The sequence below is a fragment of the Mercenaria mercenaria genome, chromosome 17 (assembly GCF_021730395.1).
Source record: "Mercenaria mercenaria strain notata chromosome 17, MADL_Memer_1, whole genome shotgun sequence".
Lineage (NCBI taxonomy): Eukaryota > Metazoa > Mollusca > Bivalvia > Venerida > Veneridae > Mercenaria > Mercenaria mercenaria.
This window is the reverse complement of record NC_069377.1, coordinates 31,489,405-31,612,003: the sequence shown is the minus strand read 5'-3', so window position 1 is coordinate 31,612,003 and position 122,599 is coordinate 31,489,405. Positions and strand designations below refer to the sequence as shown.

General features: G+C 33.8%; 4 protein-coding genes across 5 annotated transcripts; 1 reads left to right on the top strand and 3 right to left on the bottom strand.

Moving 5' to 3' along the window:
* Positions 1-32,540: 32,540 nt before the first annotated feature.
* LOC123537465 (uncharacterized) lies at positions 32,541-35,905 on the bottom strand. The gene is made up of 4 exons (XM_045321187.2): positions 35,488-35,905; positions 34,162-34,335; positions 33,828-33,977; positions 32,541-33,272 (listed from the first exon to the last, which is right to left on the bottom strand). Exons 1-4 carry the CDS (start codon positions 35,738-35,740, stop codon positions 33,106-33,108), a joined length of 744 nt encoding a protein of 247 aa, XP_045177122.2. The 5' UTR covers positions 35,741-35,905; the 3' UTR covers positions 32,541-33,105.
* Positions 35,906-42,147: 6,242 nt separating this feature from the next.
* Positions 42,148-87,603, bottom strand: LOC123536555 (neuronal acetylcholine receptor subunit alpha-9-like). 2 transcript variants are annotated; one of them, XM_053527581.1, is made up of 12 exons: positions 87,458-87,603; positions 87,083-87,208; positions 83,533-83,667; positions 73,320-76,299; positions 50,477-50,634; positions 48,980-49,024; positions 47,070-47,179; positions 45,899-46,064; positions 45,038-45,165; positions 44,035-44,285; positions 43,645-43,798; positions 42,148-43,436 (listed from the first exon to the last, which is right to left on the bottom strand). In XM_053527581.1, the coding sequence occupies exons 4-12, from the start codon at positions 73,339-73,341 to the stop codon at positions 43,148-43,150; spliced, it is 1,323 nt and encodes a 440-aa protein (XP_053383556.1). In that variant the 5' UTR covers positions 73,342-76,299; positions 83,533-83,667; positions 87,083-87,208; positions 87,458-87,603; the 3' UTR covers positions 42,148-43,147. The 2 variants fall into 2 exon arrangements, with proteins under 2 accessions (XP_053383556.1, XP_045175770.2); XM_045319835.2 differs by lacking the exon at positions 83,533-83,667.
* A 5,539-nt stretch (positions 87,604-93,142) lies between these two features.
* LOC123537503 (uncharacterized) lies at positions 93,143-100,095 on the top strand. Its single transcript, XM_045321236.2, has 4 exons — positions 93,143-93,489; positions 93,968-94,096; positions 96,433-96,570; positions 99,899-100,095. The coding sequence occupies exons 1-4, from the start codon at positions 93,390-93,392 to the stop codon at positions 100,072-100,074; spliced, it is 543 nt and encodes a 180-aa protein (XP_045177171.2). The 5' UTR covers positions 93,143-93,389; the 3' UTR covers positions 100,075-100,095.
* Positions 100,096-111,207: 11,112 nt separating this feature from the next.
* LOC123536601 (protein FAM124A-like) lies at positions 111,208-115,210 on the bottom strand. The gene has a single exon (XM_045319927.2). The coding sequence runs from the start codon at positions 113,306-113,308 to the stop codon at positions 112,106-112,108; it is 1,203 nt and encodes a 400-aa protein (XP_045175862.1). The 5' UTR covers positions 113,309-115,210; the 3' UTR covers positions 111,208-112,105.
* Positions 115,211-122,599: the final 7,389 nt, after the last annotated feature.

Sequence of the window (122,599 nt, the reverse complement as noted above, 5' to 3'; positions counted from 1 at the left end):
GAAAAGTGAAACACCTCTCATGCCCCAACCGAACTAGAACTAGCTCTATCGGAACTTCATAATAAAAGTACATTTAATTGACTCAATTATCAAAACCTGATAAGAATTATAACACTAAGTCAAACAATGCTTAAAGGTTGGCGTTTTGGTATTTAAATATATATATTATATCAGAATATTTGAAATATAAATATTGCAAAAAAAAAAAAAACAGAATAGCAGAGGATTTTTATTATTGAGACTCTACATGCTAAATAAGTGTGCAGCACCTTTCATGTTCCCATGCTACGCATTTTGTGGAACTTTTTTAGAAGTACGTTAAACTTTATACATTAAATTTACTGCATGATCTATGATAATAACAGTACTGAGCCGATACAAAACGAGACGTTTCAAAAGGACCAGATGATTGAGGCAGTTAGTCAATATTCGTTAATTGTATTGACTATATGTTTATTTTGAATAAATTGGGTAGGATTCTTTACATCACAGCTAGTCCAATTAAGTGAATTCAAAATTTTCATAATCCACTTTTCTTAAAATACTGTAAAATAAGAAATTTGTAAATGTACAAGATGTATAAAATTACTGTATTGCAATATAAAATTGTCAAGAAAGTATTTGGTTTTGGTCATGAAACATTATGTAACATAAATTAACGACAACGTCACACATTTATAGTCTGCAAATTATAGAATGGTGAACTACGTTACCAAACACAATTTGTTTTTGCATCAACGTGTATAATAACTGCAGATTTTGCATCTTCTAAATTCCAATCTGGGATTATTTATAAAGTGAAATCATGATAATATACCTGTAATTAAATGTATTGTCCTGTATTGAAACATTATTTTGCCATCTACAGTTAAACATCAAAATACAAAATGGTGTAAAACAGAGTTTTTTTAAACAGACAACTTAAAAAAAGCACAAATCTGACAAAAATATATGTTTGTGGTAAATATGTTCTGTTAAACTTGTTTTTTTTTTATTGTTTCAGTAAAATGTTAGAAAATTGAATCGCGTATTTAATGTTATTCTAGTTGTCATAAACATGATAAAGGTATAATGAATGTATCCACTCACTATTTAACTTAGTTCACATAACAAAATTGGTATGTATATTGTTGTTTCAGAAAAAATATTTTGCCACTATTAGCAACTTTTATAATCTTGAAATGGGTAGCAACAAGGATTAATCTAACGAAATTAAACCGAAAAATAACTGATTCAAGCAAAACAGCTGTCCACATTTCTGAGGTTTTCTATGAGTTCCAAATCACTTCAGGAGTTGTTTAGTAGTTAATGAGATTAATACGAGCTTTGAGATATTTTTACGCTATTGAATATATAACAAGTTTTTATCATATATCATATTATAATTTCATTTGATTTCCAAAACAAGTGCAGCAGCAGTTATGCATACAAAGATGTTTTCGTATATTGATTTTTGTAGGTCCGGACTCAAGAGTGTCAGAAGTAACAGCTCGAGCACACCGTCTGTCTATATATCAAGACAGCGCGGACATTGGTAAGGTATCTTATTCTCGCATGCTGCATTTTTCTATCTACATAATTTGATTATCTGATGAACAATCAGGAGCTTGTACACTCTATAATGCAAAATGGTCAGTTATAGAAGAAGTGATTGTTTACTTCCAAATTATTCGGACAGACATTTGAAAACGGATTTTAAAAAAACGTACTATTTTCAACTTGAAACATGACCAAAATTTTAATATTTAAGCAATATTTCGCGTTATTTCCAAAATCGTGTGACTTAAAACCAAATAGCAAATCGGCGTGCATGTTTTCTCTGAAGGCTTCATCATATGCAAATACCTTGTTGCTATGGCAACGGAAAGGAAACGTTTCTTGTCAGAAACCATTTGTTAGATTAATAAATTTGTCAAAACATTTAAAGCGCGGTCACTGTTCCCTGTATGTATAATAGCTTTAGCAGACCGTCTGTCTATATACCAATTGTATATTATCAAATATATTAATTCATGAAAAAAAAACCACGGTACGGGTGGAAATATTTTTAAAAAATGGTTTTAAGGAATGATTTTTATAATATTATTTATATTAAAAATCTTCTTTAACAAACCGTTATTATTTCACACAAACATTGTTTGGGTTAGCTTCTGGCAAGGGTGTTCAAACTAGTATTCTGAATAGTGTAAAACATTGTTGACAGTGATATATTGATGGAAAAAAATATTGCCCGAGCTTGAAACAAATAACTTACAAATTTGCCTAGGATAATTCTCTAAAAATCCTTCACAAAAATCGGATCTGTCAAAAGGATTACGTTTCCCTTGAGCTAAAAAGATCTTCAAATCCCCTCCTAACTGAGATGCGAAAGTCCACTGAGAGGTCTGGGGCCAATTTGACCACAATATTATTATATATTAACTATTTTAAAACTATGTTGTGTCATTCTGCTTTGCCTGTAATATCTTATACTGTCTGAGACTGGAAAAGGCACACAAACAAGACCTCTTAAAATAAACATTCTAGCTTAAATATTACACAGATTTCCTGCCATACCATAACGTTCCGAATGAGTAAGCATGGGAAGTAAACGAAGAGAAAAATTAACCGTGACCTTCACTAAATTGACATTCACTAAAACTGTCACTTCAATCGTTAGCTAACTTTATGTCATTTAAATGGTTCATCAACTTGGAGAGAATATTGACATAAGGTCTTAATTCTTTCTTCTTCTTGCGTTACGCAAATGTATTGATAGAAAATTATAATAATCTGGTTTTTACATTTTCAGATGATACCAACACAGGATTAGATTGTTATGAAGGAATTATGTACGAGACTGGTAGCGATGAATATTATGAGGAATACTCTGAACTACAGTGGTATAAATGGGGAGATCGTAAGTTATCTCAGTTAATGTTTACATTAGTGAGCTATATTTTATTAGAAATGCAGGATCATTTACCGCCAAATATCGAGTACAGGCGAGTAACTGTTGACTGACTTCAAACGAATGTTATATACTGATTCTCTTCCTTAGACTTAAAACTTTTTTTCAATGAAATAGTTTTATATATATTTTGCGGATTTGTTTCTCCATTAAAGCCGGTTCTAAGAAACGTTAGGGGTATTGCACATTTTATAAACCCTTATGGACAGACTCCACCAAACCGAGTCTGTTATTAGTATGGCTTTTAATGACCTTAATAACTTTGTTGCTCATTATGATATTTTACGCATTTCATAATTTAAAAAGTATGAGAGTGTGTGCGGGGGGGGGGGGGGGGGGGGGGGGTCTCCGTGGCCAAGTGGTTAAAGTCGCAGACTTCAAATCACTTGCACCTCACTGAGTCGTCGAATATTTCATGAAAGGAAGCCATCCAGCTGGCTTACGATGGTGAAAACGCAATGGTACGATAGTGAAAACACGATGACACGATAGTATGATGATGAAAAAGCGATGGCACGATAGTGCTGCAGTGAAAACGCGATGGCACAATGATGAAAACGTCGTGGTTTCATCATCGTGCCATCGCGTTTTCGTCATTGTACAATCGTGCGGTTTAGTATTAAGTAGAGATAGGCCCTAAAATTTTCAATGATAGAATTACATTAAATAAAGTCTAGAACTTAATTTCCAAGTCCTTGAAATAACCAAAAATGATTTCACAAATGTGAAGTTTATGAAAGTTTTGTTAATATCAATAACAGAACTTTTAATTTTTAATTCAAAGTTGTGATCCACAAAGAATGACAACTCTTGCCTTGGGCTAGTACTTATAAGTAGAGATCTATTAGTTTACTTCCCTTGCAATTACACAATTGAGTGGAAAATGAAAACTGTTTAAGACACAATATCATACTTTTTTGCACAACAAAATCATTAAGGATTTATTCATTTGTGTTTGATTTACCCCTCAAGACATGGTTCCTATGATTCTGTCAACTTACATATGGTAAAAAATTAACTTTTAACAAGCCAATAATAAAACGAAGTACCAGTAGGTAAATAATAGTGCAGATAATACAGTTTTGCTTGGATCAAAATGTCACAATAGATCCACTTTTGTAATACAGAACACCTGGTAGGATTAGTAAAGGTGCAATTATATTGATCTCTATTTCCTATGCCTATATTAAGTAAAATGTCACGATTGTCCATACGGAACATCATAGTGCTCAATACTTGAACTCAAAGAGAGAATCATTTTAAACTGTGCATTTGTTTTAAACGATGCCTTTCGATCAAGTTATTCCCAAAACGTTCATACCTGCATAGATCTGTGCCTTTTACCTTATACTTTAGCTATAAATGTAATGTATATATATTTTCTTTTATGCACAGATATTATTAGTTAAATTGATGTTTTTATATGAGGAACTCGTGTTAATATACGTTGTTCATTCCAAGAAAGATACAGCACTTAGAACGTCTAGTTCTCGGTATTTATCGATATTTTGAAACTATATAGGTAGAAGTATATGTGTAGAATATGTAAATTTTTTCACCATTAATTTTGATGATCTGTTTATTCGTCATTCACAAAGTAGCATACATATAATTTTTCAAGTACAAGCAATTGTTTTTTGAAACTTTGCTCATACACATAAAGTATTAAAGTTAATTAAGAACATGATGTGATATACTTCCTAACCAGTCGGACACCATGAAGGGGAAATACTATAAATCTTCAATTATAATAATATTCGTACTCGGTGTAATTAGGAGATATTGCACAGAGCGTATAATGGCTTTAAGTGGTTACACGTTTGCCATTTAAGACCTGTCTAAGATGCATTTTGATACTCAGTCTGTTAATATTGTGTTGCCCAATTGTTTTGGTTTTTTTTCAAGAGACCGAATTCAGCCGATCTTTCACGTACATATTTATTGATATTTTCAGATATCTTAGACCGTTACCAAAATTTTACAAATGTTCAGTGAAGATTAACAATGAAATTTAGTTAATCTCTACAGTTGTTAGATGTATTCATGATGTTTTTTTGAAGAAAGTCAGGTTTGCCCGAGTCGAAGTTTGTGCTTCACAGTTGTGTACAAAAATGCTTCACAGTTGTGTAAGAAATTTTAATATCTTCAATGACAGTATTTCTTGTGAGACATTTAAAAAATCAAGATTGCCCTTCAGGTGTATTGATTTTATATATCATTGCAACAGAAGTGTATCCTACGCTTTGCTCCTTTAAAACACTAAGGCATTTTAATTTCATCAGGTCTTTAGACGATGCGGGACTTCGAGCTATTCTGATAGTTTCATTGTCCCCCGCCTTTTTCAAGTAAAAAGGGGGACATAGAAATAGGCCACGTCCTTACGTCCGTCCATCCTTCCTTCCGTTCGTCACACTTCGTGTCCGGTTCATAACTCTGCCACCCATAAAGGAATTTTGAAATAACTTGGCATAAATATTCACTATAATGAGACGACGTGTCTTGCGCAAGATTCGGCCCCTAGCTTCAAAGTCAATGTCGCACTTAGAGGTCAAAGGTTAACAGGGTTTATTTCGTGTCCGGTCCATAACTCCACTTTCCTGTGGTACAACATGTATGTTTCTTTCAAATTTTATGTGTATTTTAAGGTATCTCTTCATGGTTAGGAGTTTTCTGTGGTCTTAGAAAAACAAAACTTACTTCCCTTTGTTGCTACTATAAATGGCTTATTCTTGAAACTTTTTATCCCTGTTGTAGAATTGGATATGTCATTGCTTTGGCTTACTGTCTACCGAACTTATATAGAATATGTTTAACTGTAACATCTACATGACGGGCATAATATTGTGACATTCTGGCTGGCACTCTTGTTATTTTTAGCTCACCTGTCACAAAGTGACAAGGTGAGCTTTTGTGATCGCGCGGTGTCCGTCGTCCGTCGTCCATCCGTGCGTGCGTGCGTGCGTGCGTGCGTCCGTCCGTCCGTAAACTTTTGCTTGTGACCACTCTAGAGGTCACACTTTTCATGGGATCTTTATGAAAGTTGGTCAGAATGTTCACCTTGATGATATCTAGGTCAGGTTCGAAACTGGGTCACGTGCCATCAAAAACTAGGTCAGTAGGTCTAAAAATAGAAAAACCTTGTGACCTCTCTAGAGGCCATATATTTCAGGAGATCTTCATGAAAATTGGTCGGAATGTTCAGCTTGATGATATCTAGGTCAAGTTTGAAACTGGGTTACGTGCGGTCAAAAACTAGGTCAGTAGGTCTAAAAATAGAAAAACCTTGTGACCTCTCTAGAGGCCAAATATTTCATGAGATCTTCATGAAAATTTGTCAGAATGTTCGCCTTGATGATATCTAGGTCAAGTTCGAAAGTGGGTTACGTGCCATCAAAAACTAGGTCAGTAGGTCAAATAATAGAAAAACCTTGTGACCTCTCTAGAGGCCATATTTTTCATGGGATCTGTATGAAAGTTGGTCTGAATGTTCATCTTGATGATATCTAGGTCAAGTTTGAAATAGGGTCATGTGCGGTCAAAAACTAGGTCAGTAGGTCTAAAAATAGAAAAACCTTGTGACCTCTCTAGAGGCCATACTTGTGAATGGATCTCCATAACAGTTGGTCAGAATGTTCATCTTGATGATATATAGGTCAAGTTTGAAACTGGGTCACGTGCCTAAAAAAACTAGGTCAGTAGGTCAAATAATAAAAAAACCATGTGACCTCTCTAGAGGCCATACTTTTCATGGGATCTGTATGAAAGTTGGTCTGAATGTTTATCTTGATGATATATAGGTCAAATTTGAAACTGGGTCAACTGCAATCAAAAACTAGGTCAGTAGGTCTAAAATTAGAAAAATCTTTTGACCTCTCTAGAGGCCATATTTTTCAATGGATATTCATGAAAATTGATCTGAATGTTCAACTTGATGATATCTAGGTCAGTTTCGAAACTGGGTGACGTGCGGTCAAAAACTAGGCCAGTAGGTATAAAAATAGAAAAACCTTGTGACCTCTCTAGAGGCCATATTTTTCATGAGATCTTCATGAAAATTAGTGAGAATGTATCACCTTGATGATATCTAGGTAAAGTTCAAAACAGGGTCACGTACCTTCGAAAACTAGGTCAATCGGTCAAATAATAGAAAAACCTTGTGACCTCTCTAGAGACCTTATTTTTCAATGGATCTTCATGAAAATTGGTCAGAATTTTTATCTTGATAATATCTAGGTCAGTTTCAAAACTGGGTCACATGAGCTCAAAAACTAGGTCACTATGTCAAATGATAGAAAAAATGATGTCATACTCAAAACTGGGTCATGTGGGAAGAGGTGAGCGATTCAGGACCATCATGGTCCTCTTGTTTGTTCAAGCCAAGATGCTGTATTGCATGCAGCATGTTTTGTGTAAAATGGCCTTAGGTAGAGGACGTTGCTAACTCTGTTACAAATTCTTGTTCTTTATAGACTCAGCCCTTGAACTTCATTTACAAGAGCATGGTACAAAAAACTTGCGGAGCTCATAGAAGACAGCTTAGAGGGTTGGCGAAGAAAACCAGTTAATATAGCAGTAACTGGACAAAGCGGAAAAGGAAAATCTAGTCTTATCAATGCATTTTTGGGATTAAATGAAGTAGACAATAAAGCAGCACGAGTTGGAGAATATGAGACAACCTTAAATTGTTACCCATACAACCATCCTAGGTATGAAAATTTACTCTTTTGGGATATACCGGGATGTGGAACCAAACAATTTCCAAAAAAGTCCTATATGTCGGACATCAAATGTAGCCGATATGATTTTTTTTCTGATTGTTTCATCTGAAAGATTTCATGAATTAGATATCTGGCTTGCAAAGGAAATAGCGAAAGAATCAAATAATTACTATTTTGTTAGATCAAAAGTCGATATTGACATGAACAATCGTGAAAGACGGCATAGGCTAGGACATGGAACTTCGACAAGTGCGGAGTTGTTTCAAAAATTCAGATTAGAAGTCAAAGCAGACATAATAAAGTCTTTGGATAAGAACAGTCACATTCAATTATTTTTGCTTTCAAGTAATTTTCCGGAAAAATACGATTTTCAAACACTTCAGGCGCAACTACTTGAAGATGCAATTACATCAAAAAGATGCTCTTTAACTTTCGGAATGAACAGCTTAACACCGAAATTGATAGAATACAAAAGAAAAGCTTTCCACTCTCGCCAATGGCAAATTGCATTACGTTCATATTGCTCAGAAAATACAAATTCTAAAGTGGTCTTTCCATGCGATATCGACCATATCAAATCTGAGATCATGTTTTACCTGGAGCAGCTGTCCTTAGACCAGAGAAGTCTAGCACGTGTATCTTCTTCAACAGGAGCAAAACTTGAGGAAATACGAATGAATGTTGAATTAAAATCAGTTCCATCACTCTCAGCAGATAGCTTGATTAAATCTTTGAATACATTGTACGACAAAAGATACGAAAGTCGATCTTTTCTGATGAAACTGAAAGCATTTTTTACTAAAAAGGACCTGACTGCTTTGAGTACAATTGAATGTTTTCTCGAAATACATTTGCGTCAGGCATTGAAAGACTCCGAAAACTTGATAAATTTCATAAAGATTTGGAAAGAGAGCTTGGTAGTGTGAATTTTATCTGTTTCAATTTTGGACTGTCAAAAAATACAAATAACTATACAAATGCGTTTATGATTCTTTTAGGAACTTGTGACTTTTGTTCATAAACTCAGCATAAATGTTTATCCAGCCGACTAATTTAAAATAAAGTAAACTTAAAGACATGTATTTCAAATATATTTTAATCATTTTACCCAGATGCACACTGAGAATTCCAAGACACAAGTCAAAATATCTTTTAAATATTCTTAATGTGTCCAATGTGGTTTATATCGTTAATTTTTCAATGAATGTTTTGTGCGGTGTTCTTTACATGTTTGCCCCCAAAATATTGATAGTATGCAACTACTGATATTTTGATAAGTTATTAGCATGGGACAATAAATGCATTTTAAATATATTCATTTATCACTTTAATATCTTCATGTGTAAATTTCGTCTACAAAGCGTCAGGGGGCTGATCCGGAATTAAGTACATTTTGTATTTGTCTGTTTCAAAGGCAAATCAGTACATCAAGCGCTATTAGCTGTTAATTAAAACATTGCATTCTGTGATAAAATGTATATTACTATAATTTGCAAATGAAATTCAAGGCTTTAATGTGACTCAATCAAATCATACCTGCTATTATATTGCACGGTGGATATGCTTCCAAAGGATCTTCTTATAGATTTTATTTTAGAATAATAGCATCACAGACAGAACTTTCAATTTTACATGACAATTTCACGATCGTTCATGTCATTATATACTTTGCCATCAACTTTCCCATAAATTTGCTCCCCTTTTTTACTTTACTGTTCTTAAAACGTATGCATAAAATTATATTTATAATACTTATGTAATTTTGTAATTAGATAGTCTTGTTTATACCACATTAGTGCCAGATTAACTAGTGAGAAATCTTTTATTATGTAATTTGGCTCGCCGTTGATGATAATGATCGAAAGCAGTCATCACATGTATCCCGTGAATTTTAAGTTTTATATTGATCGTGCACATAAAAACATGTCGTAGTAACGGTCACATATGAATCAGCTATTCAAAATAGACTAGTTTGAACCTTGTTTCGTCCCCTGTTGCTCCTTGATGCTGCAAGATAAGTGTTGTGATTATAGAAAAAGTGCGTGTCAATAGATTAGTTGGACTCTCATAAAATATTTTTGTTTCATGGATAGCATCTTGTTACTCTATGAGTAAATGGCTTTCACTTGAAACCATTATTGATATGGTTTTCAAATTCAGTAAGAAGTTATTTCTAATAGCAATTCATTATCTCATATGAAATATATGGCACATCTTTTGAATGTTTTGTTGAAATTCAAAAAAAGAACAGTATTTTCTTAGTTTAGAATCAGATTGCTTTATGTGTGTTGTCACCAGAATTTTAGACGATTGGTACATAATTTTTGTTGCGTAATTTGAAATTGCTTGAACCAAGATTAAATATCTTATCATTATTTCAAAGCCGCATTTTCCCACATTTATGTACATCACGCACAAACTTTATTAATACCATGTTAATTTTAACTCTTTCTTATATCATTTTGACAATTTGCCGTCTAACATGTTATAGTTAGAGTGCTTAGAGCTCAAAATTTGCCGAAACGTTCAGATAATTCTACAAGCAAACCGCTCTGCTTGATTATAGTTTGACATATTGCCTTTAATATTTGATCGAGACCCCAACCTCAAATCAATATGGCAGCCAAAATTCAAGATGGCCGCCGCATGGCTACTAAGCTTTATGACAATTGCATAAATTTTGTTAAAAGTGTTTAAAATATGGTAAGTAAGGTTATTTCTTATTTCTTTATTGATTTGTATTGCAGACGTGTTCGACTATATACCCAAATAAGGTTTTTGCCGGAAATATCAATTTTTGCATAAAATATGCGCATTTAGAATTGTAAAATGGGCGGAAAATTGTCATTGTTTTTTATCAACACATTGAATCTATTTTTTCCAGACGATTAAGCACCCAAGTATTACACAAATGGTTTTATAGTCTAATTTGAATTATGTTTTAATGGTTTTACCTGTAATACAAACTTTTTTTGCTCTATGATGGAATAAAGTCGAGGCTAGCGGGTGGGGTAAATTGACCCTCTGTAAATTCATTCAGCATGTACATTACTTGTATATCATTTTAAAAATAATACGAATGAATTTGTGATTATGTGAACTGCATTATATGACAGTATATCTTAAACAGATTATTTAAGAAAAAATCAATATGTAGCATACTTTACTCAAGTTACGTTACCTTTTCATTAAACTTGTTTTGTTATATAAAATTATTTGAAAGATTTTAAATTTAGGCAGATTTTAGATATAAATCACTATGAATTTTGCTGCAAAACATGAAAAAAAAATTTAATAGTATTATCATATTTCTTTTTTATTGGTTTAGTTTGAGGAAAGACTATATGCAACTTATTTTACATACTTTACGTTACCATTTCACTATACTTATTCTACTGTATTATTATATTTATAAGATATTTCAAAAATAAGTTACTGTGCATTTAGTTAAAATTAATGCTGTAGGTATGAAATATAAAATGTACTTGTCAAGTATTGCTGTTTTTCTTATCTAACTTAAATACTTTATATCTATTTTGAAAACATATGTGGGAAAATACTGATTTACTGATATCAATATATTGAGGAATAACAAAATAGTGAGACGAAATTTATAAATTGCCAGCCAATGCAAACGTTTCTAATAGTCATATAATTATGTACAAAGGGTGATCCAAAATTGCATTGCCTTTTTTTTTCATAAAATTTTATTTAGAAATATACCGCACAGAAAATTGTTAAGTATATACTTTTCACTTTTTATATATTGTCTGCATGAGAATAGAATTTAAAAGTTCCGTCAAATTAAATTTTCTTGTAAGAGTAACAAGTAAAAGACGAGGTGGAGTAACCATAAACGGTGTAGTTCCACTGGAATTCAAACGTACAAATATATTAAGTATCTGCTGGGGCACATTTTGTGTAAGTAAGTTCACTGACTGGTTATGTCAATATGTTATACATACAGAATTTTTACATTATGTCTTCAGAGAAATTGTATGACGATACATAATTTTGTACAAAGCCTTTCAAAACTTTAAAAAATAAGATGTCAAACACTCTTCGAAAAAGAAACACAACATGTCAGAAATTAAAATGGGACTAAGACACTTTTTCCTGCGTTTCCAAACCTTACCTATTTCTGATTTTCAATAGCGTTGTCAATATTAGGTACACACGCTTTAAATTTTGTAAATAAATGAAATAAATTTTAAAAGAGAGATTTTCGTATATTTGTTCATTTTGGAGTTATGACGAAAGTCAACATAATTCTTTGTCAAACTATTTGTCAAACACACATCACTATCATTAATCACGTCATGATATCAGAAATTATGTAGTCATTCATGCATTAAATTTTAATAAAACATATTATGTAAAGAATCATATAATTATGTCATGGTCCAAATTGGAAGAGCAGAAATATCTGTATGTTAATTTTTTATTCTAATCGTCCAGAACACAAAGTAGTGACTATTGACAATTTCAAGGAATTCCAAGAAATCTTACCAAAACCTTAAGCATAATGATACGTACTCTGCTTCCAGATCAATGTCATAGGTGAGAACACTAAACCTTAATAACCCTAATACATTGGCAAAAGTACTTTTCAAAACTTACTACTGAATATCTTTTTGGTTTAAATTGTCATCGAATTCCATCAATCTTTCAAGAAGTAAAAGAAATCATGGTGTCAGAAATGTATATTTGCTTGATAAAATAAAATACTGGAGATAAATGCATTATTTTGAAACATCTAATAAAGTCTATAAGAGTAACTGAGGTCCGGATACAGGGCCAGACCGAGGGGGCCCGTGCCGCACGCTATCCAAACGTTTCTAAAAAGTTACCTATAATACTTACCAAAATTGCACCCGGCTGTTTTGGCAAACAAATAATATTTCTCACAATAAAGACCCAATTTAGACCCAAAATATGATTCAGAGACCATCATTTAATACCAATATTTCAACATTTTCCAGGGGAAGAACCTCTTTACTCCCTTAAAGTGATGGAACACCCCCAACAGTACCGCAAAATTTAGACAAAAAATGCATCCGAGGCTGTCATTTCACACCTGTATTTCAAATATTTTCATGGGGAGCCCCCTAAACCGGCTAAAATGAGGAGGCTACTCTATCCTGGGGGAGATCCCTCTGACCCCCCTCTCTCTACAAGGAATGTGGGCCCAAATCGCACGCCTAAACCATCTTGGCGCTATGCATCTCGCCGATGACGACTTCGTACTTAACTGGTGCCCCCCCCACCCCTCCCACCTACACGCACACACACCGCACACTGTAGACCGCAATATTTTTGCGTCCGTGACACGGCACTTTCAGACTGTTGTTTTGATAGTTGATAAAAACTAGCTAAAAGAGGAAGCGTATATCAAAGGACCAGAAAATATAACAACACTGCATGAGAATGCATTCAATACTGACAAAAAATGATAATGGTTTAAGAAATTTTGTCCACATATCAACATGCCTTTTCTCTGTAATTCAGCTTTGATATTCAGTCTCAGGGCCTTTTTTTATTCTTCGTTTCACAAACTCGCCGCTCAAAAGAAAGGCGTTTTTAGAAAAAAATAAAATTGAAAAAACAAGATTTTTTATTTCCTCCGCTGGTACTTCGTAGATGGAAGCAAAAAATGCGTCGCGGCCGCCGAGAAATAAAAAGTTATCTGTGTACCGCATTCCGTATACAGTCCAATAGTCAATGCCTAATATTACTTTAACCAATCATATTTTACCTAACATAATTAGCGGTATACACAAAAAATGGACGACGCTTGATAGCGGACGGTTGAAATTGATAGTAAAAAAGGAAATCTTTCGTAAAAATTACGAATGAATGCAAGACTGGAGATGTTGTAATCGGACATGTGCCTCACGAGTTGAGAATGCGGAATGTCACATAGACCTGATTATAGTAACATAACCAGAAAGATATCGTCTTGGAAAATTTATGTTAGTAAAAGTGAAAATGTTTCTAGAAATATTACTTTTTGCCGCAACGCTAAATCCTTTTATCACATGTGTGGCTTGAAGATATATCAAATATAAATGATGATGAATCTATGAATTTTAGTGATAAAAGTTTCTTTGCTGAAGGACTATAGCTTAAAAATGAGAGTTTGCAGTCTGTTATGGAAAGCAGTACTGGTCTTTTCCAGGAACAATGTTTTGTTTTGAATGAAACTATAGAGCTGTACAGTACTGTACCTGCGCTGAAAACTATTACAACAAATGTTCTTTCTCAAGTTGTCATGGTGAGCTCCAAGGTCACTTCACGCTAGGGTGTCCTTGCTAACCAACTATTTTGAATGTTAATATATATACATTTATGACAATAACTTTAAAGGAATGGTTGGGGAGAAGTTTCAGAAATGATACCTAGTACGAAATTATAGATTTGTAAAATTTGTATATAAAGCAAAAGTTAACATTAACCATTTGATGTAATTCTTGAATTAAAGATTTACAAAAGAAAAAATTATTCTAAGAAACTGAAACAACCTTATGTGATTAAGTGTGAGCCTAGGTTTACTTGCATTAAACGACACTACAACATACAAAATACAAGCAAACACAACCAAAGCCTAACATAACGCTGTTACTAGCACCATCACATGCGTATAGGTAGCTAATGGGTTAAGGGCAACATACTACTTCTAAAAGACTACATAAAACGTTATACATACATGCAGTTTATCAATATACAAAGTTAGTGCTGACAGTACATATAAGCATTTCTGTACATTGAAGCATACATTTGTGCATTTTGCAACATGAAACATGTTTAAAAACCAAGTTCTATACATAACATAGAGACAGACATGCATGCACGAGATGGATAAAAAGGCATTCTGCTTGAACATCAAGTTTCTTTCTCCGACGAAAAAAAAAATAGAATTCTTGAAATTTTTTTCCTTCTCCTCCTACAGCAGAGTTGGACCCTGATGCCTTGTAAAACAAAGATTAAAAAAGGCATAGTGAATATTATGTTTACATTGTGTTTAATATTGTCATTATATAAAGAAATGGAAAACAGTGGAACAATATTATATTTACATGTAAAATGCGGAGAATATATAAATGGTCATTTTCAATGAATTTCTTGAACTTAAAGGGCTATTGCCAATATCTTGTTGATTTGCATTGTGATACACATTTCGTAATGTAAGAATTCATAATATGTCACATTAACTAAAAAGCCAGAATGCAGCCTGATTGGTTCTTTTTGTGAACGGGAAAGTTTTTTCTTTCCGTCTCTTTTTCTTCATTTGAGCACCCTTTCCATTTTTGGATTATGAAAATATACCCATTGAATAACCAGTTCTTATTGGTCAGTTTCCAATAAGCTAATTGCCTATTAATTATGTGTTTCGTTGCCAGCTGCAAATTTGTAGTAAAAGGAGAAGCTGGAGTGTTTTGAGTTTAAGATAGTTTTCACCATAAAATTTAATAATTATAACCATCTCACCAATTCAGATGGGCATAAAATATCAACAATGGATGTTCAGTTAGTAAAACATCTGATGGAGAATCTTGGCAGCCATTTTGAATTTGGAAAACTGTCAGTCAAGCTATATCTATTGCTCAAGTGCAATAAGGGCTCTATATCTCATGTTTATGAACTTTATTCAATAAGATTGTCAATGAAAGATGAAATGTGTGCAAAATAGTTTAGATATTTTGAAAATCTAGCATATGGTTTCAAACAATCAACATGCAAATTGATTTGCCTGTGGAATAATCTGAACGATTTTTTGTGTTATCACTCTAACTATTACCTAGCTGTGCAATCTGTACAATTTAAACATCAAATATTTACATATCTATATAGTTTGAATGGAAAGAAAAAGGCTTACTTTTATTATTTTTTGTTTTTGTTCGGCTGAACGTCGCACCGACACAATTATAGGTTATACAGCTATTTTCCTCTTTGTTGGGGTAGGAAGAGCCCAGATGCCCCTCCGTGCGTAATTTTATCACGGGAGGGCCCCTGGGTAGAACCACACAAGCCAGTTGGATAGCTTCCCCATATGAAGAATTTATTACCCTAAGTGAGGCTCGAACCCACATAGGTGAGGGGCAAGTGATTTAAAGTCAGCAACTTTACAAACTACTTTACAACATTGGCATAATTATATAAATGTAGCTTTTGGCAAGTTTGCACGCACAATCTGGCGACATTTACAACAACGGTCGAAATTTTTCGAAAGTTCGGCTTAAAAATTTTAAAAGGTATGTAAATTTTAGCTAAAACTATTTTTTCTGGCGGTAAGAATAAAAGTGGACATTTATTTTTGTTTGCCTGGTTCTCATGGAAAGCAAACAACTTATTTTTTACAAGCTACTTACTGTAAAAATGTAAATAGAAGAACTAAATGTTATTTTAGTGCGATTCACGGATTTGCAAGAAGTCCCATATAAACGCATAAAAATAGCATTTAATTCTTAGATAAATGCTGTAACCTTTACCTGCTTGAATTGTCTATTGCTATTATATTCGATTTTACTTTGTATGAAGTGTTTTATATCCTTGGTGATCATTAGAACTTACTTGAAATACCTAATAATATTTTATTTCCGAACTATACATTTGTATCTTAGGGTTATTTGTAGCGAGCATAAAATGCTTCCGTAACGTTTGGCAATTCAGCGACAGTTTTGATAATACTGCCGACAAAGCTTCTACGCGTCAGTGTTTCATCATTCAGAAATTTCTTTATTACATGTTTTTGAATAATTGAAATAGATGAAAATAATGTATCAGGTTATTTCACAGTGGAAAATATCAAATTTATTTTCCAATAATACGGAAGTACAAAACTGGTACATTTTTGTTCAAATCATTGAGAAAAAAACATAACCGTATTCTGCTCGTGACTACGCTACTCGTCACAATATTGAACTGAAACAAACAAGTATCCTGTATGTAGTTAACTTGTTTTATTGTTTTATGCAATGTTTTAGGCACTACCTTCCATGCAGCAAAGTTTAGGTTAATGTTTGTCTACAACTGGTATCAATTGTATAATTGCTCAAGAGTTTGGTGTTCTGTATAAACAGGTTCGCACTCCGTCCACGATTTAAATAATTATTACTAGGCTTTTACTACATTCATATTTTCATATGTCAATTTTGAATAATATACTACATAAAAATAATGAAATTATAACGTAACTCGACCTTACTTAAATTTATATTTATTATATTCAATTTAATAATAGCATGTTTGCAAGTTGACAGGTAAACAGGCCAACATGTTGACTAAATTACAGGTTGACTGGTTGACAAGTTGACAGGTCGACAGGCTGACAGGTTGACTGGTTGACAAGTTGACAGGTCGACAGGTAGACAGGTCGGCAGTATTACATTTATATTAATTCTAATAATAGCAGGCTGACAGGTCGACAGGCTGACAGGTAGACAGGTTGACAAGTTGACAGGTCGACAGGTCGGCAGTATTACATTTATATTAATTCTAATAATAGCAGGCTGACAGGTCGACAGGCTGACAGGTCGATAGATTGACAGGTAGACAGATTGAAAAGTTGACAGGTCGATAAGTCGAAAGGCTGACAGAATGACAAGTCGACAATGGACTCTGAAATTGGTCCACACATGTAATATTTAAAGATTGCTGGATTAGATATAGAAGGATACAGTGCTTATGAATTACTATAAATTTGTAGAATCCATCACCCACAATCCGGAATGATGGAATTCTAATTGTAGATATTGAAAAATAAAAGTATCAAAACTTCTGTATTATGTTTATTAGATAAGTGGGTTTTGTGTCTTGTTGTTATCGTGTGAATTTTACTTGCAAACCATTTCATGTGTAATGTTTGGGAAAAGTAAATATTATTACTAGTTTGGTCCAGTGACATGTCAGCCAGTCAGTGTTACTTTATATAATATTTACATATATTTTAACCGTCTTCCTCACTAATATTTATAAAGACTAATGTTATTTGGTATGTCAACCTGTCAGCCAGTCAATCTGTCGACCTATAAACCTGTCAACGCCATTATATTTGTAGATTAATGTAATTTGGTCTGTCAACCTGTCGACCTATAAACCTGTCAACGCCATTATATTTATAGATTAATGTAATTTGGTCTGTCAACCTGTCGACCTGTCAACGCCATTATATTTATAGATTAATGTATATAAATTATTAATTACATGCACTCTTTTGTAATTGAATTATATATTTATTACTCTCGAATTACTTTTTTACTTGAAACAATAACAGATTACTATAAGATTTATTTATTATTTGATGTCTATAGCCTTATAACATACTTCAGTAACTAAATTACTCATTTATTACACCAGAATTATTTTTTGCATATTCTATACTTGACCCGAAATTTCTACTAGCTTATGTTATTTTAAAGTATAAGTATACGGTTAAGCGTTTGAGTCTCTATCAAAAACATTCTTTCATATAGTGTTGATATTTCAAATAATATAGAGAAAAGCATTGTTTAGTGTTATTGAATAAATAACATGTGTAAGTACAATAAAAAGTATTTAAGATTGTATTTTACGTATAGACTCTAGTTTTAGTTTCTTTAGTTGATGTCTTGTTGATATTATGTCGTTGTTATATGTTGTGGTTGATGGTGATGATGGTGATGATGATGCCATTTATAGTATGCTAATGAGGCGAGTTTTACACTCGTATTCCATAACCGAAAGGAAATACACATTTATGTTATATTTTACTTTCTTACATTGACTTTCCTAGTTGTAAAATACTTAAATTATGTACACGTTACAAACCGAATTGACTAGTAGGGATATATTACATTTTTGTAACAGTGTCCTATTGTATTTATTATTGTTAAAGACCAAGCAAATGCATTCCTGAACGCTGATATATTTACGATGTACATGTATATATTCATACGATGTGCATCGAATTATGTAAACTCTGGCGTTTTATTTAAAAATGGTTAGTTTTGATCACGCAATTTTCATTGTAAAACTAGTTGCAGTAATTTCATCTAATGATATCGTTACTTGATATAAATAGCATACCAGTTGTCTACTTTTTTATTCAGTTGCATGCTGTTATATAAACGATAGTGAAATGCATAAAGCAATTTATAAAATGCCAATCTTGGTATTCTTGGCGGGCGGATTACATGGACGTCAAAACTAAATCTGCGCTATTAAGGTAGTTCTGCACGTTTGATAAATCGGAAGTGGTGGGGTAACGTAATTTATACGGAAAACGTAGAATAAAGCCTGGATTTGGCGTACGGATATGAAAATAGTTTGATGAATTAATGACAACATGTGAGTAAATTTATTAAAATAGCACTGTACTATATTTCTAAAGTCAAAATATAATATTAAAACATATGACACGTTGAATAATTCAAAATAAGGTCTCAAAATTAGCGTGAAATATGCCGTTCACTTTATTCGTGGTCAAATATCTCAAAAATAAGCACACGGACCTATACGTTTTATTTCACTACAATATAGGCCATATGTTCATTTACAGTTGTAAGAAGTTTCATCAATATCTACATTGTAGAAACATTTCTAATCACGAAATTGTTATGAAAGTTATGATTTTCCCATAGACTTCCATTATGAAAAATTGCGTGAGGTCCAAATTTCTCAAATCAGTCTAGCAAAAAATCAAGCAAACGACCCTATCTTTTTTATTCGCTGAATTTTCTAGGTATATTTTGACTTTTTGAAAAAATCGGAATTTAATCAAATTCTACATTGTAGAAAAATTTTGATCCAAACTTGCAGAACTACCTAAAATGTTATGTTAATATTTCATTGGAATGCTAGAACTGTTACAAATAAGACTAATTGTAAGGATGTATTTGCATTAGTACCTGTATCAACACATTTATACGCTAATTTCCTAAAAGAAGACTTAGAGACACCTGCATTTGTACATGTATAGCTATACAGTAATGAAAAAAGAATGTTAGTGTATGTTTACCTAATAGTTAAAAAAAATGAAATATAGAAGATGTAAACCTTTTTAGCTCACCTGTCACATAGTGACAAGGTGAGCTTTTGTGATCATCCGTCGTCCGTCGTCAGTCCGTGCGTCCGTCCGTCCGTGCATCAACAATTTCTTGTCTGCACGATAGTGGTTTCATTTATTATTTTATTTTAACCAAACTTACACACAACTTGTATCACCATAAGATCTCGGTTCCTTTCTTGAACTGGCCAGATCCCATTCTGGGTTCCAGAGTTATGGCCCCTGAAAGGGCCAAAATTAGCTATTTTGACCTTGTCTGCACAATAGCAGCTTTATTTATGATTTGATGTTTACCAAACTTGCACACAACTTGTATCACCATAAGATCTTGGTTCCTTTATTGAACTGGCCAGATTCCACTATGGGTTCCAGAGTTATGGCCCCTGAAAGGGCCAAAATTAGCTATTTTGACTGTGTCTGCACAATAGCAGCTTTATTTATGATTTGATGTTTACCAAACTGGCACACAACTTGTATCACTATAAGATCTTGGTTCCTTTCTTGAACTGGCCAGATTCCATTATGGGTTCCAGAGTTATGGCCCCTGAAAGGGCCAAAATTAGCTATTTTGACCTTGTCTACACAATAGCAGCTTCATTTATGATTTTAGTTTAACCAAACTTGCACACAACTTGTATCACCATAAGATCTTGGTTCCTTTCTTGAACTTGCAAGATTCCATTATGGGTTACAGAGTGATGGCCCCTGAAAGGGCCAAAATTAGCTATTTTGACCTTGTCTGCACAATAGCAGCTTCATTTATGATTTGAATTTAATCAAACTTGCATAAAACTTGTGTCACCATAAGATCTTGGTTCTTTTGTCGAACCGGCCAACTCCCGTAATGGGTTCCAGAGTTATGGCCCCTAAAAGGGCCAGAATTAGCTATTTTGACCTTGTCTGCACAGTAGCAATTTCATTTATGATTTGATTTTAACCAAACTTGCACACAACTTGTATCACCACAGGATCTTGGTTCCTTTCTTGAACTGGCCAGATTCCTCAAGGGTTCCAGAGTTATGGCCCCTTGAAGGTTCAAAATTGGCTATTTTGGTTTTTGCAGCCATATAGAGACTTCATTTATGGTTTTATTTGATACAAACTTCCAAAATATCTTCAACAACAATAAATCTTGGATTCCATGACAAATCAGATCCAATCGTAGGTTCAAGAGTTATTTTATATCTGATTACCTCCCCTGATTGTAATCAAAATGGATTTATGTAGAGATAATACACGTTTTTTTTTTGTGTATTAACGTCTGCAGAAGCCCGCGGGATTGTTTGTGACCGAGACCGAAGTTCGAGGTCACAAACATATCCCAAGGTCTTGGGTCTCGGTCACAAACAATCCCGCGGGCTTCTGCAGACGTTAATACACAAAACAAACGTGTATTGTCGCTATTCTTGCATAAAAAAACATTACACGACAACTAAATGCATTGTTTTCATATGTGATGACTTGACGATTCCGGTACATTTTTTATTTTCCATTCTTGTTGTTCTTGGAAACGGTAAACATGTTTTAAATATCCATAACCGGGGCACACATAACAACAACACTACTAAAAGCGTGATTTGAAGGTTTTTGAGCATCTTGTTTTTATTTTTTAGTTATTACAAACGTTACATTACACATAATTTTGCATGTAACTAAAAAAATTAATAAACAGGAACACAATTATTTTAAGAATAACAACTTTACATTCGAATTATTTTGAGTACGAACAAACAGAGTACGGATGAGTACGAAGCTAGTGACTAGCTTTTGAGGTTTATTATGTGAATTCTGCGAACAATCTGGTAAAAACAAACCGACTGATACTAACAAAAATCATTAATATAATACCTAAAAACGGGCAATAGCACAAGTTACACGCGATACTTATTTATTCACAGTTATTTACAATAACTGAACAGACGCTTTGTAAAGGGAGTAAACTCTAAGAGAAGCTAGTGCGTACATTGATGGGGGCAGTATGTTTGGGGTTGGAAACTGATACAGCTAAACATACTATGGATTACATTGTATCTATAATGCTACAAGAAGAGGTTATTATGGAAGAAACAAGATGCAGATGCTAAATATCAGTCTGCGCAGAAATACATACATACGTCCCTGGCAAAGCATTTCAAAAATAAAAATCATGTATTAACAGCACGTGAATTGCCTTGTTTGCACACGATTTTTCTCCCGTTTATACATGGGCGGATCCAGTGAAAAAAGTAGTTTTTATGCAAGAATATCAGTTAGTACTTATAGGACTTATTTGAAATTTCATTATTGTCATTACTTGGGCTGAGCCAATCAGGGTAGATAACTATGGACTGATTTTATGTCAAATTACCTCCCTTTATTTCAAATTAAAATGGGTATATCTCCGTACCTAATGAAGATACTGATCTGAAATTTCATTTATGTCAACAGATTTATTTGGCAGATCCTTCTTTTGTTCACTTACAATAATTTTTTTTTCATTACTTCCCTTTTACATTACTATAAATAGCTTATTTTTAGTAACTTTTTTATTATTGGCCGCAGGGAAAAACTGAGACCACTTTTCTGTGGTACAATATGGATGGTACCTCCAATTTTTAGGTGTATTTTGACATATCTGTTCCTTGTTAGAATTTATTTTTCTTTTCGATTAAATTTGGACTTAGATATTTTTTCTGAGGACCTTCTTGGCCTCAAGTGCAATGATAACAGGTGAGCGATATAGGGCCATCATGGCCCTCTTGTTTATGTATTGAATTGATGATAAAGCACAATTTTGTTTTTGTTTGCTGTACATGTATAAATACAGTCAGTAGATAGTTCCGAGAAGGCTTTAGATGTTTCAAACAACTGTTGTTTGCGATATAAATATTGTTTTGTTAGATGTTCCATAATTTTATATTTGTACAGATATTATGTACGTTATATTTGAAACAAAAATGTTACTGAGCCTATGTCCGTAATATTTGTAATAATTTATTGTTTGTTGAACTATGTTCTCTTTATCTGATTCATGTATATGTAATAAAGATTCAGTGAAAAGTGACCATGTTTAGCATATGTTGAAATACCCATTTACCTCAGGTAAGCGAGATTCATAATACACAGTTTGCGGCACACACGTATTTCCAAGACCTGAGTCACGTAGTGTAGGTCAAAAGGTCAAATAATTTTATTTTCTTTGCAGCCGCATATCTGCTAAACGGCCAGAAAGATTTCCATAAAATACAGAGCGTTCGACTTAGTTACTTGGTTAAGTTCAATGCCATTTGTGGAAGCCAAATGTCACGACCACAACATTTACCTTTCCTATATCAAAGCGGCGCCTGGGGGAGCATTGATTCCATTTATCGATCATTCGTAATTATTTAAAGTTTTATTACTTTTGAAAGTCAAATGTGTAAAATGATCGTTTGGTTTCCAAGATTTCATAGGGTTCTAACACGTTCTGCATTTTTTTATTTCAGTTACTGTTGCTGAGTAAATATATAAACGCTGCTTCGTTTGCCACCTTTTTAAATAAATTATTGTTTTCCTCTTAATACTTAATACTTAGTACTTTCCCGTAATATCGTTATGTGGTAATATACACTGACGGGATATGAAAACCAAACAAACATATGCCTGAATATATTTTACTACAAAAAGCATCACCTTGAAATGTTCAGCACATACACATCTCGATACTTCATACCCATTTTGTTAAAAATAAATCAGCAGAGCAGACCGTAAAATCAAAACAATGGGTATAGAGTATCGAGATGAAAATGTGTTATTACGGGAAAGTACTTATTACTAGGCATATATATTTCAAACAGAATATTTCAATATAAAAAAGAATTATCTGTGACCAAGTATAAGAATCACTGTTTTCTTGTTGGACGGTATATTTACTAGATTCGACTATGAAATATATATAACCAAGTAATAGGTATTCTAACTTGAACACAAATAGGTGATCTTCTCCTTTATGCTTTATAAAACTGACAAATATCCAATGTCTGCAGCACATGTCAGATTCCTTGAAGACAATTTTCAGTGCTGAACAAAAAAACAAAAGAAAAGTGGTGGTCATATTTGATGCAAGAAAAATATTTTCGGTCAAACACACAAACTGCAAAATTAGCTAAAACATAATACCTCAAAATGAAGTGGTGGTGAATGACCTAAGTTTCCATGACAAATTATGTCATACTTTTATGTCATAATGTAAATGCTACTTAACTGTTACTCTTAGATCTGTAATGTGAATTCAGCAAAGAATTGCAAAGAATAAAAGGAAGTAGTAGCTCTACTGAGAAAAATAACAGACTATTTGAATCCGCCATTAAGCGGCTACCACATTTGTCATGCCATTTCTATTTAGCGTCTGTATACCTCCAAATGGTAAATAACTGCCCACTACTTATAGCTGATTTATTTAGTTCTATACTGATATGGATTATTGTGTGCATATTCAATTGAAACTAAATTTTACAGATTTTAATGTCACATCAAGGTACAATAATGTTCTAAACATTGACAGCGTTCAGTTCTCTATATGACAAAACATTATCTAAATATTTTCAACATAATAAAGCTAATCGGAAAAAGTGCAAGTACAAAAATAACAAACAAGAATTTCGACTTCAATTCGACAGTACCAAGTACCTATACTTAGATATCAAACAACATTATTCGGAGTATATGGTTCATTTTATTGGTACTGTTTAGTTTTTCAACATGACCATTTCGGCATGGGTGGTTCCAATACTCCCGCTTTCATAGCCTTGGGTATTGTATAATCACCCCTTGGACATGGTGCCTGCTTTTTAATTTTGTCTTTTGACAGTTCCTGTGATACGCAGGCTCCATAACCCCAGATCCCCTTTCTAAATTCCAGTTTGTTTAGTTCTGCCCATTGTTTTCTCGTTTGGGGCAAACCCTTTACTTTATCTGGGGACCAAACGCCGCTCTTCATGGAATTACACGCCTCAACACGTGTATCATTGAAGGTTCCATGTTCACCGCCGTTTGAATACATCTGCGGATGTCTCTAAATTGATATTTGCACTTTTAGCATGTGTAAATGTTGAGTTCTGCTCAACCCGGGGCTAGAGAGCGTGGACGGTAGCATGCATTTCCACTACCGTCCATGACCAGGCTCAATCAAACCAAGCCTGCAACATTTTCGTTTTTGTCGTGTTGGGCGACCTGTGAAGCTTCCACTTTTATTTTATTGTTGCAAATCTTTGCTCCAAACTAGAAGATTTTTATAATCACGATAAGTTGTTAAAACAGGATTAGCGCTATCAAATTATGGAGGATGCATTCCAATTGTTCAAATTTTTAATGACATACAATATATAGAATATGTAAGAAGATTGGTTGGAAGAACAAAATGAAAACAAGCCAAATAATAGCAGACTCGGTTTAATTGAGTCAAATGGGAAGTGCAACACTCTCCACGTCCCCTAGCTCCGACTTTCTTTTGTGATAGTTAATAACATCTGTTTTAGGGTTCTTTGAAAGCAGAGAATGCAACCAAGCCTTAAAAACTTCTTAAACTTGGTCATGTATGTACAGAATACAGCACATTTAAATGAAAACTATCCATCATTTATAAAACAAGAGGAAGTTAAGGCAGAGTTTATTCAGTCTGCAGATAACCCCTGCATATTCTATTTGATTATACGACTACTAATCTCAGTGATACTAATCTGATACGTCTTGCAAATAACAAACGTAAGAAGTTAATTTTTGTCTTAAACCTTGCCCAGTAGTGTCCTCGAAACATTTCTAAGATAATTATTGAATACACTGGTGTACCTATACCACGGATTGAAGTATTTTATACAACATGATACATGTATTAGGTAACTACTGTATGAGCTTAGCTCAGCGGGGAGTTTGTGTTATCCCTATCTCTAACTCAGATGTTAAACTATGGCAATTTATGGTATAGTCCATTTTACTGCTATAATAATCTCATCCAACATTTTTTTAAATTTGAGTAGTCAGTTCAAGATTATTTTACATGTCAAATTTGACATCTGGTGTAATAAGAAATTGAATGCAGTTACATATCTCTTATTATCCTGTCACTTGCAGTATTTTCGACCCGATATCAGGTTGCCGTATATCTTTCTTGATATACCGTCAGTTGACACGTGACCAGTGATATACGGTAAATTGATCATGTGACCTTATGATCGATATTGTTGTCATAAGAAATTTACATTGAAACCATCACCATTGTATTGGAAATGTCCGAACTAAGAAAAACAGTGGTCAAATAATGAGTTTTTATTCAAAAACGAAGAAGTTATTGCGATTTTTCAATTGTAACCACACTACTGTGTTGGCGATGACGTCATTATGACGTCATTACAAATATGACGTTATTAAAACGGTTGTCGCACACTAACTTTTGTAAAATAAATTGCCAAATATCGGAACATGAAGTAATAACAAGATAAATAGAATAATAGGTTAGTGCCTAACAAGATGGAGAAAGTTTATCTGGCACGGCTCCGGACGTTATCAGGTTCGCCTTCGGCTCACCCGATAACCTCCTCCACCTCGCCAGATAAACTTTCTCCATCTACGGCACTAACCTATTATCCTCTATTTCTGTATCAATTTCTGAACTTTCATCGCTACTGTCGTCTGAATCACTATCCAAAGTAATAATAAATCGTTTTGAAAGAGTACCCCATTTTCCAATAATTTCTCTCAACACAATCTGTTACATGTCTGTAAAAAACAAGGAAAAATATTCAACAGGGAAAGCCGCGTTCTAAAAACGCAGCCTCCTCAAACGCGCACACGATCAACACATGCACACACCACACACACCACACACACAAAGCAAACACACAAGGACAAAACAAAAAAAACAAAGGAACACAGTGGGGCACCGCCTTGGAACGGTCAGTGGCAAAACCACCACAGGGGAACTTAAACCGGTTTATGGTGCACCTTGCCTCTCTCTTATCCCCACCATGTTCCAAAGTCACCGGACAATGTAAATAAAAGTTATCCCCGCCAGGTGAAACCCTGACATACGCAAAGGCGAGATTTAAGAACTACTTATCACAGAGTCCTCCACATGTACCGTCAGACACAATCAAAGAGGAAAGCGTAGCGTCCAATTGTAAATGGGCTGAACACCAAACGTGCGGTGTGTCTCAAAACAGTTGGGTCATGGCCTCTTTTAATAAAACGTTTAATGACTTAACTAAATTCAATTTGAAAAAATGCCATGACCCAAAATCTTACGAAGTTTGTAAACCACATCCCCATAAAAACAGGTTTTGATATACCTTCTCGCAGAAGTGCCTTTAAATTGCTATTGTATTTCAAAACCAAATCTGAATTACGGTAGTAAAATTTAGCAAAGTATTTACGTAATTGATAATAACGGTAGCCCTGTTGAAGAAGTTTATTTGTAATATATAGGTTACGTTCATTGAAATCCTCAACATGACTACACGCTCCTGCAAACCGAATTAACTATGAAATATATATCCTATAAGATGTAGCCTGGGGTACATCCCAATTCAAATGGGCGAAATTTACAATACTAAAATTAAAATCATCCTTCTTGTCATAAATTTTGGTATGTATAAAATTGTCGTAAATAGAGAGATGTAAATCTAGAAATGAAGCAGTAGTATCCGAGTTGTAAAACGTGCACAACTGTCGATTAGTTTGGCCATTTGCTAGTTTACCAAATGTTTCGTATATTTTACATTAAGAGTACTTTTTCACGAGCCACCCTAGGATTTAGGTCACAATGATATGGAGGTAGTTTTACAATGGTATGGTCCTGCTTTTTTTAAAAAGCACATCAGCTTCATAGACTGGGTATGGGTAATGTTTTTATAGTTCAAGAAGCTTTGTTTTCGTCGTTTTAGGATCATAGTGTGTTGTATCTTGCTGGAGTCATTCTAACAAGTCTTCCTTTTAGATGCAGACGTCAGTGCCTTAGACCCCTCTACTCTTATACCATGATAAGAGTTATAGTCCATTACGAAAGTGCTCTTTGGTCTTAAAACTGGTTTAGTTGGTCTTTCATCCAAGTTGTTAATATGCGAAGATTCGTTTTAGAATGGTAGTCTCTATCATCATTTTTTGTATGGAACACTCGTTCACAGCCAGGAAGGCAGCCGCTGTCTTTACTACCAGCACGCAAAATTACAACCCTTTGTCTTTGTTAATCGACAGTTATCGTCTTGTGGACGGTTCTGGTGTTACCAATTAGTGATAAGAACAATGATTTGTGTCGACCCAAGTTTCATCTAAATAGACAACTTCACTGCCTTCAATTTTTAAATTTAATAATCCTTAAATAATTACCCTTCTGAAAAAAACAATCTCATGTCGTTTTTGTTTTCAGTTAAAGCTCGCTGCTTCAATAAACTTTCTTGTATCGGAATCAAAATTTATGAAGGGTTTTCCACAGTTGATATTTCGACAATTTCATGTTATGATTTTCAAAAATGTGACTGTCTTAACTGTGACAATGAAATGTTGACATTTTTGTCCAGAACCGTAAGAATAGCTCTTTTAATTACACCTTTGCCAAAATTATGAAATTGCTTTTTTGACACATGCTTATTATTTTGAGATAACCCCTCATGTTCAATTGTCTCCTTCAATACATTTTGTATTCAATAAAGGACACTTTTTAATATATTCATAGCATGACAAGTTCTCTGAGTAGCATTTTCCCATGACAAAACGGACTTTCTCTTCTTTTTCAAAATACTTAAACAATTTTAAAATAAGATTTCTTTTATCTTGTGATATTTTAGGTAGCAACCTTTCAGAGAAATGCACTACACAAACTTAGAGTACAAACAAAAAAATGTGTGTTTACATCTTACATCTTATATTTTTACTATTTAATTTAATTGTCACTGTTTAGTATAAGGAAATCATTCTTTTTACTATCACATGGCCTTAAATTGAACTAGGAGATGCACGGGAAAGCTGGGTTGATACATGTTCTCATTGTAATTTAAATGTGTACTTTTTAATGTGGCAAAACCGTTTTCTTGAAGGTCCCAAGTATCAAATCCACGTGCTTTCAATACATGTTTATTTTTTGGCTGTTCGAAACTTCCAAACAGCTTTTGTCATATATTGTAACAAAGTTGGGGCATTTTTCTAAAGAACAGTTTTAACAAAAGCTTGCATTCTACTGAATAAATAGGTTTTGCAGTGATATTAGCAAAAGTAACAACTTTCTTTCCATGCTGTTCTCAAAAACGTTTCCATTTTAAAGATATTAGGTAAAATGTTAGTTTTTATAGCAGGCAAAATAAATGAACTATATTTACATATAGAATTCAATTTTTATTAAAGGCAAAATGTGTGTTTGTAGACATGGTTATGTAAACATTTGTTCAGCTTTCGCTTGATGCGACACATTCCACACTTAACTCATTTTAAATATAACAAAAAGTAAATTTGTCATTGAATACAAACCACCATTTCATTAAGTTCTTCAACTAGCTAATATTAAAATAGGGTTTTTTTTCTAGGAAAATTGAGGAGTAGTGCAAAGGAAAACATGATTGGCTCATAATGACTCATGCGAGAATATTTACCCTTTAATTGTTCTATAAACATTTTTGTAGGAATAGAAAATCAACAGAAAAGTTCCAAATATAGCCTTTTAGATAGTTTTTCAGAAATTTTGGTTGGTCCTCTCTAATTTTAGGATGGACGTCTTTGACTAGAATTTTGGAAGATAAGCAATAATTTTTACTTTAAAAAACCTCTGATTTTTTTTTTTTTTTTTTTTTTTTTTGCATTTAATTTAAATATTGAAGATTAATTGACACAATTTACCCAACGGATATTGTAATGGACTGAACAGTGCTTTATCTTATAACGTAAGTCTATGTTAACTGAATTGGTATAACCATTCCAGTGGCTATAAGGGCCACTAAGTTTCGCACGGTAGACGTTAAATGCCTTTTCTGATGTACACTCTATCCCGTCATGTACGTGGAATTTCATATAGGCATCTGTAAGTTCCAACAAATGTTTCAGTAAATTCATACATTTTTCTTTAAATGAACAAGTTCTTTCACATATATAACACTATACAGCAGATAGTTCTGCATTGGTTGATGTCCAATCAATTCAAAAATTCTAAAATGACAGACATATAGAATACACAATTCATTCCAATAATTCTATATAGGAATTAACTTTCGGATAGATTAATTAAAAATAATTCCATTCTTTATGATGTGATTACTTTGATCAAACCATTATTTTGGCAGATAGGTACTTTAAACATAAATCATACATAAGAAATAAGGACAAACTGACTATAAGTGTTAACAGAGAAGCTGACAATATTACAAACAAGGCATATTGTTATATATCAAGACAGTAGCGAATGAATAACCAATTGCCAAATGACTTAGAATAGACTTTATTTGTATAAGCTAAAGTCGCCATATGACCTAAAATTGTGTCGGTGCGACGTTAAACCCAACAAAATAAATTGTATAAGCTAACCTTTAAAATTTTATATAATTAATAGACTGACTAAAATATTGTTTGAGTGGCTAAACTTACAACACTTTACGCAGACCATCGAACCAGGATCTTACTTGGGTACATGTAATAACGTGTTTAAAAGTAGGAAAAGCCTCAATCTAAGAACACAGCCCATTATACGTTACACGTTTTTTATACCGGTAAAGAAACATGAATGAAATCTATATATTATCAAAGTATACAACGCAACCAAGCAAATTAATAGCAGATTCTGTATTAGGTGTTACCTGATCTATCGTATCAGCACTGATTTTCATTTTGCTGCAACGATTTAATAAAAGTTAAAATGGGCCTTTTCACAGAAAGAAAAGTGTAATTCATAATTTTGTAAAGTTATTACAGTTTATTAGCCTGACAATGTTCACACTGGCCATAGCTTTCGCAAAAGCGGTGGTTCCAACGACGCGGCGGTGGAGAATTCGTCGCAGAAGCGGTGGAGAAATATGGCCGGCTGACTACATTACGGTAAGTTTTCTAATGAGTTTTCCCATATTTATTCACGTTTGAATGGAAACAACCAGTGAGACAGGAGAACACATGTGTACTCTTCCAGCCACAAACACTTGTTCAGCGTAATTCTTTGTCGTTAATGTAAACACTTCTGTACAGTTTGACGAGAGACTGCCGTTTTTGTAGAATTTCCATTAAAAAGGGAAAAATAAAAGAAAAGGATATTGTAGAAGTAGAGATACATCGGCCAACTTGTACAAAGTATAACACATATAACACAGCTGCTCAATGGCATTTTGTTATGGTATTCCACGTATTAGTAATTGTATTATACATTAGATAAGTCGGTATGTTATATGATGTAAAAGTCGCATGTAGTCAGCATTTAAATAAGCAATCGATATTGTCAGTTGATATTTGTATATATTCAGGGAAATGACCTTAAAGAAACCTTTCATGTGTTCATATCAACAATCATAATTGAAGCGTTATTTAGTATGATAGAACATAGTGTTATTTCTTGGCAGGAGATTATGGTTAAAAAAATAAAGCTTACTTTTCGCGTATGAATTCAAAAGAATGGAAGTGCAAATCAATAGAATATTATTTCCAAACATTCAGTTTCTTTTGCTGTTTAACGTCAAAAAGATTTCATGTATCTACCCCAATCAAAATCTCGGGGAAAATGTTATTTAGTCATGTTAAAAGTCCATAACGAACATTAAAGAAACAAGATCCACCGCATTGCGTTGCAATTGTACCCACCGCCACTGCGTTGGAATCACTTTTTGGTTGATTACTTTATATGCCCGCAATAAAGATTCACCAATTACTCAGAAATAGTTTTTGCTTGTCAGTGTCCTACTTACGACTTGATGCAAACGTGCTCAGGGGTTGTTTTGTACAATATTTTACTTTTTAATTGAAATTCTACATAAACGGAAGTCCCTCGTCAAACTGTACAGACGTGTTTACATTTACGACAAAGAATTGCACTGAACAAGTGTTTGTGGCTGGAAGAGTACACATGTGGTCTCCTGTCTCACTGGTGGATTCCATTCAAATAAGAATGAATATGGGAAATCTCATTAGCAGTATTACCGTAATGTAGTCAGCCGGCCATATTTCTCCACCGCTTCTGCGACGAATTCTCCACCGCCGCGGCGTTGGAACCACCGCTTATGCGAAAGCTATAGCCAGTGTGATGTTGAGAAAGACAAAATAATATTTTCTCAATGTTTTGTAAGAATATTTGGAATACATGTTTTTGCAAGAAGAACTTCTAGTTTCTGAAAAACAATGATTACAAAAAAGCAATGACCTTCATCGATTAGAAACTAAAAATCAAACCTGTTTCTTCTGGAATTATCCATTTTACTACTGAGAATTATGAAGAAATGAAGAAACAGATCGAAGAGCATGTTCATATTTTGTTTTAAGTGGAAATTGCACAAAGGGTTTAAATAATAAACGCACAAGCTTTATTTAATGAAATAACAAGGGTTTAGTAGTAAAACACAATTATTTTATTAGTTAAATTACCATGTTACTATGTTCAAGCAGCAAATATACAAGAGTCCAGTAGCAAAGACAAAATATCGTACAGAATTAAATGGTGAAGTACCACGTGGTCATCCAGTTAACACAAATGCTTGTGTCCTCTTCGTCAAGAATAAAAAGATTAGATTTAAATAATCTGAGAAACTAAATTATACATTTGTCATCTCATAAAGTAATTTCTTCCCATAATTATTTTAGGATCTACGATTGTTACAATAATAATTTTTTTTAAAAATCAACATGGCGCTGATCGAAATGCAGCCGCCATATGCTTCGGATTCAAAATTAAAGCAGAAATTGTCACTAGAGATTTTTTCATATCAATTTAGTACTTTTAAAAATGTTCATAGATGACAAAAAAACAACATTTATTTAGTTGGTTTTGTTTTTCATAAATAAAATAATTATTAAACTTACAATTCAAGAAATGTAAATAATTTTGACGTCTACCTTGCAATGGAGCTGTCGAGAAAAAAAAACTTCCAGAAATCGATTTATTTATACAGTTGATGAATTGTCTGCCTTGAAAACCTCTATTACACAAAAAGAAGTCTAAGGAAGCCCTAATCCAGTGCTGTGTTGGATAAAATATTTATCCTTAACGAATATATAGAATAATGTATAAATCGGAAAAGTGGCAAAAGTACATGGTTAAAGTAATAAATGGACCATGAACCAATGAGTCAAGTAGCTAAGCAATCAGGTTTAAGTAGTAAAAGCACAATACTTTAGTATTAAAAGTACAGTATAAAATAGCAAATGCATACTGATGTCACTTATGTTCTTTACTCAGTTGCAAACATGGAAGACCTTCCAATTCATTTTCAAATTTCTTCCTCATCTGTATTTTCCTCATTATTATCTATAATTCTGATCTCATCATTACCTAGTGAAGATTTTCTAAACCGTATCACAGTATTATTTCTTAATTTTTCAAAAGTTGTCAAGAAAACAATGACTCCAACAACAAATGCTAAGGCGGCACCAACACCTGCAAAATATCAAGTGATATATTATGGCATTATAGCAATGGAATGGGCTCATTACATCTCAATACATATAAAATAACTGATGCGAAAACCATCTTGATCTCTTTTGGAATTCTATTGACTTTTCCGTATTCTAAGCTCCTTGCAGTTGATAATATTGAGGAGAAATTGCTATTTATTTTAATACGTTTACCGTCTATAATTTTCAAACTACATAATATCATGTAGTAGCTCCGGCCAGACCAAAATCGAAACTAACGTAAATATAACGTGTTTATCTTTTCAATTATCCAATTTAAGTACTGGTAGACACCAAATCAAAAATCATTACAGGTACTGATGACTCTTTTAAGTGCGACAACAAATAACGATAAACAGAGCAGTTTACTTGAAATTAAAATAAACTAGTATTTGGCTAATAAATAGACTAGATGAATTTATCAAAAGAATAATAATTACAAATAAATATATAATGAGAATGTTTTATAAACTTTCCTCTAACATATGAAGTTGAAGAAAAACCCGTATATAAGTCCAAAAAATGTTTATTTACTTGCCTACTATTGTAACATCCCATGGTGTAATAAATGTTGCTTGCAGATTGTCTTCTTCATGATTTTGTCCACTATTTGGCATAATGTTGACAGACTTTTTTATGTTCAGATTGACATAAATCTGTACACCAACTGCAGTCAATTCCGGTAGAGCTTACAATATAAATAACTATATTCAGTTCATTTGCCAGAACAGTATATGCAAAATTATTCAAATTGTCACAAAGACAACTCAACACAAAACAATCAATTTAGTTTAGTACAAGCTGTTACATTGTAAGTTCAAATATAAAAAATTCTGTTTTCTTGACAAAGATACATTCGTAGTTAGTTTTACCTGTAAACATCCACGAGATGGCAGAAGCGGTACCGGTGCAAAGTAGAATCTTTGGTTTCTTGGAAGTAAATAGATATAGATACAGCAGGATAATACCACAGGATGAAGTTGTAATTCCAGTAATAACCAAACTTCTAAGGATAAGCAGTATCTGTGAAAATTTCCTATTTAGTTCTGCAAATATATCGTTAACAATACTTTGAAATACTTTTGTTTTATTATATAAATTCTAATGAAATAGTGATGAAACATAATGTATGGATTCAAGGTATTTAATGTTCAATAGAAGTATATTACCTGTACCTAAACTGCAGTGAGACATATTTTCTGTATTTTCACTGTTTCTACGGTACTGTTTCAGTAATTCAGTCCGATGATTTTGGTTTCATTTGAAGAAATACAATGCGTATGGATAGTCAAGTAAACTATTTTAAGTCTTGTTCTCCCGAGAGACCGATTCACATTCGATTTATGACGCCAGAGAAATAAACAGCAACACCAAAATCGAAATTACTAGGAAATGCGATTTGTACGCAGCTCGAACAGCTTACGTTTTTGTTTACTAATACTATTAGTATCTTCATTGTAACTGCAAAGATAGTTTTTAATATAATGTTCAGAAATGTATTGATGATGTCGTTGTTGTTGTTGCTAGTTTAAAATGTGAACAGTTAACGCTCTATATGATATGTGAATATAATTAACAGAAAATTCTTGATTTTTTATCAAACAAAAGAATTTTTCCTTTGAAGGCATGAAAATAATCTTATTTCACAGCTGACCCATTCACGTAATATTTTATTTTCACACCATTAGATAATATAAAACGCACTTTCATAGCCTTTATTTATCAACATCAGCCAGACATTACCCTGTAGTAAATTCTGACATTTTGGTTAAAACAGTAATATAACTTCCATATGACTAAATTCGTTAAAATATCTGAAACGTTAGCTGAAACGTGAGTACATTGTGTTAACTATGTTTATTATGGACCTCATTATGAACAATACATGTATAATCAATCTAAAAGATCATTGGAAACGTCGATCGCAGCCAAGCAAAATAATAGCAGATTTGGATGGGATGAGTAGTTATAAGCCTCAAGCACAAGCGAAATTCCATTACCATTGGATACCAGATGAATAGAACAAACAACAGCACCGAGTTAAAAATTAGCTGCGTTTCGGATAGTAGTTTTTAAAGTTCGATGAACATAAAACTATAGTAACTTTTTTGACCGTACCTTCCAGGAAAACGAAATTAAGTTCTAGTACATTTCGTATTAATCTTTGAAATGCCTGATGTTCTGCAGTTTGCACTTACCATCAAATGTCTTTCTCTCTTCGGGTAAATAAAGATCAGGTGTTTTACAAACTGTTTGATTCCCCTCGCAAATCTCTAATGGTGAAAAGTGAAATAAACCGCCGTGCATTTTTCCTGTCACATTGATCCCATCTGTGTTCATAGTTAAAGAAAATCCAAACCAGTTATGTCCCGTTAATCCAATTATTTGCAGTATTAACGACGAAATGCTAAAGCATATTAGATATGTCCGTATCAAAAATGATGTCTCCATTTTTCAACTATTAACTTTTGATACTTTGTTTACAAAATCAATTTATAATCTTCTTCGCGAACAAACGCAGTTGCCGACTGTATTGTATCAGCTTTAGACGGTATTTTATAACTTTCTTATCTCGTTAAAAGATGTTTTTACATGAAAGTACAATATATTTAGCATTGATTTACCACGAACAGCTGGTACAACATTTGTATATCACAGAGGCTATGTTCGATTGCATGTCCAGTCTGGCGCACTGATTACCGAACAACAGTGGAAAATTCGATACATGCGTTTAAGGTATAGGAATTATAATTCTGTAGTAACTGAGTTTTACATTCTAAACCTTACTGAAAATAAACATAGTTTTCAATTAAACATTTACTGAATTTAAAATCATTTCTGAAAGGGATACATATACTAGCTTGTATTTATATATATATTTCCATATTTTGCACAAATCTTGTGATGGAATAAATAGTTTGTCTATGAGATGTTTAATAAAAGTTTAAACATTTATACGGCGATGTACAATTTTCGAAAACCTTGTATCTTATATTATCTGATTTAAAGGGACTAACACACATTTTAGACGTAAAATATTCTATCTCAAAACTACATAAAAAGTGAGTACTCTGAAAGTGACTACAGGTACAAATTTATTGACATAAGAGTTTTACAAGAGATTCTTATAAATAACCAAATATATTGTGCAAAATGTAGTAAACCGTTGCAACCCTTTTAAAATAATGCAGAAAATTAACATATTTTTTTTATTTTTTCCAAAATCTAACTTTCATTTCTAGGTACTTTATCATTTTAGTGTCATTATACACTCTATGCCAAAGGTGGTGGAAATAAACTTGTTAAAAAATATCACCCAAGGTTAATAGCTTAATGACAGACACTTTGGATTCAGAAAACTGTACCTAGCCAATAGACCAACGTTTTATCTTTTACTATACACATATTATGAAATTTGCTATCAATCATTCAATGCTTGTTCTACTTTTTTAATACCAGTTTCTATGTCCTTATGAGCATTACTGAAACATGCAAGCAAGTTTGACAGCTGTTTATCTTTTAATGTGTCTTATTAAATCAATATATTTGCAGACAATTCCTTTAATAAATTCCTCATGGTTTTTCTACGTAGATTTTATACTAAGTGCTCGAAATATTTATATCAGAATCTACAAAACCTTGTTAACTGTTTATAATTATTGCTGTTTTACCTATAAACTGAGTATTTTGATATGTTTTGCAAAAAGGCTCATTATCTTTTTTATTTTAACCAACACAAATTATTTCAATTTTCAATAATAATTTCATACTGTTAATACAAGTATATCTATGAGACAAGCCTTTAAAACATAGAACGAAATCAAGCATATTAATAGCAAACTCGGTTTGACTGAATCTGTTCATGAGAGAAATGAAATATGGAACATACGCCTCCTCCCGCCCCAATACCGAAATGAGCTGACCAGCCCCACTTCCACCAAACACAGAATTAAACAAAACCCTTTGATAACAGAAGAGTCAGACAATCAATCAAAATACTGACTCCGCACACGACGAGACTTTTTACGGAGAAGTTTACTTAATATGTAATACAGTGCAACCTCTGTAGAGCAACACCCTCTGGGAGATACACATATTGACTGTTATGTAGAGGTTGTTGTTCTGAAGAGGTGAATTTGATAGTATTTTTCAATTTAGGGAAATTCTGACGATGTTTTTATAGAGAGCTTTTTGCTTATTAAGAGAGGTTGTACTGATGCAGAACGTGTTCAACAAATATTACAGGAAGACAAAGATTTTTATGATGGTAAGCAATAATAGTAATAATCGTATGTTTCCACGGAATAGTATAACATTTTTTTCCTCTTTTTATCTAAGCAATGCTTATGATGGAATTGTGCCAGTCAAGTATAAAAGCATTAACTTTGGGTGGCCTCCTACATGTATTCCTTTGTTTAGCTTTCATTAGGGAAAGTTTTAAAAATAAAAAGAAAAACAGACTTTTTACTTTCATGAACATTTATTCTTGAAGGCAGCTATTTCTGTCACAAACACGACACCTTGTAATCCCATCACTTCCGATTACATACGTTTTGGCTCTGCAACGTTCTGGAATTGTTGAGGCATCGGGGCACTTTGGCTGCGGACAGACATCTTTCTTCTTTCCTGAAAAGCCAATATGCGTTTACAATGGACTTTTCATGCTTCTAATAGTTACGAACGGGATATATATGCAATAGTGTGATAGCAAATGCATTACATCCTATACATTTGCCGCGTTTGTAAGGTAAACGAAAAATAAATGTCATAAGGTTTTCATCATTTCTTCTACTTTCCATACTCTTGTACATGTAGAGCAATGTTTAGGGTAAACGCACGATCTTTTCGTTTAACAACATCCGCAGAATCCTGAGAGATTGCTTGGTGCACAAACGTGCGTTATCGCTATTCTTGCATAAAACACAACTAAAGTGCTGGATTAAAAAAAAAACAAGACTTTTCAGCTGATATTACCCGACCGAAATCGGCCGTTTCAGGCTGTTATGGGCGCATGTTTTGTTTATGCATTTCCGGGGCCTACAGTAGCAGTGCATATTTTATATATGTCGAGCGTTCATTTGCAAGTGTAGCATTTCTTTACATGTCATATTTCTTTTAATATTAAGATATATGTGTAATAAGTGTGACTCCCCTTTTCATTTACAATCGGTATACAAAGAAAACTTTAGCTTTACACGGCAAGAAAAGATTATATAAGTCTCGAACCTTTCGTCTTCGGCTGATTTGAAATCTATTTTTGTCTATGCTAGACACATATCCGCATTTCCGAAACGTTCATCAAAGCACGTGCTCGAAGAAAGCACTGTTTTTGTGCACGTGTTTTCTTGTTTGTGCAGGCCAGAAATCGGAATAAATGTTTTATGCAAGAATAACAATTATAATATAAACAAACAATAGTGTATAAAAACTATTACTTGTTAATGGGGATTTTCATTGAATAAAGCATAAGTGTAAAACTATGTAAATCTGTTATCATTTAAAACAAAAAAGGCTAAGGTCATATCAAAGATCAAAGTCACACTAATACCATCTAATGAAAATCGTGATACTTGTAAGTATATATACGAGCGTTCCGAAATACTTGCTTATTTGTCGTGTTTTGTGGTTTAATTGAGAGGTTATTGTTCCGCCGCTTTTTGATGTTCTTGCCTGGAGTACTTAAAGATACAAAAGAATGGCAAAGCTGCAGTTTGGGTCTTAAGAAAGCAAAGTCGCGTAAGATCGGCAGCTTTCTTCTTGTGTTTGTTCGCAGTGAAAGCACGAACAACAAAACAAATGCAAGCAAGACGATAACAGAACGTTTCATACAGAAATAAGTATTACGCGAGTTTATTGACGGTAATTGTTTCGAATACTTCCCACCAAAATGCAGACATAATCATAAACAATAGTTTTCTGTCTTCTCCACCTTACATATCTTAAATATCAAAGTCTGACCTTGACATTTGTATTCAAAATATATATAACTAGATGCTTTTTGATGACAGGAGCCTCAAATGTCCAAGGATAATGACTTCAAGTCACTTTCCCTACTATACTACATTTTTAAAAGCAAGCTTGAAGCACGGAATTTTTTCCAGTGTTTCCAGGTAATTTATCAAAGGCCAAGTAATATTTGAATTGTGATGCCTGCTTTCTTTCTGACGGCCAATAGTTTTAACTAGATACTTAATTCATGTAGTGAACAAACGTAGTTCCTGTGTGCGATTTCGGTCTTTCCCGGCAAACACGAAAATCAATGTTTATTCGACCGTAAAAGAATACCGGAAGTAAAATACGGAGAATACCTAATCGCCCGGAAATTGGCGAGCGTCATTACGGGTCCACGGCCTTAATATCCGTGTCCTCCTTTGCCGTTCTACAAATGTAAGCTGGAAAGACCTAAAATGCGAAGTAGGCCCTTACAATGTACAACACAGCTGGAAGACAAATAAATCTATACAGAACAGGGAAATGGAAGGTTACCACAAACACTGCTGTCACACAACATGCACTTAGTAATTCCATCAGTGCCAATTATGAAGTTTGGTCGGCGGCATTCTTCTTTTATCGTCCAATCCATCGGGCAATCTATTGCTGGACAAACTAGTTCTTGTGGACCTGAAAGTACCGCAGACTTTTAACGCCTTACTACTGAAATAGCTGATACTAATCAGCTCTGTTTATGTTCTAAAGTTACTATTAATTCTAATAAAACCCAAGGGGATATGGTGTAATGTGAGATACATGTAATTTGTTGACAAAATGAAGAAGTACATATCAAATCAAATCATTTTTATATAAAAATACATGTATATGAACTATTTATTGAAAAACTCAAGACTTGAAAAATGTTATGTTTATCATTATCTGGCCAGACAGTGCGTAATAAATTTAAAAAAAGGAGACAACTTTTACATTTAATTGCACGTGTGTTATGATATATCTCGTAGATAAGAAGATAACACTAGTTCTGGCAGACCTACCACATAGGTTGCTGTCACAGACACGACATTTTGTCTTAAAGTCTGAGCCAATTATGAATTCTGCTTTCCTGCAGTGTTTCGGTATATATACCGCTGGACACGCTTCTTGCGGACATACATCTTTTCCTGCAATAGTAAAATTAAGTTAAATGGAATACGCGAATTTGAGCAGAGAAATTAAGTTAAGTTCAAACCCTGTCGCACATTAGAATCATGATCTATATTATTACGTACCTTTTCCATAAATAAGGTTGAAGCCGAATATCAAAACAAGCGCGATCCATGGAAATTTGGCCATCCTTACACTTTTGATGACGGTTTAACTCGCTGCTTACACTATTTTACTAATACAATATGTACATTCATACATTACATTTAGTAAGATATATAAAGCCGCGGGTCAAAATATATGAATGATAGAAAATGTTTTAACTCTGGCTAAAACACGTATCATAATATCGGAAATATTTATTAAATACAATGCCAGCAGGGTATGGCATTGTAGAATATACTGTTGGTTATTAATTTAAAAACATACATTTCATTGTTGTTTTCTTTTTTCATTTCATGGTTTACTGAAAGAAGTTAACATTGTTAATTAAACTGAGCGTTCGCCTTGCATTTTAGTAGGAAAATGCGTTGAATCTATAAGTTTAAAGCCTTGTTTTTACAAAATAGGTTTTAAATGACTGCTGTCGATTTAAAAACATACATTTCATTGTTGTTTTCTTTTTTCATTTCATGGTTTACTGAAAGAAGTTAACATTGTTAATTAAACTGAGCGTTCGCCTTGCATTTTAGTATTTTAGTAGGAAAATGCGTTGAATCTATAAGTTTAAAGCCTTGTTTTTACAAAAAAAGTTTTTGTACGCTTAATTAATCAAAACATACAAAACACACTGATAACCTGGTAATATCAAGATTTAGCTGTTTGTATGCTATTCTTCCTTTTCAAAGCACAAGATTTCACGTCATACCAAATGAAATTCAAGATTACCTAAATGCCAGGCATTTTTTTTACTAAGATTTAATCTTGGTTTTAGGTTCCATATGCTGACGTAATTCATCTTACATGCACGACAACCTTATTAAGCTAAATACAAACAACGTAGTTTTGTATGAATCACATAATATTATATTCAATTCATGAAAACTTTTGTCAGGTTTTCAAAAACCATAATTATGCTCAATTTTGTGATTATTAATCCTAGTTTCGGTCCTACATGTTCACGAAAATGGGACATTTACAAGTAATATTTAGAAAACTGAAACCAAATCCAATTATTTAGGAATTATTGGTAATATGTAAAGTTGTTTTATGACATATTACTTACAGTTTCAGTAAAGACCTAAGGCTTGATTATCTTAGCACCGGTGTGAAGTTAGGAGCAGTAACAGAAGTATTACTGCTGTTACTGCTATAACGTTATAGCATTAATAGCAGTAATACTGCTGTTACTGTTGTTACATGTACTGCTTTACTGCTAACTTCCCGCCAGTAATTTTAGCACCAGTTACATAACAATTTCAGAAATACCAAAAGCATAGATATTTTTGCCGTTTATTTTGTATTTAAACACCAAGAAATCGACCTTTTCCGTCTAGAGATTGCTAAAGCATTTAAAAAAAAAATAACTGCAAACTCTTCTGGTATGACTAACCGTAAAATATTTTGCGACCAAGAGCTGTTTAGAGGATGAAAATTCTAAACTCTACAAATGCGGTGGGGATTTTTTATTTATTTATTAAAGAGTCATCCATTTACAAAACATAGAATATAACATGTAAATAGTCATTATTAGCGGCACACATGATATCACCTACTTATGTAGGTACATATGTAGGACAGCAGTAAATAAATTTGATACAGGTATTTCAGTAAATAAACAACTTAAACCTGTCACACATAGCTATCCCATTTAAAAATCTAATTTACTAAACTTACATTCGTAAATGGCATTTAAATCACAAGAAAACACCAAGAATGATATCTATAAGAGAGAGTTTTGTCTAATATGTCAGCTATTGAATACCGTTAAAACTTATAGCTAAAATAGTGGTAGGAACACACACATATAGTTAGGCTTGTTTACATTTCTATAAATGCAAAATAACTACTTAAAATTGCTACTGTAATGTCAAGTATAGCCCCGTAATCAAGTAAAACACCAACCGCCGTTTATAAAACATTTGAATGCCACTTTTACTTAGAAAATGAGGATTTTTTCCCTGTGCCATTATTGGAATAGCACAGAAGTGCTGCTTGATTACCCATTTAGTACTTCTTTAGTTATATACTTCCGAAGAATTGAGGGCTTACATTTTAACTATTGACCGCCAAGCTGTTTAATAAGTGTTTTGAGAATACACTTAAATCTTAATAAACAATTTCATTGTTACCTCAATCATACCCTTCGTTCTATAGCTCCATTATTTGAGGAGCAGTAATATTATGTATATGAAAGTACCAAACACCTTCTAAAAAAATTAATACTGGCCTATTTCACTGATGACTTCAACAATACGACATGTATATTTTAAGAACTTTTGCCTGAATTTCTAAAGGTATAACCATTTATCCAAACTTGAAATTAACAACAAAATATGCTGCGCCAGGTAAATGGTCTATTCATAAACCGTGTATATCTTATAAAACCTAGAACTATAAAAAGGAAAAGCACAGGGCACACCAAACACGGCCAGTTTTCAACCTGCTATTATATATTTCGAACCAAACCTTTCATAGAAATTCCTATAAGAATACAACACCAGGGTGATAACGATATTTGAAATACCTGTACATGCGTACGCAAGAAATTAATGTAATACAAAAGATTTAATTATGTCAACGATTTTCTGTCAATGTAACAAATTACGAGGCTCCGCCGACTCGCAGCACTACCATAATTACTACAGTTACAATAACTGTGATGATTTCAAATAGAAAAAAGTTGAATTTGTCGAAAACTAAGACAAAGTCTCCGAAGCTGTAATCTGTTGCTTCTGACTGCTCCTTTTCTCCATGTTCTTCTTTAACCCATGCTTTAGTTTTCATGATCTCCTTTTCTAGATGGTCTTTCTCCTTCAGCTTGAGTTCACTTATTTCCGGCGATATGTTATTTTGAGTAACTTCGGTTGTGTTATTGTTCTTAAGTATGTTACTGAAAACAGAATAAAAACAATTTTTATCTTCAAGTTCGTAATAACAATTTAACATTTCAATTTCAAGCAAAATGTTTTTGGAAAGGAATTCTACGCATCGTTGACAAATGACATATACTATACAGAATTACGTACTTCTGGAATAGATTCTATACACAAATTTGCATTAACGTTAATAATACAAGGACGTTTGGAAGTGACACTAACATAGATCTTGTTATTATGGCCAGCAGCCTTGTCATGTTCTGTAGTTTCGGACCCATTGTGTACTCTTTCATGTGAAAGTCCTGAATCCTGCATGTCACCACTGTCAACAAGGTCTCCACGGAACAGATGATGTATGTCAGCAACAGGTATACACCTTAAACACAAAATGAAAATAAACTGTAGTTCAGTCCTTTAAAACAAGATTTATCGCCAACTTGGTTTTTGTACGCTGAGTTTTTCTGGTGCTAATCCATTCCTTTTTGATTATAACATGTGTAACTACCTGCATATCGTTTTCAGATACAACAAAGAAATCAAAGAATTATGAGAATTATAAAGATTGAATATTTTAAACAGATACAGTTTGACATTAAAAGACAAAAAACTTACTTAGAACACATATATGAGTTGAAGTTGGGGGAATACTTTCAGATACCAGTGTCATGACGACGGACAGAGACAGTAGGATCGTCAAAGCATATCCAATTTTTTCTCCGCTTTCTACCGGCAACATGAATACAAACGGAGCCATAATTGCCAGTACAATCACAGGCAACAACATATTCATGAGATAGTACGAGTATTTTCTGGTAAGGTAGGTTGTAAACTTTACAGCAGGAAGTGGATGACCATGCAATGTCCTAAAAATAAAGTCATTCTTACATTAGCATGCGGAATTTATACCGTCAACATTCTACACCGTAACCTTTCAACACCTTTAACTTTTTCACATCTTCAACATATATCACATCGTGAATATCGTCAATTTGTCACTCTGTAAATTTATTAAAATATTCCTCACGTGACTTTCTACACCATAAATTGTCAATATCTTAAGCTTTCCACATCTTAAACGCGCTCATTTTTTCACTCCATATTTTCATGTTTTCATGCCCGTTACTTTCCTCATTTCCTTTTTTTTAAATATTTTCGACGTAACTTTTATCAACATAAACATAGTACATCGTAAACTTTGCACACTTCAAACTTTCCGTATCGTAGCGCAAACTTATTACGTTATTAACTGTCCACACTGTTACTTTCCAATCGTAAACTTCCTCCATTTATTCACACCATAAACGTTTAAAAATATTCTTGACAAAAACTGTTCACGTCGTAAACTTTCCACAACGTAAATTTTCTAAATGTTTCACACCGTAAACTTTTCAAACATTTTCAACCTAAACTTGCCATACTGTTAACGTTCTACACTCTAAACTTTTTAAACCGTAAACTTACTGAATATTCCCAACCTAGGCACAAATTAACACTCGTAGTACTTAAACATAACTTGTTTCGCGTGAAAGAACAAAAATTTGTGTAAAAATGCTTATATCAAGGTACAGACATAGGAGGGGCTAGAAGACAGGCATAAGTGATGAATCAAATTTACCTTGTTACATTTTCAACTGTAGATTTTGTGAGGTCCCATTCACCATTTTCTTCGTAAAGGTCCATATTTATCGATGAAGCTGACCCAACTACATTTAAATGACTTTCAATGAACAACCATGAAGAGACCTGAAACAGTGACTTAATACCCTAAATTTATCTTTGACAATTCTTCGAAATCTTAGAATACAATCAGGCAAAATTACTGTAGACTCGACATGATTGTGTCTGTTGATGCGAGGTAACGCAATGTTAAACATTCTCAAGGGATCTCTGTGACCGAGTGGATAAGGTCGCTAACTTCAAATCACTTACTCGAGGCGTTGAATTTTCCATGTGAGGAAGCTATCCAGCTTCCTTGCGGAAGGTTGTTAACCTAGGGTCTTCCTGCATCATCAAAGCTGAAAAGTCGCCATATCTATGGCCTATAATTGTGTCGGTGCAGCGTTAAACCCATCAAAACAATCAAACAAACAAGTAAACATTCTTATCTGCACAAGCTTCAATAGACATAAAACAGTTCTGTAAACTAAAATTATAATACTCATTTTATGGTATATTTTATTATAAGTTTGTTCTCATGTTAAGTTCAACGTCACACCATCACAATCATGTGGCCTATGGCGATTTTCCAACAACTGATGCTGGATGCAGATCCAGGGTGCCTCTCCAAGTATTAGCTGTATTGCTTCACCACATAAAATAGTTATACGCCTCAAGCGATGTTTTGTATCCACAATGATTAGAGGCAAGTGATTCTATGTCAGCTGTCTTATGCGTTTGGCCTGGGTGATCTATTTCAAGTTTGTGAAAGTATCTGCCAAATACACATAAGTTATTAAGTTTTACACTATCAACTTACCACGAAGGAACAGGTCTGTGAATCGAATGGATAATACTTAATGTTGATCGTGCACTGTGCCATGAAATTGGCAGGCGCTAACCACATAACAAACCCGGTTTGGTGTAAATATACATTTACACTAGACAAATCGGTGTCGTCGTTTATCATCTGGATTTTGTCTGCACTGAAAAATATTTATAGCAAAAATCTGAATTTATATATACGCTATAATATCGAATATCTTTTATAATATAAGGTAACAAGTAAGTCCTTTTATGAGTTTACTTTATAAATTTTAAAAGACAACCTTCATGTTCAGTTAGCTGTTGCTATATAAACATTGCTGGCTCCTGTCATCGAGATGGAATTGCGATATAAATTTACTATGAAAAACAGCTAAAATTCAAAAAGCAGGAAGTACATGTATTACTTCATTTTTTTTTCTTTCTTTACAAATATGAAACTGGTGACGAGCAGAATGAAACATAATAGGTGATTATAAAAAGCGACCAATAGAAATGGACCTTTCAAAGCAGATATTTGAAGCTGCTATCATTAATAAACAAACAGGCGCGTAAAGAAACCAACGAAGAAAAAGTGTTCAGTCAGGAGGACATAAACAATGTGTTTTTTGTTGTTGTTGTTGTTGTTGTTGTTGTTTTTAACATAAAATATTTGGAAATATTAAGTTTAAAATATTGCGTATCATTTTGCTGATAATGGAAATAAATAAAGATTTTTATACGCAGGCTTTATTTTGCTTTATTTACATGTTGATATCAAAATCAAACTTATATTTACGGAAGTCCTAATGCCCATATCTGTTCACAAGTACTAAAGTGATTTTGAATAATTACTGACAAACATGTATTACAGAAAACAGTGTTACTCTTTTGAAATTAGCATCCTAAGTGAAACATTAGATCGTTTCTAACTGTGATGACTTAGGTTTCGCAATTTTCATGACTTAATGTATTAAGTAAATTGGTAGCCGGTGGTCAGATTCTCATTAAGCCGTTAAATTTTCTCACATGTTTTCGCGAATTCTAATCTTGTCAAATAGCGACTGTCCTAGCAAGATTTAATTCAGTAAAAGAGCTCATCCTTCTCTTTCACTTCACTTTCTAAAATAGCATAATTAAATAATGGATGTATTCCTTGAAAAACTATCCTTCAATATTATACTTACGCGTTATTCAGCACTAACGGCGGGGACCATATATCAGAAAGCTGTATGTATGTTATATCCATGTTCCCATAGTCAGATGGAGTCCATGTAAGACGGCTGTCTGTCCACATCTTAAATTATAAATATACATATATATTATTAATTAGAACGACTCGGTATTTTTAGGAAGTTTCTAGGGGTACGGATCCTTACCTCTAGAATCTGATTCTAGTGGTACGGATCCGTACCCCTAGACAATCCTGTTAGGGGTTGTCTACGGGTAAGGACCTCCTTTTACCACGTGCTTTGTGTAAATTACATTTTATATTTTGTTACAAATGAACAATCAAATAAGATTTAACCAATATTCATCTAAAACGTGAATCTAAATTGTGCATAGATTCTAGCACTCACCCGATTGTTAACATTTTCATTCAAACCTTAATAACCGAGGACATCAAATGAATACCGAGGAATCAAACTGGAACAATATAGACTTGACAAAGTGATCTTGAATTATGTTTTGACATACCATTTATAATAATGATTAGTTAGTATTTATGTTTTCCGCACATTTTGTGACTATTACGAATATTTCACATGTTTACATGTCGGTTAATTGATTATAAAACAAACAGATACCCTGGTGAATCTTTTATCAACAGTTTATTTTACAATAAATTAATCAGCACGGAACAATCTTCCATTTGGAGTTCCTCGGTTATTTACGTATCGGAAGAAAAAGTAAATATTAGGGAGAACGGTGGATCTGTAAACCATTTTGATTAAAGTTGCAGTTTTATATTGATTTTCTTAATTTGATATTTGATTTTCTACCAAATTAAAGATGTGAACAACCCGCAATATCTGGAAAAAGGAGATCCGTACCCCAAGACAACCCCTAACGTGGTTATCTAGAGCTACGGATCCGTGCCTCTGGAATCAGATTCTAGAGGTAAGGATCCGTACCCTTAGACACTTCTTTTTTTAATTATAAAGTCCTTTGGGATAATGTATTTTGATGTTAAAATTAAATGAGCCGTGCCATGGGAAAACCAACATAGTGGCTTTGCGACCAGCATGGATCCAGACCAGCCTGCGCATCCGCGCAGTCTGGTCAGGATCCATGCTGTTCGCTTTCAAAGCCTATTGCAATTAGAGAAACCGTTAGCGAACAGCCAAGCCACTATGTTGGTTTTCCCACGGCACGGCTCAAATTCTGCTTAGCTCTTATCATGCTGGATACGACTGATTCTGTCTTTGCGGCTAGTGTAGAGTAGATCTTAATCAGCCTGTACATCCGTGCAATCTGATCAAACTCTGCACTGTTCGCCATTCAGTCAGTACCTTTCTTTGGTAAGCACCCCTTTGTACATTTAATGGCGTTGTCCAAATTGAATGTTGGACAAGTACATTATAAAGATTTAGCAGGGTAAGGGTTAAAAGACAATAATTCTATGATCTCTTTCTTGGTCTCTCATAAGCGTTCTGTCGACTACTGTAATGTGTTAAAACTGATTAACTGTTTTACTTTGTATAATTATTATATATTTTCGTGTCACTATCGCTTATACATTGATACAACATACGTTACTGTAGGGTCTCGCTCAAAATAAAACTAATGGCCATCGTGGACGAAACGAACAAAAAAGAAACACAGTTGGGCACGGCCTTGAAACGGCCAGTGGCATAAACACTACTGCACAATTTAAATCAGCGTTATTGTTACACCATACCTAACTCTCAATCCCCACCATGTTTCGAAATACTCATCTAATTCATGTTATTCATCAATACATAAATATATCACTTTGACGGAATCGTAAGTGTAAATTATTTGAAATGCAGATATCTTTACAGATTACTAAGACATGTCTAATATACAACATCATATCATTGAAAGTTCGACTTATCTCTTCTATCATACTCACGACCATGAGGAATCCGACAATATGTAACTGTTGATTCACAATATTCTAAAAAGATACAGAAGAAAGCAAAACTGTAATATACAAATCAATTTGCTGATCTTATAGAATGCGACGTGCAAATTTTAAAACAAAACGAGAGCATAGACGAAAAATAGTACACGGATATTTTTCAGCTACATTTTAAAAACTCGCTTTCCTTCAAGTTCATTCCTTGAACTCAGGCAAATCTACGGTGCCCCTAAAGTACGGTGCCCCTAAAGTGACATGTTACACACTTTTTTTCCGATTAGGTAATGAGAGACTTTTTTTTATTTCGTTTAAACGAAATAGTAACGAAATAACTATTTCGTTTAAACGAAATCATTTCGTTAATTAAAAACGAAATAACTATTTCGTTAAAACGAAATGATTTCGTTTAAACGAAATAAGTTACATTTCGTTTAAACGAAATAGTTATTTCGTTAAAACGAAATTATTTCGTTTTTACGAAATGTTATTTCCTTAAACCGAAATGATTTCGTTTAAACGAAAAAGTTATTTCGTTAAAACGAAATGATTTCGTTTTTACGAAATGATTTCGTTTGAACGCTCGTTTAAACTTATTTCGTTAAAACGAAATGATTTCGTTTAATCGAAATAGTTATTTCGTTTAAACGAAATGATTTCGTTTAAACGAAATAAAAAAAAAGTCTCACATTACCTAAGTGGAAAAAAGTGTGTAACATGTCACTTTAGGGGCACCGTACAAATCCAATAGTAAGAGATGTGCAAATTAAAACAAGCCGAGGACAGACAAAAATAGTACACGGACATTTTTTCAGCTATATTTTTAGGCATGGAACAGTAGAAGTTACAAATCCTCAGTGTAGCCTTTTATATTAAATTGTCTCCTGGAACACAAGTGTGCTAATTGGGTGATAATTGACTCAATTTATATATAGTGACATGTTACATTTCTATATATAAGTTTCTACCAACTCCACATTTTTTGGCGATATCATTCTTAATTGTAATTGTTCATTTACGCGTTATGCTTCAGACGTCTAGACGAATACTAGTATGTTGTGGAAAGACATTATTTTATTAACTTCACAACAATGTGCTCATTTCTAAAATGTCTCAAAAATACACATAGAAGATGTGCTTCTATACATCGAGCAAATACCATTTATAATTATATGCCGATATTGACGTTTCACTTATATGTGGTTAAATATCAAACCAAATTCAGACTTGTACCAAAGATATTACGGTAGAAGATTTGTAAAATGTTCATACCTTATACCGAAATTCGCTCGTTTACCTATTTTGATGTGTATTTTTGTGACTAATCAAAACTGGATTTAGGGCGTTAGGTCAATGAAATGCTACAATAATATCATTTGAATTTGTTGAAATTTTCATATGTGTTTATAAACACACTTGTCTGAATAAATATTTGAAAATTTAGTCTTATTGCTATTTGTGCAAATGTTACAACAGCAAAATTAAATGTACCAATTCTGTGATGTGCATCATTCCAAACGAGACATCAACTGATGTAGATTCCAATGGCCGAACTTTGGAGGAATAGTTGCTGGCAAGAGCACTCTGCAGGTTCATGGCATCGTACGCCGTGTACGCGGAGTTCACACATGACGTCATGTAGAAAATACCTGTAGTTGAAAGACTTTTTGTAAAATTTATGCTGTTAATGCTTTACTGAAATATATACAGATAACACATTAGTGGGGTTATTGCACAGGAATAATACTTCTGGCATTTTCTTAGTCATCAATATGCATGATAAGATTAATGTATTGTTGGCTTACATTATATCTTCACATGTTTTACTATAATAGCTAATCTATTTACTCATTTAACGTTTATTGTTACCAACAAGAGCATATTGCCATAAGAATTTCCACATTCACATATATAGAACACATAAAATCACTTTCATTTGTCAGGCAAAAAGTCTTCATTACGTTTTGTTTGCTTCGTTTTAATGCAATGAATAGGTTTTATTCCTTACATCATCAATCGTAACGAAGTACAACTATATGTACAATATTTGTGAAAAAAAAAATATTTTTAGCGAAGAACCCAACCAAGTAACATGATAGCTGGCACGATTTGCCTGAGTCTGTTCTTGAGAAGGTTTTGAAACATGCAACACCCTTCATGTCACCAAGCACTGGCTTCAGGATTTACATTTTTATATCCGTCATTTTGAAAAATATTTCTTTGAATATTTCTTTGTAACAATACTTATGCCGAAAATGAAAGGTAAATCATCAAAATGTGGCTGAAATTTTAACATTTGACCAAACAGATTCTACTTGTTGTGAAAAAAAAGTTCACCCTTAGTTTTTAGCCGGCATTTGCCTTAATCTGATAGGGGTGACCGTCGTTAATTTCTTAATTCTATTTAAGTAGACCAGGGCTTGTTCTGATATTTTCTGATTGACATATATAATGATAAGGTGCAATTAAAAGTTTTCAACATAGCTCTTCATAGCTCTTCATATTATCTAATCAGTATGAATTAAAACAAATACAAAATCTATAACTATCAAATATTACCAGTTTTTAAACGTTTATTTTTTTCTAATTATATCTTGTAGGTGCACGGTGACTCAAACTATTTTTCTTTTTATTCTGATGCTTTTTATATGCCATTAAAGCAGCAAAACATTTATAAGTTCTTAACAACAGAACTGTTTTGTTGATATAAATACGTTTTCTTTTCCATTGAAAAATGTCAACATATAAAAATGAATGAGATTTGTTTCGGATAATTATGCTTATATAATACTGAAAACCCCAAGCATTCATAGTAACATGTAAGACCTGAAAACTCTTAAAATTATGTTGAATATTATATGTTTTATACAGTAACCCCTTTTTAATTTAATTAATTTCAGAAACGCTTAAACAGCGGATGGATGAAGAAAATACCCTACAAAATAAAAACGACTGTAGTGACCTGTGTTTCTTCTGCTCTTATTTGTCTTAGAAACTCATGTTCTTCAAGCTCAAAGAGTCTAGAAAATTCATAATTGTAGAACATAAATGATCATAATTCTTAATGGATATTCAATTATAGTAAAATTGACAAGTCAACTTCTACGATACAATTGAAAACAAATTCACTTTTATAACAAAATCGATGTCTGCGTGGGCGTTTTCATACAAAATAAAATACAGAGAAAGCTTTTGAAATATGGTTAACGCTCTTCTAATGTCTTTTCTTCCATATCAGATAGTGCGATTTACTTTCCATAACAGTCATATCAATAATTCCTGTTTGTCTCTGTGATAAAACAGGGGCAATTATCAATTGTTAATTATGTTACACACGAAAACAGTTTTCACAGTTAACAACAAATACATGAAAGAAATAGATGTGTTTGAAAATCCGGATCATTTTTTCCCACTGAAAGTAATCATAAATCTGCCAGTGTAAAGAATAGAACATGTGCATATTAAATGAGACATACTGAGTTATGGTCACGAAGTCATTTATTGGATTGTTCGATAACTACTCAATAAGGGTCTCTGTAATTGTTTTCTATTATATTGAATGTAAATGGACGGTTGGAGCGGATGTTTGTCATGCTACTTGTCTAGTCATGCTATTAAAAGTTAATCTGTCAGTGTTCTGAGTTCAGAAAACGTTTCTAAGTACAGAGCTACAGATACACCGGAATGACCCGAATGTATATGTTTACTTCATACAATCTGGTATTTATATTCTGACTTATTGTGTTCTGTAGGAATCAGTATAAGATATCTGCTGCCCATTCTTTTGCTTCTACAAGAAACACAAATAACAAATGAGCCGTGCCACGAGAAAACCAACATAGTGGTTTTGCGACCAGCATGGATCCAGACCAGACTGCGCATCCGCGCAGTCTGGTCAGGATCCATGCTGTTCGCTTTCAAACTCTATTGCAGTTAGAGAAACAGTTAGCGAACAGCATGGATCCTGATTGATACATAGATTCATTTGACTTTTCATTGATATTACTTTATTTCGTTATCAAAGAGATTAGCTCCAGTTTAACAGTTTCACATGTGGTTTTTGCCTGGAAGAGGAAGTACGAATACCGTTATGTATTATAATACATTGGGAATATAAAATGAGAATATAAAAATGACGAATACATAAATTGACGAATATATAAAAATATATGACTGTACTTGTTCTAATATCATTCGTACATAGATGTTGCATTTGTTTTCCTTTTGACCCTACGTCAGCTAGAGTTTCGTTGTTACTGCTTGTTCGATATTCATTTCATATGACGGCTATCGATAAATTGTATACATTTATTCATTTGCTTTAAAATGATATCTGTCTTGTAACTCCCAATACAGAATTGTTTCGCAGAAACCAATGTATTGACCTCAACATTATTTCCATGATAAAAAACAACTTTCTATTAAAAAATCAATGTTTGTGTCAACAATGAATATGTGAATGACTCTGAATTGTTTGTTCTAACAATATGGGTATAAAAGATAATTAAGACATAACATTATTTTTTTCATTTGTAACACGAGTATGAGATAATGCTCTCAGTCGGCGCTTAATGTAGCAGATTGTAATTGTCAACATATACGAATGACAAACCACGCAAAGGCTTAAATTGCTTTCAGAAATTACCACAAATTACTGTCACCTAAAAGCTGTAATGACTAATGTTGAATTAATAAATTACCAAATTTGTATTTGACTATATTGTTTCCTTTTATGTATGAAAAGCATACATGTCGTTTTCATGGTTTCAGTATATTTTGAATTTATTGAATAAGTTGAATAAAATATTAAAATACGAGGCTTTACCAAACATCTTTATTCAAGGAGTTTAATACAAGCAATGTTGAAAGGCACATTTTTTCTCATATGTTAGTTATTTATTCTGTTAAAACATCAAACGTTTTTCTTTCTTTACATACTACCGGTATACACAAGACAATTTGACAAACATCTATCCTTCAACGCAAAAAAAATGTTATACCATATAATTATTTAAACTCAGCTAAGTTTCAATGGAACGTAAATGTCAATATGTTTCCATGTTGACGTTTAAATTTCATATCGAGTGTTTGACGTCATCTGTGACGTCAGTTTCATGCATCTCGCCGCGCTTAGAATTTCTTTAAGGATGTACGAGCGATCTTTTTCTAACGTTAAGAATTTTTTCATACCCTGTGAGCTTGAAGAACATTAGTTTCTAAGACAAACAAGAGCAGAAAAAAACATAGGTCACCGAACTCGTTTTATAGGGTATTTTCTTCACCCACTTTTTACTCATTTCTGAAATTTTGTAAAACTGAAAAAATGTTGTAGATTCTACTTTATAAAACATATAATATCCTACTTAATCTTATAGGGATTTCAGGTCTTTGAGATTAATATGAATATATGGTGATGTCAGTATTATATAAGCATCAATGTCATTAACAAATCTCATTAATTTTTACATGTTGACATAATTACCCCACCCACTTAACTTTCAATGGAAAACGTATTTCGATCTACAAAAATAATTCTGACGTTAAGATTTTCAAATATTTTGCAGCCTTAATGACACACAAAAATGCTTAAAAATGGAAAGAAAAAAAGTTGGGGTCACCGTGCATCTAAGAGATTTATTAAGAAAAAAACTGTTACAAAGTGGTGAATTTTGATATTTTTTGTTATTTTTGTTTTAATTTATATTTTCTAGATAATATAACGTGCTATCTTGAAAAGTTTTGTTTTACTTATAGCTTAACATTATATGTATTAGACAGAAAAATATCAAAACCAAACTTGATCCACTTTAATAGATATTTGAAATTACCTAACCCTACCCCATTTTAAATCTTACGTCAATTTTAGGCAAATGCCAGCCAAAAATAAAGGTGAAAAAAAATTCGCAAAAAGCATAATATATTTGGTTAAATGGTACATTATTAGCCATATCTTATTTATTTAGCATTGATTTTTGGCAAAACGTTTGTTAGAAAGCAATATTCGAAGAAACATGTTTTCAAAATGGCGGATATCCTGAAATAAAACGCTCTTACATCCTTAACGACGATATTTTCAATCTTACTCATTTATATTATTTATATAATAATTTCAGGTATAAATACGAATGTAACAGAATTTTTTTTAGATATGCATCAAGAAATATGCACTCGTTCTTTCGCGGTACAATATTGCGTTCCTTACGTCGCACAATATTTCCGCTGCAGAACTCGTGCATGCACATTTCTTGATACAAATCTAATAAATTATAATTATTACACTAGTGTATGTCAAAAATACTACATGGCGGTACTTCACTATCATGACGCAAAACATGTGATATCTTCTTATTAGCAGCAGTTGTTTGAACACCACGTCTTCCATTTGTTTTTAAAATTGTTAATGCAAAACTTAAGATACTAAATGCTGTTAAAATGTAAGAAAGAGACAGGGTATAAACAATATCAGTCAATATCCTTGGCACAGAAAATGACGTCACTCGACCTTCAGCTATTTTTCGAATTTGGATTCGTCGATACTCAGGGGACATGCGCAGGAGTCACCCCGTCAAAATGTATGCGCGTGGACTTTTCTGTTTCTTTTGGGTTTTGTTTTTTTTTTTTTTTTTTTTTTTGTTTTTTTTTTTTTTTTTTTTTTTTTTTTTTTTTTTTTTGCTAATGGGGAGTCAATTTTCAGCATTTTCTAACGATTTGAAATTACCTGGGCTTTAGCTTTTCATCTACGAAAACATATTTGAGCTCGGGATAAACACAAATCCCAGAGGGGTTCGCAACGCAGCAAGGGTACACAGAGATTTTTGAACTTCGTCAAATCGCTCAAAAGGTCCTTTTTGTTGTTATATGGTTTTCTCATCTGTCAAACGTTTACAGGTTGATTTTAATAAGGCTCTAAAATGGACAGATTCTCATTTGCCGAACAGCTTTTCATTTTACTTATGTCATACCAAATTGTCTGTCGGTTACCTAATACATTTCATATAGCTCATAGGTTAATAGAAGCAGTTTTATCTCTCGTCATTGTACTTTTTTCCAGAAAACTGTTCTTCAGATGATATGTTCCGATAAAAAATCAATTTCATCAGCGGTAACAAACATATAACCAAAATTATCGGAATCAAAACTCTTTTGTTGATACTGAACAGAACAGAACAGAACATACCTTTATTAACTCAAAAAAACCATTACAGTTATATGAGTATACAATGCGATACAATTACACAGATTCACATGACATGGTGATTGTTGTGTGTACATTGGGAAAAAAAGGTTTACACATAGCATGGTACAATTTGGAAAAAGAAAATAAGACACATTAAGTAACAATCAATTGCTCAAAGTAACTGAGTGAAAAAATTGAATGCTTACAGAAGGAAACTATGTAATAAGAACAGAGAGAGGGAGAGGGGGAAATGTTGTAAAAATGTAATCACCAATTATATAGCCTATGTTGAAACTCATTATGACTTGACCGATTAATAGTTTTGATATACACTTTACTGTGGGTAATTTTTGAAATAGACTATAAATATTCTATTTATATACTATAATACAGGTATTATTGGAAGTTTATGACCTACTAAATAGCTTTGTAGAACATGTGCGTTTGTTCTTGTTTTAAGGTAACTTGACATGAACAACCAAGATGGCGTCACGAAATTAGGGTTGGTCACATTATTTACCTCTATAGACAATATGCTGCTACAGAGGTCTAAAAATGCATTTTAATCATTTAACACACACATAAACAATTGTAAAAATGCATTTAATTTTTAAAATTATAAAATCAAATGTTCTGAAACTCACCATGAAAAGTAGTCAATTTTTGTGCGCATTTTGCAGAAAAGTTATGTATCCAAACTGAAAATAATTTATATCATCATATGTTTGAATATGTCCTTCAGATGCTCCACCTATGAACAAAAGAATTTATCCTCTGAGTTTTATGCTATTTGCTCTGGAATTTCATCAGTAAATTATAAATTTCAATATTTTGTTGCAAATAAATTCAGTAACAAGGGGCTACGCAATTTCAAAAATATGTTTATTGTAAAACTCACCCAGTCCTATGAATGGAAAATAAACCAAAACATAGCTGATTTTGGGTAAATTACATTATTTTTTTATGACTCTTCATGTTCAAATGAAAAAAGCCTTATCTAAACTGTCTCTATATTTTTTGGGAAGCAACAGAAAATCAAGAATATGTACTTTATCAATTACATTAAACATATATTAATTTAGTATGGCCTAAGATCCATGCTTTCCATGAGATTTCCATGCAAGTCAGTAAAGTTTTGACATTGAGGGTTATTCAAACAGTAGCAAACACATTTGAACTAGGACACAGATTGAAAAGATTGTAAATGTTTTATAAAATTTAAATAGAAACAATGTAGAATTACTAAGAAATGAACACATCACTCAAAACTCTTAATATGTGAGGATGTAAAGTCTCAGAAATAAGGACAATGTAAACTTACATGTACTTTGAATTTTTTTAACGACCCTCATACTGCCAGCAGGTTTCAACATTTTAGGGTGTAAAATATAGAAATTTATAATTTACTGATGAAATTCCAGAGCAGATAGCATAAAACTCAGTGGATAAGTTATTTTGTTCATAGGTGGAGCACCTGAAGGACACATCCAAACATATGAGGATATAAATTATTTTCAGTTTGGATACATAACTTTTCCGCAAAATACGCACAAAAATTTACTAGATTTCATGGTGAGTTTCAGAACATTTGATTATATATTTTTATAAATTAAATGCATTTTTACAAGTGTTTATGTGTGTGTTAAATGATTAAAATGCATCTTTAGACCTCTGTAGCAGCATATAGTCTATAAGAGTAAATAATGTGACCAACCCTAATTTCGTGACGCCATCTTGGTTTTCCCTGTCAAGTTACCTTAATGTCACAATGTGCAGTTGTGTAATAGTAATTCTTTGGATTTTAATATAACAAAATGGACTTTATTCGTTAGTCTATGATTAGGTAAGTCTACTCTTATGTATATAAACAAGAACCTGTTGGATTATAATGTGTCTTATATTCTTACTGACATAATATAGAAGAATAAAAACATTTTTAAAAAAAGACGCATAAGACAGGTGTTTTGCTGACAATTTCGAAATATGTGTATCAGCAATTAAGTCGTCAAAAGTGCATCGAGAGTGCTCAGCAATTTCCTGCATTTTTTCTTTTCTTAACAATCAACCTTGATGAAAATATTATAGATTACAATAATAAGACACTAGAAAGATACATAATAGATATTATCTATTTCTAACCAGAGTAAGTAAAATTTTTTACAAATTTACAGACTTGTGATAGTTCATGTTTGGAATTTGTTGTAAGAAGCTCTTTGTATTTAAGGACATTTGGCCTAGTATAATAATACTTTTTTAAATATTTTTTTTCTTTCATCTGCAAAAAAGGGACACTTTAGAAGATAATGAAATTCATCTGCTACATCCAACATAGTGCATAGAAAACAAGTTCTTTGTTCAAAATGAGTATTATCCCATCTACCAGTTTCACAAGGGAAAAAGTGATTTCCAGTCCTAAATCTAAGGAGATAATTGTATTCAGACTTTTTGAGAGAGAGCAAGTATGGTTCTAACATTATTCCTTCTTTGAAACTTGAATAATTTAATCCTTTAGTTGAATTTTGCAGGGAAGCGTGCCAGGATTGTAAATTTTGATCTATAAGAATTTGTTTTACTTGGTTTTGCAGTGACTTTATTTGAATATCATTCTGATTTTCCCATAAATCTGGTCTTCCTATCTGAGTAAAAATCTGTCTTATACATTTTATCCATTTGGAATCAAAATTTGGTATTTGAAGCATATATTTGTAAATTTGATATGCTAATTTATTCTTATTTCCTGTTATTAGTCTATTCCAATAATTAATCATTCTACATTTAATTAGAATATGTAAAGGATAACGGCCTAGTTCTGCATAGAGACAATAAAGAGGTGTGGTTTTCCTGAGGTTAGTTATTTTTCGTAAAAAGTCTGTATGTAGTCTTTCAATGATATTGGTATCTTCATAGCCCCATATTTCAGATGAATAAAATAGAATAGGCACTATTGTATGGTCAAAAAGTTTTAGCACTAGGTCTAGAGGTAAAGATAAATTATTTACTCTTTTATATAGCAGGAACATAGCCTTTCTTGCCTGCTGGGCCAAATGCTTTCTAGCTGTTAAAAAACTGCCAGACTTGGAAAAAAAGATTCCTAGGTATTTGTATGAGTTTACTATTTCTATTGGTGTGTTGTTGATGGTAAATACAAAATTGGCATCATTTCTTGAACCGAAGACCATCGCTTTAGTTTTGTTAATGTTGATTTTTAGTTTCCAAATTCTACAGTAATCTACAAAATCATTTAGGCATTCTTGGAGTTTTATAGGGTCATCGGACAATAAAATTGTGTCATCAGCATATAGTAAAATTAAAATTTTCAAAAAAGTATCAATTTCATTTTCTATGTCGATGAATTTAATTCCATTGTGTCCCTTAGATTCGAGATAGGTTTCAAGGTCAGTTAAGAACAAAGAAAATAGTACAGGGGACAAATTTTCCCCTTGACGCACCCCACAGTTACATAAGAAAAATGGAGATTTGTTGTTATTTTGAGAGACACATGATTTAATGTTTGCGTACATATTCCTTATAACTCTGAAGAATTTCCCATTTATATTTGCTGCTAAAATTTTTTTCCACATTCCTACCCTCCATATTGAGTCGAAAGCCTGGCTAAAATCAATAAACAAGCAGAAAATCTTCTTTTTGTAATGTCTAAGTATCTCCACTATTGAGTTAAATGTAAAAATATGGTCAAATGTTGAGTAGTCTTTTCTGAAACCTGCTTGATTTTCTGACAAAGTATTGTTCTCTAGAAGAAATGTGTTTAATCTTTCATTTAAAACCGAAGTAAAGAGTTTACTTATACAACTCAATAATGTGATTGGCCTGAAGTTTTCTGGGGATTTAGAATCACCTTTATTCTTATAAATAGGAATAATTATACCTTCAGACCATTCAGTTGGTAAAATTCCAGTTTCTAGGATTATGTTAAACAGTGATACATAGATTGGTAGCATCTTCTCTTTAGAGCTTTTAATGTATTTATTTAAGACCTCATCACTTCCTGTGGATTTACTATTTTTCAATAGCCTAATGCATTTTTCAATTTCTTCCTTTGAGATCTTTGAGTTTAATATAGCGTTATTATCTGTTAAGTCTATATCGTTTAATATCTCAGAGTCATCAGTGGTATGGTCTTCGTTATTATTTATATTCTTGAAAAAATCGTATAATTCGTCTAAGTTAGGCTGCTCAACTGTTTTATTTGTTGTATTAATTTTATTGATGTACCTCCAGTAATCTTTTGGGTGGTTTTTATTCATATTTCTCAACTTATTTTCATTGTCCATATTAAATTTGTTAATATATTTATTCATTGTAGCTTTATACTTGTTACAGAAATTTTTATACACCAATCTATTATATTCAGATGGATATTTGTTATACTTTTTCTTTGCTTTGTTATATGCTTTTTTAGCAGCTTTGCATTCTGGTCCGAACCAAGGCTTATGTTTTTTATTTCTATTACTGTGAAATGTATTTTGACGCTGGAAACTCTTGTCAGCGCTTTCACCAAAACTATTTGAGAGCTTATTTGCGATTTCATCAATTCTGTTTTGGTCAACTTGATTTTTATTTGTATATAATTTTTCTAGTAATAATTCTATTTCTTGTATTTCAATATTTGCAACAAATTCCTCTGAATTTTGTTGTTTCCATTTAATCTTCCCACTACCGTTAGCATTACTTGGTTCTCTATTATTAGAATCGGATTTATGAAAACTTAATGAGAATTCTATTAAGGCATGGCCATCAGAAAATAGACTATCTACCTCAGTAATCTTCAAATTAACAAAATACTAATATCCAGACATTGATAAAACACAATAATCAATAACTAAATATACTAAAGCTAATATAAAGCGAATACCAGTCACATTCTATTTCTTTTATTCAGTTACAATAATTTACGTTAAAAACGTCTTTATTTTCACTAGGGGGTAGGGGGATCACTGCGGTAAATAGAGCAAAATATAAAACGACGACCCCCATTTTTTTTAAAGAATCGATAGTGACTGAATGTTCTTTGGTTGTTCAATGTATTCAAAATACTGACGGCTTAGGCGTCTTTACGTGAAATTTTGGATAACCTCGACAATAGTTTTACGTGTTTTGGGGTTCATAAATAGATTGTCTCCGATGTGACGTCGAAATAAACATGAAGAAGAAGAAGAAGGTTTTATTTCAGATTCAATAGGCCATAGGCCCATGTGAACAAATACATGAATTACAATTACATAACAATAGCAAGTCACGTGACAAAAATTGTGTTGATATAAACCAGCTTTAAAAAGTGCATGTATAAACACAACGTTCTGCTCAAAATAAATAGCAACGGGACATTCTTAACTAGCAAAAGTAAGAAAGATTAAGGGTTCAGCTGATCGTCAAGTAATTTGTTGTATGCGGAGAAGATGTCATTTCTTATTTTGTTTTGACTAGCTGAGTATGAGATTATATCAACACAAATTTACATATTTGTACAACATATGAATATACAATACTGCATCGCTATCTTACACATATATCGTACTCAACATATGTAGAGACAAGGTATAATGACAAAATATATTATGTGCCATTTATAGTGTTTCTAATTTCAAACGATTTAAATATGTATATACTTAAACGCTTAATTACATTTTCATTTTTACACTGAAACAATTGTTTCAATTTAAACATACTTGGTCTAATCCAAAAGTACCTGTTGATGTATTGTTTACGTAAATCGTAAAAGGATGAACATTCTAAAATGAAGTGAAACTCATCTTCAAGTTTATCACAAACTGTGCATTTTCTATCTGCTAATGGAATACTTCTTGGTCTATGCCACCTGCCAGACTCAATCTTAAGGTTGTGAGAGGAAACAATTAACCTGCTGAACGCTGTCCTAAATTTCTGTACGTTTAAACATTTTAGAAAAAATTGAAAATCAAAATCAATAATCTCCCTGAAGAAAATTGCTCGAGTTGAATTTTCTAAACGATCGTGCCATAACTGAAGACTATTGTCATGGAGGCGTTGCTTGAAAATATGTAGGAAAACATCGAAATTACCAACTCCCTGTGCAAGCCATACATAATGGAATCCCATTGAAGACAGTAAGTCTCGGACTAAAGTAACCCAGGAAGTCTTATTTGGATGTATATCTGCATCAGCCATTAACATGTTATATACAATTTTATTATACTTATTATTACTGCTACATATAAGTTTAAACCAATATCTAATAATTCTAATGTATCTATGATTAATAAGACTAAATCTTCCTAAGATACCATATACAAAATCGTTCTGTGTTGTACGCTTAACTTTTAAAACTCGTTTACAATACAAAGTATGTACTCGTTCTATGTTAACAGCATTATGAAATCCCCAAATTTCACAAGAGTAGTTAAGAATTGGTAAAACGAGTTTATCAAACAATTCTAGTCTGTGATTAACAGAAACATTTGAAAAATTCAGTAAGTATCTATTTAATTTGAAAATCGCCTTCTGTGCTTTACTAGCCAACGTAATTTGGGTTTCGCTAAATGATCCACCTTGTGTAAATACTATACCAAGATACGAGAAAGACTTAACTATTTCAATCTGTTCATTATCAAAAACAAAATTCAAGTTCCTCGGTAACATTCCCGATTTTCTGAAAACAATAACTTTAGTTTTCTTAACATTGATTTTCAGTTTCCATCTGTAACATGACAAGTAATAAATCATTGGAAAGAAAAATTGAAAATATTTTTGTCGTGTTTTTTGTTTATTTAAAAACCTGTCCAATACATCAGTTTGCGCCATGCTGAAAAGACGCCGTTAGTGGTCATGTTTACAGATATACAGCAGCGAAATGAAGATAAATAGCGAACTGGAAAAAATACTAATCTGTCGGAAATATCGTAGGGTTCAACTTGTGAAAAATTCTTAACAGTCAGTTGAAAATATGGTGGATGGCACACCCTAACTTAAGGTAGTGGACTCGTAATGAAAGATTTTAATTTTCATGCAGTCTTAAATAAGGAAATGCATTTTAGGAGTATTGAGGAACGGTTTATACAAAATTAATAGCGAGTCACAGAAGTCATAATTGAAACATTTTGACAAAAAAAACAACTATTTTTGGAAAGTCATAAGAATACCTTTAAACGTTTAGAATTTAAAAATTAGTGAAAAACCTAATGGGGAAGAAAATAACAAAAACAAAAGTAATTCTTGTATAAGATATCTTTATGTAAATTTTAACGTTATTCAGTATTTTGTTTTAAATTTTTATATGATATCAAAGTATTTTATAGATTAATAACATCTTCATCGAGTATCTACTTGTCCATTACATGTTCTACCGTACTGTCCCGTACGACTCGATACTTATATCCCAGTCACACATACGCCGCGGATAGCTACGTCTAGCCACGGATAGAAACGTAGTAATCCGTATCGATCCGTACCTGAACCGTACCTCAAAGTAGTAATCCATATCAATCTGTACCAACACTTGGTCGAAACGTACTCAAGACTTATCCCAAACTTGAAAGTTCCTCCAAATTTTGTACTACACAAAAGTTTGAGCGATCCGTAGCCGTTTCAGCGTGACTTTAGTCCAACTTGGTTGAAATTTATTCATCCGTAGTTAAACGTACTAAAACGTAGTTATCCATACTGAAACGTTCCATGCCGTAGCTTAACGTAGTTATCCTAGTTTGCCCGTACTGAAACGTAGTTCCCTGCAGACCCGTCTAAGCGCTGGGCAAGTTGCTAGGCGCAGTAAAACGTAATTCAACGTAGTAGCCCCTACCCATCCGTACTTATTCGCGTCCTGTATTGTTTTGTTTGTTGCCCGTTTCTCACCATTTTTTCCGTGCTAAGACGTACTGCTCCGTACTTATCCCCCACGGACCAAATCCATCCGCACCGTACGTCAACGCACGGACACATCCGCATGTCTGACTGTAGCTTAACGTTGCTCCCCCTCCCCCAACCTCCTTTAACATTTGAAAATAGATAGAATAAAGGAATAATGGTTGAAGCTACTTTCCATCTAGTAATATGTGAACTTTCAGCATCTGGACATCATTACAAATGCATAAAAACGAAGACATGTAACAGTTCTTTGGAAATGGCGAGTTATTAAACGTGTTGAACTGTCCAAAAGTGTGGCCGCTTTATGCACGCCTTGTCCGGAATTCAATGTATATATCAGTTAATTAAAAATTGTTTTGTAGAGTTATATACATGATTTATATGCTGTTTAATTTTCATGTAAAACAATCCTTTCTTCCCATGATTTGGTTTTGTTTGAAACTGTTTCTAAAAATGTGTGGCTGAACCGTTAATGACATGCTGATCTGAAAGCAAGCTTAATTTCCAAAAGCACTTTCAATAAATTATCATATATTAGAAAACTAGCAAATGGCGTGTTCCGTATTTCATGTGTACAAACGCCCGAATGCGATTTCTGATATAAAAGGAAACTTAAACTAGAAAATGCTTTTGTAAAAAAAGCGCATGTCTCCCCCAATGCAAAGTCCTATAGGCAAGAAGTCAATAGGGTTCAGGAGCGAAAGTCAAAGAGACACCGATGGTGGGCTGCAATAGGGATTATCTACTTGGCATGTCCAGTCATCCCGCTAAATGTCAACACTCTTGGCCTAGTGGTTCTCAAGTTACTGTTCAGGCTCCTGTGACCTTGACCTTTGATCAAGTGACCTCAAAATAAATAGGGGTCATCTACTCTGCATGTCCAATCATCCTATTAAGTTTCAACATTGTAGGTCAGGTGGTTCTCAAGTTATTTCCAAAAAATGATTTTACATGAACAGGCCACTGTGACCTTGACCTTTAATAGACTGACCCCAAAATCAATAGGGGTCATCTACTCTGCATCTTCAATCATCCTATGAAGTTTCAACATTCGGGGTCAAGTGGTTCTCAAGTTATTGATCGGAACTGGTTATCAATGTTCAGGCCACTGTGACCTTGACCTTTAACGGAGTGACCCCAAAAACAATAGGAGTCATTTACTCTGCATGAACAATCATCCTATGAAGTTTCAACATTCTGGGTCGAGAGGTTCTCAAGTTATTGATTAGAAATGGTTTTCCATGTTAAGGCCTCTGTGACCTTGACCTTTAACAGAGTGACCCTAAAATCGTTAGGGGTCATCTACTCTGCATGACCAATCATCCTATGAAGTTTAATCATTCTGGGTCAAGTGGTTCTCAAGTTACTGACCGGAAATGGTTTTCAATGTTCAGGCCCCTGTGAGCTTGACCTTTGACGGAGTGACCCCAAACTCAATAGGGATCATCTACTCTTCATGACCAATCATCCTATGAAGTTTCAACATTCTGGGTCTAGTGGTTCTCTAGTTATTGATCGGAAATGATTTTCAATGTTCAGGCCCCTGTGACCTTGACCTTTGACGGAGTGACCCCAAAAACAATAGGGGTCGTCTACTCTAGCAGCCCTACAATCCTATGAAGTTTGAAGGTTCTAGGTCAAATGGTTCTCCAGTTATTGCCCGGAAATGAAGTGAGACGTACGTACGGACGGACGGACAGGGCAAAAACAATATATCTCCCCCAGAGGGGGGGGGGGGGGAGTGGAGACAAAATTGTCGAAAGATATATATACTAAGACCGTTTTGTTTCAAAAGTATCAACGATGATTGTAATTTTCTCCTTCACAAAAAAGCAATTTCAATATTATGTTAATGTTAAGATACTTGATATCTTTAAAGGTTTGTTTTAAGTATATAATTGATTGACAGGGTTAGGTTTTTCATTAAGAGCAAGTTAAAGTTTAATGTAATGTCATATTCAGTAAGTAGGTAGCAAATTATCTTCTGTTATTAAATTATTCGAAAGAAAATCACTGTTTGTGATATATCATTTCGATTCTAACACGATATCAAAGATACTAATCCTCCTCGACGACACCCACACACATTTCATAAACCTAGCATCAATTTGTAATATCAGGACGATATGTTGCGTGCATATTCCAGGTCATTAGGTCTAAAGCCAAAGTCACATTTATAGATCACGATCACAACATTTTACATTTCATGGATCAAAGCGGTGTCTAGGGATAATGATCACCATTGGTAATAGTTCAAATTCATTTGATCGTTTACATTATTTCTAGTGTCACTTTCAGTAATTCCATTTACAATAGATTAAACTGGCGTGAAAATAATTAATAACATAGAATCATTCAGATTCATCAAAGATTTGAATAGTTCCAGGACGAGCTATGGTAGACCTATGGTATTCGAGAATTATTGTGCATTGAAATAAAGTAGATATGTTACTCATTTCCGCCAGTACTATATGCCACCAAAATACAGTTAATTTCCCATAGAGTTACATACAAATAAAATCAATGAAATGCTTTGACACAATGTTCTGTAGACAAAAGAAAATATCTTCTCTTAGTCAATCTATCTAAGAGAAACACAAAAAAAACCCTATTAAGTAATATGTTGACCTGCTTCTTTTCTCGTCACATCTGTCTAACTAATACTTACTTTACAATATAGCCCCAGTTAATTTTATGACGGATTATCTTCGACCCCACCCACCCCCCAGAATCCCCTGGACTTATTGGACTCAACTGCACATTTTCAAAGTTTCTTAGTACAACTTGTGAATGTTTAAATGGGTCAACCGTGTTGTTGTACTTGTAAAATAGACTGGCCCGGCTTATAGGTTGGTCAGGGCTAGGATATGTATTGTATTTTGTATTTTGTATTGTATGTATTGTATTTTTACTGGAAAATAAACTGTATGGATTGTATTGAAGTCAACTGCCACATTATCAATGTTTATTAGTACCTACATACAAACGACACTGTTTATTTTCCAATACAGGTAACTAATAATTACTTTGCAATATAGCCCCAAGATAATTTTATGACGGATTACTTTGAACACCCCTGGACTTATTGCACTCAGCTGCCACATCATCAAAGTTTATTAGTAACGTGTACACTATGACCCACCCTCCCACACTTCTTTTTTATGTAAGTGGGAGCTATAATATTCAGATAGTTGTGGTATACAAGTAGTCATATTGTACAGGTGGTCTTACTATAAAGGTGACCATAATATGCAGGTGGTCTTAGTATACTGGTGACCATAGTATACAGGTGGACGTAGTATACAGGTAATCATAATATGCATATGTTTGTTATATACTTATTATCATATCATACAGGTGGTCGTTGTATACAGGTTTTCACATTAGACTGTATATAATATACAATTGGTCGTTATACGTAGGTGGTTGTTGTATACAGGCCTTGTCAACAGGTTCAAACGTATCACTGTTATTCACTTCATCCAACTTCATCCATGAGTTTTCCTATCGTTACATAATTATGTTAAGATTATCATTATTTCTCATATAATTATTATATATTAATCAGAAGTACATTCGACAGTATATTGGGAAGTACATGAATTATATTTTTGATAATTTAAAATTCAATTGCTTTTATTCTCGTTTCAGACACAGAACATAGCCACCAAGGATACAAGGAACAATTAAAGAACATTAATGGAATGTTGAATATTGTAACGATCGATGTTAGCTGTCAATACAATAGCCTAAACCTGCTTTGTTTCTGTGGTTTGATAATGAAGATAAGATAATTATAATTGGTTTACTTACGACTTTAGCGTGTGTAAAATCATTGTGACAAAGCATAAAAGTGGTATTACAAATCTAGCAAAACGTTTTAAAGCATTGTATTACACTTTTTCTTGCTTTAGGGAAGTGTTCCACACTGTTAAGACGAAAAAGTATGTGTTTCAACTTCAAGACTACTTTTATATTGAAAGGAGGTTATTGTAAAATCTTCAAGATCCTTCCGAACTTAGATCAAAACAAAGAAAACAAGCAAATTCGATGAATTGGTATCCCCCGCCGAAAGGGTTTGTGGTGAGGAATGGCAAAAAGATATATCCAGCAAAAAGTGAAAGGATGTTAATAAGAAGCAAATAATTTCATTAGTCAAAATCAATTTAACAGAAAACAAATGTTTAATTAAAGAGTATATAATAAATGTATGATACTTTGATCCTGACTAAAGAATTTATTTTGAATGGGATATGCTTACTGTAATAAGCTTAGCTTTTAAAATTAAATGCAGTTAATTGAAATATGAGCTTGAAGTTTAACTGGAACGAAATATTGTCTTCGAGTGGTTTGGCACCAGGTGTTGCTGTTTAACATGTACATTTGAACTTAAAAGGACAGTTTCCTTAAGAGAACACAGGTAAGATATCTTGAACATGGCTGAGGGCAAAGTTTGTGCAGTCACAACTTAACATGTTGAAGGTTTGAACATTTAAAAAAAAAAAGGAAATGAAATATATATATGAATATATACATATATGTATATATTTATTTTTTTAGGGGGTGGGGGTGCAGGGGAACGGGAGAGGAAACAAAATTTCACATGTTGATTATAAATATTGATTGAAAATTAAACATGAAAAAAAAGGGTAAAAGGGTGAAGTTGGTGGGGGGGGGGGGGGGAGAGGATGCATGATCAGTGGTGGGCATGACTGGGTGGAGAAGTGAGGTGGGGGAATGGTACAACTTGGGAGGTTTGAAAAAAATCTAAAATAAGAAATGAAAATATTTTTTTTTATTTTTTTTTTTGGGGGGGAGGGGGGTTGAGAGGGGGAGGGGGTGTGACCAAGGCAAGTGGGTGACCAGATGTGGGTGCGCAACTTCACATGTTTATAATAAATGTTCATATAAAAGAATGAAAGAAATTTAATAAAATTCTGTCAAATGGTAAGTTTGTTATGTACAAATAAATTATGTGGATTTTTAGACAATTAAAGGGCAATAACTCTGAAGTTACAAAAGAAATCCGTACAAAACTGTCTGTGCACAACCACATTATAGTGCTCTAAATTCTGTTAAAGTTTCATAGTTCTACGTAAAATATATCAAAAGTTACGATGCAGAAATTGCCATATCTATGTTACTTGGGCAATCTGTCTGAAACTTGATGGGCCCCATAACCTCATAGTGGTGAACATGTATATTAAGTTTGTTTGACAAAATTTTCTAAAATAAGGAATTTTTTTTTTTGGGGGGGGGGGGGGGGGGGGGGGGGTGTCAGGGGGAGGTGTGTGATCAAGGTAAGGGGGTGACCAGGTGTGGGTACACAACTTCACATGTTTACAATAAATGTTCATGGAAAAGAATGAAAGAAATTTAATGAAATTCTACCAAATGGTAAGTTTATGTACAAATATGTGGACTTTTATACAATTAAAGGGCAATAACTCTTAATTTACAAAATAAATCCAAATGAAATTGTGTGTACACAACCACATTATGGTGATCTAAATTCTGTTTAAGTTTCATAGTTCTAAGTCAAATATATCAAAAGTTATGAGGCAGAAATTGCCATATTTATAGTACCCTATATAGTTAATACTAAAAACTTCTAAGGGCCATAACTCTGGTGTTACTTGGGCAATCTGACTGAAACTTGACGGGCCGCAAGAACTCATAGTGGTGAACATGTATATGAAGTTTTAAATAAATATTCCCAACCATTTCCTAGATATGGCTCCGGACGGACGGACGGACGGAAAGACGGACGGACGGACGGACGGACAACGCCAAAACTATATCCCTCCGACTTTCGTCGGGGGATAATTAATAGCAGACTCGGTTTTCAATTTAGTCTGTTCATAAGGGAGATAATGATGTAGAAAAATAAAACAGCATGCCCAATAGCACATAGTCTTTTCTCTGCACAAAAAAGAGCATGCAGAAGTATTTTTCTTCTACTGAGGTCATTGCGGAAATACCCCTCTTCAAGTGAGAAAACTACAGAAAGTGAAGACAGCATTCTTCAACTGAGGACGATACAGAAATACCTTTCTTCGAATGAGGAAATTACAGAAATACCTCACTTCACGTGAAGAAACTACAGAAATACAGTCAAGTGAGGAAACTACTGAAAGTGAAGACACTACAGAAATTCCATTCTTCAAGCGGCAGAACTACAGAATTAGCTCTATTCAAATGAGGACACTACAGATTATATCTTTCTTCTAGTGAGGACACTGCAGCAATACCCTCCTACAGAAATAAAATTCTTCAAGTGAGGACGATACAGAAATACCTTTAATTTCTTAAAATGAGAAATTACAGAAATAACTCACTTCATGTGAAGAGACTACAGAAATACAAGTGAGGAAACTACCAAAAGTGAAGACACTGCAGAAATTCCATTTTGTATTTAGTATGTAATTGATTGACAGAGAAAACATTAGTATATTTAAACAACCATTTCAAAAGGGAAATTCATAAAAGTCACTCTTGTATTCAAATATTCAAAATTAGTAGTAGCAAAGTAGCAGAAATAATATCATGTGATTTTATTGGAAGTTTAATTTTTATCAATCAATTTGGCAACTTTGTCATTAATTCATAGGCCCTCCTTTCTCAGTTAATGTACAATATGAAAAGAATTGATTGTGTTATTTTTATGTTCTTTTTTTATAACATGAGCGTTTTATCTGTACCTTTTTAATATACAGATCAGCTCACGCGGAAAACCCATTCTACTCGATCCTCGGAGGATGGCCAAAACGAGTACCAAGGCTCCGACTCGAAGTTTCTTCGAGTCAGCCATTTTCCGTCAAGGAATTTCGCTATCTGACTCCGAGGATTTATGCAAAGTCACTCGAAGGAAATCCTCGAAGTGACTCGAGACGAAATCCAATTAGCGGAATACACACCTGTATTGGCTTCTTTTGTTTCCGAGTCACTTGTCGGAATTCCTTCGAGAGACTCCGAGATGAATAAATAATAACCTATACAAATTTAAATGGGTCTTCGAGTTACTTCGAGGACAGGTTTCAGATTACTCGGAGTAAGGTGATTATATTTTACATAGTGATACGTGAAATTACACAGTATTTGTAAATAAAAATGAATACTGTAGTATTTTTATCTTACTTAAAAATAATCATTTTTTTTTCTTTTCACTTATAATATTTTATTACTTTTAGAATGCATACGGCAGTAGTTTTTTTATCATGTTTACAATTCCTTCCATATTAATAAAAGACAGATCATTTTTATAATGAAAAATAATCATTTCTCCTATAATTTTCAATAATTTATTATAGTCACTTTTATTTAACAGCCTTTATCTTAACTTTTATCTAGTTTTATATAGTTTCTTATTTAGTCCATTTTACATCAGTTTATTTCTACATTTAATGTGCACTGTCAGAAACTATTTCATTATAATATTTAACAAATAACTATTCTTTAACGGCTGTTATTTGAAATTTTGTTTAGTTTTATATAATTCTTAATACTTAACATTTTTTCTAGCGGGTGTAGTTTTAAAGTTTATCTACTTCTAAATTATTTATAATTTAGTGCATTTTTTACATGACTTTATTTCTAAATTAAATTCGCGAAGTCAGAAAATAATTCTATATCAAAATTTAACAAAGCAGTTTTCTTTAACGGCGGTCATTTGGAAGTTTGTTTAATCATATATGATTAATAATTTAGTCCGTTCTACATAAATTTACTAAATTTACTTCTAAATCTTATTCGCATGTAATTCAATATTATACTAAACTATTTACTTTTAGCGGTTGTTATTTTAAAGTTCATCCAGTTAAAATTATTCTTAATTCAATGCATAAATTACTACACGACTTTTTTTTTCTAAATTCAACTCGCAAAGTCAGAAATTATTTAAATTTCAAAATTTAACGAATCATTTTCCTTTAACGACGGTGATTTGAAAGTTTGTTTAATTTCGTATGATTAATTTAGTTTATTATGCATAAATATACTTCTAAAAACTAATTCGCGTGGCCAAAAACTATTTCAATATCAAAATTTACACAAATTCTTACAATTAAAAGAACAAGCTAATTATATAAAAAAAAATCCGTCAAGCAAGGAAATACTGCCTCGAAGTTTCGTCAAATCATCTCGCGGCACTCGAAATTGTTTATTACAGACTCGGAGTCGCGCCGAGAGGCCATAAAATACCGGAAATCATTATAATGTTACCTGTATAATTTCGACTCGGAGTTCCGTCAAGTAATTTGTCGGAGTGACTCGACTAAATTCCGCTAAAGTAATAAAACTATAACAGTCGATACTCCGAGTCAGAAGTAGGCAGTACTAGAAGGAATTCCTCGCTATGCAAGATTTTTCCTTCGAGGAAAAACGGAAAGTGGGTTTTCCGCGTGAGCTGATCTGTATATAACAAACATATAGCATAAAACTGCTGTTCTTTTCACGTTCCGGGGGTGTTTTAACAAGAGAAAAAAAACGTGTGTTAACAGAGAGATTCTCGCTCTCACGCGCTGTTATAACACCTTTTTATATATGGGCGTTCCGTGGCAAACCGTAAACGCATTACGACCCCAACAGGATAAAAATCAGATATTTCATGGAAATTAAATGACGTTGAGGGAGAATGTATTAATTTAACAGTGTTTTTTTTTTTTTCGCGTTTTATACTAGAAAAGCGTTAGCGCATGTTCATTTTGTGTCATAACTTCTTCAGAATCCCTCGGGATTACGGAGTACGTTGATACTCTCGTCCTACGAGTTCGGGCACAACCAATCCCTCGGGATTCTGCAGACATTATAACACGAAGAAACATGCGTTATCCCTACAGTTACGTATGCAGTATAGTATTGAGTAAATGACTACATTGTTTTTAAAAAGTACATGTCTTTAATTTTAATCAATAAAAAGGATGTTCTTTTTCATCAGCCAAAATATATACTTTCTTATCAATCAAAACTATTGAAATAAATGCTTTAGGTTTAATTGTGGCAAACATATTGCAAAACCCGCTAAATTTTACATTAAATTACAAAACCTACGTTAACAAATTTTAATGACGAAGAATGTTCAATCTTTTGAGATAAATTAAATACACGCAACGGGGGAGATTTATTAGAAATTACCTCGTATTGCTACACTTCGAAATTTTAACATTTTCTAAATGAAAATCGACTTTATCATTAATTGATTAAGAGTTATATTATAAATAATCGCGCGGGTATCATTTAACGCTTTTAGGCAATTTCAGCAATCGGAGGAAAGAAAAATGATTAAAAATATAAAATACTTACTAAATGCAATCACCAAATACATTGCCGCAATTTAATTTTAAGCACGTCTTTATCTTGAGCGTATATCCCCAAATAAGTTAATAAAATCAACACTTGTCATTAAAATAAACAACACTAAAATATAACACATTGAAAGTCACGTATGTTTTCTTCATGTCAATTTTAGCAATAAAAGTTGATATTTTTTTTTCATTCATAAAAGCCTACAACTTCAATGTTAACTTTTAAGTTAGGAAACCTAATACTAATACATTCACTTTAGAGTTCAAATTAAAAGAAACGATTTTGTTGAAATACGATCCTCGACGAGTACGCTCTCTAATTAAGAGCAAGTTCGCATAAATGAGCCGTGCCATGGAAAAACCAACATAGTGGGTTTGCGACCAGCATGGATCCAGACCAGCCTGCGCATCCGCGCAGTCTGGTCAGGATACATGCTGTTCGCTAACGGTTTCTCTAATTGCAATAGGCTTTGAAAGCGAACAGCATGGATCCTGACCAGACTGCGCGGATGCGCAGGCTGGTCTGGATCCACGCTGGTCGCAAAGCCACTATGTTGGTTTTCACATGGCGCGGCTCAAATGAAGTAATCAATTTCTATTCCGTAGCTGGTTTTACAGCAAATGAATATTTGTTTAGTTTACGTGATTAATTACTATCAGTATCAGCACTTTGTAATGGAACAGAACATAATAAAAAAAAGTGAAAACAAAACCAGAGAAGAGAACTATCGATCATAAAAGACTGAATCAAGTTATGATGTTTCAAAACATCCATCAATATGAATAAAACCGGCAGTTGTGGACACATCATCGTGCAGAAGATTTGATTCGCGAGGCAAAACACAGGGTATGTTTGAGAGCAACCACGAAAGATGATATTAGACTTGGGTTGAGTGCAAAATCTCTCACCATGAGCAGAAAATACAGTAATACTGACGTTAAGTAAGAAGTGACATTTTACGGCCGACGTATAGCAGTTAATTAAATTCGTAAGAAAGTCCTTTGAAACAAAGAATGCAGCAAAGAAACATAATAGCAAGCCGTTTGATTGAATCTTTTCATGACAGTAATTAAAAATGCAACGCCCGCCACGCCCCTAGCGTACAGGGAGAGGAATTTCTTTTTACGTATGTTTGAATGGACTAAATAATCTAAAAGGACATGCCTATACGTCATATTCATTGAAAAGGGAACTAACCTTAGCAGTAATGTTCTTTTGTTACAAGGCATTTCTTTCCCTTGAAAGATAAGTATTTCGCTCGCAGCAACGAAACAACATTACTTATACTGCGATGTTGAAATATAACGATGAGGAAAAGTCGAAGCCGCGATGATGCAATGGTGAAAAGTCGAAACAATAAAACTACGATGGTGAATAGGAGAAATTATTTCCTACATTCATCATCATTCTCAGCTTTATATGGTTTCTTCATGTTAGCATAGGTGTTGTGTGGATATAATTTTTTTGTCTTCAAAATTAATATGAAAGTTTGACGTAAGGTCACATCACGCACTGCATCTAACAATGAAGCTTGTGAAAACAATGAAAACGTAAACAATATTTTTAATAAATCTACGAATAAATCTAACTTGCATCAAAACACTACTTGAGCCACACCATGAAAAACCAACATAGTGCATTTGCGACCAGCATGGATCCAGACCAGCCTGCGAATCCGCGCAGTCTGTTCAGGATCCATCCTGTTCGCTTTCAAAGCCTAGTATTACAATTAGAGAAACCGTTAGCGAACAGCGTGGATCCTGAACAACATAGATGAGCAGGCTGGTCTGGATCCATGCTGGTCGCAAATACACTATGTTAGTTTTCTCATGGTGCGGCTCATTTATCATTACAATAAATAAGAAAAAACTGTAGGTATCGGTTTCGTACAATTTGTTTATTGCGGTTTATACATGTACATGTATTAGCATCTTTAACATATCATAAATTATAACCACGAACAAAAAGATAGAAAAGAAGCAATGATCTTATTTTGAAAACGCTTTCGAGGTTGTCGTGCCTAATTTCAATGAACGAAAAACAAATAATCATTCCCCAATGTAGAACTAAAATTATTTTTGTCATGTTCATGCACAAAATAAATCTGCTGAACAACCTACACATTGAATAAATCCCTTTGAATTTCATGTAAGCATGCTTCACTAGCAATATTTTGATTTTTGTGATTTTCTCTCCGCATAACAGATTTCGAAAACAGTTTTCTTGTCTTCTGAATTGAAATCATGACAATGGTCTACCATCTACCTAATAAAATGAATGCGTACACTTATCTGTTTCGCTCAGAATTATGAAAGTTATCGTCATTGTTTTTAATGCATTTGTTATTGGTTTCCGCATGGACGCAAGGCTGAATTACGAATATGTATACCAAAATGATAAAAAGGGTTTCATCAAAAAGTGAACTTTTCGGCTAAATCAACAAATTTGACAATGTTTCAATAAATAGATACTGAACTATTTCGACCTACCAAATGCTACAGTTTCGTTATCAGAATTAAGTTCATCATAATCTATGAGAGCCGTGCCATTAGAAAACCAACATAGTGCGTTTGCGACCAGCATATGGATCCAGACCAGTCTTCGCATACGTGCTGTCTGGTCAGGATCAATGCTGTTCGCTTTCAAAGCCTATTGCAATTAGGGAAACTGTAGGCTGGTCTGGATCCATACTGGCTGCAAACGCACTATGTTGGTTTTCCCATGGCGCGGCTCATATATGAAATAAGCAACAAAAGAATCGGTATTATGTTTGCACAACATGTACATTTTATGGACATAATAAGTATGTTTTATTGAAATCAATGTTCCGTCGTCTTTGCGGTGCAGCCATTTTTGTCACAGGAGGGACACATTGTGATCCCATCGCTTCCAATCAAAAACTGTTTTTCTCGACATTTTTTGGCAATTGGGGGCTTAGTCGGGCATTTAATCTGTGGGCAGACGTCTTTCGGGTCACCTAAAATATAATCAAAACTTTTGAGTTAAGAAATGCATATGTAACTTAGACTAGGTTCCCGACAGTACGGCAACGTCACGTGTCAAATTGTAATATCATATTTCAAATCATAAGTAATATATTATTACAAGAGGGCAAGTTTTCCTCACAAACTGAATCCATCATTTTGAAAGCAAATTATTTTGTTTGTTTGCATGCTGTGCTTCGATTGGTTCTGATGAGCTGGGAGTCATGAAGGCGCGCTATGTACTCTCCTTACCTCCTCATCTTCTCTACCTTCTCACCTCCCCCAGTACCCCACCTAGACAATATTTTTTCAAAGCCACTAGATTTTTAAAGAGGAATAACTGTGGGGAAATGCAAACTATTCTCTAGAACTTTTCTTTTGAATTATGTATATACGATTTAGTGTTTCCATGGTTTCATGGCAACATTTCATTTATGGAAATGACAACCACATAGATAATAATCCATCATATTTTGGTTAGTTGTGGTGATAAAACATTCTAACACGATCCGCAGCAGTTGTATAAACATATAGCGAAATCGCCTATACATGTTTCTACGATAAAATATAGCTGTTCCATTCCACCCTACAGTTGTAACATGACTGAGATTCTAATGCAGACTAAATACTCTACTTTTTCAGTGCAAAGTAGTAGTAACAAGGCAGTCTGAAAGACAGCTAAATCCCCCGCCACTGCTATGGATAGTGAAAGGGTAAACCTTTGATTTTAGCTGTGATATTGACCTTAAACTGACATGGCTGACTAATGAATTCTGCACAACGTCTTGATGAGGTGATCATTTTACCCAAGTTTCATGAAAATCCTTCAGGGGGTTTAGGAGATACAGGGCTGAAACCTTTGACCTTCAGTTGTGACCTTGACCTTTAGTTGACATGGCTGACTCATGAGTTCTTGATGAGATGATCAGTTTACCCAAGTTTGATGAAAATCATTCAAGGGGTTTAGGAGATCTACAGAGTGAATACCAAATGGAAGGCTCAAACCTTCGACCCTTAGCTGTGACCTTGACCTTGAGCTGGCATGGTTGACTCATAATTTCTGCACATCGTTCTGATGAGGTAATCATTTGACCCAAGTTTTATAAAATTCCTTCAAGGGGTTTAGGAGATATAGAGCGGACACAAAATGGAAGGCTCAAACATTTGACCTTCAGTTGTGACCTTGACCTTGAGCCGACATGGCTGACTCATAAGTTCTGCACATCGCCTTGATGAGGTGATCGTTTGACCCAAGTTTGATGAAAATCCTTCAAGGGGTTTAAGAGATATAGAGCGGACACAAAATGGAAGGCTCAAACCTTTGACCCTAAGTTGTGACTTAGACCTTGAGCCAGCATGACTGACTCATGGGTTCTGCACATCGTCTTGATGAGGTGATCATTTGACCCAAGTTTTATAAAATTCCTTCATGGGGTTTAAGAGATATAGAGCGGACACAAAATGGAAGGCTCAAACCTTTGACCTAGAGTTGTGACCTTGACCTTGAGCCGGCATGGCTGACTCATGGGTTCTGCACATCGTCTTGATGAGGTGATCATTTGACCCAAGTTTTATAAAATTCCTTCAAGGGGTTTAGGAGATATAGAGCGGACACAAAATGGCAGGCTCAAACCTTTGACCTTGAGTTGTGACCTTGACCTTGAACCGACAAGGCTGACTCATGGGTTCTGCACATTGTCTTGATGAGGTGATCATTTGACCCAAGTTTCATGAAAATCCTTCAAGGGGTTTAGGAGATATGGACCGGACACGATTTTGTTACGGACGGAAGGACGGACGCAGACCATTCCCATAATCCCTCCGCCACGGCGGGGGATTAATAAAATGTACATCAAATTTTCTGAAACAAACAATTTATAAAAGATGAATTTATTTGTTTATATTTTTACCGTAAGAAAATGTTTCAGTCCGGTAGGTTTCAACTTCAGCATCGATGCATCTAGATCTTTATCTGGTCGTGTGCGTAGTTTACAATTTCTGCGTTGTAGGCAACTAGATTCTACTTTGACAGTAAATAAATTATAATTCATGTTCCAATCTTCCAGACTCAAGTGTTCACGTGTTTATATGCCGCAATGTTCTGGCGTGTATGTTTCAGTGCCATCATGTAGGTGACGCGTACTATTTTTAGAAACTGCATATATAAATTCTGAATGAAGTATTTAATTCTGGTTTCTATATCCGACCTTAAATGTTATTGAAAATAACATTTTCACAGTGGTAACTACTTAATACTTTAATCAAAATTTACTGAATATCGGAAAATTCCGTTTTATGCAACGCTTTTGTGGGGAGGTTTTTGTAATAGCATGTGACCAGCCGAATGACGTATCGAACTAAAATGTAGTTCCGTAAAATGCGAAGAATTTTCGTGGTTATAATCGAAATAATAAATATGTTCCAATGATTTTATCAGTTGATAAAATATGGGCAGTCGTTCGGATGCGAATATTAAATCACTCGTGCTACGCACTCGTGATTTAATTATTACGCATCCGAACTCCTGCCCATATTTTATTAACTGATAAAATATAGGGACATATTTATTATTTCTTAAATAAAAATGTAACCAAATAAACAGCTAGGACATTGGCCTTTTAGAAACATTATCAAATTAATTTGTATATTCATGAGATTAAATGAGAATAGCACAAAATGACAAAGTTTTGTGAAAAAAAAAACAAAAAAAAAAAAAAAACATTTTCCAAATTTTAAATCAAATTTAATGCACCAAACAGTTTCAGTCTGGTTTTAAAGTTCCTTAATACTTACTGGTGTAATATTTTGTTATTCTTAAGGTAAAGACATGTAATTTACTCCATATTAGGCATGTTAAGCTAATTTGCCAAAATAAGTTATGACTACTAAAATTACTATCTCAGTGAGCAAAATAACTGGCGATCATGTGATCAATTAACTGGTGATCATGTGATCAATTAACTGGTGATAATGTGAGCTGTTACATATGAATATACAGAGTTATCTCTTCAGTGAATAGGAAATCTGTATGTAACATACTTTACACAATTTACGTTACTATTTCAATAATATTGTTTCGTTGTATCATTTTTAGAAAATAGTCTATGAATATTCTGTTATCAAGACGTTAAATACTCTAACAAACTAGTATTGTTCCGTACTTAACAAATCGTGGGATTATTTTCCGTGACAATAATCTGAAACGTTATTATTGTATTTTGGTTGTATTTATAAATATGTAGTAAGACACTGAAATTCCTGAAATCACCATTGGTTTGTTTAAACTTTAACCTTTAGCCTGCTGGCGGCAAGTTATTTTGCCTTTGCGACCAGTGCAGACCAAGATCAGCCTGCACATCCGTGCAGTCTGATCATGGTCTGCACTGTTCGCTATTCAGTCAGTACATTTTCAGTGAACACCCCTTCAAATAATAAATGGTACTGCCCAAATTGAATGATGGACCAGTCCATTTTAGAAACTTAGCAGGGTAAAGGTTAAAGTGATGAATCCAAAACCTTTTGTTTTCTTTTGACAACCAAGAAACCATCTGAATCATTGATAACATATTCTTTGTACCTTCCTTATTCATTTTGGAATTAATGTAACTAGTTATTATACTATCAATTTCTTAATCACATTATTCTTCTATTTTATGGTTCCATCATTGTTCTCCACAACTGTATTTTACTTTGACTATGTTTTGTTTATATATAAATTACACACACCCATACACTGATATAGGTGAACAATTTGATGGGCTGCCTTCTTGGGATATGGGTTTTCCAAATGTATATTAATCTCTGTTTTGTGTGATCATAATGTGTACCTATGCAGTCATTCGTATGAGTAATATTTTTTTAATAACAGAAACACATGCATTACAGTGTTCTCATTTATAAAATATTTATTGTTGAAAGCACTACTAAACGAAAGCTAATAAAACAAAATGAAATGGACAGGTCTTTAATTTAAAATCGTGAAACTGCAAAAGGTTGTCAAGAATGTAAACTGTATAAGTGGAAGAAAATCAATATATATGACAGCTTGATGGATATGAAATGAAGGAAACTTATATTCATCATTATATTTAGTTTTTCGGCGAACGCCGTCTAAATTCGTTTTCGTTACCTATGCCACGTGACTTCAGTTTGCAAATCAAACTACTTGATAACGCATTATAGATAATTTATCAAAATGGAAGATTTATGCAACACTCTGCCTGATTGGACGAGAGTGTCAATTTCTTTCACTCTGTTGATTGTGCTACGCTGAGTGAAATGTAGACAAAGCGTTTATCCTAAACGACGCTGTTCACAGTTTTAAAGCTAACTTTGGCTCAGTATATTTAGCAAGAATATTGATATATCTCAAAATGATAAGTAAGTTTAATAAATATGATAAAAACCTGTTCAAATACCAACATATATCAAATTAAAGAAAGAGCTGAATACGGTCTGCGTATCACATGAATAAGGGTGTGATAAGAGTCTTTTATGTAGAGAAGTGCTTTTTAAAAGATTTTCCTTGTTACAATTGTCGTCTGTATATGAAAAGGTTTCTTGCTGTTGTGACTTATTCAGATTGCATATTAAAATGAGTACTTGTTTGCTTTGATATATTTGTTATAAATTATTTAACTGATTTATTATATATGAATATTTTTCTTTAGTATGGTACGCAAATATTGAACTCAGTTGAAATCTGTTTTATTATATATATGCTATATAATGACTGAATCTCATTACACTGAAATGAAGGTACGCTGCATACAGTTTATCTATGTGATATGACTACGGTCAATCTTTGCTTATGAAACAGAAATATTGAAATAATTACAATTGTATGTTTTGCTTGACCTTCACTTTTTTATAGGTGTGACGTCATTGTCCAAAGATTCATGAATAGCGAATATGCATTTGTTAAAGCGGGATCAGTTGGCCTATTTTAGAAATAAATAAAAATAATAAATAAAAAAATCCTTTAATTGATTTTTTCTCATGTATTCTAATCAAACTTGATTTGTAGCATCTTTATTAGGCCCGCAGCCAACTTTGTTCAGCTGGGACATTTGATCCCTTTTAGGGGCTGCTAGAGCTAAAACTAGAAATGCCTTTATACAGCGTCTCATGAACAGCTTGGTGGATCTTTGTCATACTTGGTCTGGAGCATCATTATAAGGTCCTCTTCCAAATTTATTTATATAGGAACTTGGGCCCTATTAGGGACCACTATAGCTAAAAGTAGATATGCCTTTCTTCGCATTAACCACTAAAATGTAATGGATTTTTATCAAACTCGATGTTTAACAATATCGTAAGGTCTCCTGCTATTTTGTCACAAATGGGGATAGGGACCAATTTAGCTAAAAATATAAACACGTTTAATGACCTCTTTTCATGAACCGCTTCATGAATCTTCATCAAACTACTGCTGTAATTATTCGTCTAAGGATAAACGAAACAAAATTGCAACCCTACGAAACCTTTGCGAAAAATTAAAAGAGAACCATTTAAATTGTTAAAGTGCGGTGTTAAGTTTTGCAATTTGAAAAATGTTAGATGAAAGATGAATGTTAGATGAAAAATTCATCAACTTCTTTCCTTATTACAATTCGCCGACCATCATTTTTAAAGATATTTCTTGTATTTGTATCTTCTTTCCTGACGCTTTAAATATGTACTGAGAGTAAAGTCTTTAATTCAGAGTAACGAAATACTATAATAGAAAATACGACAAAATTAAAATGTCAGACTGAAATTGATTTAAAGCTTAGAAAATGTTATCTAAACAACGACTTGTCATTTTGTAACAGTGTCATTGATATTGATCAATATTCAGATAGGTTTGACAGCATGATAACTGCTTTTATTACATAACTGTATTTCTATTGTTTCTCCGATTGGCTAAAAACGGTTCGAAAAGTAATGAGTACATATCATATCAACTTATCCTGGGTTATAAATAGTACGAAAATAAAAATAGATCGAACTAGGTGCTTGGAAAACCAATATCAACCTGATTTGGTCTAAATTTATATTTATTTTCTTATTTCTTTATTAAAGATACAATTGTAATAACAAGACTGACTATACATTTATTCATGTAATAAAACAATTATTGACTTTTTCATAGGTTGATATCAGGATTAATCAACCCTCAAAAAGTTATATTCACCTCGCCGCTTTTTGAGGGTTGATAAATCCTGATATCAACCTATGAAAAAGTCGATAATTGTATAATAAAGGCCACTTTCTCAGCTCCCGGCACCATTTTATCGGGCTTTTTCACTTCTTTTTTTCAGCAAAACTGACTAAGTCTTAGATATGGTGGACTATCATCTATATGGTTGTCATCTCCAAAAATAAATGGTTGCCGTAAGAACAGTGAACTCATATATAGTTCAAAAGAGTTTGTTTTCATGGCAACAATTTGGTATCTATAAAAAAAAATATGTACCTGTGGGAGGAGGGGGGATGGGGGCTTGGTTGTGAGTGGCAGACCTAAGTTGGTTCCTGACCTGCTAGTCTATTCACAATATTTTGTTATACATGTGATAAATCAATCACCCTTTAAGTCGAAAAACTGTTAAGACAGAACGAGGCAGAAGGAGACAGAAGCTTTGAATAATATTTCTTACCGAAAATACACAGAAACCTTTAAACAGTCAGCATTTCGAATTTCAGCATTGTGTTTCTATCACATCTCGAAGAAGATATTTGAACTTTGAAATGATAACTTGTGTTTGTATTATAAATCTGGCATACAATATTAAATATGATATTAGCCGTGTCATGAGAAAACCAACATAGTGGGTTTGCGACCAGCATGGATCTAGACCAACCTGCGCATCCGCGCAGTCTGATCAGGATCCACGCTGTTCGCTTTCAAAGCCTATTGCAGTTAGAGAAACCTTTAGCGAACAGCATGGATCATGACCAGACTGCGCGGATGCGCAGGCTGGTCTGGATCCATGCTGGCCGCAAACCCACTATGTTGGTTTTCTCATGGCACGACTCATATAGTTATCAAAATAAATACCAACAACACTTTCATTTTGGCAAAATGTTATCCAGAACATTCTTTTGTATCTTTATATTTTTAAACCTACGCTAGGCGCTCTTTCTGTGTTCGTTATTGTGATGCCAATAATTAAATAGAATAACTTTAAACTATCAAAACTTATGGATAGTATTTTTCTACTTAAGAAAAGAAGAAGAAATGTTACCACAAACGCTGCTGTCACACACACGGCATCTTGTGATCTTGTCCGAACCTATGACGAAATTTGGCCGACGGCATTCTACCGTTATGTTTGCATCGTTTGGGCAAGTAAGTTGTGGACATACAACAATAGGTGGACCTAAAAAATACGCATTCAGTTAATACAACGAAAAAGTCTCACTCACACAATAAAACATCTAGTATCCTTTCTGTGAAATCCAATATAAAGATTCAAAAATATCACCAATACATTCCTTTACCATGTTTATGTCATTATTTGTGGATTCAATATAAACTAGAGCTATCACTGAAGGTGATGAATGTACGCCCCTCATGCACTGACACTGTACATTGCAATTTGACGCACACAAGATTGCATAATTATGTGGACTGTATGTATATGGATTCTATGTATATAGTATAGAAACAAAAATCAAAGTCCCATGACTCTGCAGAATATTGTTCTGAAAGAATCTAACATTCACCACGGACAAGTAAGGTTGGTACTGATCACTTGTGTAAAGTTTCATTAAATTGTGCGCAATGGTTCGGGAGATTAGGGGCGCACAAGATTGCATATGCAGACTCTATGTATATAGTAAAGTAACAAAAACAAAGTCCTATAACTCTGCAGAATATGTATCTAAAAGAAAGTAACATGCACCATGCACAACTAGGCATGCACTACTGATCACTTGTGTGAAGTTTCATTAAATTGTGTGCAAGGGTTCAGGAGATTAAGCATGTACACAACTGCATATGCAGACTGTATGTATATAGAATATGAACAAAGAACAAAGTTCCATAACTGTGCAGATCTTTTTTCTAAAATAACCTAACATGCACCATGCACAACTAGAGTTACTATTGATTACTTGTGTGAAGTTTCATTAAATTGTGTGCATGGGTTCAGAAGATTTAGCGCGCATAAAATTGCATATGCAGACTCTATTAATGGAGTAAAATAACATAAAACCCGTAAAGTCCCGTAACTCAGCATTTTCTTTCTGAAAGAACCTAACATGCACCATGCGTAACTACTGTTGTTACTGGTCACTTTTATGAAGTTTCATTAAATTGTGTCAAGGGGATGAGGAGAAATGGTGCGCACAAGATTGTGTCTACAGACAGACGGACGGACGGACGGACGGACTGACGGAAGGACAACCTGAAACCAGTATAACCCTGCTCTGCCACCCCCCTTACATCTTCGTTGTTCGGGGGAGTACAAAAAGAAATTCATGACCGAAGTGATCGATAACGTATAAAGTATATGAGCAATCACTCCATTTTAACACAGCAACGTTGGAGCACAGAATTTGTTCCTGTATCCATTTTCGTCTGTGTCGCATATCACGATTTATTATATACCTATATAAATTCTGTAAAAAATCTGCTTGTATTTCACAATTAAATATGAACAGACAGACAAAAATTCCGTATTGTACCTTTTGAATTCCGTATTGTACCTTCCGTATTGTATGCTGCCGGACTATTTTCATTAATATGCATTACCCGACACATTTCTATAAAAAGCGCACATAAAGATTTCACTATGTTCCATTTAATATCGATAAGCATTGAAGATTTCGTTCAAGAACAAAATAAGAATCAAAATGGTAAAGGTATATAATAAAAGGGTCATTATAACAGTAGCTAGATCTGGGACTTTGTATTCGGCTCTCGTGGATTTTGCAAGGTCGGATCACACTCGGCGCTTGCGCGCCTCGTGAGATCCGATCTGGCAAAATCCACTCGAGCCGAATACTGCATCCCAGATCAAGCTACTGTTATAATAACTCTATTATAGTGGCCGATCTAAATTTGAGAGTGCGTTTCCAAACTCATTTAAAAGTATAAACGTACCGTGTTAAATTTCGACTTATCAGACTGAAAATCAATGTGATCTTAAATAATTGTGCATTGTCATGTTTATATAACTGTGAATAATTTAATACTAGATATATACGTATAGATACACAGTACACGGCGCTAAACATACACTTGAATCAATGTTAGGAATATATATATATATATAGTTCAAGAGTGTTCATTTGATTATGCTAAAAGATTACAAAATAACTCATTCTTTAATTCATATAAAGATTTGTCCCTTTCCGTTCTGATTTTCATCTGAACAGTCAATTTTTACAAGTTGAACTATTTCTCTTTTTTTTTTTCAAAAAAGCTACTTTATTAAATGTGAAAATGCTCAAAAAAAGGACACAATATGACGTATAAGTTAAAGCTAAGTACTATTTTGAAATTAGGGAATCTATTAGATTCTGTGCAAGTGCAAATCTGTTCTCAGCAAGTAAGTGCCAATTTTCCTACATGAATCAGAAGTGGTGGACCAACGATTTCAAACACAATGCCTTTTATCAAATCGTCACGAAGAGCATACACTTCATCCAGGTTTCGAATCCACGACCCCGGGATCCGTATATTTGCGCTCTCCTTATTGGGCTGAAGGGGCAGGCTAACGTAGTAAGGGACAGCGAAGGAACTTCAGTGTGTATTTATGATAACTAATGCATAACTATTGAGCACTGTCATTCTTAAAAAATCGCCTATTCTTCTCTGCAGTTGACAACCGTTTACACGAAGCCAGATATGACCATGACCGGCATGGCTTTTGTATGTTTACATCACTTGATTATTGTTCCGCTGTTTGGGACAAAACGCGCAAAATCTGTGTTAAGATACTTGTTTTTAAAACATGTCAATGCATTTTCATAAAACTGCGAGCGACTTCTAACCCCTGTCTTTACACTTAATTAAGGTAGGATACGGTAATAAAATGAATTGTTTATTAAAAATAAGCAGTAAACCGCTGCTTAAATAACACTTTAACAGAAGCTTAAACTGCCGATGTTTTTAGTTGATTTGTTAAATACTGTTTTGAATCCCTTGGTAAGGAAAAAATGATGCAGACAAAATCCGCTATAACGTTACTTTATCAAAATACAGTCAATGATCCCACTGTTCTAATGTTACCAATCAATTTGGTCATGTATTTCATTTTTAGGTCCTGCATGAAGTTGAATTCCTCTATAAAGACATTACCTGTACGGATCCTAGTAGAGGTTGTACTGTATATTGACGGAAATCATTTTCTAGTCAGCACATGATCTTGTTTACAAGCTTTTTTCTCATGATTTTCAGAAGTAATTGAGAAAACTACGTAAATTTACAGGACAATGGATATCAAAGAGTATTCTAGTATGATAGGAGCATATCTAGCGCTGTTTGTCTTTAAACAAACTGTAATTATATCAAATATCGTCAAAATCGCTCTTTTTGATCCTGGAATAAAGGTAACGAATTTACACAGACACTATGATCATAATTAGGAAACGTCTAGACGAAGTAGCAAACTAATCTGATCAAAGCACTCACGGCAATCTGATCAAAATATAAATAGTATTACATATAAGTATCAAGCTTACGGCAAATAGTTTTCTGATTACAGTATTAAAGGTCTTTATCAAACTCTCAGAAAATGCTTATTTGATCAAAGTATTAGTAATATTTTATTCAAAACACAAACTCACCACAAAGGTTGCTATCACATGCAGGGCATCTTGTCTTGCCGTCGAAGCCTATGATAAATTCCTTTTTCCTGCATTCGGATGGTATTGTAACTTCTTTTTGACATGGCTCGGGACACACCTCATGCCCTATGTTAAGAAAAAAATCAATAAGGATGTAAAAGAAACGGAAAATCACCTTTTAATGAAATATTTACTTAATCTAAATTAAATAAATGTTTATATGTGAAAATGAAAAATTTTGGGACGAAAGATGAAGTAGAGAATCGAAGCAAATGTTGCTCCCCATCCACAACCATCAAATTTGGCGGCCTAGGCCCTCTCTTCTGCTCATCTGTTCACAGTGTTTCATACATTTTACAAATAAAATGTGCCTACCATGGCCATAAGGATGGCCGGAAGCTAAAGCAAGCAATGGTACAATCCACAAAAATGGTTTCATTTTAAGTCCAGGAGAACACAACACAGCTTTTTTGTAAACTGGTCCTGCTTAATATAGTCGCGTCCGCACTGTTAAAGATTTACTGTCATCTTTATACGACTAACTTTGATATTTGAGTGCATTGTACTTTCTGCAATTATTTCTGATGATACATTTAACGATGAAAGTCATTTAACGATGAAAGTAAAATAAATAAATGTTTGTTCAGTATAGTGTCACCCCTACTAAAAGAGCAAAAGATAATAGGTAAGGGTAGATTTCTCGGAAGCACGGAGCACTAAAACACAGCCTCAGAGTCACGCATTTGCAAAGTAAGCCCACGGAAAAATAATACAATCAGGTTGCTTCAAAAATCTAACAAGTACATATAAATGTATGCCAAATATAGATAGAAGGGGGTGGGGGAAGAAGTAAGTGGTAGAAAGGGGGTGGGGGAGGAGGTTGAAGGGTAAAATATACAAGGAGAATCACGTTCCTTAATCGCAGTTACACTACAACGTAAACCACAATAGCGCAGACATTCATGTAACAAATATAAACACACTACTACATCCAACTTACTAACATAGAAAGCAGACAAGTAAGATACAAGAACACTGCATGGCACCGGTTTAGACACACAAGCACACAAACGCACACCTACAAGCAGGAAAAAACAATCGTGCACCGCCCCAGGACCCCGGCAGCCAAAATAAAGGGGGGCATGAAAACCAACTCATAGTAAAGGGGGAGGGGACTCCAAAAAAGGGGGATCTCATATGCAAGGGGAAAGGAGGGGGCGAAAGGAGGAGCAAGGAGAAGGAGGAGAAAACGCTTACAACAAACAAGACAACATACGCAACAGAAAATACAAGACAGACAGAAAACCAGTTGAAAATAGGGGCACCGCCTTGGAACGGTCAGTATCCTATATAAAGGAAACTGGGAGTTTAAACGCGTTTAGGGCATGCCAACCTTGCACTTGCCCTGTTTTCAACAAGTTAGACAACACAACGTAAATAAAATCCCCGCTGAGAAAGGCTCTAACATTAGCGAAGAAATACCAGATTAATTAAGTAAAACAAAAAAATAAGGTAATTTAAGGTATAATTACACCAATGTACTAAACAACTTGTCTGAAGTCAGAGCACCAAGAGCCTATTTTTTAAGCCATGTTGGCTTATGAGACACTTACATACATTTAACAGCATTACTTACCAATTCCTGTTTTTAATGGCAGGCCCCTGGCAGGTAGGCAGTCGTAACCACTATTCAATTAACTGGCGGCTCACCAATCTGTCTTCCCCTAGTAACAAGACACGCCTCTGGTAGGACTCAAACCTTCGATCTCATGATTGCGATGCAGGTGCCCTATCCACCAAGCCGTCACAGCTAAGTATGTGTGCAAATCAACAATTCTTTTGTTCAGAAATCATATTAATAGTTTTAACAGTTTTATACAGCCAAGACAGTTATCTTTCTATCTAGTTAGAATATATAGGATTTATTTAAACTTAGACTGACTCCCCATTATTCACTTTCAAATTTTAATAAAATTTCTTAAGAGCACAGCAAGTACCCTACTGGAATTGCGCAGACGATTTTGAAATGAAAGGTGTGTATACATGTTATGTAATAAAAACTGTTTGTCATGTACAAAATTATGATGTAGTAAAAGCTATCGTAAAGTGGATAGTGCCTCAAAAACTCTGAAACTTATAAAGCTATGCATGTTACCAGTAGAGCTTTAAATACTGTTAGTCAATCTTTAACCAACAAATGAAAATATGCATTAATTATGTAGTCTAATTATATATACTAAACTTTTCTTTAAATTATTTTTCACGGATGCGCAGTACCGGGAAAGAAAGGTTTATCATCGTTTGTGACAGACACATGCCGACAAAACAACACAATAATTGAGCCGCTCCATGAGAAAACCAACATAGTGCATTTGCGACCAGCATGGATCCAGACCAGCCTGCGCATCCGCGCATCCGCGCAGTCTGGTCACGATCCATGCTGTTCGCTTTCAAAGCCTATTGGAATTAGGGAATTTGTTAGCGAACAGCATGGATCCTGACCAGACAGGATCCATGTTGGTCGCAAATGCACTATGTTGGTTTTCTCATTGCGCGGCTCATATTATCTTTATTCCGCTTAAGATATTAATACATTCATTATATGATGTATCATATTAATGAATTAATGCATTTCCTTATGCATGATTATCTCCTTGGCCCTAAACATCAACATGCCATTAAAGATACCCAATGACTATCTACCACTAAAATATATTACATTTAGATTATTTCTTCAAACGTAAAAAATCCTCATCAAATATATTTGACTTTGCTAAAAATTACTTATGATCGGCACCTCCCGTGATATGATAAGCGGAGATAGCTGAACTACAACGGGTTGCAATACTCGCTAAAATTTCCGAAAGTGATCGATATTTATCTAGACGGTCTAAGGGAGACAACAATGTATACCGTTGATCTCGATAAACAAGGAAAGATAAATAGAATCGATTTTTACCCAATTCTTTAGTATGAATGAATTATGTATGTAGAGCTACATTTATAATTAAATGTCATACAATTACAGTCGCTTGTTCAAAAAAGACTTCCAGTTCTTTTAGCAAAGATTACACATTTATATTATGTTCAGCCATACATGTATACCACGTGTACTATTTTAACCTAATGCATAGTACTGTTAATACATATAAACTTGACTGTTTATTTTATTATTTTTTAAATAAACTACCTTTATATGTAGTATTTGTTTACATTTTCAAGTATGAAATTTCGGTCCAGTACATCTTTAACATCTTACTAAATATAGATACTGAAGCGTACTTATAACTGATTGATGAGACTCAACATTTAAATTGGTATTGTGTGCTTAATTATTATTCTTAAACGGTGTTCTTTTTCCTGGTCATATTTAATGAGACGTACAAGATTCGCCATTAGTATGATTTTGCATGGTTTTTAAGTCCCATATCAAAGGTAATAGTTCCAAGACAGTGTCTTTATTTCAACTTCTTTCTTATCTGAATTTTCTACATGTATGTTGGCTGTGTTACCCTATTCCAATCTTTTACATTGTTTCCATTCAAGTTAAACTGTAACTTGACGGAAGGTATTGGAAGCACGGTGTCTGCTATATTTTCTACTGCAGTGTTTGCTTGTTCTTTTGTTGTTGTTGTTGTTGCTTTCTGATGATTTTTCATTTTACTGTTGTCGTTATTTTTGTTTGTCTTTGTTTATTTTTTCATTTTCTTTTTTTTTTCTTTTTTGTTATATTTGGTTTATCTTATTTTATTTATATCATTTTTTTTTTTTGCTTTTTTGTTGACGTCGTCGATTTATTTGCTCTATAGTTTTATGTGTTCAATGCTTCCATGGGCTGTGCTATTATCTCTTTATGTTTTGCTTTTGATTTCATCCGGCTGCAGTCTTGTTTTGTAAATATTTAATATGTTTCTGAATATCAAGCATTTCTATGAAAGGCTGGAAATAAGCCCAGTTTGCTCCGTGTAAATGGCATTAATCTTTTTAATCAGTTAAACTGATGTGAAATCTCATTTTTTGATTTACGCAGTGATTTCCCTTTGTATCTTTTAACAGATAAAACCTAATAAAGTAATGTAAAATGGTACAACTGTTATTTTGTAATCAAAACTATTTTTGATTATCATATGCTTTTATTTCATCATCAAGAGTGGGGTAGAAGTCTATTTTTAAGTCTGTGTAATATATTATCCATATACCAGGTGCAAGGAAATTATACATTTCAACCCGACAGTCTCACTTTATTCTTGTTATAATATTTAAAAAATACAAATTCTACTACAGCAGTTTTGTTTGTGATTGCCTGTGTAGGTTATATAGAATAAGCTCGTTAACTTGGTTCCATAGTGTAGCCGAAAGAAGTGAAAAGTAAACTGGTCAAACTTTTTGCACTTTTGAACGAGTGCTTACGTCTTTTTTCTCTATTAGAATGCATTCTGTACGATATAAGATTGTTTTCATTTTTATAATTCAAAGACTGCAAATATTGTAGATTGAAACCGGAAGTAGAGACCTAGTATACGGACAAGAGTAAGTATACGTGTTTTTTAAGCTTGTATTTATTTATTTATTATAGTCTCTTTACTGTACAGTACATCAATATACAGCATAGGTCATAGAAACAATAATACAATGTACAATGTCATTCATGTATGAATTATAAGAGACTGAGATAAAATTGATTTCTACGATAGCAGACCACCACTGACATGTAACTAGGTTTTTTTTCAACCACCTATTTTTTCCATTTTTCCGTCAATTTGTTACCGAACTTTAAGAAAAGCTGGTGTAGAAAAGGTAATAATTTTTAAAGATACGTATATAAGATCTAAGTGGTCGGGTTTTACATGAAAAAGAGGGACTTGAATCAGTCACAATGCCTTTATTTATAATATGGCTGTTTTTTATTATGAATGCATTCATTTCTTGTTACTTCCTGTTTCAAATATAATTGTTTTCTGCAATAATTGTCAAAAGATTTAATATTGATTATATTGTTATAAGTATTAATGAATCCATTAGTTTTAATTACCTCTCTTTAGTGCTCAAATTGTATAGTTTCAGGTGCAGTATTCAAATAAGCGCTTTTCTAACCACGTAATTATGTATCGCATGTATTTGGACAACTTTTTAGATGTTTTTCATAAGATATATTGCCTTATGGATCTTTAAAACCCTATCAGAGGCAGTCTTCAAATAAAGGAAAATTTCCTGTTTCTCTCGTCAATAGCTATTGTAATACGAAATTGCGTCATCACTGCTCCTATAATAATATTCCATCTCAATCCCTAGAAAAAAATGTATTTATTAATCGTAATTAATTGTCTGTAATTAATTGTTCATGATTAGATATTTATAATTGATTGTTTATAATCAACAGCATAATTTATCACCCCCGCCAAAGGTTGGGGTGGATATTGTTTAACGTTGTCAATCCGTCTTACTGTCCGTTCGTGTGTCCGAAGACAAGGTTTTGTGTATTTTGACAAAACATAATAGAAATGAGAACAGCTATATTCAAGTACATAGGTATCTTACACAAAGACCAATGTACAGATGCATTTTGGCTTGCTTGAGTCGAAGGAATTGTTACACATGTAAAGAGTTTATAACTCTATTATTTCTTTTTTGATTTAAAAGTACATAAACTGTTTCTGCTATATAACTTGAGTAAGAAATTAGACCTTGGGACCAAACTGGCATCCGTTTTTAAATGTGTAAGTGATTTTTGTAGGCAGATTTGTTCCAAGGGTGAAATCTTTATCACGTCAGGCGGGGATTATCAATATTCACTGAATTTGCTCATTCTGTAAGGAAATATTAACTGTGAGGTGACCTTTAAGTGGGTGTTATATTAATATTTTGCATCATTCATCAAACATAATTATCCGAATATGATAGGGTAAAACGAATCACATATTAATTTTGAAAAAAATGCTATTAGCCCTTCGGCGTAATCACATCTGTGTTTGTTTTCACATATGTTGCGGAAAATTGAGATTCATTGCAAACTTTGACGTGCTTCCTCCACGCAGCGTCCAGAATATAAGGCACGGAACTTGCTTGCAAGTTAAATTGTGACGATAATTTGTGAAACTCATTCATGAGGGAATGCAATTTGTTTGAAGAACATTCAATATAAGATTAAAGTGAAAATAAATAATTCTGCACATCTGCTTTAATGACCATATGAATATTATACTATTTACGAAAGGACAAAGCCTAAAAAAATCGAAGTGCATAAACAGGACGCTATTTCTGTGACTTTTCTTCTGAAAATAAACTTAATTGATAAATACTTACGGCAATGCTGTTTTTATTCTTATTTATTGTTCTATATTTAATTGGTGGCGTGTTGTGTGATCACAGACAGGCTCCTTCTGCTCCAAGACCTCTTGGATATCAAGGTTCGTGATTTATTAAAAGATATTTTTGCGCACATTTTATATTGATGATAGATAATAACTATTATAAATTCCGTTTAATTACATTGGAACCTGAAACATCAAAATTTTTCCATATTGAAGCTCACATTTCATATCAGGTGTGTTACGTCATTCGTGACGTCAGTTTCATGCGTGTCATCGCGTTTAAAAATTCTTTAACGACGATTTTTTCAGTTTTACACTGGTTAAATAACAAATTTATCTCATTTATATAATAAGTATTAAGTGTAATATGTGTATGCCATAAAAAGATTATTAGATTTGCATCGAAAATATGCACTCGTTCGTTCGCGGGATAATATTGCGCTCCTAAAGTCACGCAATATTTCCGCTGCAGAACTCGTGCAAATTTCGCGATACATATCTCTATATAACCTATAGTAACTGTTGTGCTGCATTAAACAACATGTGTTACAATTCTTTTACTTGTTTTTGTCAGGTTATAATGTTTGTCCCGTAATATTGTGCGCCAAAGAAGGAGAAATACCGGAAGAATGTAGAAAGCCACAATTTGTCATTGGGAGCGATGGGAAAACGCCATGCCAAATCTGTGACGACAGCTTTTGTGGTGAGATATTTTGTGACTTTGTATGAAGTTGCTGGAGATGTGCAAATATGCATGCAGTAAATGGTTAGATTTACTGGTGAAAACTCTTTTCTTAATATATAAATATATGTGAATTATGTTGAGCATATGCTGAATTTTCAAGGAGTAAAAATAAAGACTGTTCTATATTTACCTATATGTAAAGATTTAATACCAATATTAAAACAGTTTTCTCTTTCAACGCGTACGATGTCTGTAGAACGTTGCTTTGCCCTACATGACATTACCCACCTGTTTCTTCTATAAAGATTAAGAAGTAATTGAAACTGTTATAGTAATTCTTTATTGTCTTAACTCTTATGAATGTTATTGTTATAAATCTTAAAAGCATTTCTGCAAGCCAAACGTAATGAAACGTATGTATGCAGTTTCAAAGAAAAAACGTTGACTATTATGAACATTTAATGAATATTTCATTGTGTTTTGATAAAGTATGTAACATAGTTACATACAAAATTTCAGCCGTCTTTATGTTTCACTGGAGCCGCAAACGTCTATATATTCCATATTCACGTGTATTGTTTTTCCATTTACTATCGTATATATGTGTGGCATTGTAGCGTTTACATTTTCTATATTACACTGTCTGATAAAATTTTTAAAAAGTGTAATAGAGTGTGTTTTGAAAAAAAAATGTAATTACTTGTGCATTGGAAAATATGTACTGGGCATTTCGGTGGATTTATATTGCATGTGTAAAGTTGTCACTATTTCCACCGCAGTACCGTTCGTGTTTACTTCTCGATACAAGTATAACTACAATTCAAACAAAAATTTATTTTCTTAATGTATTGATATTTTTATGAGAATAAGGGTTATTTGGTTTGCTTGTTGTCTCCCTTGTCAAGTAAAATGTTTAAGATGAAGAAAATATTAATAAGCTATATAGAATAATGAAAAAATATCTATTAACTATGCTTTACCTATTTTCAACAACTTTGTACCTTTTGATAATCTTATCAGGCCGGTGGTACTGGTACTGATGAAAAAACCCGGACAGAAAATTAGGTATTATATCTGTAACTTTTTTATTTCTGCAAATTGTTATCAATGGTTGGTATCAACATAAAGCTTAACATTAAATTTTGATGAAAAACTTTACATAATTTAAATTTATATTTAGTAAGCAAACACACACAAAGTGAGGCCCTGAAAGGGGTATGTAAAAAGGGGACTGTACGAACGTTGACTGATGATAAATTCGACCACTTTGCCATTTACAATTTTTTTTCCATAGTATTATATTAAAACTTTCCCAAAAATGATGCAACAGTCATTCCGGATCAAGCAATGAAAAGTGACCCAATGTCAGGCTTTCATGTGTTGACAGTGAGCATTTGCAAAAGATATCCTCTTCCCCAGTAATTTTGGATAAATATTTTAAACAGATAAATGTAAGTCATTTATTTATACAGAATATTTACTAATTTTGTTTTTGTTCACACCACTTGGTGTTGTAAGTGATTGCTATAAGACGGCGTGTTCAATTATTTAAATAAACGATTGAAATTGAATAATTCAAAGGTGGTCCACTTTATCATCTGTCCGAGTTTATCATCAGTATCAGTAGTTTAGGCAAAGACATTAGGTAGTTGGTGATACTGTCATTTCTAATACTTATGCTAGCACATGTTTTACTAAAAAAAGTCCTGTTTTGACGATTAATATTGCTTTTGTCTTCTCTGCAACGTTATATATTGTTTTTTGTTCGGTTTGTATCGTTTATTATAATTTTTGTCCTGTTTTTTATCGTTAGATATAGCCATTTATCCTGTGTATATCGTTTCTTATTGTTATTAAACAATGCAATATTGAACACAATGTTACATAAACTATGCATGTGAAACAGATTTAGCCAATACCAGATTCAGCTAAGCCAGTATCAGCAAGTAAGGGCAAATACGTAAAAAAACAGGGCTAAAAACGGGACTCAAACAGTGGGCCGATATAGCGTGAAATAATATGGCCTTATTATTTGTCCTCTGGTAGTGTTATTGGCCCTCGACTATGGGCATATATGACAAGGACGATATGAATTGGGTTATTAACATGAAAATATCGCTTTCTGTTCTGTTTATTATTTTATTCTGTTCATGACATAAGGATATTGCTTTCTGTTCTATTTAATATTTCATCCTGTTTTATAAGATGAAAATATCGTTTTCTGTTAAGTTAAATATTTTATACTGCTCTGTTTAATATTCAGATCCTGTTTATAACATGAAAATGTCGCTTTCTGTTCTGTATAATATTGTTTTAGCCTGAATGTTTTTTTTATACTGTTTTATTCCCCTCAGGAAGAAAAGAGGAGGTTTGTCCGCGGATGATATGTCCGATTTCCAGCAGGCGTCTTGAACCAAATTGTCGAAGGCCAAACTTTGTCATAGGAACTGATGGAATAACGCGATGCCGTGTGTGCGATACAAATGCGTGCGGTGTGTATATTTAGATTAATTTTAGGACAAAATGATAGTAATGCATTTTAACGTTATTAGTGCTTCTGCATTGCTCTTCCATCTCTAATTCCATCTCTCATTCGTTTGTTCAGACTCTCTAGATAAAACAAAACGTAAATATTGTCATCCAAAAGATACGGAATCCTGTTTGGGCCATTTTTAATGTCGCCGTCGCGTTCGTGGGGTCGACACACGACAACGCGAAGTGACATAGCGACATAACAAAGTGAGACCCGACAATCGCAAACGACGGCGACAATCCCAAACGCGCGACAATTTGAAACGATACACGACACGCGAAGTGACACTCGACAATACGAAGCGACATTTTCATAATGTCGTATCGCATGTCGCCCGTCTACCGGTGAAAAGGTAAAATATTTTCGTACTTTTCCGTACGGAAAATGTCCGTGTTTTTCATTATCTTTAAATAATTGTAGAATGTTCCAAACAAAAGATATTTTAATAAAATAACTTTTATAAATTAAATTCAAACATTGTCTAAACGGATATGAAACTTGCATAATTTTACCGCCGACGGTTTCGTTGGAGGACCGTCTCAAAATGTATCAGTTTTCGTGAAAATATGCATGCTATGTACATATATTAAATAGAGGGGTGGTCCTTGTCTGAGAAGCCATATCTTCATAACCTGATGTCCGATTTTAATAAATGATACCTTGTTGCAAAGCACAAGTCAATACCTAGAGAAAATAGGCCAAGTCCGGTTCGAACCAGGTCTGCTAGGGGTCAAGGTCATAGGTCAAATTCCGGTAATATTCTCAAAATATGAACTCGTCAGAGCAGTCAAGACGGTCCTGAAAACCCAAGTACTACCTTCACTGAGTCCAATGACACCATTGGAGCAATTCTTACGGCTCCCGGGTCGGGTCAGCTTAGTCTTGGCTAGCACCCTACCGCATATTACAAGTTTGATTATTTCCTGATACCTGTCCTATCTTTTAAATTATTATTATTGTAATTTATACTGAATTTCAATTGATAAGTTGACACTTTGTTAGATTTTGACCCTTGTTCGAGTCTCTACACCCCAGGTACCTATATATATATATATATATATAGTTTCAAACTTCGTAAGTTAGAGGGTCATTTGTATGTCTGAGAGTCCGAAGTCGATTGTTGGGTCGAAAGTCGATTATCGGGTCTTTGGGACCCAACAGTAAATTTACCACTTTCCCAATGGTCTAGGGGGGTGGGGGGTACCCCATACTAAACTGACCTAATATGATAGGAAATGATAAGTGGGTCTCTTTGATTTTAACCAATAGGTGGGTCAAAATTTTGTATAATAACTTTATAGGGACCCTTTAATCTATATATATAATTATATATGAATATGTTTGTAGATGACTTGGCTTTACATCTAAGCTACTTACAAGTCCATATGATGCCATCAGAGCTCAAAACAGGTATCAGAAAATGATTTAACTTGTTATATGCGACAGGGTGCTGGCCAAGACTAAGATGACCCGACCCGGAGAGCCGTGAAAATTGCTCCAATAGTGTTATTGGACTCAGTGAAGGTAGTGCTTGGGTTTTCAGGACCGTATTGACTGCTCTGACGAGTTCATATTTTGATAATATTACCGGAATTTGACCTATGACCTTGACCCTTAGCCGACCTTGTTCGAACCAGACGTGGCCTCTTTTCTCTAGGTACTGACTTGTACTTTGCAACAAGGCATTATTTATTAAAACCGGACATCAGGTTATGAAGATATGGCTTCTCAGACAAGGACCACCCCTTATATATGTACATAGTATGTATATTTTCACGAAAACTGATACATTTTGAGACGGTCCTCAAACGAAACCGTCGGCGGTAAAATTATGCAAGTTACATATCCGTTTAGACAATGTTTGAATTTAATTTATAAAAGTTATTTTATTAAAATATCTTTTGTTTGGAACATTTTACAATTATTTGAAGTTAATGAAAAACACGGACGTACAGAAAAGTACGGAAATATTTTACCTTTTCACCGGTAGACGGGCGACATGCGATACGACATTATGAAAATGTCGCTTCGTATTGTCGAGTGTCACTTCGCGTGTCGTGTATCGTTTCAAATTGTCGCGCGTCGACCCTCACCCAAACCCGCGACAAGCGACATACGATACGACATTAAGAAAATGTCGCTTCGCGTTGTCGAGCGTCGTTTGAGATTATCGCATGTCATTTGAAAATGTCGCCGTCGCGTTTGCAGGGTCGACACACGACAACGCGAAGTGACATCGCGACAATACGAAGTGACATAGCGACAATGCGATACGACGCCCGACAACGCGAAGTGACATCGCGATATATCGTGCTTTTGAAAGGAGACATTTCAAAGTGGATATCGTGGCATTGTCGTTTGGGATTGTCGCCGTCGTTTGCGATTGTCGGGTGTCACTTCGTAATGTCGCTATGTCACTTCGCGTTGTCGTGTGTCGACCCCACAAACGCGACGGCGACATTATAAATGGCCCCAACAGGATTCCGTAAAAAGAGGCTAATTTTGTTGTTGTTAGGTTTAACGTCACATCGCCACAGTCTTATAGCGACTTCCAGCTTTTCATGGTGGAGAAAAACAATCTATACCCTTGTGAGGACTATTTCAGGCACGCGCGGGCACCTGGGTAGGACCACTAACTTTCCGTAAGCCCTCTGGATGGCTTCCTCACAGATTTCTACACCGCAAATGAGTTTTCGAGCCCGCAGTGGTAAGGGGCAAGTGATTTTGAAGACAAACACGTTAACCAGTCAACCCCTGAACACCTTTTTTATTCTCTTATAACCAATGCTATCGATACTTACATTTTGTTGTTTGTCTTTTGTCCTTTCGCAAACTGCTCAAAATAATCTGATGAATTAGTTCTGTTAATTTTGGTATTGTAAGTATTTGTACAAAATGTGTATGTGTTTTATTTTATTAATTGAACAGTCGCGTACGGTGCCCCTAAAGTGACATGTTACGCACTTTTTTTCCATTTAGGTAATGTGAGACTTTTTTTATTTCGTTTAAACGAAATCATTTCGTTTTAACGAGTAAAAACAAAATAACTTATTCGTTTAAACGAAATAGTTATTTCGTTTAAACGAAATAACTAATTCGTTAAAACGAAATGATTTCGTTTAAACGAAATAGTTATTTCGTTAAAACGAAATGATTTCGTTTAAACGAAATAAAAAAAGTCTCACATTACCTAAGTGGAAAAAAGTGCGTAACATGTCACTTTAGGGGCACCGTAGTCGCGCTACTGCAGTACATGTAGTATTTCGAGTTGTTGTTGTTTTTTTCAGGCGACAAAAAAGATGTATGCCCATCTGAATATTGTCCAAAAGCTGACAAAATACTTGATACTTGTCGCCTAAAGCAGTATATGATTGGACGTGACGGGATAACCATGTGCCCAGTTTGTGATAAGGACGCATGTAGAATGACACATAACCACCACCATGATGTAATTGTAGCATAATGTAAATAAAGTTTCTGATTATAGTGGGGTTATTTTTAGACAAAAACTGTATAATGCTCATAAGTACGAAGCAATAGATTAAGAAGGTAGTACTAAAAGGCGAAATAACAATAACTCCGATGGTCGGAATTTTTCCTTGTCAAGGCTGAAGACCAAAAGATTAAACGTTAACGCAAAGCTATCTATACATATGTTGGGCTTTCTTCTTGTCAATGTAGAACACTAAAAAGCGTTGACAAATAAACATGTAACAATTTCAAAAATTCTGAATATCCAAGGTAAATAATATCTTTTAGCAAGCAGGAAATAGTTCTAAGACTGGAATGTTAATATCTACACGTTAAAATGTAAAATGTTAGAACAAAAACGTTTTTTTTTCTGTATAAATTAAATAGGTTGTTGCTGGAAGGGTAAAAATTCTGAAGACACGTTACATTATCATGCTTATTTTACTCATTTTATCTTAAAAGTTCAATTACCTTCCTACGGAGACTGACCTTATTGTTGCCACACACACCTGGTTTCTGTAGATACATAATATATGTGGTCGAAGTTAATACGACTCTTTTAATACCGGTTCTGAATCAGATCATAAACTTGATTTACCCAAAATATCATTCCTCGACAAAAGGTTAAGACGTTCCTAGGACGATCGATTTTTCAAAGAGGCCATCCCAACATAATTTGATTATGTTATGTGCGATTTGTACACATGCGAAAAACAGTGATAAGGTCCACCACTATGAGGTAGGGATATAGATTTGGCTTTGTCTATTCGTCCATCCGTCTTTCCGTCAGATAAAATTTGTGTTGCACATATCGCTAAAAGTATTGAACGTTTTAGGACCGTCATAAAATTGCATAGGGATGTGTTTGCACAAAGTGCTCAAGGTGAGCTATTGTGGTAGCATTGTGTACAATTTTACAGTTAACACTCTAGAGGTTACAGCCCAATCTCATGTATTCGTGGTATTGTTGTTTTCAATAGTTATATCACTATTATAATAATTACGAAAACATACGGAATATTCGTGAGTACCAGGTCGATACTTCCGGATAATAACACTCTAGAGAATGATTTAAGTGTTTGTCTGATCTGTATGGAACCTAGTCATAATGTTTGCCTAAATCAAGTCTAGGTAAAGTTTGAAACTTTGTCATATGGTGTTAAAAAGTAGGTTGGTATGTTAAATCATAGAAAAAAAGTATTAACACCCTAGATGCCATATTTTCTACATGAGACTCAGTCAGAACAGTTGGTCACTAAGTCATATCATAGAAAAATATATTTAACATTTTTAAGGTCTATTTTCTACCTGATCTATATAAAAATTGCCAGAAAGTTTGTATTTTTATAAAATCTGGGTCAACTTTATATGTCACTAAGTTAAATCATAGAAAACCCGTCTTTGCACTACAGAGGCAATATTTTCTATTTGATTTATAAATGTTGTTAGCATATTTTTCTTCATGAAGTCTAGACGAATTTAAATATTGCGTTTTCTGGGATTAAAAACTAGGTCAATATGACAAATTATAGAAAAAACTTGCTAGACCCAGTTTCAAACTCATCCGACATTTTGTTAAGACAAACATTCTGACAAAGTCGCAATATGATCGGGCCAGAATTGTGATCTCTTCAGTGTTCAAAGTGGAATGGTTTGCATCGGACAACGACGACGGAATACGGACACTAGCTCACCTTGACCACTTTTTCTCAAATACACACTTTCTAATGTAAGAGAACATTTTAGTAAAATGTAATGACGGTAGGTCAAAAACCTTTGGTGATATGTGTAACACAAAGTTTCTCTCACGGAAAGAAGGACGGACAGACAGCGGAATCTATATCTCCAATAACAAAGTGGTGGCATAATAAGCCAAACTTCATCACCATTGTAGGCATGTTTTTCCTACCATGCATAATATAATTAGATTATGTTGAGATGATCCCCTTGAAAAATCGATCGTCCTAGGTGTCCACAGTCCACTTCGTCTTAATTCGCAAATGTCTAATACGACGAACCAGTAATTTGTTGTTCACTAAAGTAATACGTAAACATTAAAGCTGTATTCATCCCTACTTTCTGGTCTAAAACATGGTCACATTGTTAATGTCTATCTACCACAATCATACTGACTCGTGGGCGGGGCCAAAAACACATAGTTGCCTATTGGCTGTCGGCAATGACGTCAGGTCATCATATCAATGTGACACCGAATACAACTGATGACATCAACAGCTGCACGTGATTTGATTTTTTAAGTCTTTTCACATGTAACCTTTGAGTTATTGGCCTTTAGCTCCGGTCTATTTTGGAATATATGTACCTTTGAACAATGATATCAACCTCAGACTACGCCATTCTAACTCCAAAAGTGGAATTCTACTTTCGTCTTCGGAAGAACTCGAGTTGAACACATCTTCGGGGATTGGATGGGGCTTACTGCTCTTCTTAGAAAAGTGCAAATCCAAGGGGCAGGACGTGAAGTGGTTGAACACTTGGTTCAAACGTGCGAAATGGTTGCAAACTTACAAAATGGCGGATATTTTCTGAATTCATCGCGTGTTCGCTTGCTTTTTTATCAGGTAATTGGGTTTCTATGGTACTTTGAACTCTATGGATATGTGCATGCATCAGTTCTATGTCTACCTCACCCTCGGTTTTGCGTTTCAAGGTTGTAGATTTCGAATTCTCGAAGTTATTGAAGTCATAAAATGGTCATGTCCATGTTTTGAAATTTGAATTGCGTCGTTTCTTGCCGTTTTTAACATTCTAATGATCAAACTAGCCTGTTCTAGGGCCCTTAAACGAGACAAAACAACTAAATGTGAAGAATTCTATAAACGTTTGGCTCTGCATGTTTTCGGGTTAGTGCTACACCCAAAAAAATCTTGTTCAAGCTAGTTTTTGTTGCAAACTTGTACTTCAAGCAATTTCTGTTGCAACCTTTTTCTGAAAAATAGTGTCCAACTCTCAGAGAATGTTAATTGTGCAACTTGTTGAAGAGGCAAATCATAAATTTCCTAAAAGTTGCTGCAGATAGCGCGAAATTTCATAATTCTATTTCTAATCACGTATAACGACGTGTTGGCACAAAACACAGACTTATTTTTAGCTTTATGTGATTTTGGAAGATTAGTGAAATAATATGGTCGATGTTTTGCTATGGTGTGCACTTGCCATGTGTGTATCTTGCCCAAGAAATTACTTAATGCAAACCGGGTAATCTGACAAGTTCTCGTCTCAATTCTTAGTTCAAATTCTAAGTTTCCATCTCCATTGACCTGTATTTACATAAAAGAAATGTCATAATCGAACTATTATATAGCAAACTTATGTTTTAATTTCAACCGATCTGAAATCTACAGTATTGTATTTCCTTGTTCAATTTTTCAGGCAAAAACGCAAGACTGAGACAGCGATGGGAATTCTCCTCTGGAATGTGGTATTTGCGAAAAGAAATCCCGTTCACGGTCTGTGCTTCGACGCATTTGTCGTCACACGAAACTACCAGGATACATGATTTGTTCATAAAAACTGTTTTTCGTAAAATATTAGTACATGTAGTTTTGATAGAAAAAAAACACAACACATTTGATTTAATAACATAATGACATAAATGCATACGTTATGTTTCATTTCTAGATTAAATGTACAAAAATATATCCCGGTCTAAGATATGATTATGATGCTTGTTAGAAGTTACAGTAGTTGTTTATCCACCTGTGCAATCTTGTGTCGATATAACATGATCATAATACGAAACAAGGCTATTGAGTGTTGGTGATAAGATACATGTAAAATACCCCTTTACGGACATGCGGCAAAGTTCATATTTTGTTTCTGAAACATAAATCGTCGTCTTTGAATATCCTATAAGTCATACTACTGTGTATCAAAACAATAAATAATTTAATTCTAACACCAAAACACATTGACGATGTACAATGACAGTAAAACTGAGATAAAATGTTTAACTCATCTATGTTACAGTGTAACATCTGCTGAAACATGAAATGTAGCTCCCATCATTTTATCACGTGCTTAATTTTGTCGTTTAAAGTTTCTGATGGGAAAATTGAATGGTTTTAAACAGAAAGAAGAAGTACCACAAACAACTTCGGAAAAGGCAAAATCCAAGTTGCACGGTATCCAAAAAGATGTAATCTTGGACACAAGCAACTTTATTAAGGCAAAATTGAAAACAGTAGAGATGGCATTTAAATTTGTGGATGCAATCAACAGAAAACATCATAATTATGTTTGTTCATTTTCAGAGAAGACGAATTTAATCGCAGCCGAACATTTTCTTGTTATAGTTTATCAATTTCAATCCATTGTACACAGCGTAACAGTTTAATTTGTGAGTTTGCTCGAAATATAGTCTTAGTGGACTCGTCAACTCTGTAATGTGACTTAACTGGTCGAACACCTCTTGATATATAATTCAATTTTCTTAATGTTCCATACTTTGGTACGCTTCCTTTCCCTCGGTTAAACTCGTGGTCTCTGCAATAAAAAGTAACACTGGTAATTTGTGTAATATATTGTAATGTAATACAAAATTAACAATATATAATATAAAGAACTGAACATTCATCATTATACACTGTTGCACTTGACGCTTTTGTTTTGTTTCTAACAATTAAAATAAATTTTGCAAGTAAACGGCATTTATGTTTGTCCTTGCCATTCATTTCTGTAGCAATACTTATATGTCTTCTGTATTATGGCACTGCAATTAATTTACTTTTCATCACTGGTTGGTAATCAACATTGCTTGTGTGTACGATAATATTACGCAGAAAAATGTATCTGACTTTAAGTTGCTAAAATTGTTGGTTCAGAATAGAAAATAAGAATAGGCTTACAAAATTTTATAAATTGTTTTTGAAACCAATAACACTTACCTAACGGTTATTTCTGATATACGTGTTAGCGTAGTTTGTTCAACTAATAAAGATTCATGTTCTTGCTCTCGGGTCATAATAGCGTCTGATGTGCATAGCATCTAGACCTGAAAAGATCTAAAAGAAAACAACTGCATGTTAAAGTCGTTGTCTGTATAGTGTGTATAGATGGACAAGATCCAAAAGACAAAATTAACCTATAGACAATGTCTCCGAAAGTTTAATTTTATTTCTGCTCGCAATTGGGACAGCTGAATCTATAAACAGGGAAAATGTTAAAATTATGTATGAACGCTAACCCTAATCCTACGAGGTTTCATGAAAACAAGTTTTTTATCAACAGTTATATTAAAATATCAAAGGGCCATTTGATGCTATAAAAATGTACGGCCCCAAACAGAAAAGAAATGTACACGAGTTGCACAATAAACATTCTCTGATAGTTGGAAACTATTTTTCAGAAAATATTTGCAACAGAAATTGATTGAAGTACAAGTTTGCAACAAAAAGGTGCTTGAACAAGATTTATTTGGGTATAGCACTACACCGATAACATGCAGAACCAAACGTTTATAGAATTCTTCGCAATTAATTGTTTTGTCTCGTTTAAGGGCCCCAAAACAGGCTAGTTTGATCATTATAATGGGGAAAAAAAACGGCAAGAAACGACGCAATTCAAATATCAAAACATGAATATGACCATTTTATAACTTCAATAACTTTGAAAATTCGAAATTTACAACCCTGAAACGCAAAACAGAGTGTGACGTAGACATAGAACTGATGCCTGCACATATCCATAGAGTTCAAAATACCATAGAAACCCACTTACCTGATAAAAAAAAAACAAGCGAACACGCGATGATTTCAGAAAATATCCGCCATTTTGTAAGTTTGCAACCATTTCGCTCGCTTGAACCAAGTGTTCAACCACTTCACGTCCTGCCCCTTGAAATCGAAAAGGATATTCGATTGTATTTAATGTGCTGCTATAAAGGTGATGATAACATCAGGTACTTTTGATAAGCTTGTCATTTATTTAATAAAAACAATACCGAAGAAGCTAAAATTAGACATGTATATTAATGTAAAATACAGTTCGAAATGAAATTTGAACAAAATTATTAAAATGAAGTAACATTATTTTTAAAAGGAATAAATAAAACCTTTGATTGGAAACACGACAGCATTTATACGTAAATTTATTATCAAAGTAAACCACTGTGGTATAAAAAAAACACTTAACCAGTTCTTATTACATCTATTCATGGATATTCAAATGCAGTGCTACAAAGAATTATTAATAAATGGTAGTGCATTTGCAAGAAGTATACACATTCAGTTAATGGGGTCCACGTCAAATTTATTGGCTACCATGTGCGCCGTTATAAATATAGTTAAGGCTTACTGAAACTAAATAGCCAAATGGCGCGAAAAAGTAGTCGATTAATGGCGGAATCAAATAATTCTCGGTTACTATTTTTCCTTAATTTCGCCGCAATATCTTACTGAAATCATATGACCGGTATATTTTAGGCGATTTTTGGCGATTCTGTAGTACTTTCATCATAAAATAACTGCCCAATGAAATCTGATGTTGAAACTTAGGTGAAACATCACCACTATAATTTGAGGTCTCGCTTTTGAGCTCTAACAGAGTTGGACTGATTTTTTTCAAGAAGCTTGACGCCACTCTCAACTCACTCCATTTTTTCTTCTTTTTTCTGGCACCGCTAAAATGTAAGTAAAAGACATTTAAAAAGGGTCAAGCTGTGTGCTGCAGCCTTTGGAAGTTTGTTAATTTATATAGAGAGCCAGCTTTTTTTGTGTGTTTTATGCCTATGCTGTTATTAACGATTTCAAGACAACGTCCATCTGGTGGAAAAAAATATGATAAAGATTTAGGTTATTTAAGAGAAGCTACATTAATAAATTCATTTCAAACGTCAGAAAGCAACTAAATTAGTAAATACGTCATATACAAAAGCGTCATTTAAGACTGACATTGAACCATTTGTTACAATAGGTATCTTTGTGCTAACATTTAAACCCGTCATCAAATTGAATGTAAATCTTTTGGGGCTGTTTCATAATTTCATAGTTTAGAACAATAAACTAAATAAGATCGATGTAACGTATGACGTCAATACTGGCCACCTTATGACAATTATCTGTGAATTAGTTATTTAAACACATTTGGCTGCTTTGTTCAGGGTAATTGTAATATTATCAATATATTGTCGCTGTGACACGAGGGACAAGATATAGGATGGCACAAGGTTATAAGTTTAATTGAACACAAATTCCAATACATACAGATTTAATTAGTTTCATCACGAGAGACAAGTGTATATAGATTTTTGTATTGTAATATTTCAAACATGAAGAATTAAAAATAATTCTAATTGTTTCCCGCTCTATCTTTCAGAACAACGTTTTCGGTTATCTGATATCGTTTTGATAATATTATTATTATTGATATGTTTTGCTGAGCCATTTTTTAACATTCAAATCAATGATCTTGTATAATATACGTAAAAGAATACATCATTCCATTATAGTAATTTGAAATCAGACCTGTTTTACAAAACCTAAGGTGACGTGTGTTAATAACATGCAGATTAAAGAAATTAATATAAATGTCAATCGTATCTTTCTAAATAGATTATCCTCATTATTTTGTGATTCCCTCACCTCCCGTCCTTAGTTATGGATAATGCTATTGAGAGTCCTTATAGGTCATGAAATAATTAAAGATATACCATGTTCATCTTTCATGAAACTATTTTGCCATTAGATATGCAGAAAACGCTCTTCAAATGAATAGCTTGAATAAATATATAAACTAATCGAGTATGTAGAGCTTTTTCACAATATATTGCCATGTAGTGACAGTCATTTGGTAAAATATCTCCTAGTATTTTAGTGGAAGTACAAATGTGCCGTGACTCGTTACACATTTATTAAGTGTATGCTATTTTTTAACTACGACCACTTTTTTATTTTGTCAATACATAGGTAATTAGTAATTGTTCATTGCTTGAAATTTAGGCATAATACACTTTTAAGATAACTGAATACGTTATATCCGTTGCTGACTTGAAAATATTATGTAAAATGAATCCATCTTCAAACGCTTGATATCTTCATAGCAATAAAATCTATATAAGGAAATTCTTCTGAAGCATACGGAATCAAGCAAAATAACAGTTTGTTCATTAAAGGTAATGAAATGGTCAACGTCTCCTAGCACTGGCTTAAATAAAACCCTAGTATTTGGATACATTCACTAGACTCCATCGTCCTATAGGTGCAAATACGGGGTAACCATTTATATCTACCACACATTACTTGTTGAATGCTGTTGTGATAGTTAATAAAATCTATACGAATATCCTTCGGATTTTTAGAAAGCACCAAGCAAAGTAATAGCAGACTCGATTAGACTGAGTTAGTTCATGAAACGCAATTTCACTTGCAAGCCCATTTTTAATAACGTTTCTGTTTTCAAAATAATGTCATCTGAGAATGACAAAATATTCTGTGTGGCTAGACTGTTCTGTTTTCAAAATCAGGTCATCCGAAATTGACAGATTACTCTGTATGGCTAGACTATTCTGTTTTCAAAATCAGGTCATCCGAAATTGACAAATTACTAGTATTCTGTATGGCTAGACTGTAGTTTCTTTTTAAGATGTGTGGAAACATTTGCTTGCAACGTTAAAATTTATACTTAACCAGTTTTTACCTATTCTGTTTTTGCAGAAAGATTACAATCAAAGTTTCCTATGAAATCAGTTTGAATCCTCGTCATCCATTTCAAACAAATAGCATTTTAAAGTTTTCACATCTGACATGAAAAGTGAGAAACAAACTCTAACCATGGCGGCCATGTTTTTGAGTGAGCAATTATAGTTTATCTTTCTTTGTAGGAAATCGCTAGCCTGTTATAATTGCTCGGTTATTATCGTCAATTTACTTTGAAATCTGATAATTGATTTCAAAGGAGAAGACTTTAGAAGTTTTCGCCAATTATGTATATCCAGGAAAATAGAAACCCCACTTATGGACTTTCAGGGATCAATTTCATTTCTGCCATTCTTGTAGTTCTAAGATCTCCAGATTGTCGGCCATGCGATTGTACTGATTATATTCGTTTTGGTAATTTCAGTTGACCTAAGATGGCCTTTCCTATGAATTATTTAGAAACTGACAATCAGTTTCAGGGGGGTTGGGGCGGGTATGCTCTTTTTATTGCTATGGCAACAAAGCTCTGCAAGGACCTGATCATTCTAATAAAATTTGGTAGTGTCATTAAACATTAAAGATCATTACTGTTAGCTTAGTAAATTTATTTATAACGCTTTCATATTACGAAAAGGTCTTTCTGTAGCTATACAGTAGGAGTTTAATATAATATGCTATTGACATTACCTTCATGTTTACAAACATCATGATCTGCTGATGTATATAGTTTTATTTATATCTGTAACCGGAGCTATGGTTACTTTGTCATGCAGTCGTACCAGTGCTGCATATATCCACTTAAGGTACCTCTCTTTTGTCATACTGCGGCATATATTAGCACTTTCTAGTTATTTACACTCTTCGTAACTATTCATGCCTTGTTGTTGTTTTTTTCTACAAGGCATGTTTAGGTATTATGTATCCGTGCTTGTTCTCCGTTTGTCGCACGCGCCTGGTTATCCTTACATTTTCGTTTCGGTAAGGCCTATCGCATTTCTATATTTTCTTTCTTAGTTATTTTATATGTGAGTACCTATTAGTAATCATTATTACTCGATATACTATTGCATTTGTATTCTGTCACAGTATTATACTCGGCAACTTTATCAGCATAGCACCGATAATGATAGCCACTTGTTTTGTCTTAATTATTTCACTGGTTACTTATATAGGTGTATATCAATGCTAGTACTGTACCCATAGCTCCGACGACAACAATGTTCCATTTGCTTTGCATTCATATATTGTATACTGTAAGTAAATATCACATGTTACGGTTGCTATTTTAGTTCACCCTCTATAAGCACATGTATTTATTTCACTATCTGATTTTGTTCACCGTCCTTAGTGACACATAAATATACTCTATACTGATACTATGTAACGAGAAACATTATATTGTTTAAGTTACTGGAAATAAAGAATATGTTCTGTTCAAAAAAAAAAAATAATAAAAAACTGTTTTATCAAGATTTGTTTTGGAGGAAATTCTTCTTAAACCAATTATTTTTCCGGACGACTGACTGATGGACAGATGGGCGGACGAACGGATAAAGTCTCTTGAGCCTTTGGCAACAAATTGGCTAAAAATCGACCTTCTTAATTGAATACAGTATGTGTTGATACACAGTTGCCTGATACATCCAAATTGGCTACCATTATTCAATGATTGGCAAGTTGTTTGTTTCTTTGTTCAAATGTGATATATGGAGAAGTAGAAAATATCTGCGTGCAGTCTCGTACCAGTCGCTAAAACACTTTGTATGTAACGTCAGCCAACATGTAACAATAGTCGGTAAAGTGAATCACAACTAACTTCAAATATAATCTGTTAAAGCGGATAAAATATATCTGGTTTCTTTTGTTACCATTACATTTTGTGACTATGTGGGGGGATAACTTTTATTAACATTCTTCTGTAATTTTTGGAACATGGTAGGGGTTAAGAGTAAGGTTTGGTACGCATAATTTACTAGTTTAAACTTTCAACTTCGTGTTTTTGCCACTGACCGTTCCAAGGCGGTGTCCCCACTGTGTTTTCTTTTCTATATCTTTGTTTTGCCTCAGTTGTCTTATTGGTGTCTTGTCGTTTGACTCTGTCTATGTCATATACTCTGGAAACTATAACCCAATGCATCTTCGACGAATTACAGTAGACAGCAAAATTATGGTGGCCAATTTGTGCCATTTCTTCTTTTCGCCCCACGACCCTTGCCAAGCGAAAATACGAGATCTAAAACATTCAAAAGCTTTGAGCGCGGAGCGAAAATCTGCTGATTAGCGGGGTCGCGGGCGAGCTTTTAGACGAACAATGAAGGGATTATCAGCGTTCTCTCCAATTCCAGTAAGGGAAACATCCGTTAGTTCAATCAAGCTGGCCTTACTGTAAATGTGTACATAAACAGATATCGGCAAAACACGGCCAAAATAAATTAAATTAGTAATGCAAATAAATGTTAAATAATTCAAAATAAAATGTGAACAAAATTTATTAAAATGAGGTAACATTATACTTAAAACGCATAATTAAAAACTTTGATTGAAAACATGATAGCATTTATAATATCAAAATAGACCACTTTGGTATAAAGCCTAAACACATGCAAATTAACTTAATACAACTATTAATGCAATAGTAATTTTCATCGAAAAGGCGTTGCAACGTTAGTTCAAAACTGAAATAAGATTATACAGTTTTCTTCTTGTTCCACTCTGTACAAGTGGGATATTCTACACACAGCTTTCATAAATCATAATTACACGCATCTTCATGAAAATGATTTATAGATATAATATAAAAATTAAAAGTGGAAAACCACAGGTTGCCCAACACGACATAAACGAAAATGTTACAGGCTCATATGACATACATATTACCTTATAAGTGGAAAAATAGTTTCAGTAACATTTCTATACATATCCAAAATGTGTTCAACATAATTATACAGTATAAAATTGTTTCAAATGATTTACCATTGTTTTTAACTATGCAAGAACTCTTAAGACTTTGTAACTTTCATTGTGCTATGTGTAAAGCCTATCGGAATTTCCATTTCTGCGTATTTGCTGCAAATGTTACATAAAGTAGTTAAAAAACAACAATACATTAAAAATTGACGGGACCTATTTTGCCACAAGACAAAAGCATGATTATCGTACACAAAACCTGAGCTTTAAGACAACACCAATGTCACTGGCGAAAAAATTAAATAAAAACATAATTTAGACATTCAAGTATTTTGTTAAATGTCCTAGTATGGATTTGATATAAAACAAGGATAAGTCTAGACCAGAAATTAATTCTCATTTTGCCCGAGTTTTACCTTTTTTGCACTTTCAAATGACAATGTCAGAGAGACTGTTTAAAGTTTAGATATACACTGGACTTACTGCTTTTCCTGATTTAGAATTTTTTGAGCTAGTTTTCTTGATAGAAGATTTTTCTGCGGTTTTCGCAAGTTCTGTTTCATTTTTACTTTTGCCTTTCGCTCCTTCAGCACAATTTTCATTTCTTATCGTCAGACTTGAAGAGCTAGAACTGGCATACCCCTCACTTTTTTCACTTTGGTTTCTATTTTTACGTTTTTGAGCATCTTTGAACCGTTCAACATAAAATACATTGTCACTGTTTGTTCCATCTAAATCAGAATATCTTCCTGAATCATGACTTTCAGCCGTGCTTTTAAGACTTTTCACGTCATCAAAACTAACACAGTTATCCAATTTAAAAGAGTTAACTCCCGTGACAAGACAGGAAGCGCAGCATTTGCAAGCGCCGGCAAGATTAGAACAATCGTGTGAACGATTTAGATCAGTTTCATAAAGAACGACAAGATTTCCATCAGGGTCACGTGTTGTGTAGACGTTTCCGCCCACATGTTCAACTTCATTGTCGGTTGCTAACTCAACCATTTTGATACTTTTGACGTTGAAACTTACGTAAGCTGACTCCACGGGAACCGGATATATGTACTGAGACCGTTTCAGGGATAACTGAATGTCCAGTCCGGGTTGTCGGTATAGTTCAAATACACAAAACTCCGGTTTATTTGTTTCAATTTCCGTGTCCGTTATTGTTCGATAGAATTCAACCATCGCAGGGAAGTTGTGCACATAGAGGCTGACACGCAAATGTTCGTTTTCCGTAAGAACTGGGCAAGCTGCAAATAGTGGCAAGTCGTCGGCAAGCTTGAAGAACTCTTGTTTCGCAAGAGGCGTTCGAGGCGCATTTTTGTTGTGCAGTTCCACTTTGTGATGGAACTCCCACGGAGACTTCTTGAGTACTTTCTCTACATCTTCAACACACATTTTGCCTGTCTCTCGAACAAACAACATGACGCTTATTGCTGGTGTTACCAGGTAACCATTTATATTCTTTTGTCGTTTTAATTGTTTTCTGTCGTCTTCATCGGGTAGCATTTCATCGACATCAACAATTTGTTTTGAGGGATCTATCCAGTCCGTCAATGACGACAAAATACGACCCAAGGCCGCTCCACGCCCTTTTGGTGCCAGAAGGGTCAGTCGGATTCCATAGGCATTCCCACTCTCAATTTCTGCTTCATCTGCCATTGTCGGTATCAAAAGTTTTAGAAAATTTCACACCATTTTTTTTTCTTAATATAAGAGTTATACTTTATGTCATATAGGACACCTGGGGTGATATTCTGTGCTCCGACATGTTTGTATTTAATATAAATATACGTGTTCCATCAGGATGTTCCCATGACAAATACAAGACACACACGTGCAAAGCTAAATTACTGCCATCTGCAGGAATATATTTTTAAAAACCCGGTATCCTTTAAACTATTGTCTTTAATGTAGGAACACGTCACATAACGTGAAATTCAACCATGATAAATGGGTTCTGTGTCATCTTTCTTATTTAACTGATCTTTATAAAATTATCCAATTTACTCCAATCAAATAAAAAAAAAACGATCAATTTGACATCCGTTTAAGTCCGTCGATGTTTCATTTAAACTTCTTTCAGTCGTTGCGTTAGCAGGGATGTTAAAGCATTTCAATTTAATTGTTTATTTCATTTTTGTAGTTTTTGTACAAACAAAACACATGTCTTTGTATTTACAGGTATCAGTTTCAACATTTGATGTCATCAGTTTTGTGTTCCTTTCAATAGATAATATCCATAGTTTTTTATCCTAATTAAAGTCGACAGATATTTATGAATATACAAAACATGTTTTTGTACCTCAGTTCGCTGTCAGACTTACTCCAAACACATCGGGGGAAAAATGTAATCCAATTAATTAGTGTACTATACGGGGTGACGTTATCGGTGCTAGATCTTTACCGTGTCGTAAAGTTTCAACAATTCCCATTAATAACAAACAAACTGTCACAAAAGTGCTTCTACACCCCTTTTTCAGAACGTTTTTGTCGTAAAAGAATGTATAGGCAAAAATTATCATGTACACGATATAAACTATTATTTAATTTATATTTCAATCTCATCTAAAAGCCGTTAATATGTTGCCCTTTTAATAGCTATATAAACTATTTAAGTGAAGATATAGAATTCAAACTGGCCCACAATGTCTTTGAAATTTGAAACGCGCTTTTCATACTACGTTGTCATATGTAGCCGATGTAATACGCATTTTATGTTCTTTTAATGTCACCTGTTTTATGTAAAAGTAATTTATTTGCTCATGTCAAAACATTTCATTATATTTTTAGTGTCCTTTTATAAGTCCAAGTTATTTGCCTTCATAAAATTATGTCCTTTTCATTAATCTTTGACTATTAACAAATACCGCTTTCTTACTCATCTAAAACTTCAGCGCAAGCGATCCTTCAATTTAGTTATGATATATCCCTTTTCAAATTTAAAAGTTAAATAGTCTCTTCTCCTTGCAAACGGAATGTATCTTCTTCCATCACCGTATGATACATCTATGGAGTTCAAATTTCTTAAAAAGCGATTTATTTTATACAGATTTCTTTCGGCTGATGGTTAATCCTCCATTCTTTACGTGCCTTTCATGTGTACCAGCGAGAAATCAAGATAAATTCAGCGTATCTTAATCGTTACAATAGCGTTCACATATATTGTTACCATATCGCTTACATCGTCCCGTTCAAAATCACTCGCTTTTTATTCTGCTCCAATCACTATACCACCTACAAAATAATTATCTCCTGAAAATCACGTGAGATAAATCTCTTTTCTTTCTGCATCACAAAAGTTGAGAATTTCTTTATCTTACGCACATATTTGTGTCACACATTGTGTGACAAAGCAAAATAATTTCACAGTCTTTTCCATCAATTTCTATATAATAGTATTTTTTTTCTTCGTTGTCTCCGCTGAACGGAATAAATCCAAACTGTGTTAGATATTTTTTGGTCTATTTTGTTATCAGTTAATTATTCCGTCAATTCTTTGGCGAAACACAACCTCAATGCAATTACCCAACTCGATGCTTTGCTGTTTGCATGAATGAAGATTGGAGATAAAATGTAGTTATTTGATCTACATTCGATGAGATCAGATCCTATAGCCAATCAAAGATAATCGGTCGTTTGTTTCAAAATAGAGCAAAAAACTATTGCTTGAAAGGGCGATCTTGGTTGTCAGTCATTTTGAACATGGTCCAATTTATTCGTTTTTATATTTAAAGTTAAAATGATTTATTGAGATGCAAACACTAGACCCTGAATCAGGCTGCAAAATGATTAAGATCCGTTGAGTTTGCTCTTCTAAGTCATTTTTTTTAAACTATCCGATGGGTCTGTTCGATATGTTTTATAAGCGGTACTCATATCATCTTAATATGCGGGAATATTTAATTTGTATTATACATGTATGCTACCCAGTCATGTCGGACACTCCATGCAGAAATTAGTAAAACTGTGTTCTGCAGACGAATAAAACTATAAAATGACCGCTATCGTAAAATACAGGGATATAATACGTCTACAGGGGTTGTGAGTTCGAGCCCCCGCTCCTCAAACTAAATATTACTATCACTGGGATAAGAGTCCCGTGTATGGGTGCTTTACACTTGGCACACTAAAGACCCAGGGAAGCTTCTGGAATGGGAGCGTCTTCTGTATCTTGCACTATCCTCCTACTAACATTATAAACACTCTTCTGGAGGAGTCGCCCATATGGGTTACCGGTGGCGACTATAAATAAGGCTATATACATATTACGTCTATTATCTAGATTTGCTAATGGGATTGATAAAAACTAAAAGGTAAGAGTAGATTTCCCGGAAGCACAGAGCACCCCAGACACAGCCACAGAGCCATGATTCGCAAAGTAGGCCATCAGCAACAACAAAAATCGTGTAGTGGAAAAATGAAAGCGGACGGGTTGATGGCAGGCAAAATCTGATTATCCATGTCTTAACCTTCTGCTTGCTGGCGGCAAGTGATTCTGCCTTTGCGACCAGTGCAGACCACTTACGTGCAGTCTGATCTTGGTCTGCACTGTTCGCTATTCAGTCAGTAAATTTTCAGTGAACACTCCTTCAAATAATAAATAGTACTGCCCAAATTGAATGATAGACAAGTCCATTTCAAAATTAGAAATTAAGCAGGGTAAAAGTTAATATATTTCTTTCCTCATCTAGCCTAGTTTCATGTAAGTAATCTATATACAGGATAAATTTTATATTTTGTGATCTTTTGTATGGTATTGATTTATTCTTTTGAACTTTACCACAAATTTTAGAGACGATTTGTATACTGAGTGTAAATGATGCATTATTTATATCAATCCCAAATTGTTTTCTTTTGTTCGTTGGTAATCGAAGACAGTCATGTAGGTCGTTTGTTGTTCTTTGTATCCTTTTATTGCCAATTTAAATACCGAAATAAATATTTATTCTTCGTAAACACGCCAATTACACTACGGATAGAGATAGACTGATTTATGGTCGCTTTTGATATACAAAAATAGCATTTGCATATATATTTTGTCAAGCATCTATCATTATATTTATGTGACAAAAATTTTGGTCCAGGTGTTATTCCTTGAGCGCTTCAAAGTATGTACCTAAATGCACTGCGAGTTTGTTTTACATAATTACAATATTTCGAAAAACGTATTCGTATATAATATTATCAATTATTTATTCATATTCAATTATAAATGGTAATTAAACGCTGTCTAAAGATGGCCATGAGATGCAAATCTGAAATCTTTATTGCAAGCATAAATAAGATTTTAATTGAATTTGCAATGAATAATGCACTGCCAAACAAGATGAGTCAGTCCAAATTATATGTTTAAAACCATCACTATCAACAGGTGTGCTTTTAAAATCTGAACATTTGTACAATAGTCTCAGAAAAAATGCAGCTTTTCCCATTTGAAAAGATATACGTTATAAATATCGTTTTACTCATAAATATTCTTTTATTCCTTCCCAGAGTTTTCTTTTCTTCCAAAGTTGTCACATTGTATCGTTAACTTTTTTTCAAATAAATCGTTTTAAATGATTTGAATATAATGTATATGCTCTGTAAGGATATCAAGGACTCAGTGCGAAACGGGTCTATTTTTTTCTATATTATTATTATTCATAAACACATTGTTTACTTTCATATTAAGCCCTTAATACTCTAACTACTGTTTGGCTCACCTTGTTCGTAGCACGTCATTTATTTGATATTTTTCTTAACTAAAAGACAAAACCATTGGGATTATGAACTCTTGGTGGTAACAGATTAATTATGAATTTAACATCAAATAACTATTTTGGTGGATATTTTCCATAGTGAATTTCCGCCATTTTCGATACAACAACAAAAAATCTTAACTGTTGATTTATTTTGTTAATGATATGTAATAAAAACTTTCAGGATATTTTAGTTAACATAAAAGCAACATTTCCGTTCAAATATTTTGTTTTCTAAAAAAAATACATTATCGGAAATATTGGTTTTGCCTGAATTTTTTATACAGTGGAAAAATACATTTTTGGCCATAAAATATGCATTCTTAAATATACGTTTGAAATTTGAAAATATTCTACTACCACTATTTATAACGATATATGAGCCGCGCCATGAGAAAACCAACATGGTGCGTTTGCGACCATCATGGATCCAGACCAGCCTGCGCATCCGCGCAGTCTGATCAGGATCCATGCTGTTCGCTAACAAAACCTATTGAAATTAGAGAAACCGTTAGCGAACAGCATGGATCCTGACCAGACTGCGCGTATGCGCAGGCTGGTCTGGATCCATGCTGGTCGCAAAGTCACTATGTTGGTTTTCTCGTGGTGCGGCTCATATAGTCTATGATCTGGGCCTTGTGCATGATTTGTAAAACAACAGTTACGGATTATGTGGATCAAACAATACGTCAATTATTCAGTAGATTTTATAAAGAAAAAAGGGACTGATGTGTACTTTGTTGTGGAAAGAAGTTTTTTATCTCTCATGAGAATGATGAAAAAATTAAATGGTCTAAATTTAATGAATCAAATCGCGATAAAATGTGACAATAAAAGGCAATCGATTTGAAACGCCCATGTCGCTATTTGTAAACACCTTTATTGACATTTCATAGCGTTAGCAATTTGCATTTAAAATTTCATAATAACTTGAGAATTTTGACAAGTTGAATGTAAATGGTAACATTCCTCGTTTTAATGTTAACCTATTGTTAAAATCATAGACTGTTTTATGAACAAAAGTAGAGTGTAAACATGTTTGCCTTTGTGAAGGAAGATTATGATACGGGGTGACTATGCGTTATAATGATCAATATTTTACGCAAAATGAAAGAATAAAAAATGATGAAAACATTCAAAAATTGACATAGATGATCTTAGCTTTTTATTGTCTGGAGAGATAAACAGAACAAAAGTACGTAGTTTGTTATACATGACGTCATCAATTTTTCTTTTTATCAATATTATGACAAGTCATGTTTACAATATTTTGACACGATAAATGGCTTACTGTTTACATTTAAAATGCAAGTCTTTTGAGTAAAATTATTAGTCCACTTTTGTGTTCGCTCAATGAAAAGTTTTGCGGTAAGTAAAAAAATTTACGTCAGTTACATATAAGATTGTAGATAGGGCCCCTGATTGTTCTCCTTTTATGTTCAATGATATACTATTGTTTGATTTTTTATTATTATTTTTCTTCTCTTTTTTGACGTCACAGGGACATAAGTACAGGTAATAAAGCGACTTTTCATATTTTGATGGTGGGGGAAGGTACCTTCCATGCATTATTTCTGGCAAGGACGGACACCTGGGGGAAAACCGGTACAGGTCTTCCGTAAGCCAGCTTGATGGCTTTCTCACCTGAAGAAATTCTACACTCAAAGCGAGGTTTCGAACTCATAGCGATGAGGGGCATGTGATTCTAACACCTCGGCCATAGAGGCCGCAGTTCAATGGTGAAAGAGGGCGGCATATTCAGCTTGAAATGTTGAGTTGAAAGGTTTATATTACTGTAGCAAACCTCTATGATAGGTAAGTGGGGAGTTGCGCATTTCAATACCTCTTATGAACTGTTTATCACTACAGCAGTCCTTATGTGCTATTTGCAGGCTCTAGAAAGTATCTCCATATTTGACTCTGTGTCGTTATATTTTCTACTCCTTTGAAGTAATGAGTAATAAAGCTCCACTTAGATGGAGGGTGTTGCAGATTTTATAACCTCTCTTTATATTGTTTGGTTGCATTCTATGCTTCCAAATGAAATGATCTACTAATGAATATTACTGTCAAAAATAAAATTGTTGAAAATAAAGCAAAAAACGCTATGTTCATATCATTTCAACTTATGATTCGATTTTATAACACCTACTAGTAAATCAGAAATACTGCAATAGACGATGAAACCGACATGTTAATACATATGCACGATTTTCTCGTGCTTGCTGTATATTCAATATGAATTGAAATCGTAGTGTAATTGTTAGAATAGCTGTTATTACTTACATTTATAGTGAGTCTTTGATGGAGAGGGGGGTGGGGTGGGGTGGGGGGGGGGGGGGGGAGTGGAAGGGGACACCGGGGAAGATCCGCTATGCCCTATGTAAAGCAATGTTCAAAAACAAATTAAGCCTTTTAACACGAAATCCAATCTCAGGGTATTTATGTATGTGTACATGAGAGGTTTGAACACAAAAATGTATAAAGCAGAACACGTAGATAACATAGACAACGTTGACAAAACAAGAAAATATATTAATACACTGGAGTGCCGCCTGGAATGGTCAGTGGTGAAAACAAAACCGGTGAGTTTGAATACGAGTTACAGAACAGTATAAATAAAATATTTTCCCGCTAAGTTAATATCCTGTACAATTAATGGTAACAAATTGTTCAATATGTCTAACAAGGACAAAATAATTAACCTTTATCATGCTGGACACGACTGATTCTGCCTTTGCGACCAGTATAGATCATGATCAGATCTGCACTGTTCGCCATTCAGTCAGTATCTTTTTGGTAAGCACCCCTTTAGACAGTTAATGGCACTGTCTAAATTGAAACATTTAGAAAAAAAAATTCAAACACATGTTTTCATAAAACAAGCAAATATCTTTTATAGGGAAACAGAAGAGTAGATATTGACTTGTCACTGATATATAGTCAAATATGATTTGAGCCGCACCATGAGAAAACCAACATAGTGCATTTGCGACCAGCATGGATCCAGACCAGCCTGCACATCCGCGCAGTCTGGTCACTGACAGGATCCATGCTGTTCGCTTTCAAAGCAATTAGAGAAACTGTTAGCGAACAGCATGGATCCTGACCAGACTGCACGGATGCGCAGGCTGGTCTGGGTCCATGCTGGCTGCAAATGCACTATGTTGGTTTTCTCATGGTGCGGTCCATTTACGTTTGTTCCGAATATATGACAGGATGAAGAAAAAAATTGTTTATGTTCTGTTCTGATATTCCTGACTTAACATGAAATTCGATAGTTTCTAAATTAAAGATATTTATGTGTATTTTTGTGACTTTTTTAAAAAAATAACACCGAACCAGCAGAATAAATAAATTGATACGATACCATATTGAAATTTTAATATGTTATTTACAACATATGCATTCTACATGCGTGAAAAATATACCATTAGCAATATGAATAATATGGAGAGACCGTTAGAAGTAACGTTAAGCGTATAAGATATATAAAACGGTCTTGATAGTTAATGCCTTTTTCAATGCACAACTCGATGCTTACCATTTTTGCATGTGAGCATACAATTTCGGCGGCATGCCATGGCCTTGTGTCATGTTTTAACCTCCTAATTGATTAACTTGTTTCCAAATTAATGGTACTTTATATTGATCAAACGGATCATTTAAATTGGCATCAGTTATATTGTTGTGGGCACTTAAGGATTCGTCCTGCTGAGTATTGGGTTAGCAAATCGTGTAATCCATACGCACGTTTACACTGTCGGGAAAGATGGTCGTGTAATCCATACGCGTGTCCCAGACTTTACGAGTTCTTCACATACAAAAGAATTGTCATGTGCAAATGAGGCGTAAGTTTGGTAAATAATAATACCAATCTTATTTTCAATTATTTTTTATAATACGTGACATTTGGAATGTTCGTTTACGTCTTAAACAAAGAGTTTAATTACACTATTCTATCGGTATAAAAAATAGCGCCCGATTTGTCACTAAAGTTCAAATACTGTACACGTATTTAGTACGTCATTTTGATAGGATTTTGCTTATCAAACCTTAGATAAATTACCTTTAAATCTCAAAACCACTTTCCTTATATTTCTTTGGAGTGCTACAAATCCACCATTCTTATTCCCAATAGGACCACAATAAAGGAGAAACTATTGAAACTAAAGGAGTTTAGATAATTCAAGCACACTTCAATGAATACCAGTAACTAACGGTCCATATAATTTCTGTTTTGTTGCAAAATAAATCTGATTTATGGAAGCTCGTTTCTGCCATGTCGTGCTGTAAACGACAACTTACGACAAAAACGATTTTTTAACTTAAAGTAACTTCTTTCTGTCACAGGGTCATTATGTCTATTCGTGTCTAATTATTGTATGCATGTTTTGTAGAGTTTATACTCTGTTATTTTATTTCTATATTATGTTGAATCTGGCTTCATATATAATAGGCATCGTATAGAAATTCCTATTCCAATATTCATATATCTAGAAGTCCCATTTCGTAAGCCATAACATAATCACAGTCAGTCAGTTATTCATTCATCTAACATACATTTATTCAATCAGTCATTATAACTTGATCAATTTTATTTAACATTCATGCATTCATTCACCCGCTTAAATTTTGGTGACGGGCCTTTTGGGTTTTATTCCCGCCATGCTTCACCAGCGCATGCGCACTCCAGACAGAATTACAGCAGTTTGCAATTTTTCTAAATTTATGTGTCTTTTTGTGCATTGCAGCCCATCCCAGACGAGAATTTACGATGTCTTCGCCCTGGTTTTAGGACAAAAGTTTGAGGGATGCGACATTTCAAATCATCTAGAAAAGTACATGTACTACTATAACTGATTGATGCAGTTAGTAGAGTAATATAATCTCCACAATGTTGAATGACAGTTGTGATGGAAATTTAATATATATTTATAGGGATTTCAATGAAACTTTTACATATATGATCATCATGAAAAGTGCGTGATATGCTTTTGGACAAAGATGGGTAGTCCCGCGTTTGTGAGCTGCTTCCGTATTTTTATAGGGATTCCAATGGAACTTTCTACACATGACCACTATGATGTATAAATGTGTGGGTGTCCCTCCTCAAATTTATGGACCAATTTACTTCCAATGATTTTGTTGGATTCCAACGGAAACTCCAACGTATCATTCCTGTGAAATGTAGATACGTGTTTTTCCT

Coding starts and splice junctions, on each gene's coding strand:
- LOC123537465 (XM_045321187.2), bottom strand. CDS start 35,740: ATGGAGACATCATTTTTGATACGGACATATCTAATATGCTTTAGCATT. Junction 34,336..35,487: donor AGAGAGAAAGACATTTGATG/GTAAGTGCAAAC, acceptor ATATATTTGCAG/AACTAAATAGGAAATTTTCA. Junction 33,978..34,161: donor CATCTCGTGGATGTTTACAG/GTAAAACTAACT, acceptor TTATATTGTAAG/CTCTACCGGAATTGACTGCA.
- LOC123536555 (XM_053527581.1), bottom strand. CDS start 73,341: ATGTATTTGGTGATTGCATTTA. Junction 47,180..48,979: donor TTGTCGGATTCCTCATGGTC/GTGAGTATGATA, acceptor TTATAATTTAAG/ATGTGGACAGACAGCCGTCT. Junction 44,286..45,037: donor ACAGTTGAAAATGTAACAAG/GTAAATTTGATT, acceptor CTTTATTTTTAG/GACATTGCATGGTCATCCAC.
- LOC123537503 (XM_045321236.2), top strand. CDS start 93,390: ATGCTGTTTTTATTCTTATTTATTGTTCTATATTTAATTGGTGGCGTG. Junction 94,097..96,432: donor CTGTGACGACAGCTTTTGTG/GTGAGATATTTT, acceptor TATTCCCCTCAG/GAAGAAAAGAGGAGGTTTGT. Junction 96,571..99,898: donor GTGCGATACAAATGCGTGCG/GTGTGTATATTT, acceptor TGTTTTTTTCAG/GCGACAAAAAAGATGTATGC.
- LOC123536601 (XM_045319927.2), bottom strand. CDS start 113,308: ATGGCAGATGAAGCAGAAATTGAGAGTGGGAATGCCTATGGAATCCGA.